The sequence below is a fragment of the Urtica dioica genome, chromosome 9, assembly GCF_054948205.1.
Source record: "Urtica dioica subsp. dioica isolate 48M chromosome 9, U.dioica_male_clone48M_v1_H2, whole genome shotgun sequence".
Lineage (NCBI taxonomy): Eukaryota > Viridiplantae > Streptophyta > Magnoliopsida > Rosales > Urticaceae > Urtica > Urtica dioica.
This window is the reverse complement of record NC_142764.1, coordinates 3,664,059-3,808,237: the sequence shown is the minus strand read 5'-3', so window position 1 is coordinate 3,808,237 and position 144,179 is coordinate 3,664,059. Positions and strand designations below refer to the sequence as shown.

Genomic DNA, 144,179 nt, shown 5'->3' with positions numbered 1-144,179 from the left:
CTACTAACCATATTTGCTGCTCCTTGACTGGTTTTAGGAAAAGCAAAAGCTTAGAGGATGGCGACTTCTGCTTCAAGTGGGGTGATGAGAGCGTGGTGTCTGCAAAGGCTGTGGGATCCGTGACGCTATCTTTTGAAGATCGAACTTTAAATTTGAATAATGTTTATTATGTTCCTTCCTTTGGGAAAAACCTAGTATCTGTTGCTCAACTTTTCGAGCAAGATTATTATTTAAAGTTTATAAAGAATGGAATTCGTATTTCTTTTTCTAATTCTTTTGTCACTGATGCATGTATGAAGAATGGTCTTTTTTACATCTATCCCACTCAACCTTCTCTCTTAGACACCGAAATAGATAACGATCTAATTAGGGAGCCAAAGAGGATCAAACTTTCTGAATCCTCCGATCTAACAAAATCAACATACCTCTGGCACTTAAGACTTGGTCATATCAGTCTAGATAGGATTAAGAGACTTGTGAGGGATGGTCCACTCCAAGCCTCTGCAATAGGTTCACTACCTACTTGTGAATCCTGCATAGAAGGAAAAATGACTAAGCGACCTTTCTCCGATAAGGGTCGAAGAGCCACTGAGTTGCTGGAACTAATACATTCTGATGTATGTGGTCCGCTCAACCAACAGGCACGTGGAGGATACGAATACTTCGTTACCTTCACTGATGACTACTCAAGATATGGGTTTGTCTATTTGCTTAAACATAAATCCGAAACCTTTAACGTATTTAAGGTCTTTAGGGCTTTAGTGGAAAAGCAAACTGGCAAAGTGATCAAAACCCTTCGATCTGATCGAGGTGGTGAGTATATGTCTGGAGAGTTCGATGACTTTCTTAAAGAAGAAGGTATCGCTTCTCAGCTTACCGCGCCTGGCACACCTCAACAAAACGGAGTGTCAAAGAGAAGAAACCGAACTCTTATGGAGATGGTTAGATCAATGATGAGTTACTCATCACTCCCGCTTTCCTTTTGGGGATATGCCCTCGAAACAGCCGCCTACATTCTGAACCAAGTTCCGTCCAAGACGGTTCCTGGTACTCCTTATGAACGATGGACTGGCCGTAAAGTGAATCTTGGCCGCATCCGAATTTGGGGTTGCCCTGCACACGTGCTGAGGCAAAAGACTAGCAAGTTGGCTAGTAGGTCAGAATTGTGCCTGTTTGTAGGATATCCGAAGGAAACCAAAGGTTTTACTTTCTATAGTCCCGAGGACGATAAGACTTTCGTTAGCAAGAATGCTCGTTTCCTTGAGGAGGACTTTATGAAGGATGCAAAACCTAGAAGCAAAATTGTGCTTGAAGAAAAGTTGGGTGAGGAAGCTTCTACCTCGTCTGTAAGAACTGTTCTTACCCCAACTGAAACACAACCTAACTCATCAGAATCTCGTCAAGTAGTACTTCGACGTAGTGGGAGGGCTACTCAAAAGCCTGACAGGTACATGTCTTATGGAGACTCTCTTGTAGCCGTCTCCGACATGGATGATCCTGTTTCCTATAGCCAAGCAATGGCTTGTTCTGAATCAAACCTTTGGCTTGACGCCATGAAAGTTGAGATGCACTCGATGTATGTCAACAAAATCTGGAAACTTGTAGACCTTCCTGAAGGGATTAAACCCGTAGGGTGTAAGTGGATATACAAGAAGAAAAGGGGTCCTGATGGGAACGTTGAGACGTTCAAAGCACGACTTGTGGCGAAGGGTTATACCCAACAAGAAGGGATTGACTATGAAGAAACCTTCTCGCCAGTCGCGATGCTTAAATCCATCCGCATACTCCTATCCATAGCTGCAGCTCTCGACTATGAGATCTGGCAAATGGATGTCAAGACAGCCTTTCTGAATGGCAATCTTGACGAGCGCATTTACATGGCTCAACCAGACGGTTTCGTGGATAAAGGTCAAGAGACCAAGGTTTGTGAGTTGCTTAAATCCATTTATGGACTAAAGCAAGCATCTAGGTCATGGAATATTAGATTCGATGAAACTGTAAAGAGCTTCGGCTTTGAACAGTCAATAGATGAGCCTTGTGTTTACAAGTTAATACACGAAGGCAAAGTTGTGTTTCTGGTACTATATGTCGATGATATACTACTCATTGGTAATGACGTGGGTAAGTTATCTGAGGTTAAGGTCTGGCTAGCAAAGCAATTCGACATGAAGGATCTAGGAGAAGCCGCGTACATTCTGGGGATCCAAATCTTTCGAGATAGGAAAAACCGGACCCTGTCGCTCTATCAAGCATCTTATATTGATAGGGTGATGGATCGCTTCTCGATGCAAGACTGCAAGAGGGGTCAAACACCCTTTAGGCATGGAGTTTCACTCTCTAAGGACCAGTCTCCCAAGACTGCACAAGAGATTGAAGACATGAGGAAAATTCCTTACGCCTCTGCCGTAGGAAGCCTCATGTATGCTATGCTTTGCACCCGACCTGATATATGTTTCGCCGTTGGCGTAGTTAGTCGTTTCCAATCCAACCCTGGACCCGAGCACTGGATTGCTGTTAAGCATGTTCTTAAGTATCTTCGAAGAACTAGGAACTTGATGCTTACATACTCAGGTACTGACCTGACTATGACGGGATATACCGACTCCGATTTTCAAGCGGATAAGGATTCCAGGAAATCCACTTCGGGATCTGTGTTCATCCTTAATGGTGGAGCTGTCGTGTGGAGGAGTATTAAGCAATCTTGCATTGCTGACTCCACAATGGAGGCAGAATATGTGGCTGCTTGTGAAGCATCCAAAGAGGCTGTATGGCTTAAGAAATTCCTTAAGTATTTGGAAGTTGTTCCAAACGTCGACGAGCCCATGACCCTTTATTGTGATAATAGTGGGGCTGTCGCTAACTCAAAGGAACCTAGAAGCCATAAGCGCTCTAAGCATATTGAGAGGAAATACCATTTGATTCGAGAGATCGTGCAGCGCGGAGACGTGGAAGTGAAGAAGATCTCAACGGTGGACAACCTCGCAGATCCATTCACCAAGGCCCTAGCGAACAAGGTCTTCGACCAACATCGTGAGCGATTAGGCATGAAGGACTACACACACCTTCTTTGAGTCAAGTGGGAGTTTGTTGTCAATGGTGCCCACAAGAAGAGTTGTAGTCTTTATTTTGAACATTTGATGTAATAAAGTCTCATGAAGACTCTTGCTTGTAATTGCCTTTTCATTCATTAATAAAGTTGAAACGTTCATTCAATCTTCCTTGTCTGAAGCTTTATGATAAAACCATAGTCTTTTAGTCCATAAACAAACTTAACAACTTACGAAGAGACAAATGTAGATTTGCATGAACAAACTCTTCGTAGTTTGCTTAAAACGATATATTCGCAATCTTAGGGTCAAAGGACTATTGACCTCAGTATGATTGTTAGAAGAATCTATGATGTCTGGTTATGAGGCATTGAGAGTTAGGAACTCTATAGTTCTTCTAGGTATCTTCCGAAGGTACTGAATTGACCAGTGCACTTCTAGAGACAAGATAAGAACAAACCATTTAACCTCTTATGTCTCGAAGTCACTATGTATGAATTGCATCATGCTTACCTTAATCCTGAAATGAGACATGCCATTTCACACCTTAGTATTCTCATTTGAGAAAGTCAAAGTTCGGACTCACTATGTGATTCCGAACAAGGCCTATTGGTGAAGTACTAAGTTGTGAGTCTGCCATGAGTAACTTTGTGAAGTTCTCATAGATATGGAATTCATGTACAAGATTGCTGAAATGCAATGTATGTCACCTCATGCTTTGTTCCTTGGAGTGTGAATAAATGAACTGGCCAGTGTCCAAATTGAGTCTTGACTCTTTTGGATGAAACAATGTGACTTGTTAGCTCCTCGTCAATACATTGTTTCTAACTTATTCACAAGCGACAAAGGAGTTGAGGAAATAACAGCTAGAAGGGTAAAATGGTAATTTAGTAAATCCCGACTAGCTGATGACATTCATGAAGGGTAAACATAGATAATATTCAGTGGATCCGCTCATCATAATTAGGTCGAATTCTTGAGTAGAAAATAAATTCATTTGAACCGAGAGATTTTCAGTGTCAGCTCTTTAGTGGAGTCAGTTGGCATTAAGCTAAACTTGGAAAAGGTTTGTGAACTTTTGAGTCCAAGTGTTTAGCTAAAGCTTTGTTCATTTGGGTCCATGAGGTCACTGTCACGAATCACATCGATAGGAATAGTTAGACTGGAAGCTAAGCCAAAACAAGAACGAAAATAGTGAAAAGGGTATTTTTGTCTTTTGAGACAAAGGATGAAATGAATGTCAATAAATTTTTTGACAAGGTCATTTTGTGACATGTTTCACTCGGCCATGACTTGATCATTGGGCCTTGTGAATTAATTTCGTTTCATGAGAATTTTATTGAAAATTCTTAATGGGCCTTTCTCATGTTGTCATGAACAAATGAAGAAGCTTCTAGAAGCTCCTTCTAGAGAGACTTGGGCGCCTACCCTAATAGAGAAATAGGAGAGTTTATTTTGTGCATAAATGTATTTAGATACTTGCCAAAAGAAAAAGAGGAAACAAATTTGCATAAGGATGCACAAGGGAATCGGCCACATTGAGAGACAAGGCAAGCCTTGAACAAAATAGGAAACAAATCAAGGCTTCTAGAAGCCCTAGCTTGGCCGAGTATCTCAAAGGGAAAAAAGAGGAAATTGCTCATGAATATGTGATATTCTATAGAAGAGGAAACTACCTTATTGAAGGTGAGACCTCTCCTATAAATAGGAGCCTCATTTCCTCACATTTCATTCATCCAAGTTTAAGAGATTTGAGAGACTCTCTCTCTAGAACTTGGCCGAAGTCCTCTTCTCTCTCTCTCTAGTTTATTTTCGATTTTTTTCTTGTCTTGGCACCTAGGTCCTCACTCGACCTAGCGTTTAGCTCTGCGACTTCAAGACTTGTTCTTAAGTCGTAGTGTTTAAAAGTGCCCACTCACTGATTCCTTCTTTTCGAGTGATTTAGTGATAGAAACTATCGTGGTTGCTCGAGTTCCCGAGGAAAGAAAAGAGAGACGTGCTGCGAGGGGAGACGAACGTTGCCAACCTTCCAAAGGCTCATCAACGTTCAAGCATCAAAAAGGTTAGTAACTTTAATAGCTCATATTAGTTTTTATTTACATGCACATGCTCTTGTCTAGGTTAGTAAAAACTAGTTTTACTTAAAAAGAAAATTTTTAAAATTCCGCCGCTTAACGAAGCGTTAAACTTTTTCTCAAACCCTAGATCGATTCCAACACTCTTCACGAAACTCCTCGTGCGGGCTCTACGTGAGTCCTCGAGTCGAGTTCGAGTCCACGAGTTGACTGATACTCCTCATGCCGACTCTTCACATGTCTCCTCGAGATGAATTCATTCCTCGAGTCGAGCTCCGAGTCCGCGAGTCGACCGATACTCCTCGCGACGATTCTTCACGAAACTCCTCGTGCAGGCTCTACGTGAGTCCTCGAGTCAAGTTCGAGTCCACGAGTCGACTGATACTCCTCATGCCGACTCTTCACAGGTCTCCTCGAGATGAATTCATTCCTCGAGTTGAGCTCCGAGTCCGCGAGTCGACCGATACTCCTCGCGACGACTCTTCACGAAACTTCTCATGCAGGCTCTACGTGAGTCCTCGAGTCGAGTTCAAGTCCACGAGTCGACTAAAATTCCTCGTGCCGACTCTTCACATGTCTTCCAGAGATGAATTCATTCCTCGAGTCGAGCTCCGAGTCCGCGAGTCGACCGATACTCCTCGCGATGACTCTTCACGAAACTCCTCGTGCAGGCTCTACGCGAGTCCTCGAGTCGAGTTCGAGTCCACGAGTCGACTAAAATTCCTCGTGCCGACTCTTCACATGTCTCCTCGAGATTAATTCATTCCTCGAGTCGAGCTCCGAGTCCGCGAGTCGACCGATACTCCTCGCGATGACTCTTCACGAAACTCCTCGTGCAGGCTCTACGCGAGTCCTCGAGTCGAGTTCGAGTCTACGAGTCGACTAAAATTCTTCGTGCCGACTCTTCACATGTCTCCTCGAGATGAATTCATTCCTCGAGTCGAGCTCCGAGTCCGCGAGTCGACCGATACTCCTCGCGACGACTCTTCACGTAACTCCTCGTGCAGGCTCTACGTGAGTCCTCGAGTCGAGTTCGAGTCCACGATTCGACTAAAATTCCTCGTGCCGATTCTTCACATGTCTCCTCGAGATGAATTCATTCCTCGAGTCGAGCTCCGAGTCTGCGAGTCGACCGATACTCCTCGCGACGACTCTTCACGAAACTCCTCGTGCAGGCTCTACGCGAGTCCTCGAGTCGAGTTCGAGTCCACGAGTTGACTGATACTCCTCGTGCCGACTCTTCACATGTCTCCTCGAGATGAGTTCATTCCTCGAGTCGAGCTCCGAGTCCGCGAGTCGACCGATACTCCTCGCGACGACTCTTCACGAAACTCCTCGTGCAGGCTCTACGAGAGCCCTCGAGCTGAGTCCTGAGTCCACAAGCCAACTAACCACTCCTCGTGCAGGCTCTACGAGAGCCCTCGAGTTGAGTCCCAAGTCCACAAGTCAACTAACTACTCCTCGTGCAGGCTCTACATGAGTCCGCGCTCGCCGCCTAGCTCGTGGGCCGATAGGCAACGAGTTACAAATGGGTTCAAGGCTTGCGTCCGCTGGGCGTATCTGGTCTAGCCAGCGTCCACGGGAAACCTCGCCACCCAAATGTGGCATCGCACTCGCCGCCCAGCTCGTGAGCCGACAGGCAACGAGTTCCAAATGGGTTCAAGGTTTGCGTCCGCTGGGCGTATCTGGTCTAGCCAGCGTCCACGGGAAACCTCGCCACACAAATGTGGCATCGCGATCGCCGCCCAGCTCGTGAGCCGACAGGCAACGAGTTAAAAATGGGTTCAAGGCTTGCGTCCGCTGGGCGTATCTGGTCTAGCCAGCGTCCACGGGAAACCTCGCCACACAAATGTGGCATCGCGCTCGCCGTTCAGCTCGTGAGCCGACAGGCAACGAGTTACAAATGGGTTCAAGGCTTGCGTCCGCTGGGCGTATCTGGTCTAGCCAGCGTCCACGGGAAACCTCGCCACCCAAATGTGGCATCGCACTCGCCGCCCAGCTCGTGAGCCGACAGGCAACGAGTTCCAAATGGGTTCAAGGTTTGCGTCCGCTGGGCGTATCTGGTCTAGCCAGCGTCCACGGGAAACCTCGCCACACAAATGTGGCATCGCGATCGCCGCCCAGCTCGTGAGCCGACAGGCAACGAGTTAAAAATGGGTTCAAGGCTTGCGTCCGCTGGGCGTATCTGGTCTAGCCAGCGTCCACGGGAAACCTCGCCACACAAATGTGGCATCGCGCTCGCCGTTCAGCTCGTGAGCCGACAGGCAACGAGTTACAAATGGGTTCAAGGCTTGCGTCCGCTGGGCGTATCTGGTCTAGCCAGCGTCCACGGGAAACCTCGCCACACAAATGTGGCATCGCGCTCGCCGCCCAGCTCGTGAGCCGACAGGCAACGAGTTACAAATGGGTTCAAGGTTTGCATCCGGTGGGCGTATCTGGTCTAGCCAGCGTCCACGGGAAACCTCGCCACACAAATGTGGCATCGTGCTCGCCGCCCAGCTCGTGAGCCGACAGGCAACGAGTTACAAATGGGTTCAAGGCTTGCGTCCGCTGGGCGTATCTGGTCTAGCCAGTGTCCACGGGAAACCTCGCCACACAAATGTGGCATCGCGCTCGCCGCCCAGCTCGTGAGCCGACAGGCAACGAGTTACAGATGGGTTCAAGGTTTGCGTCCGCTGGGCGTATCTGGTCTAGCCAGCGTCCACGGGAAACCTCGCCACACAAATGTGGCATCGTGCTCGCTGCCCAGCTCATGAGCCGACAGGCAACGAGTTACAAATGGGTTCAAGGTTTGCGTCCGCTGGGCGTATCTGGTCTAGCCAGCGTCCACGGGAAACCTCGCCACACAAATGTGGCATCGCGCTCGCCGCCCAGCTCGTGAACCGATAGGCAACGAGTTACAAATGGGTTCAAGGCTTGCGTCCGCAAGGGCGTATCTGGTCTAGCCAGCGTCCGCGGGAAACCCGGTCACACAAACGTGGCACCAAGGCCCCCCGAGGCCCAGGCCGTGCGGACCGATCACGCCTTCACTGGTAGGTCGAGAAGATAAGTCACGCACGATCAACTCGGAACATACCTCTTGGCGGCGGGCTTCTCCGACGGGCCGACGTTGGACTTTGAGTTTACCACGCGATTTACAATCGATGATAAACTCGGGGGGCTAATGTTACCGGCCCATCTCGGCCCGGTAGATCGACGACGGCCACGCTGGCAGCCGTCCTGAGACTCGCTTTCCAAGACCGGCGCTCGTCCAAGGCCGGTTCTCCAAGGCCGGCGCTCGCCAAGGCCGGCTCTCCAAGGCCGGCGCTCGCCAAGGCCGGCTCTCCAAGGCCGGCGCTCGACAAGGCCGGCTCTCCAAGGCCGGCGCTCGTCCAAGAAAGGCACTCCAAGGCCGGCGCTCGTCCAAGGCCGGCTCTCCAAGGCCGGCGCTCGGCCAAGGGGTTCCCCAAACACCCCTTGGCCGCCTATAAATATAAGGGTCTCTCCCTTGACCCAGGTAATCCATTCTTGAGTACTGAAATGCTGTCGAACTCGTACCTCGCTTGTTTCTCTCAAGTCTCGGCCTCTAAACACCCCTAAAACCTCTATACTCCACCTCAATCCCACTAATGTTGAGCGTCGGAGAGGTAAACAAGGGCACCCCCCCTGTTTCCCCTTTGTAGTTCACAATCTCTTGCTTGCTTTTCAGGTATCGAGACGAGGTGAGCTTCACCCACAGCTAAGGGACGACTTGGGATACCAGGTCCGACACGCTCGAGCCGGAGTGAGACCACTTGGTCCGGCCTTGGGTCTAACCACTCTGGGCTCCTAAATAGTTGTCCAAAAATCAGCGACAACACTGTCTTTTGAAGACCGCACTTTAAATTTGAATAATGTTTATTTTGTTCCTACCTTTGGGAAGAACTTAATATATGTTGCTCGTCTTCTTGAGCAAGATTATTGTTTAACGATCATTAAGAATGGAATTCATATTTTGTTTCCTGATAATTCTTTTGTCACTGATGCATGTATGAAGAATGCTCTTTTTTACATTTATCCCACTCAACCTTCTCTTTTAGATACCGAAATAGATAATGATCTAGTTAGGGAGCCAAAGAGAATCAAACTTTTTGAATCCTCCGATCTAATAAAATCAACATATCTCTGGCACTTAAAACTTGGTCATATCAGTCTAGACAGGATTAAGAGACTTGTGGGGGACGGTCCACTCCAAGCCTATGCAATAGGTTCACTACCTACTTGTGAATCCAACATAGAAGGAAAAATGACTAAGCGACCTTTCTCCGATAAGGGTCGAAGAGCAACTGAGTTGCTGGACTAGTACATTCTGATGTATGTGGTCCGCTCAGTCAACAGGCACGTGGTGGATACGAATACTTCGTTACCTTGATGAATGATTACTCAAGATACGGTTTTGTCTATTTGCTCAAACACAAATCCGAGACCTTTAACGTATTTAAGGTCTTTAGGGCTTTAGTGGAAAAGCAAACTGGCAAAGTGATTAAAACCCTTCGATCCGATCGAGGTGGTGAGTATATGTCTGGAGAGTTTGATGACTTTCTTAAAGAAGAAGGTATCGCTTCTCAGTTTACCGCACCTGGCACACCTACACAAAACAGAATATCAGAGAGAAGAAACCAAACTCTTATGGAGATGGTTAGATCAATGATGAGTTATTCATCACTCCCTCTTTCCTTTTGGGGATATGCCCTCGAAACAGCTGCTTACATTCTGAACCATGTTCCGTCAAAAATGGTAGCTGGTACTCCTTATGAAAGATGGACTTGCCGTAAAGTAAATCTTGGCCGCATCAAAATTTGGGTTTGCTCCGCACACGTGCTGAGGCAAGAGACTAGCGAGTTGGCTAGTCGGTCAGAATTGTGTCTGTTCGTTGGATATCCAAAGGAAACCAAAGGTTTTACTTTCTATAGTCCCGAGGATGATAAGACTTTCGTTAGCACTTCGACGTAGTGGGATGGCTACTCAAAAGCTTGACAGGTACATGTCCTATGGAGACAGTCTCGTAGCCGTCTCCGACATGGATGACCCTGTTTCCTATAGCCAAGCGATGGCTTGTTCTGAATCAAACCTTTGGCTTGACGCCATGAAATTTGAAATGCACTCGATGTATGTCAACAAAGTCTGGAAACTTGTAGACCTTCCTGAAGGGATTAAACCGTAGGGTGTTAGTGGATATACAAGAAGAAAAGGGGTCCGGATGGGAACGTCGAGACGTTCAAAGCACGACTTGTGGCTAAGGGTTATACCCAACAAGAAGGAATTGACTATGAAGAAACCTTCTCGCCAGTCGTGATGCTTAAATCCATCTGCATACTTCTATCCATAGCTGCAGCTCTCGACTATGAGATCTGGCAAATGGATGTCAAGACTACCTTCCTATATGGCAATCTTGACGAGCGCATTTATATGGTTCAACCAGACAGTTTCGTGGATAGAGCAAGAGACCAAGGTTTGTGAGTTACTTAAGTCCATTTATGGACTAAAGCAAGCATCTAGGTCATGGAATATTAGATTCTATGAAACTGTTAAAAGCTTCGGCTTCGAACAGTCAATAGATGAGCCTTGTGTTTACAAGTTAATACACGAAGGCAAAGCTGTGTTTCTGGTACTATATGTCGATGATATATTACTCATAGGTAATGATGTGGGTAAATTATCTGAAGTTAAGGTCTGGCTAGCAAAGCAATTCGATATGAAGGATCTAGGAAAAGAACCGGACCCTGTCGCTCTCTCAAGCATCTTATATTGATAAGGTGATAGATCGCTTCTCGATGCAAGACTCCAAGAAGGGCCAAACACCCTTTAGGCATGGAGTCTCACTCTCTAAGGACCAGTCTCCCAAGACTGCACAAGAGATTGAGTCCATGAGAAAAATTCCTTACACCATTGCCATAGGAAGTCTCATGTATGCTATGCTTTGCACTACACCTGATATCTGCTTCGCAGTTGGCGTAGTGAGCCGTTTTCAATCCAACCCTGGACCCGAGCACTGGATTGCTGTTACGCATGTTCTCAAGTATCTTCGAAAAACTAGGAACTTGATGCTTACATATCCAGGTACTGGCCTGACTATGACGAGATATACAGACTCTGATTTTCAAGAGGATAAGGATTCTAGGAAATCCACTTCGAGAACTGTGTTCATCCTTAATGGTGGAGCTGTTGTGTGGAGAAATATTAAGCAATCTTGCATTGCTGACTCCACAATGGAAGCAGAATATGTGGCTACTTATGAAGCATCCAAAGAGGCTGTATGGCTTAGAAAATTCCTTAAGTATTTGGAAGTTATTCCAAACGTCGACGAGCCCATGACCTTTTATTCTGATAATAGTGGGGTTGTCGCTAACTCAAAGGAACCTCGAAGCCATAAGCGCTCTAAACATATTGAGAGGAAATACTATTTTATTCGAGAGATCATGCAGCCCGAAACGTGGAAGTGAAGAAGATCTCAACGGTGGACAATCAGGCAGATCAATTCACCAAGGCCCTAGCGAACAAGGTCTTCGACCAACATCGAGAGGGATTGCTTATTTATTAATAGAAGTTGAAACGTTCATTCATTCTTACTTGTCTGTTTGAAGCTTTATGATTAAACCTTAGTCTTTAGTCCATAAACAAACTTAATAACTTACGAAGAGACAAATGTAGATTTGCACGAACAAACTATTCGTAGATTGCTTAAAACAATATATTCGCAATCTAAGGGTCAAAGGACTATTGACCTCAGTACGATTGTTAGGTGAATCTATGATGTCTGGTTATGGGGCATTGAGAGTTGGAGACTCTATAGTTCTTCTAGGTATCTTTTGAAGGTACTGAATTGACCACTGCACTTCTAGAGACAAAATAAGAACAAACGAGTTAACCTCTTATGTCTCGAAGTCACTACGTATGAATTGCATCATGCCTACCTTAATCCTAAAATGAGACATGCCATTTCACAGCTTACGTATTCCCATTTGAGAAAGTCAGAGTTAGGACTCACTATGTGATTCTGAACAGGATTTATTGGTGAAGTACTAAGTTGTGAAGATGTCATGAGTAACTTTGTGAAGTTCTCATAGATATGGAATTCATGTACAAGATTGCTTAAATGCAATGTATATCACCTCATGTTTTGTTCCTTCGAATGTGAATAAATGAACTGGCCAGTGTCCAAATTGAGTCTTGACTCTTTTGGATGAAATTATGTGACTTGTTAGCTCCTCGTCAATACATTGTTTCTAACTTATTCACAAGCGACAAAGGAGTTGAGGAAATAACAGCTAGATGGGTAAAATGGTAATTTTGTAAATCCCGACTAGCTGATAATATTCATGAAGGGTAAAAATAGATAATATTCAGTGGATCCACTCATTACAATTAGGTTGAGTTCTTGAGTAGAAAATAAATTCATTTGAACCGAGAGATTTTCAGTGTCAACTCTTCAGTCAGTTGACATTGAGCTAAAACTGGAAAAGGTTTGTGAACTTTTGAGTCCATGTTTTTAGCTCAAGCTTTGTTCATTTGGATCCATGAGGTCACTGTCAGAAATCATATCGAGAAGGAATAGTTAAACTAGAAGCTAAGTCAAAACAAGAACGAGACAAGTTTTACGAAAATTGTCTAAAGGGTATTTTTGTCCTTTTGGACATAGGACGAAATGAATGTCAATAAATTTTTTTTTGAAATTTTCATATGATGACAAATGAAATAAATTTCACTCAGCCATATTAGTATAATTGGGCCTTCAGAATTGAATTTCATTTCATGGAATTTTACTTGAAAATTCTTAATGGGCTTTGATTCAAAACAAGCCATCGCTTGGCTATAGGAAACAGGACCATCCATGTCAGAGATGGCTACGAGAGTGTCTCCATAAGACATGTACCTCTCAGGCTTTTGAGAAGCCCTCACACCACGTCGACGTACTACTTGACGAGTTCTGATGAGTTTGGTTGTGTTTCAATTGGGGTAAGAACAGTTCTTACAGATGAGGTAGAAGCTTCCTCACCAAACTTTTCTTCAAGCACAATTTTGCTTCTAGGTTTTATATCTTTTATAAAGTCCTCCTCAAGGAAACGAGCATTCGTGCTAATGAAAGTCTTGTCGTCCTCGGGACTATAGAATGTGAAACCTTTGGTTTCCTTTAGATATCCAACCAACAGACACAATTCTGACCTACTAGCCAACTTGATAGTCTTTTGCCTCAGCACGTGTGCAGGGCAACCCCAAATTTTTACGCGGCCTAGGTTTACTTTATGGCCAATCCATCGTTCATAAGGGGTACCAGGAACAATTTTAGACGGAACTTGGTTCAGAAATTATGCGGCTGTTTCGAGGGCATATCCCCTAAAGGAAAAAGGGAGTGATGAGTATCTCATCATTAATCTAACCATCTCTATTAGAGTTAGGTTTCTTCTCTCTGACACTCCATTTTGTTGAGATGTGCCATGTGCGGTAAGCTGAGAAGTGATACCTTCTTCTTTAAGAAAGTCATCGAACTCTCCAAACATATACTCACCTCCTTGATCAGATTGAAGGGTTTTGATCTGTTTGCCAGTTTGCTTTTCCACTAAAGCCCGAAAGACCTTAAATACATTAAAGGTCTCGGATTTGTGTTTGAGCAAATAGACAAAACCGTATCTTGAGTAATCATTAGTGAATGTAACGAAGTATTCGTATCCTCCACGCACCTGTTGACTGAGTGGACCACATACATCAGAATGTACTAGTTCCAGCAACTCAGTGGCTCTTCGACCCTTATCGGAGAAAGTTCGCTTAGTCATTTTTCCTTCTATGCAAGATTCACAAGTAGGTAGTGAACCTATTGCAGAGGCTTGGAGAGAACCGTCCCTCAAAAATCTCTTAATCTTGTCTAGACTAATATGACTAAGACTTAAGTGCCAGAGATATGTTGAGTTTGTTAGATCAGAGGAATCAGAAAGTTTGATCCTCTTTGGCTCCCTAACTAGATCTACATCTATTTCAGTGTCTAAAAGAGAAGGTTGAGTGGGATAAATGTAAAAAAGAGCATTCTTCATACATGCATCAGTGACAAAAGAATTTTAAAAAGAAATATGAATTCCATTCTTTATAAACTTTAAACAATAATCTTGCTCGAAAAGTTGAGCAACAGATATTAAGTTTTTTCCCAAAGGAAGGAACATGATAAACATTATTCAAATTTAAAGTGCGGTCTTCAAAAGACAGCGTCACGGATCCCACAACCTTCACAGACACCAATCTCCCATCACCCCACTTGAAGCAAAAGTCGCCTTCCTTTAAGCTTTTGCTTTTCCTAAAACCAGTCAAGGAGAAGCAAATATGGTTAGTAGCAGCGGAGTCAAGAATCCACGATGATACATTATCAGCTATTAAACAAGCTTCGGTAATAAGAACAATACCTTTTTCCTCAGTCTTGAGATAGGCATGACAGTTCATACACCAGTGACCAGGTTCATTACAGTGGTAGCATTTGTCGTTAGACTTGTCCACCTTAGGAACCTTTGGCATCTTCTTCTTCTTTTGAACCTTAGGTTGGTTCTTCTTCTCGGCCTAGCGAGGTCTCTTCTTAGATCTAGAGGTGGAGGCAGTAGCATGTACCTGTCCTTGAATCCTCTTTTTCTTAGTGAGTCCCTCAGCGGTGTGAAGCTCCTTCATAAGCTCGGTAACAGTGTACTCTAGCTTGTTCATGGAGTAGTTCAGCTTGAAGGTATCAAAAGACTCGGGGAGAGTTTCCAAGATCATATCTATTTTGGTCTCCCCATCAATCTCAAATCCAAGGATCTCCATTTCGTTTAGATAACTAATGATCAGCATCATATGATCTCTAACGGGAGTTCCAGCCTTCATACGAAAGTTCGTAAACTATCGGACCGCTTGTTGCCTTGCTTGACATCCTTGCCTTCCAAACATCTCATGGAGATTGTAGAGCATGTCGGCGGCAGTCTTGATGTCACAATGTTGTTGTTGCAACACATTGTTCATTGATGCTAAGATATAGCACCTCGCAATCTCATCGGATTGGAGCCAGGCCGCCAGGACGTCTTTTTCCTCTTGTGTCAAATCATCATTCGTTTGAGGACAGGGGGTTGTAAGTCCCCATTTGTGCTTGTCGACAGTAAGGACTATGTCGAGGTTACGTTTCCAGTCGACGTAATTTTCGCCTTCGAGTTTGTTTGAGGAAAGGATGGTTGAGAGACATTTTTCCTATAAGAGTTGAAACAAGTTTATGATTAGTCTTTGGTTTGGAATTTAAGTTTTTCAGATTTGATAAAATCCAAAGGTGTTATAAACGAAATGACAATCTACTCCCTCGAGAGAAGGCCGCAAAAAATCTCCTTTTATAAGTAAATGACACATCATTAGTGCTTTGCCAAGATGTCAATACACCAATTTTGACTAGCCACCTTTTAAATTGGTTTGATCACTCACATCCTTTCGCAGAGCCTCAAGAGAGGATTACTAGGGATTGAGTCTAAGTGTGCAACCAATCACTTAGTCCAAAAGGTCAACTTTTAAAAAAAAAATCCTCTAATAGGAGGCCTTGTCTTCATCGTCTCATTCTCAGACGTAGCTCATTGAGCAATGATCGAAGCAAAAACGCCATAGAGTACTCTCATTGAAGAGAGGGCCACAAGAGTGACTCTTAGTCTAATGTTTAATTGCTTCTTTCATTAGAGTTGGGGATCGTGGGTTACAAACAACAAGTATAACCCTCCCACTTAGTTTATAGAGTTGGCACATCGTCTCTTATAAGTTCGGAAACAAATTTCCTAGTTATAGATCGATAGAGTGGACTTCTAGAAAGGAATCCTAGATCTTCATGTTCAAGGAAGAGCATTGTTAGTGCATAAAGGCACAAGGTACATACTCGGACATTTTCCTATTTTCTATTTGGGAAAGTGCATGAGGGAAATGTGAACTTCAACTCACTCGAACACTTGAAAGTTTGAGATTACACATCTTTTATTTTTCGGCTCCTTCGAGGAGACTTCCCACTAAAATTTTCAAGAGCATATATATTTTGAACATATGTGACATAGTATAGTTTTTAAAACATTTTGAAAACTTATTTGATTTGGATGACAAAATATTTTCAAGTTTGAAAGTGAAAACGGTTTTTCAAAATTCAAACTAGTTTTGTAAAAATTCAATTCAAGTAAATTTTTCAAAAATCAAAACATTTTTATCTTTCACATTATATTTATTATCTTATGAAAAATAATTTTGCTCAAGGAAATGTTCCCATTAGAGTTCTATAACTCATGGAGTGGGGTCAAAAATCCGGAATTCAAATATTCTAAAAAACTGGACTTTCGGAACAGCCACACACCTCGAGTCCTTTTGACCTAAAACCAATTGCATGGAAAGAGGACACACAGACCTTTAATTTTATTCAAGAATCATTAAATTTCGAATTCTGAGCAGAGAGTTATGCCACTTTTACTGCGGGTTTTTCCCGAGCTCGAAGAAAACCGAAAATAGTTAAAGTTCGGACTTGAGTGGAAAAGAATAGAATGTAACAGAACATTTTAGAGAATTGTTAAAACTTTTATATGTTTTTTTATTAATATGGTAATAACATGGTATAAAAGTAAATAACAACAAACGTAAAACAAAACGAGTAAATAAACGAAACTAGCAAGACAATATAACTAGTCACAAAATTACCCGAAATTTTCTCAAACTTTAAAAACACGTTTTTCATTATAAAGAATTAAAAAATTTTAGAACTGATTCTCAAACATGATTTTCAATTTAAAGACAAGAGTAATAAATTAAAAAATATATATAAGATAACAATCCTAACTTATCAAAAAATGAGTAATATTTCGAAAACGATTTTCAAGTTCATAGTTTTAATCACATGTACATGTTTAACTTTGACCATAGCTCTGATACCATTTGTTGGAATTGATCTAGGGTTAAGAAAAGATTTAACGCTTCGAGCAAGCGGCGGAAATTAAAAATTTTCTTTTAAACAAGTAAAACTATTTTACTAACCTAGACAAAGAGCAAACACATGATATTATTAAATTAAAACTATTAAAGAGCATTACTCATTTACTAACCTTTATCGAAGCTTGATGGTTGAGAAGCCTTTGAAAAGGTTGAATCGCTCGTCTCCCCACTAAGCTCGTCTTTCTTCGTTCTTCAAGAACTCGAGTAACCACGAAAGTTTCTATCACATAAATCACTCAAGGTAAGAAGGAATAAGTGTGTGGGCACTTTTAAACACGATGACTTAAGAACAAGTCTTAGAGTCGAAGAACTAAAACAAACGCTAGGTCAAATGTGGACCTAGGTGCCAAAACAAAAACAAAAAGAGAGTTCTAGAGAGAGAGAGAGATGGGGCGGCCATAATGTCTAGAGAGAGAGGCTCTCAATCTCTAACTTATGTGGAATGAGAAAACAATGAGAATGAGAGCCCTATTTATAGGAGAAGGATTACCTTCAACAAGGTAGTTTCCTCTACTATAGAATATCACATATTCATGAGCAATCACTTACGTCACACGGCCAATGGCTTGCTATGCAAGTCCTTGGATTTGTTTCTTCTTTTGTTTTGCTTCTCTCTTGCCTTGTGTTTGCCGCCCCCTTCCTTTCCATGTAGAGGAAATTTGTTTCCTCTTTTTTCTGGCAAGTATCTTCATAGATTAATGCACAAAATAGTCTCTCTTTTTCTCCTTATGTTGGACAGCCAAGGGCTTCTAGAAGGAGCTTCTAGATGTTTCTTTATTTGATCAAGACAGCATAAGAAAAGCTCATTAAGAATTTTCATGTAAAATTTCATGAAATGAAATTAATCCTCAAGGCCAAAAATGTTATCATGGCCGACAGTTTATTTGTCATCATATGACAATGTCAAAAAATTTATTGACATTCATTTCGTCCTATGCCCGAAAAGATAAAAATACCCTTTAGACAATTTTCATAAAACTTGTCTCGTTCTTGTTTTGACTTAGCTTCTAGTTTAACTAATCCTACTCGATATCACTTGTGACAGTGACCTCATGGATCCAAATGAACAAAGCTTGAGCTAACATACTTGGACTCAAAAGTTCACAAACATTTTTTAAAGTTTAGCTTAATGTCAACTGACTCCACTAAAGAGTTGACACTGAGAATCTCTCGATTCAAATGAATTTATTTTCTACTCAAGAATTCAACTAAATTGTGAGGAGTTGATCCATTGAATATTATCTATGTTTACCCTTCATGAATATCATCAGCTAGTCGGGATTTACAAAATTACCATTTTACCCTTCTAGCTATTATTTCCTCAACTCCTTTGTCGCTTGTGAATAAGTTAGAAACAATGTATTGACGAGGAGCTAACAAGTCACATTCATTCATCCAAAAGAGTCATGACTCAATTTGGACACTGGCCAGTTCATTTATTCACATTCCAAGGAACAAAGCATGAGGTGATATACATTGCATTTCAGCAATCGTGTACATGAATTCCATATCTATGAGATCTTCACAAAGTGACTCATGACATCTTCATAACTTAGTACTTCACCAATAGGTCCTGTTCACAATCACATAGTGAATCCGAACTTTGAATTTCTCAAATGAGAATACGTAAGCTATGAAATGACATGTCTCATTTCAGGATTGACGTAAGCATGATGCAATTCATACGTAGTGACTTCGAGACATAAGACGTTAAATGGTTTGTTCTTATCTTGTCTCTAGAAGTGCACTGGTCAATTCAGTACCTTCGGAAGATACCTAGAAGAATAATAGAGTCTCCAACTCTCAATGTCTCATAACCAGACATCATAGATTCTCCTAGCAATCGTGCTGAGATCAATAGTCCTTTGATCCTTAGATTGTGAATATATTGTTTTAAGCAAACCATGAAGAGTTTGTTCATGCAAATCTACATTTCTCTCTTCATATGTTGTTAGGTTTGTTTAAGGACTAAAGACTATAGATTATCATAAAGCTTCAAACAGACAAGGAAGAATGAATGAATGTTTCAACTTTTATTAATGATTCAGCAATTACAAGCAAGAGTCTTCGTGAGACTATATTACATCAAATGTACATAAATAGAACTACTACTTCTTGTGGACACCATTGACAACAATTTTCACCATCAAAACTGCAGAATTTCTTGTGCATTACACGCCATTGACTTTGTTGAAACAAGATGACATGGGAAAGTATAGGCAGAAGCTGTGTATCGAACTCTACAAGCACGGGCCCCTTAAAAATGCATGTCCAAATGTTCATTCTGACTCAAAAAATTATATTTAGTATTATTATTGTTTTTATTTTGGGACAAGTATTTGTAAGTACGTAACTATTTCGGGACAAGTATGTGTTACTATGGTTTTTGTGTTGGGAGAAGTATATGTTACCAAATATATGTTACTACGGTTTTTATTTTGGGACAAATATATGTTACTATGTAACTATTTTAATACAATTATTTTCGGAGCATTATTTTCAGAAAATTAGTTACGTACACGTAACTAAGTCACTTGAATTAGTTACGTACGTGTAACTAAATCACTAGAATTAGTTACGTATGTGTAACTAATTCAAAAAATTAGTTATGTACACGTAACTAAGTCACGAAAATTAGTTACATACGTGTAACTAATTGTAGTAATTTAGTTTCGTGTGTGTAAATAATTCACTAACTCTGTGTAAATCATTCGAGTAAACTAGTTACTAGTTAGTAACTGATTCTGTGGAATTATAACATGTGACTACTGAAATAACAGGGCTTAATAGATTTCACATGCCCAAGAAGCAAAAAAAAAAAAAAAAACCCCCAAACCCGAAAAACATTCTTTAAATATAGATTTATGAGGATACACAACACAAAAACATAGTTTTCATTACTTGATTAGGAAATACATGTAGCCCATATTCATTCTTTGTTATTGATTTTTTTTAAAAAAATTCAGTCATTATGGTACATTCCTCCAATGTCGTGCTTCCGACGAATGTTTAATAGTGTCAAACACAGGAAGAACTTGGTTTGGCACTCTGAAAAGCATATCGATGATGGTATGTGGAGACATCCTGGTGATGCTTCACAGTGGAAATCCTTCAATTTAGAGTATAAGGATTCAGTGTTGATCATCGAAATGTGCGTCTTGGTTTAGCGTTTGATGGTTTGAACCCATTCAACATGATGAGTAGTAAATATAGTGTTTGGCCAGTTATACTTGTGAGCTACAATCTCCCTCCAAAGCTGTGTATGAAGAGAAAGTTATTGATGTTAACGCTTCTGATTTCAGGACAGAGTCAACCAGAAAGTGATATCGATGTCTATTTGGCACCGTTGGTTGATGATTTGAAGATGTTATAGGAGAAAAGGATCGAAGTCAAAGACGCTTACCGTGGAGATTCGCTCAACTTAAGAGCAATGTTAATGTGGACTATTGACAACTTTCCAGCCTATGGAAACTTCTCAGGATACTCTGTGAAATGCTCGATTGGATGTCCGATTTGCATGAAAGACACATCTTCCATCTGGTTGAAGCATGGTACAAAGATTTTTTTTCTTGGTCATAGAATATTTTTACGGAGAGATCACTCGTATAGAAAGTTAAAATAGGCATTTGATGGAAATACAGAAGAACGACCCCCTCCTATAATTTTGTCTCGTGAAGATGTATATGAGATGGTTAAAAACGTTAATGAAGTGCTTGGGAAAAGAAAGCGGAGTGCTAATACTAAAGAGTCGTTCAAAGAGAATCCTTGGAAGAAGAATTTGGTTTTGCTACGACCTTCCTTATTCGAAGACGCACTATGTTCGGCATTGTTTGGATGTTATGCATATCGAGAAAAAATTTTGAGAATCGCTTATCGGTACACTACTTGATGATCTAATTATATCGAAAGACGGAATAAAATCTCGAATGGATCTCAAGGATATGAATATAAGAAGCATTTTGCATTCCGATGAGGAAGGTGAAAATAAAACAAAATTACTACCGGCGAAGTACACTCTAGATCGGAAAGAGAAGAAGAAGTTGTGTAACTGGTTTGCATCTATTAAAGTCCTCGATGGTCATTCTTTAAATTATACGAGGTTCCTATCTTTAAAAGATCTGAAACTTATTGGAATGAAGACTCACGACTGTCATGTGCTGCTACAGCAAATGTTACCTCTTACTTTGCGTGGAATTTTGTCAAAAGATGTGAGATTCGCAATATCCAAGATATGTGTATTCTTCAACTCGATTCGCTCAAAGACCAACGATCCCACTCATTTGGATTTAATGCAGTCAGAATTTGTTAAAACTCTGGCCTTGCTAGAAAAGTTCGTCTCACCTTCGTTTTTCAATATCATGGTTCACTTAACCGTCCACTTGGTATGTGAAGTGAAATTACGTGGACCCGTGTTTTTACGGTGGATGCATCCAATCGAAATTTCATGAAAGTCTTGAAAAGCTACGTGAAGAACTACAATAGACCGGAAGGAAGTATAGTAGAAAATTACATAGCAGAAGAGTCTCTTGAGTTATGCTCTGAGTATTTAGCTAAAGCAGACGAAATTGGGTTACCTAAAAACACCAATTTTGATTCAAAATATCTATCTACATATATGTTTTTGTGACACTTTCGTTTGTTTATTTAAATTTTGAGCGTTCTTGTTTATGTATGTGAGTATTTATCTATAGGTACTTATTCTAGCACCAACCTAACAGAATGGGAGCAAGCCACTCTCCATGTGCTACACAACGTTTCCGAGGTCACGCCATTTGTGGATATTCATTTGAATGAGTTGATAGTGAATAATCCAAAGAAAGCTAGAAATGAAAAATGGGTGCAAGAAGAGCATAACCTTTTGTTTCATAAATGGCTTGGAAAATAATTATTTAAAGAGTCAGGACATTCATCTACGTTGAGTAAACTATCTAGTGGGGCTTCCTCAATGGTTACAAGTTACACTGATTGGTCTGTTAATGGTTTTACATTTTATACAAGAGAGAGAGACAACAAACATCCCGTTCAAAATAGTGGTGTTACATTATTTTCCGAAGCATTACGTGTTTCGTCAGTCAAGGATAAAACATCAAAACATGCTTTTATGAACTATTATGGCTACATTGAAGACATCTGGAAATTTGATTAATGCAGGTTGCATTGTTCTAGTGCAATTGGGCAGACAATAATCATGTTAAAGTTAATAATGAAGGAGTTACAATTGTCGACTTTAGACGGATCGGTTACGAGAATGATTAATTTATTTTGGCTTTGCAAGCAAGTCAAGTATGTTATGTTTCGGATCAAGCCAATCCAAAGTTATCGTTAGTGGTTCATACGAAAGCGAGAAATAGTAATGAAGAAGAAGACGAAAACGTATCTAGCATTCCGCCGTTCACATCCGGATTACCGCCTATTGATCAAGAGATGGATGATTTCGATAATGACGATGTTTCTCATTTACTTCGTAAGTATATAGATCTTATTTTTGTTTGATTTTGAACATTTCGACAATGTATTTTTATTTTTGTTTTTTTGTTATTCTCATTTGGACAATGTTATTTTCATTTAAAATGTCTTTATACAATGTATTTTCATTTAAAATGTCTTTCCAAGAGAGTCTCCGCGGCGAGTATCTTTCCACAACGGTTAAATAAGCATGGTAGAAACTCACTAAACGAGTCTTAAACTGAAACTTAAACTCAAACACAACAAACCAGTCTTAAAATAAAATTTAGAAAATATAATATTGAGGAGTTGGTGGTGGTGGTGGTGGTTCCAAAAATTCACTCATCATTTGGTAGTGATGGTGGTGGGACCGGATATTGAGGAGATGGCATGTGCGGTCACTGTGTGATTGGTACAGATAATCGGAGTATTGAGGACATGGAGCAAATAGCACCTGATTCTCCTAGTTGATGTCCCACCGAGAGTAGAGATCGTTCAATTGGTTGACGTGAGAGGCGCCACATTCTGCTTGTTGGTGCATGTATTGTTGCGTGTGTTGAAATCCCCGATGAGATAGTATGAGCAATGAGCACAATAGTCGACGGCGGTGGGATCGACTATCGGATGTGCTTATAAGCGTAATACGGGCTTGTTGAGTGGCGGTTCATCTTCCCCATTTTCCTCATCTTCCTCCTCTTGTGATTCAACCCTAATCTTGCACCGATCGATAATAAGAAATCGTAATAGGCCCATAGGAGTCTTGGTCATGTCCTTTTTTGAGCGTCCTACTCCCGCATTTGTACAAAGACTGGTAATGATTGACAGATATGGCAAACCGTGTCGTTCATTAGTATAGTCGAGACATTTCATCCAATTATAGATTAATCGACCGATGTTGATAGAATAACCTTGAACGATGCAATACAAGACATGGATACGACCCTCATCAAGAGTGGTGAAGTGCTTGATCAGAAAGAAACGAGCGCAAAAAAAGTAAATCCAAGATTTAGCAATGCCAGTGAGTTGCTCACGCTCGAGTACCCTTTTTCTTTTTTCAAGGACACAATCCTCTTCCGGAATGCACAACGCCCTCGCCATCTCCTCGTGGATGCAAGTTTTTAACCATTCCCGATAGCCTTCATTGTCGAAAGGCATGTATGAGGTCCCAAGCAAAGCATTGATGGCTCCGACACTCACATAAACTTTTCTACCCCGGACCATCACAACATCTCGATCGTTATATGGTAAGTTTGCGTAGAATTCATACACGAAGTTTAAGTTCGCATCGAACTCGGGTACGGCACAAAACATCACCCAATCATTGCCTTGAATACTGTTATGGATTTGCGCTCCTATGTCGGTGTTAATGCTCACATTGAATCCCTGCCCAGGGATCACATTACGCAACGAGATAATGTCATAGCATTCCTCAGCGGCCTTGCTAGTAAGGATATTGTTATTATAATCCATTTCGGGAGACAGTTCAGGAGCTCGCTTTGATTGAATTTTTCTTTTCCTAGGAACTTTGGAAGAGCTCGGAGCCATGGCGCCCACATGAATTCTAGTTCGAACCATTTTTCACCTATACAAAACAAAATCATAAACAACCAATCTCAACATCTACTTCAAAATAAAAACAAACCAATAATTTTAGAACCGAAAATAATCTCAATTCAACCTACAAAAGTTATAATTCAAAATTCAACATAGCCATTCCAAACAATAACTACGTTTTTTAACAAAAAAAATTCAACACAATTTTATTTCTTTTTTTTTCACAACAATCACAAATTCTATATCGATTTCAACTCAATTTAAAGATAACAATCTCAAATTATAACTTAATTTCAAAATCGAATTAAAAACAATGTCAAATCATACCTCAATTCATTCATAATTTCAAACAAAAAATTAATCTTCAACCACACAAAATACATGTAAAATCATTCATCCTAATTTCAACACAATCACAAATTCTATATCAATTTCAAATCAATTCAAACATCACAATCTCAAATTCCAACTCAACTTCAACCTCAAATTAAAAGCAATGACAAATTCTAACTCAATTCATTCACAAATGCAAACAAAATCCTAATTTCGTGTTCTAACCAAACATTACAAACAAAACCCAAAATTTGTGAATTATGAATCAAACAAATTCGAGCAAACACCATGAAATTCGAGAAAACAACATGAAATTCAAGATAACAACCACAGAAAACATAGATAACCATACTTTGACAAGTTGTGGAAGAGAGAGGACGGCGGCAAGACTTAGAGGGAGAGGCAGCGAGAGAAGACGGCCGCGAGGACGTGGTGAGAAAGGATGGTGGCGAGATTTAGTGGCGGCGAGGAAGTGGCCACGAGTTTTGGGCGGCGAGATCTTCGTAGACTTAGTTGAAATAGGACTCTCTCGGATTTGGGTCGAAGAAAAAATGAAAAAAAAAAAAAAAAAAAACTGAATTGGGTCTTTTGTAGTGGAACCCTAAAAATTCACGTAACCTCGCCGCGGCGAAAATCCTTTGACACCGTGGTGAGGATGTTTGCCGCTGCGAGAACATCTTTTCCAAAAATAATTACTCTTGGTATTTTTCTCGCGGCGGCGGAGGCTGCGTGTTGAACATGTTGCGACGAGAACACAACATCGTCGCGGCGAGAGTATCCTACAATGGATATGCTATCCTTTGTAAGAGGTGTCTCCACGGCGAAGAACGATGTTCACTGGTTCATTAAATTCCACTAATACCACAACGGTTAGACTATCCGCTGTATAAGGATTTTACCGAGGCGGAAAACACACTTCGTTGCGGCGATGATTCTACAACGGATGTCTAAGCATTGTGGGAGATTTTGAAATATGGTGAAATTTTAAAACACTTATAGTAAGTGTTGTAGAAACACCGATCTTTTACAACACTTAGTCATAAGAGTTGTATTAACAACAAGCTTCTACAACGCTTAGCCATAAACGTTGTAGGAGTACCCAGTTTCTACAACACTTATTTTAAGTGTTGTAAAATCTCCAGTTTCTACAATACTTAGCCACAAGCGTTGTAGAATATGGGTTGTAGAATCCAACATTTGTACTAGGGAAATGAGTATGACTATCACTTGGAAAGGTGATTGTCATTTGTACTAGGGACTACTTTCGTGCATGTGCTCATTACATGAGTTGGTATGATTGTTGTATGACCGTTGCCCATGGGCGCTTTCTAGAGTAGTCTTTCTATTTCGCTTCTGTTAAAGTTGAACTATGGTATTTGGTGGATTATGTTGAAATTTTACATTTTATTTTGTACTTTATATTGAACTTAGTTTGTGTTGTGTTTGTACTTTGGTAATGTATTGAAAACATTGTAGATTATATTCAATTTTATGATATCCTATGTATATTTCTATATTTTTTCACTGGATTCCTCTCGGTAAATATGGTATTTGACGGTATTCTTCAACAGTAACAGTATCTTCAACAACACAGTTTACCATTTCCCTTTCTTCTTTCCACGGTATTCCTCTGGCGTACCAGTTTTTAGCAGTAAATTATGAACTCCGAAACGATAATGGTATTTCGATCATTTTAACTGGATTTAAGAATGACATGGATTTGTTGACGTATGTGATTTGATGACATGCATTTCATTAAACCAATGATTTCACATTGTCCTCAACAAATTCAGGATTTGTTGACATACAAGTAGTACAAATCCTAAGTTACCTTGAAATGACTTCTACTGTTCATGGGTCGTTCATTCTCGAAAAACCTGAAACATTAAGTTCCACGCGACTTGCGTGAAATTCCGAATTCTAAGGCCCAACGGGCTGGGTCACTAAAAAATCCATCAAGGCCCGCAAAGACTAAGACCTATACGAAACAACCAGAAAGTCTGAGCCCAAGCTCACACACGAAGCAGAGCTCACCATCGCGTATTCCTCAAAAGAAGAGCGCTCAGAATCACCACGCGCGCCAAAAATCTGTTGCGCGCTCCCCAATGTGCGCCCAGAGACCCTCCTAGGCATCCACATCTACTATAAATACCCTCTCTCAGTGAGGGTGAGACATATATTCATTCCTCCTCAAGATTAATTGTCTCGAACTTCTGAAATGCTGCCGAAGACATTCTGCGCACGATTTCCTCTTATTGAGCGCTTAATCTCCCGCGCACGACTGTGTTCGGAATTCTCCACTGAGATTCTCCCCCATCTCCAAAGAGAAAACACACATTCTTTCTCGGGTCACTCAATTCTAGAGTCTTGAGACGTCGCCGAGGACTCCTCCGCGCTCCGTCTCCTCTATCGAGCACAATTTTCAGGGTCCGTGCCTCAAATAGCGTACACACGCGTTGAAATACGTTATGACTTGATCTTGCTGTGCTCAAGTATGTAGGCAGCTCATACAAAGCAGAGTCACACCTCTCATTCACCTCCCTTCTCTCCTCGGAGAACGCCTCGACTGGAGGAACCACAACTCGAGATTTTCGAGTTCCCACACTTGGCTCGGGTGTGATCACTTGGTCTGACTTTGGGTCGAAGCACCCGAATCTTTAAATCGTTGTTCATTTTGGTGCAACAACAGATGGTAAGAATGGGTAAGAGCGATTGTCGAAGATGCAATATCTGAACAAATTTTTTTTGGAGATCTAGACAAGTTTGGAAGAGTATTCGAGCATGTCCGATTAGGGGAAGCGACTGCTAGCTTCTTGTTTTGAGCACTTTATGGGCCAGCCAAAAATAATCAAATCTTAAGAGATAATAAAAAGGATCGGTCACTTTGAGGGGCGAAGTTCGAGGCCCTTTTGATAGAGATTGACGAGTGCCAATGGCCTTCACTAAGCAACACATTGTGGAAATCACAAAGGCTATGCTGCGTTGAGAACTATGAAGAGTTAAAATATGATGAAGATGTGGACGATGGGAGTTTGTGCAACACCCTCCTCTACAATGACACCCTAAGAACCACGAGGTCCTAATCTCTATGCTTGGAAGCAAGAAATTGGGGTAATGCACCTATTTAGACACAATTGGAATAGATGGAAGAAGGAATGTCTATTTTTAGAGTTTAAGACGCAACAATGATGGCTTAGACGCGAGTAGTCGTTTCTAAACCTAAATTTTGTTAAAATTTTAAGCGGTAGAAATTACCTCCAATTTTGTTTAGACTTCGGCAACAGCATATCAATACATAATTCTCTTAACAAAAAATTAATCTATTCAATAATAATAGTAGAAAGCCACACAGTTCTTCTGTTATATAGCAATAATAGCTCCATATTTTAACATGGTCAGATAACCACGGCAGGTGGATGATGGAGGAGAGGTGGGTGAGCGAAAGAGGCATTGAGGAGAGTTTCTGCGATGATACGATAAGCAGTATCGGTCAAATGAAGGCCGTCCCAATTTGCGTACAAAGACGGATCTTCACAAGTCGTGGATCCGTTGGTGCCGCACCACGCTGCAGGATTGAAGTTGTTTGGGCCTCCCCCTCCACAACAGGTTATCAATATTGTCTCTTTATTTAACCCTGCTTCCCACAAAAAAAAAAAAAAAAAAAACAAAACAAAACAAAATAAAAAACAAAAACAGAAAAACTTTACACTTTTAGACTCTTTTTGGAACCCAAAAAATAAGAAGGAAAATGAAAATGTGTTGGGAAACAAAAATTGAATGTAAAATAAGAGAGGAATCAAAATTTTATGTTGTATTTGAAAGTCATGGTGCAAGAGAAAAGCTATTAAATTAGACATAAACATGGCCCCTAAGTGTATAAACTTGGATGGATTCTATTTTTTGTTAAATATGAAATCCACACATTAATTATACATTTTTCCTAATAGTTTCATTTTTCTTCTATTTTTTCTCTACTCAAGCATCTTTAGAAAAATAGGAGGGACTACATTTTCCTTTCCCTCTTATTTTTTGGGTTCTAAATAGAGCCTTGTAATAAGTTGTTTCTTTATTAGTGACACTCGGGTCGAATTTGAATAGTGTGTGAAGATCACTCACCGTATCGTTGTGGGTCTCCAATGAAACGCATGGTGGCGCCGAAATAGTCCATGTAAACGATCTTGCTGTGCGGGTATTCCTTTCGGGGAATATCTAATGAAGCCTTAAGCCGCGAGTTGTGGAGCTCGGAGAAGGCATTAAAAGCCGTCAAACAACCCAACGAGTCGTAATCCAATTCCTTCGAACTTCGAAACAGAGTGAGGAACACGGTGGAGCACCCTAAGGGGAATAAACCCCCCACCCCCACCTCCGCTGCCCCTTGTTCTATCAATGCCTCTCAAAACACAAAACGGCAAAAACAAATCAAGGTAAATAAGGAAGAAATAAAGAGTGCTTAATTATACAATTTCAATGGACGTACTGTTGTTGCTTTAATAATTGCCTCAACAACCGGTGGGACCAGAGCTTGGACTTCTTGGATGGTTTCGCCGGAAAAGAATCCCAAGTTATAGTCATTCCAACCGATCTCTCCCATCAGAAATAACGATTTCTTCATAAACGAATCGCAATCTGATAAATACAAATGGATGATCGTAAGAGAACCTTATAGTCATCGATTCACTTGAGACACTAAAACTAACCTTGTTCAGTGAGGCAGAGAGACCTTTTGACCTCCTTGAACCACCCCAGCTGGACTGTCAATGAATTGTTTGTCCACACTCTCCGGCGGCGGAGAAAGAAATCGGAGTCAAGCGCGGTGGCTCCAGCGACGGCGAAGTTAACTCCGGTGCCGGGGTGAGTGTGCGCTAAATAAGGCGGGAGGTAAGGCAGTCCAAACGCCTCCGCTACAAAACAAATAGAATTACATTCGCTCTCTCTCAATATACAAACCTCACAAATAGTGGAGAGATTAAGTACTTAAGAAGTCAACGATGAGGCGACCATCGGAGCACCGTCCGGTGGGGTGTCCGAAGAAAGTCTGGCCGTAGGGAAGCTTCCTCAAATAGTTGAGATCGGGAGAGTCGCCGGCGATGAGCGAATTTCCGGTGTCGCTAATTGAGTCGCCAAAGTTGAATATGGCATTGTATTTGTTACTGAACGGAGTGGCTTCTGATGAAATGGAGATGCAGAGAGTGATGGCGATGAAGAAGAAGAGCGATTCCATGCCCTGAGTAGGTTCTGCACTTTCGCTATGAAAGCGGAGGGGGTAATATTGTCATTTACGTGAAGTGATGGAAAAGAAACAAAGGCATTATTGTCGATCCCATTTTCTTAAGCTCTCTTCCTTCCATTTTGTTACAGGCTTACAGCAGTAAATTCCCGTGCCTTTCAAATTATTTATTATTTACACTAATTTTTCTGCAATTTAATTAAAAAGTCATTATTCTTAACCAGAAAAGGGAAGGAAAAAAAAATAACGTGTCATAATTATTTTATAAGTTGAGACGCATATGGCATGATACAAGAAAAAGGGGGATTTTTTAACTTTTTAGTCATTTGACTTATAGCGTTTTGTATAATAGTCACTTCATCTTATTTACGGAAAAAAGACAAAAAAAAAAAACCAAAATAAGCATGAATGTTTTTTGGTATTTTTATTTTTTTAGTGCCGTAAATAAGTTGAGGTGGTTATTTACAAAAAAAATTACAAAAGATTGACTATCTACCAATTCTTAGACTTTCTAATTTTTTTTTTTTAAAAAGGGCAAATAGTTGGTATTTGGGAGTGTCAAACCAGAAAAAGTCATTGGTTTACTTTTTATTACGTTGAAATGGGATGGTTTGATTTGGGTTAGCATCTCGCAAAATTTTGATTCAAATCATTGCATTTGCATCACTAGAGTCTTACACCTCTAAGAAATCTTTATTTTACATGTTCTTGAATAATATTTTCAGTAAATTCTTATTCTTTCTCGTTATATTTTTAGATTTGTTACGAATCAAATCGCTTGAAACATTGAAATTTCATTTTTTTTCTATGTTTTAATTTTTATGAAAAAATAGTTTGTGACAAATAAAATCAACTATTTTGTATATAATTTACTCCTATGAATTAAAATTAATTAATTATATTTATTTTTTAAAAATCAATTTACATCAGTAGGCTATTATTAATTTAAATCATTTGAATTTATTTACTCTCTTTGTCTCTCTCCGATCCAGGCATCTGAAGCCAAAACAAGTTTCTTGTTTAAAAAAACTTACCAACCATTGAGGACAATCAAACCATTTGCTTGAATCTGAACACTGTAGAAACCACAAATTTCGAGAGCAATAACAAAATCGAAACTTTTCTATTTGAAAGTTCAATATGAAAAATCAAGAGAGAGAGAGAGAGAAGCCTTGGACATCCTTAGTCTGAGCTGTGAAATTTATCGTCGAGTCTTCTACCTAAAAGGTTAGGGCTTCGTTCAAGGGAGAGAGAGAGAGAGAGAGAGAGAGAGAGAGAGAGAGAGAGAGAGGAGAATGGAGAGAGAGAGATGAGAGTGGAGAGAGTGAAGAGATAGAAGTCAAATATGAAAAGTCACTACTACAAAAATGACTTTTACGAGCGACGCATAGAATTAGAAGCGACATTTGACATTTAGAAGCGACAAGTCGCTTCTAACCTATTCCTTGTCGCTTCTAATCTATTCCACAGATATACAGACATTTTGCATTGAAAAAGTCATACTGTTTGAGGTTAGAAATTAAAATAAAATAAATTAAATAAAATAAAATAAGAAAATAAAAAAGCATTATTAGAAGCGACAATACGCTTCTAAAGTCGCTTCTAAATATTACTTGCGAAATGGTAGGAAAGATTTAAAAGCGACAATCTGCTTCAAATGTTGCTTCTAAACTCTTCCCGCTATTTCACAGGAGTCATTTCCGGCGCCAAATTTTTGTTATAGAAGCGGCTTTAGAGGCGTCATGTCGCTTCTAAAAGTTTCGCTTCTAATTTTTAGAGGTGACTTTAGAAGCGACTTTTGTTACTTCTAAAAGCTGTTTTTGTAGTAGTGAGTGTTGGAAACGAAATTTAGGTTTTTGAAAAATGTTTACCTTATCAACTAAGGCAGAACATAAAAATATTTACAAAACTATTTTATGAAACCGAAATATGGTGCATGTAACATCAAATCCGAGACTAGCCTTTTTGGACCAACAACAAGTGATCTTCAATTCTTGATGTTCTTCTCCACACGTCCTTCCTTGGTCAAGTTGAAGAGAACCCACAAAAAGAGTCTTCAACAATACTAAAGAAAATCATGTATAAATGTGTGTGGTCGCAAGTGAATCAATGCGACATGCAATCAATTTTCAAGCCAAAAATCTACCTTGGAAAGTCTCGGTATCAAATCACAAGGATCAAGACCGAGTCCCGAAAGAGAAGAGAAAATTTTTCTAAGAAAAAAATGAGAGAGAAATAATGAGTCAAGCTCATGTGTCAAGTGTGTCATTTGGCCGAGCCACGTGGTGGCTATTTATAGCCAAGATGGCCGAGTAACCAATTCACAATGCTAGCTTGATTCAATAAGTAATCTCAATTATATTAGGGATGGTAATTTGGTCCTAATACGAAACACGAAACGGTTACGACATGATTTAGAGTGGATTTAGACCTCAATAAAGAGATCGGTTCTTAATTGGGTTGAACACATCAACACGATTAAATAGTATGTCGAAATGACCCGCTTATGTAACACGATTAAAATTCAATTACCACGATTATTAAATAGTCGACACTAAACACGATTACGACCCGCACGAATATGAGCCAATTAATAAAATTACGAGCAATAGCCTGATTACGACTCAATTAAACACGATTAATATTATATATGTAAAATTATTATCATATAAAAGTGATGTAAAATTACAAGTATAAAAGGAAAAGATAACATAAAATTATAACTATAAATAAAACATAAAATTGATATTAGAAAATATGATGGAATAAAAAGAGTTGTTATGTCATATATTAACATTTATATTCACGTAGAAAACTTATTCGTATGATTGAGGTTCACTACTACAAATTCACATTTCAGGTGTGGAAGGGTATTAGGTGCGACATGTCGCACCTAAATCATCGCACCGGATGCCTCTATTTGTTCTAGTGGTTGAAAATAAGATGTATTCGTATCAATATCAATTCACATAAAATAACATATAATATATATATATATATATGTATATATATATATAGTCAATACCAAATCACATCACGAGCAATAACATTTGAATTATATAACTGCTTGTCATCGATAAAACAGAAAATATAGACCAATCTAGTCTATAGCAATTGACTTCACGATAAATAACATTTTAATCATATAGTTATATTGTCGTAAAAACACAACAACTATAGACCATTCTAGTCAATTAGTTTTTCTATTAATATATTCTTATTTATTATGACTATTAGATTGCTATATCGTATACAAATGTTATATAATTTTAATGAAGTACTATTTATCGGTTCCTTATATGAACCCTTGAGACTAATTATAATACAATTCTTAAGGATTGAAATTACGGGGACTCCGATCGGAAACCAATCCGGATTCCATTTTTTTCAAAATATCGGCACCGAAATGAACAAAATCGGAGTTTTCCTTATATTTCGAGGAAATCCGGGCAGGAACCAAACCGGATTCCGGTTCACAAATTCTGGTCCGGTTTAGTTCAAATTTTCAAAAAAAAAAAACAGGGGTATTTAAACCGGATTCATCGCCCAAAACTTCAAAACAGGCGGTAAATAACCCTAAAAATTTTCGTAATGGCAACGACCATTCTTCACGCGATTCTGCTACTTCCAAGGGACGTTATCCCTTTTCCAGTGTTGGCCAAGATAAAATCACTTCACACCGAAATAAACTTCGCATGGGTTAAGGTATTTGAACAAATCTCGCCTTTTTTTTCATAAATTTGATGACTTAAAGCGGTTTTGATCAATTTTATTGATTTTTCATGGATTTTGTTGATGGTTATTTATGATTAACTTCAAAATTTTAGTTTATAACTTTATTATTGTGTGTAATCAGAATTTTTATCCAATTTTTTTCAATATTTTCCTTTGATCCGAAAATTTGAGTATTTTTTTTAGTTTTTTTTTTTATTGTTAAATTAGTTTTGGAATATGAAAGTTATATATGATTAGTTGATTTTGTATCCGAAAATTGATATAAATTTGGTTGGATCTGAATTCTCGAATGTATTTTTTATTTTTATTTTTTTTGTTAAATTAGTATTAGAATGTGAATGTTATGTATAATTAGTTGATTTTGTATCCGGATATTTGTGCAATTTTGGTTGGATTCAAAGACATGAATGAGTTATTGAGTTTTTATTTTTATTAAATAGATGTTGTGATTTGTGAGTAACATTATAGTGTTGGTAATGTATTTGGTTTAGGTGTTGATTTTGTGACTTTAAATTGATAGATTGTTATAATATGTAATTATGTTATGTAATAAAACATAATATTATGTAATGTAATGAAGATATTGTAAATTTTTTCTTTTTTTTTTATCTTATATTATATATGTGTGACTTTTTTTAAATATTTGTTCACTGAATTACTCTCGGTAAATACGGTATTTGATGGTATTTCTCGACGGTAACGATATTCTCAATTGTACATTTTACCCATTCATTTTCTCAATTCCACGGTATTTCTCTGGCTTACTTTCGGATACCAATAAAATCTGAGTCCCAAAATGATAACGGTATTTCGATCATTGGTTTTAACCAAATCCATAATATTGATATACTATCTTTCAGCAGAATAATATAAATTTGTTGCACTAAGCTTCACTCATTTCTAATATGTAAATCCATATTCGTGTTTTATAACATTATCTATAGTTTGTATGTTTTTATAATATCTTTAGTTTGTATGAAACCAGTGAAGTAAATTCCTTACTCTGCTCTTTGTCTAGGCCACGGTTATTTTATAATATCTCTAAATCGTTGTCCGAAAAATGAGCGACAACATTTTAGCGCTAGAAGAAAGGAACTTCCAGACTTGACAGCTCGTCTCCTCTACCACACTTTCTACCACTTCTCTCCTTCACATTCGCTCTCGAGAGATGACCCGAATTCCTGCCACCTTCTTGGCCGACCGAGCAACTAGCTTGAGACACGACTAAGGCCCCCGAGCGACTAGCTCGAGGTATGACTTGAGACGCTTGGCGCATAGGACGGGCGATCAATACCCTTGCGATAGCGAAGGGTAGCCCAGAGACCAAACCACCGCCGGAAACTGCACTGCCTTTAGGGAGGAGACGGCCCAAGGGCTCCCCAAACTCCTTGATTGGTCGGGCGTGGATGGGACTCGTATCGCAAATCTCCATGGTTACGACATCGAGGAAGACGACACACTCGACCCTGACTATGTCGAGAGGGGTGAGGTCGAGGAGACCGAATTTGGTCAATCATACATGCGATCTGAACATCCTATGGCCGGGGCATAATCACAAACCGCTGCCTCGTGATAACGAGGACTAACTTGGTGAGCAGGGCTAACCCGACCTCTCAGGAACCCGGCCTCCCAGCCACAAGCTTCTCAACCTCTCGGCCATAGGCATTTTGGCCTCTCACACAAGGTTCTCGGCTTCTCGGCCTCCTGATCACCTAGCCTCTCGGCCACAAAGCTTACCGGGTCTCTCAAGCTTCACGGCCACGGCCACCAGGCATCTCGGCCATCTGGCCACCCTGCCTCCCAGCCTCACGGTGACTCGGCTCTTGGCCACGGTCTCCCAACCTCCCAGCGACTCAACTCTCAGCCACTCGGCCTCCGAGCCTCTCGGCCACTAGGCTCTCGGCCTCCTGGCCACCCGACCTCAAGTTTTCCTATAGGAGTAGACTCCTCAAGTTGAGTCTCAAGTCCTCGAGTCGATTTTGATATCCTCGAGAAGACTCTACGGAAGACTCCTCGATTCGAGTCTCAAGTCCACGAGTTGACTGAAAAGTCCTTGTGTCGACTCACATTCAACACCACGAGTTGAATCTCATGTCATCGTGTCGACCCCAAGAATTATTCCTCTAGTTGATTCTCAACTCCTCGAGTCGACTATCAAGTCTATGAGTTGACTCTCGAGTCCTCGTGTTGACTCTACACAAGTCCTCGAGTCGATTTTGACATTCTCGAGTGGACTCTCAATTCCTGGACTCGAGTCTCTAGTCCACGAGTTGACTCTAAGAAAGACTCATTGAGTGGACCGTCAATTCCTCGAGTCGACTTTCCACTCCTCCAGTCGAGACTTGAGTCCACAAGTTGACTCTCGAGTCCTCGTGTTGACTCTATTGAAGTCTTCTAGTCGATGTTAACATCCTCGAGTAGACCCCAAGGAAGACTCCTCAAGTCGACTCTCCACTCCTAGAGTCGAGTCTTAACTCCAATAGTAGACTCTCAAGTCCTCGTGTCGACTCTACGCGTGTCCTTGAGTCGATTTTGACATCCTCAGTAGACTCCAAGAAAGACTCCCCAAGTCGACTTTCAACTCCTTGAGTCGAGTCTCAAATCCACGGGTTGATTCTCGATTCCTCATGCTAACTCTATTGAAGTCATCCAGTCGATTTCAACATCCTCGGGTAGACTCCAAGAAAGACTCCTCGAGTCGAGTCTCAAGTTCATGGATTGACTCTCGAGTCCTCGCATTGCCTCTATTGAAGTCCTACCATCGATTTCAACAACCTCTAGTAGACTCTAAGGAAGACTTCTCGAGTTGACTCTCAAGTCAATGAGTTGACTCTCAAGTGCTCATGTTGATTCTATGCAAGTCCTCGAGTCAATATTGACATCTTCAAGTAGACTCGAAGGAAGACTCCTCGAGTCGACTCTCAACTCCTTGAGTCTACTCTCAAGTACTCGTGTTGATTCTACGCAAGTCCCGGAGTTGATATTGGAATCCTCGAGTTGACTCTCAACTCCTCAAGTCGAGTCACAAGTCTACGAGGTTACACTTGAACCTTCGTGTCGACTCTAAAACAAGTCCGCATGTCGACTCTGATGTCCTTGAGTAGACTCCATTAAAGACTCATTGAGTCGAATCTCAACTCCTTGGGTGGAATCTTAGGCCCACGAGTTGAGCCTCTAGACCTCATGTCGACGCTGAGTAAGATTCCTCGATTAGACTCTCATTTCCTTGAGCCGAATCTCTAGTCCACGAGTTCACTTTCAAACCCTCGTGTTAACTCTGAGCAAGATTTCTCTAATTGACTAGCAAGTTCTAGAGTCAAATTTCAAGTCCATAAGTCGACTCTCGAATCCTCGTATTGACGTCAAGCAAGTTCCATGAGTTGACTCTCAAGTCCTCATGACAACTCCATGCAAGTCCACGAGTTAACTCTCCAATTCTCGTGTCGACACAAACCTTTCCCATGCAACGTAACAAGCCGTTCATGACGCACTAAAGCTATCCACGCATTGCATAAATCCTCCCACGTAATGCATTAAAGCTGTCCATGCAGCACACTCAAGCTGCCCACGTGACACCTTAGGTCATCCATGAGACGGATCAAAGCTTTCTATGCGGCACACTCGCAGAGAACAAGATGTTTTGCCCCGTAACCCAAAATGTGGCACACGCGTCGACAGACGCCATGCCCACTGGAAACAAAGCCCCCACTATCTAGTCTAACCCAAAATGCGGCACATGCATTGACAGACACCACACCCGTTGGGAACAAGGTCCTCACAACCCAGGCTATCCCAAAGCGCGGCAGACACATCAAAAGATGCCACACCCGCTAAAAATAAGGCTCTAACCACCAGATTTGATCCGAGGCACATCAAGCCTACCTGTAGGTACCGCATTCATGAGATTACAGGTCTCACTTGTGCGGGTCACCCAAAAGGCAACTCCCACGCCGACTGGCAGCGGGATAGCTAGGAGACAGTGACCGGCGTCCGCATGGCGACCAACTAGTTTGGCCAGCACCCACGGGAACTCAAGCCACTAACTGTGGCGTCTCTCGCTCGACTAGGGTGATATTGTGCAAATTGATGAGACACAATGCAATCAATCAAGAAAATAAGACATAATAAAAAGATGCCCATAACGGCGCACCTAAGTCGCAAAACACGCCGCACCTTGAGATGCCCCTAACGGTGCACCAAAGTCGTCTCTCACAATGCATCTAAGATGCCCCTAACGGCGGACATAAACCGTCTCTCACGACGCATTAAAGCCATCCCTTGCGACGCACAAAAGCCATCCACGCAATATACTTAAGCTGCCTACGATGCGCATGCGAGACATTTCACACGAGTGCACTTAAGATGCTCTGGCTGAAACGAGATGACAATCCTAGCAGATCTCCTTGGGAAAGAAGGATTGGCTTGGATATTTTGAGTTTACTGCTCTTATTATATCCAAGGATAAACTCAGAGGGCTAATGTTTTTTGCTCGTTCTGAACCACCAAGAACGGAATGATCACGAAATTTCTCAGACGTCCATGCCTGGTCAGCCAGCCCCAAGCGGCCATCTTTAGTCTACCAAGCCCGGTCGGCCATTCCCGGGCGGCTAAACTCGGGCGGCCAGTCCCGGGCGGCCATCCCCGACCTACCAAGCTCGGTCGCCCTCCCTATTTGTCCATCCCCAGTCTACCAATGACCGTTTGGATGACTCGCATGGCTAAGGCCACCCTTGAGGCAAGAGAGATGCGCATCAAGGTCTGTAAATATAGACCTTGACTCCAAACCAAAGGTAATCCATGGTTGAGCTTCGAAACGCTGTCGAACCTCTGAATTATTCATTTCATTCATCTTTGGCCTCTAAACAGCTATTCCACCTCAATCCTCCTAATGTTGAACTCTCGAGAGGTAAACAAAGGCAACCCCTATGTTTCTCCTTTGTAGTTCACATTTCCTTCTCTTTTCAGGATACCTTAGAGGACGTGGAAGACTATTCATAACCAGGGATGAACTCAGGATACCGAGTTTAGGACGCTTAGGCTCGAGTGCGATCACTTGGTCCGGCCTTAGGTTGAACCATTCGAGTATCTAAATCATTATTTGAAAATGAGTGACAAATTGTGTGGATGCAACACGCGCGTAGCTTCTTGGATGGTGAAACATATGGATTTGAATGACGACGAGGTTGATCCCACGTATGTGAGCTTGATGTGTTGGGCTATCTTCTCCTGAAAGACCGCTCGGAGGTATTTCTTTCGTTGGGTACGAGAGTCTCAAAATTCGGGGCCTCTTAAGATTGTGTCCGTGATGTACATATGTGAGCCCTCGGATTCATTGTTCGCTGCACGATCGTGACAATGATCGTGACTGCCCCTTTCTTGGATTGGCATGAACGTTTTCCTGTCGGAGCGGCCGTCCTGGCCATTTGGATGTTGAATTCTTTGAGTTTTCCATCTTGGATGAGGGTCTCAATCTGTCTTTTCAATTGATAACATTTGGACATCAAGGGTCCATGGTCTTTGTGATACTCGCAAAACTTGTTTCGATCTCGAGTTGCAGGATCGTTTTTCAGGGGGTACCCAAATTGTCTCGGTGCAAGGTCAAAATCCGCTCTGGCGTAGTACTCAACGGGGTTAATGTCGAATATTTTTGAAAACTGTCAACCAACGGTGGTTTTGGCCCAGGGAAAGAGCGACTGTTAGGGGTCTGGCCTCCTTTGTTTCTACGGTTTCGGGAATCATGGCAGTCTTCGTCTTGTTCACCTCGACGATGACCATTTTGGTTGTGCCCTTTGCGTCCATTGAGATAGTCCTCATTCTGCATGTAGATTTTGGATCTCACCATGAGTTCGCCATGTCCCTTAGGAGTCTTTCTACTTTGAATTTGAGGAAATCGCTAGTTTGAACGCCTTCGGTGATGGCAGTGATGGCATCTTTTTTGTCGAACTCCTCGACTTTGTGAGACTCTTCCATGAAGCGAGTATTGCCTCAAGGTCTCGCCACTCTCTTGCTGATATGACAAGATGTACATCTTGGATTTCTTCACCAATGTGGCGAATTTGGCAATGAAGGCTTCACACAAAGTCTTGAATGAGTGTATGCTTCCAGGTCTCAGGCTTCTAAATCACTCGAAACCAGTTTCAGTGAGGGTTAGGCTGAAAGCCTAGCAGAGGGAGGCGTCAGACTGTCCCTGCATCGTCATCCACGTCTCGTAGTGTTGGATGTGGATGTTTGGATCGGACCTCCGCCCCGTCTTAAGGAGGGACCATGGGCAGCTTAAAATTTTTGACGCATGGTTGTGCTAGAATTTTCATGGCAAAAGGCAAGTCTGACTCCTCAACGCCGCCATACGGTCTCTGATCTCCAGCCTTTGATTCCATCATTTCGATTATCTGATTCTGGAGACTTTGAATCTTGGTCCATGATATTTACATGGCATTACCTAAGGTTGTTGCCTCTAGCGCCCCACTCTAAGAGTTTAGCCTTTGCCTGAGGTCATCCCCCGAGAGTTCCTCTAAGCAGTTAGGTGCTCCCTCAGATCTCCACTAGTGGTCTGACGATATGGAACATCTCTCTACGCAGCCGAGCCTAGCCTGAGGGACGGTGTTGTCAGTGGTGCGCACAAGAAGAGTTGTAGTCTTTATTTTGTACATTTGATGTAATAAAGTCTCACAAAGACTCTTGCTTGTAATTGGTTATTCATTAATAAAAAGTCGAAACGTTCATTCATTCTTCCTTGTCTGTTTGAAGCTTTATGATAAAACATTAGTCTTTACTCCATAAACAAACTTAACAACTTACGAAGAGACAAATGTAGATTTGCATGAACAAACTTTTCGTAGTTTGCTTAAAACGATATATTCACAATCTAAGGTCAAAGGACTATTGACCTCAGTACGATTGTTAGGAGAATCTATGATGTCTGGTTATTGAGAGTTGGAGACTCTATAGTTCTTCTAGGTATATTCCGAAGGTACTGAATTAATCAGTGCACTTCTAGAGACAAAATAAGAATAAACCATTTAACCTCTTATATCTCGAAGTCACTACGTATGAATTGCATCGTGCTTACCTCAATCCTGAAATGAGACATGCCATTTCACAACTTACGTATTCTCATTTGAGAAAGTCAGAGTTCGGACTCACTATGTGATTCTTAACAGGACCTATTGGTGAAGTACTAAGTTGTGAAGATGTCATGAGTAACTTTGTGAAGTTCTCATAGATATGGAATTCATGTACAAGATTGCTGAAATGCAATGTATATCACCTCATGCTTTGTTCCTTGGAATGTGAATAAATGAACTGGCAAGTGTCCAAATTGAGTCTTGACTCTTTTGGATGAAACAATGTGATTTGTTAGCTCCTCGTCAATACATTGTTTCTAACTTATTCACAAGCGACAAAGGAGTTGAGGAAACAGTTAGAAGGGTAAAATGGTAATTTTGTAAATCCCGACTAGATGATGATATTCATGAAGGGTAAATACTGATAATATTCTGTGGATCCACTCATTACAATTAGGTTGAATTCTTGAGTAGGAAATAAATTCATTTGAACCGAGAGATTTTCAGTGTCAACTCTTTAGTGGAGTCAGTTGACATTAAGCTAAACTTGGAAAAGCTTTGTGAACTTTTGAATCCAAGTATTTAGCTCAAGCTTTGTTCATTTGGATCCATGAGGTCACTGTAACAAATCACATCGAGTAGGAATAGTTAAACTAGAAGCTAAGTCAAAACAAGAACGAGACAAATTTTACGAAAATTGTCAAAAAGCTAATTTTGTCTTTTTGGACATAGGATGAAATGAATGTCAATAAATTTTTTTGACAAGGTCATTTGATGACTTAAACCCACTCGGCCAAGTTTGTTTAATTGGGCCTAGTGGATTAATTTCATTTCATAAGAATTTTATTGAAAATTCTTAATGGGCTTTTCTTATGTTGTCATGAACAAATGAAGAGGCTTCTAGAAGCTCCTTCTAGTCTTCTTGGCCGCCCATCACCCAAAGAGAGAGAGAATATTTTGTGCATAAATGTATGAAGATACTTGCCAAAAGAAAAAGAGGAAACAAATTTCCTCTAAGAGGAATAAGGGAAATCGGCCAAGACTAAGGGGAACTAAAAGAGGAAACAAATCCAGCCTTCTAGAAAGTATATTGGCCGTGTGACTCTAAGGGAGAAGGAGGGAATATTTGCTCATGAATATGTGATATTCTATAGAAGAGGAAACTGTTGTCGGTCATTTTCGGAAAACCCGAGACGCCAAGAAGACACGCCGTTCAAAGGGCCGATGGTCAGGCCGGAGGTCCTGAAGAGCGGCAAGCCTTCTGTCACGAGTCGACTGACAAGTCCTCGTGCCAAATCCTCACGTTCCTCGAGTCGAGCCTCGGGTCGCCCCTCGAGTCAAGCCTTGAGTTGTTCCTCGAGTCAAGCCTTGAGTTGTTCCTCGAGTCGAGCCTCGAGGCGTTCTCCTCGAGTCGAGCCTCGAGTCGTTCCTCGAGTCGAGCCACTCTCGTCGAGTAGAAACCTTCATATTTCGCATGGCAAGAATGGTATTCGAAGACCCCTAAAGGCCCGCAAGAGTCCGGCAAGACGAGCCATTCGCCGCACGCACAACAAGCTGCGCCGGCCAGCCGCGCAACAAGCAGCGCGCCGCGCCATCAAGACAGCGCGCCGCGCCAGGCAGGCGCGCGCCGCGCACCCGCGCGCCGCGCCCCCTGCGCCGCGCGCCGCGCGCCGCGCGTTGTGCGCCGCTCTTTGTGCGCCGCGCGCGCCGTGCGCCTCCGCTTGATGCCACATGCGTTCCTAGTCCCACATGGACGAAAAAGAAGCCTTCTAAGGCCCCCAAACACCTATAAATACCCCCTCTCATTGAGGGGAAATCCATCCCATTCTTTCTCAAGGAACTTGAGACTTCTCTCCGCTTCTCTAGATGCCATCCTTGGCCTGAAGCGGATTCTCCACGATTTCTCGCTCTCGGAGATTCTGAAGCACTTTCCGGGGACTCCCGAGTGCCGCCTCTCTTGATCGAGCGATTAATCTTGATCCCACGAGAGCTCTAACGGTTTTCTACTGAAAATCGCCTATGCGTCTAGCACCCTAGACGCGTCCGCCATTTCTGACAAGAAATCGCCTACGCGTCCGGCATTTCCGACTAGGAATCGCCTACGCGTCCGGAATCTCCGCCACAACAAGGAACTCCTGACTTAGAGTCTTCCACGTCTCCAAAAGAGAGAAAACACACATTCTCTCTCGCATACGCGATCTCCGAAGTTCTGAGACGTCGCCGAGGACTCCTCCGCGCCTCGTCTCCTTCGTTGAGCACGCCTATCCACCAAGGCTCCGCGCCTCATACTGCGTCCTACACGCTTGAACTACGTTCTGACCTGATCCCACGCACGGGTACGTAGGCAGCCGACAACCAAGGCACGGTCACTCCTCCTCCTCACCCCCTACCTCTCCCGAGAGGCGGGTTGATCGGAGAAAACCCTAGCTCGAGACTATCGAGTTCACACTCTTGGCCCGGGTGCGATCACTTGGTCCGGCCTTGGATCGAACCGCCCGAGGTTTTTAATAGTTGTTCATTTTCGTGCGACAACAGAAACTACCTTATTGAAGGTAGAACCTCTCCTATAAATAGAGCCCTCATTCTTCATATTTCATTCATCCCAAGTTTTAGAGATTTGAGAGCTTCTCTCTCTAGCTTGGCCGCCCACTCCTCTCTCTCTCTCTCTCTCTCTAAGTTCTTTTCGTTTTTGTTTTGGCACCTAGGTCCTCATTTGACCTAGTTGTTTTACCTCTTCGACTTTGAGACTTGTTCTTGATTCGTAGTGTTTAAAAGTGTCCACTCACTAATTCATTTTCTCTCGAGTGATTCTTGTGATAGAAACTGTCATGGTTGCTCGTGTTGCCGAGGAAAGAAGAGAGACGTGCTTCGAGGGGAGACGAACGTTGCAACTTTCCAAAAGCTTCTCAGTGTTCAAGCTTCTAAAAAGGTTAGTAAATTTATTATGCTCATAATAGTTTTATTTACGTGTACTTGCTCTTTGTCTAGGTTAGTAAAATTGTTTTACTTGTCAAAAGAAAATTTTTAAAATTCCGCCGCTTACCCGAAGCGTTAAACTTTTTCTTAAACCCTAGAACAATTCCAACAAATGGTATTAGAGCTATGGTCAAAGATATGCATGTACATGTAATTAAAATTATGAGCTTGAAGATCGTTTTCGAAAGTTTACTAATTTTGTGACAAGTTAGAATTGTTTTCTTAGATTTTTTTTTTAAATTTATTGCTCTTGCCTTTAAATTAAAAATCATGTTGATTTTCTATGAGTTTGGGATGTTATTAAAACACATTAGAATCAGTTCTAAAAGTTTTTAATTTTTTATATTAAAAAACGTGTTTTTAAGTTTGAGAAAATTTCAAGTAAATTTTGTGACTAGTTTTCTTGTCTTACTAGTTTCTTTTATTTACTTGAATCGTTTTATGCTTGTTGTTATTTCTTTTATACCATGTTATTACCATGTTAATAAAACGCAAATGAAAGCCTTAACAACTTCCTAAAACGTTCTGTCACACTCGATTCTTTTTACGCACTAAAAGACCGAACTTTAATTATTTATGTTTTCATCGAGCTAGAGTAAAACCCGCAGTAAAAGTGGCATAACTCTCTGCTAAGAATTCAAAATTTAATGATTCTTGAATCAAATTAAAGGTCTGTCTGTAACCGTTTTCATTTTCAAACTTGAAAATATTTTGTCATCCAAATCAAATAAGTTTTCAAAATGTTTTCAAAACTATATCTATATCACATATGTTCAAAATATCTATGCTCTTGAAAATTTGAGTGGGAGGTCTCTTCGTATACAAGCCGAAAAATAAAAGATGTGTAATCTCAAACTTTCAAGTGTTCGAGAAAGTTGAAGTTCACACTTCCCTCATGCACTTTTCCCGAATAGAAAATAGGAAAAGATCCGAGGATGTACCTTGTGCCTTTATGCAGTAACACTGCTCTGAACATGAACCTCTAGGATTCTTTTCTAGTTGTCCGCTCTATCGCTCTATAACTAAGAAATCCGTTTCCGAACTTATAAGATTCGATGTACCGACTCCAAAAACTAAGTGGGAGGGTTATACTCGTTGTTTGTAACCCACGATCCCCAACACTAATGAAAGAAGTAATTAACGTGAGACTAAGAGTCACTCTTATGGCCCTCTCTTAAATGAGAGTACTCTATGGCGTTTTTGCTTCGATCATTGCTCAATGAGCTACGTCCGAGAGTGAGACGATGAAGACAAGGCCTCCTCTTGGGGGATTGTTTTTTCAAAGTTGATCTTTTGGACTAAGTGGTTGGTTGCACACTTAGACTCAATCCCTAGTAATCCTCCCTTGAGGCTCTACGAAAGGATGTGAGTGATCAAACCAATTTAAAAGGTGGCTAGTCAAAATTGGTGTATTGACATCTTGGCTAAGCATTAATGATGTGTCATTTACCTATAAATGGAGATTTTTTGCGGCCTTCTCTTGAGGGAGTAAATTATCGTTTGGTTTATAACACCTTTGGATTTTATCAAGTCTTAAACAAACTTAATCCCTAAACGAAAGACTAAATCATAAACTTGTTTCAACTTAATCAAGCAACATGTCTCTCATCTCTCGATCATCCTTTCCTCAAACAAACTCGAAACCAAAAACTACGTTAATTGGATACGTAACCTCGACATCGTCCTTACCATTAACAAGCACAAATGGGTATCACCACCCCGTGTCCTCCTCAAACGAATAATAATTCGACTCAAGAGGAAAAAGACGCCTTGGCGACCTGGCTCCGCTCCGATGAGATTGTGAGGTGCTATATCTTAGCATCTATGAACAATGTGTTGAAAGAGCAAGATCGTGACATTGAGACAGCCGCTGACATGCTCTACAATCTCAATGACATGTTTGGAGGGCAAAGGCATCAGGCCAGACAACAAGCAGTCAGACAATTTATGAACTGTCGCATGAAGGCTGGAACTCCTGTCAGGGACCATATGATGCTGATCATTAGTTACCTGAATGAGATGGAAATCCTACGATCTGAGATTGACGAGGAGACCAAAATAGATATAATCTTGAAAACTCTCCCTGAATTTCTTGATACCTTCAAGTTGAACTACTCCATGAATAAGCTAGAGTACACTGTGACTGAGCTAATAAAGGAGCTTCACACTACTAAGGGTCTTACTAAGAAAAAGAGGAATCACGGAGAGGCACATGCTACTGAGCACAAAGCCTCCGCCTCTGGATCTAAGAAGAGACCTCAAAAGGCCGAGAAGAAGAACTGTCCTGCCTATCTCAAAGCAAATGAACATAGTATTGTACTAATTACCGAAGCATGCTTAGTAGCTGATAATGTATCAACGTGGATTTTAGACTCCGTTGCTACTAACCATATTTCTTGTTCCTTGACTAGTTTCAAGAAAACCAAAAGCTTAGATGAATGCGACTTCTGTTTCAAATCGGGTGATGGGAGCCTGGTGTCTGTAAAGGCTGTGGGATCCGTGACGCTGTCTTTTGAAGACTGCACTTTAAACTTGAATAATGTTTATTTTGTTCCTACCTTTGGGAAGAACTTAATATTCGTTTCTCGTCTTCTTGAGCAAGATTATTGTTTAAAGTTCATTAAGAATGGAATTCGTATTTCTTTTCCTGATAATTCTTTTTTCACTGACGCAAGTATGAAGAATGCTCTTTTCTACATCTATCCCACTCAACCTTCTCTATTAGACACCGAAATAGATAATGATCTAGTTAGGGAGCAAAAGAGGATCAAACTTTCTGAATCCTCCGATCTAACAAAATCAACATACCTTTGGCACTTAAGACTTGGTCATATCAGTCTAGATAGGATTAAGAGACTTGTGAGGGATGGTCCACTCCAAGCCTCTGCAATAGGTTCACTACCTACTTGTGAATCCTGCATAAAAGGAAAAATGACTAAGCGACCTTTCTCCGATAAGGGTCGAAGAGCCACTGAGTTGTTGGAACTAGTACATTCTGATGTATGTGGTCCGCTCAACCAACAGGCACGTGGAGGATACGAATACTTCGTTACCTTCACCGATGATTACTCGCGATATGGTTTTGTCTATTTGCTAAAACACAAATCCGAGACCTTTAACGTATTTAAGGTCTTTAGGGCTTTAGTGGAAAAGCAAACTGGCAAAGTGATCATAACCATTCGATCTGATTGAGGTGGTGAGTATATGTCTGGAGAGTTCGATGACTTTCTTAAAGAAGAAGGTATCGCCTCTCAGCTTACCGCACCTGGCACACCTCAACAAAACGGAGTGTCAGAGAGAAGAAACCGAACTCTTATCACTACTACATATTGTAGATTTAAAGACATGAAATTTAAGACGTTTTTCAAATTGCACGACTTAAAAAGTCCAAATTATCAAATCGCATTGCAAGTCGTTTCTAAAACGGTTCTAATAAACTTTTTAAGTCACTAGAATAACAACTTAAAAAATGTCAACATTAATATTTTTGAGACAATAAAAAAAAGACTTCAAATAGTTATATATTTTAAAGACGTTTAATGATCGACTCTAAAGGATATATTGAGTATTTTTTGTAAACGACTTTATAACATCTACATAGATTTAATTTATTTACTTTTAAGTCATGTTATAAACGTCTCAAATATGTCTATATTGAGATAAGTATTTTTATAAAATATTTTGACACGTGTTCTTTGATTTAATTTTTTATTATAAAAAGCCCACTTTAATATTAGTGTAACAGAAAATCCACATCTAAAAAGTTTTAAAAAGGCTTTCAAATCGTTTTATATAAAAAAAAAATTTTAAAAATCAAAAAACAATGTTGTTAGGGTTATGTTAATATTTAATAACCGCCCCAAAGTTCTATCACACATCTCCACTCCTGGAAAATTCTTTTCCTTCTCTATCTATTCTTTCATTCTACACAGTAACAAATTTCATTTCTTCTCTACCTCGTCCTTGCGATTTCACAAAGGAAAAACACTTCGCTGCCAAAAAAATTTGAAGACCCCAACCATTTCCCACACAACCCCACCACCGGGTTGCTCCTCGCCGCCGCCTCTCAGGGTTGTCTCTATCACTTTCTCTTTCTTTCCCTCTCAGACTCGCACTATTTTTTTTTTCATTCCACTCTAGCCAAGCCCAACTCCATCCTTGCTTTACCCCGTCGTCGCCGATTCAAACCGTCGATTTTTTGTGTAGAAGGTTTATGGTTCCAGGGATGCTTTCTTGAAAATAAATGGTGAGAACAACATGAATACTTTTTTTTTTTAAGTTTTGATACTTCTCTTGTACATGAATTTTTGTGTTCATTTGATTTTGAGTATTTATTTCATAGCTCAATTTGAATTTACATCGATTTGAATCTAGAATTAAGGGCTAGACTTAGAATTTTGTTCAACTTAATTTTTCATTTAATAAATATTCGATTCGTACTTTCAAATTGACAATTCAATTTGAAATCCAAATTCACAATGGGGTCGGCAAAAGATAACGAACGGTTTAGATTGTTGTATAGATTTGGGAGTAATGGGTCCGCTGGGAGTCGGAAAGTCGACCATCATGATTCATGAACCGCCTCTACGTCTTTGACACTTTTTCACCAGGTCTGACTCTGTCGTCCCTTCTCGGCTCTAAATATAACCAACATTATGTTCTTGATTTTAAATGCTTACTAATTTTTTTTTTTTCTGATTACCAAGATTGTTATTAAAAACTTGATTTTAATTACACAAATCGACATTTTCAGGAGCGTCGCGACTCAACAAGACAACATGAGAGATATGGCCACGCATTTGAGCATTGGAATAGAACCTCGATCGAGTTTCTTCTGACTGTCTCATTCTCATGACACTCATAACTTGCTTGTTCAAATGTGAAATGGTAAATAACCTTTGATTGTTTGGAGTCGCAGCCTGTGTTGAGCCACTTAATCTTATCTGTGTCTTTTATCCTAATCCCATTGTTTCAGAGGAATTTGTTGATGATAATACCAATATAAGGGGATCAAGGGGCTGATGAGACACTGACGTAGTTCTAGAAATCTACAAGATGCAATGGTATTACATTTTTGGCGTTAGAGATTCAACCGGAGCGTGGAGGGGAATGGGGACGATGACCAAGATTAGGGTCTACATAAAATCTATGTTGTAGTTATTTGATTTCTTAATTTCGTATGTAAATTATTGTACTTTGCCTATAACATTATCGATAATTTTTTTAAATGTATTCCAAATTCTTATTTATTTGTCTTTTTTTTAAATTGAATGTTGTATAATATTTCCATATTAATTTATCTAAACTAATTAAATATAAATCAGAAAATAGAAAAGAGAAACCGTTACAAAATAAGAGTAGCCACCTATTAAACAATAAACGTCTTCATAAGTGGAGCATTTTGCTGCCCAGGTGGATCAATTTTAAGTCGTTTTTTAAGATATAAAGTCATTTTTCTTTTAGAAATGAAGATATTTTTCAAACGTCTTCGTAGACCTCTCCACGTCAACATTTTTATGCCAAAGTGGAACCTTTTCTAAGTCATTTTTTATAGATATTTGGAGAAAATTTTTTATTGTCTTAAAAAATATGGACTTTTTAAGTCACTCACTTAGAGGTCGTTTTCTGGTACGACTCGGATTGTTTTTTAAGTCATGATTTTGACGTCTTAAAACGCAATGTTTGTAGTAGTGTATGGAGATGGTTAGATCAATGATGAGTTTCTCATCACTCCCTCTTTCCTTTTGGGGATATGCCCTCGAGATAGCCGCTTACATTCTGAACCAAGTTCCGTCCAAAACGGTTCCTGGTACTCCTTATGAACGATGGACTGGCCGTAAAGTAAATCTTGGCCGCATCAAAATTTGGGGTTGCCATGCACACGTGCTGAGGCAAAAGACTAACGAGTTGGCTAGTAGGTCAGAATTGTGTCTGTTCGTTGGATATCCAAAGGAAACCAAAGGTTTCACATTCTATAGTCCCGAGGACGACAAGACTTTCGTTAGCACGAATGCTCGTTTCCTTGAGGAGGACTTTATGAAGGATGCAAAACCTAGAAGCAAAATTGTGCTTGAAGAAAAGTTGGGTGAGGAAGCTTCTACCTCATCTGTAAGAACTGTTCTTACCCCAACTGAAACACAACATAACTCATCAGAATCTCGTCAAGTAGTACTTCGACGTAGTGGGAGGGCTACTCAAAAGCCTGACAGGTACATGTCCTATGGAGACTCTTTTGTAGCCGTCTCCGACATGGATGACCATGTTTCCTATAGCCAAGGGATGGCTTGTTCTGAATCAATTGGCTTGACGCCATGAAAGTTGAAATGAACTCGATGTATGTCAACAAAGTCTGGAAACTTGTAGACCTTCCTGAAGGGATTAAATCTGTAGGGTGTAAGTGGATATACAAGAAGAAAAGGGGTCCGGATGGGAACGTCGAGACGTTCAAAGCACGACATGTGGCTAAGGGTTATACCCAACAAGAAGGGATTGACTATGAAGAAACCTTCTTGCCAGTCGCAATGCTTAAATCCATCCGCATACTTCTATCCATAGTTGCAGCTCTCGACTATGAGATATGGCAAATGGATGTCAAGACGGCCTTCCTGAATGGCAATCTTGACGAGTGCATTTACATGGCTCAACCAGAAGGTTTCGTTGAAGAAAGTCAAGAGACCAAGGTTTGTGAGTTGCTTGAGTCCATTTATGGATTAAAGCAAGCATCTAGGTCATGGAATATTAGATACGATGAAACTGTGAAGAGCTTTGGCTTTGAGCAGTCAATAGATGAGTCGTGCGTTTACAAGTTAATGCACGAAGGTAAAGTTGTGTTTCTGGTACTATACGTCGATGATATATTACTCATAGGTGATGATGTGGGTAAGTTATCTGAGGTTAAGGTCTGGCTGGCAAAGTAATTCGATATGAAGGATTTAGGAGAAGCCGCGTACATTCTGGGGATTCAAATCTTTCGAGATCAGAAAAACTGGACACTGTCGCTCTCTCAAGCTTCTTATATTGATAAGATAATGGATCGCTTCTCGATGCAAGACTCCAAGAAGGGCCAAACACGCTTTAGGCATGGCGTTTCACTCTCTAAGGACTAGTCTCCCAAGACTGCACAAGAGATTGAAGACATGAGAAAAATTCCTTACGCCTCAGCCGTAGAAAGTCTCATATATGCTATGCTTTGCACTAGACCTAACATCTGTTTCGCAGTTGGCGTAGTTAGCCATTTCCAATCCAACCCTGGACCCGAGCACTTGATTACTGTTAAGCATGTTCTCAAGTATCTTCGAAGAACTAGGAACTTGATGCTTACATACTCAAGGACTAACCTGACTATGACGGGATATACCGACTCCGATTTTGAAGCGGATAAGGATTCCAGGAAATTCACTTCGGGATCTGTGTTCATCCTTAATGGTGGAGCTGTTGTGTGGATGAGTATTAAGCAATCTTGCATTGCTGACTCCACAATGGAAGCAGAATATGTGGCTGCTTGTGAAGCATCCAAAGAGACTATATGGCTTAGAAAATTCATTAAGTATTTGGAAGTTGTTCCAAACGTCGACGAGCCCATGACCCTTTATTGTGATAATAGTGGGACTGTCGCTAACTCAAAGGAACCTCGAAGCCATAAGCGCTCTAAACATATTGAGAGGGAATACCATTTGATTCGAGAGATCGTGCAGCGCGTAGACGTGGAAGTGAAGAAGATCTCAATGGTGGACAACCTGGCAGATCAATTCACCAAGGCCCTAGCGAACAAGGTCTTCGACCAACATCGAGAGGGATTAGGCATGAAGGATTACACACATCTTCTTTGAGTCAAGTGGGAGTTTGTTGTCAATGGTGCCCACAAGAAGAGTTGTAGTCTTTATTTTGTACATTTGATGTAATAAAGTCTCACGAAGACTCTTGCTTGTAATTGCTTATTCATTAATAAAAAGTTGAAACGTTCATTCATTCTTCCTTGTCTGTTTAAAGCTTTATGATAAAACATTAGTCTTTACTCCATAAACAAACTTAACAACTTACGAAGAGACAAATGTAGATTTGCATGAACAAACTCTTCGTAGTTTGCTTAAAACGATATATTCGCAATCTAAGGTCAAAGGACTATTGACCTCAGTACGATTGTTAGGAGAATCTATGATGTCTGGTTATTGAGAGTTGGAGACTCTATAGTTCTTCTAGGTATCTTCCGAAGGTACTGAATTGACCAGTGCACTTCTAGAGACAAAATAAGAACAAACAATTTAACCTCTTATATCTCGAAGTCACTACGTATGAATTGCATCGTGCTTACCTCAATCCTGAAATGAGACATGCCATTTCACAGCTTACGTATTCTCATTTGAGAAAGTCAGAGTTCGGACTCACTATGTGATTCTTAACAGGATCTATTGGTAAAGTACTAAGTTGTGAAGATGTCATGAGTAACTTTGTGAATTTCTCATAGATATGGAATTCATGTACAAGCCGATAAGAGAAAAATGGCTTAGACACGAAAAAGGAGGTATCAGACACGAACAATCACTCTGATCCCACTTGTTGGTGGATCGAGCGCGCATCGGACACGAACGATCGCTCCGATGCGCCTCTTCTGAGATGATTCCACCATATAACCATATTAATGCGGAAAAATAATTAATTACGCTGATCATAAGCTAATTAAATTATGGTTATAATTAACAAGATCTAGTTATGTTTAATTAATTTAATTCACGAGAGCATATCTATCAAGCAACCGATTATAAGAGTAAAACGATTATAAGAGCATATCTCACGAACTGAAAGCTTTCACAATCCGTCTTCGTCTTGAGTATTCTTGATGAAGGACTCGAGGATGACACCTTAGTCTTCCGAAACGTAATCTCCGAGGCGAATAAGAAAGATGAGTGGGCACAGTCTTTATCTCACTAGATCACGAAACTAGGTGTTTCGAGATCTCGCTCTTATTTTACTAAGAATGGAAACGAATTTTCCGAGGGGAAGAGAAGTGAAGTGCTCGGCCAAGGTAGGCTAGAGAGCACGAAATTTTCACCAAAAATTGCTTCAAATAATTGCCTATCTTTGCCTTCTCATGAACCCCTATTTATAGTAGTAAAAGGAGATATTCATGGAATCTTCCATAATATTTTATTTCCTTTTATTGTGTTCACACTAGTGGATTAAATCTAGGCCATTGGATCTCAACAAGTGAATCCTACTTTTTCTCTCATCCATCAGATCAATATCTATGGGATATTATTCTTTTATTTAAATAGAGAATAATTTATTTAGTGAGATAATAAAGGAGAATATATTATTCTCCTAAATATTCTCCTAAATACTTTCCTTTAAATAAGGAGAAAATATAGGACAATATCTTATATTTTTCTCTCTCCTTTATTTAAACAACTAAAGAGAAAATATTGGTAAATACCAATATTATAAAATTCGAATTTTAGGCACACGGCCAAGGGGAAATTTGCGCAAACCCTAGTGCCAAAAATTCCTAAATCCGATTTTCATATTTTGTGCAAGGCCCAATTGCTTAAAACCCAATTAATTATTTATTTACTTGGTCCAACAATAAACAAATAATTAATAATTGTTTATTTACTTGATCAAACAATAAATAAACAATTCTACCATAAATATTTATTTAATTCTGCGAATACCCGTTTTTCAGAATTAATGCTGTCAATCACAATTACAGCAAGTGAGATTAATAATGATAGACATCATTATACGAAAGTTCTTATCCGCCTTTATCAGAGCCGAATCGGGGACTATGGACCTAGTAATAGGAGCTTAACAAATCCGATGAAAAAGACGAAATAGTCCTTTCTCTTTTGTCCATCGATTCGTCTAATCTTGGTCAAATACTCCATCTTGTAAGCCAAGACTGAACTCTCCTTTATACTATAATTATATTTACTCATCGTGACGAGTGTCCACTGATATAGTCAGTTCGTGATCAAGATCCTCCAGGTTCAACCCGTATCGAGAGAAGTCAATTTATCCGTTATACTTCTCTTGATACATATCAGCCCTAAGCATTGTTGCTTCCCCAGCGAAAGATTCTTTCGAACGTTACTTACTTCGAAAATGCTAGCAATCTATCGGTTCTGGAATCAACCCTTAGGTGAGTGAACATTAACCTTCTTTCAGGAAGGCTGGATTCCGTATCTGTAAATCACTTCCCACTCGAATCATGCTCTGAGAAAACTCCCAAGACATAAGCTGTGATTAGCATGAATAGCCTTTTAGCGAATGAGTCAAAGAGCTCAGTAACATAACCCAGTGTCCATGATCACTTCAGGATTTAGATCAAGTCTCACTGTGACCATCATAGTGGCCTCGGTTAGTGTGTCGTAACGGTCTTTAAACGACACATCTACAACCAAGACCTGTCCAAGTCGTACACTTACCACAAGTGTAGAATGCTCCCACATAGTGATCAGCCTTCACCTATGTGTTCCACATATATGACTTTAGATATAGCTTTCCAGGCGTATATCAGTCATCGACCTCGTTTTAGCTCACCGCCCGAACTCAGGTGCCCAGCACGTGACTCAGTTTAATACGGAGGCTATGGAAGATAGTTTTTATTGATTCTAATTGTTTAGAACTCAACCCACTAATCATATAATGCTAATAAAGTAATCTTATTATCGAATTTAGTAATCATTTATTCATTATCTTCAAGTGGGCAATATTCCTAACAATCTCCCACTTTGACCAGAGAAGATAAGTTTCCTTCAGCCAATTTAATTCTTTGCCATCATTATAGATGGTTTAGACCTTGACCCAGGATTGAGATTCCCATCATATGGATTCCCACTTTTATCTATACTCTATCATTTATGTCGATCTGACATATGTCCCATTTTCATATCATTCTAGTTCATGCATTTTTGCAAGTGATCTTTGACTTACCATTTAAGGTCAAGTCAATTTGTTCACAGTAAATAAATTTACTTTAGAACAAATTAACACTTCGCATACCTTTAGATTATACACCAGACTTTATATCTAAAGATAACAAGTCTCCCTATCAAGGTGTACATCCCTTTGGTGCCAAAACAGGTTGCACCATTGCATGGTTTGATCTCATCACCACTTACTATAGTGTGATTTATTGAACGTGTTTAAATAAGAACTTTATTGACCTATTTCCATTACTTGGTTATTTTATAGTTCATCCTTGTTTGTCGTGTATGTTGTCGCACGAAAATGAACAACTATTTAAAACCTCGGGCGGTTCGATCCAAGGCCGGACCAAGTGATCGCACCCGGGCCAAGAGTGTGAACTCGATAGTCTCGAGCTAGGGTTCTCTCCGATCAACCCGCCTCTCGGGAGAGGTAGGGGGTGAGGAGGAGGAGTGACCGTGCCTTGGTTGTCGGCTGCCTACGTACCCGTGTGTGGGATCAGGTCAGAACGTAGTTCAAGCGTGAAAGACGCAGTATGAGGCGCGGAGCCTTGGTGGAGAGGCGTGCTCGACGAAGGAAACGGGGCGCGAGGAGTCCTCGGCAGCGTCTCAGAACTTCGGAGATCGCGCACGCATCTAGCGTGATAGACGCGCGAGGGTAGCTCTAGTTGAGAACCCTAGGGGCGTGCTTGAGCACCGGAGAACGTTCGGCCAAAGGGAGCGACGTCCGGGAAGTCCTCGTGAGTGCTTCGGAGCCTTTGAGAACGAGGGAGGGAGAAGAGAGTCTGCTTCAGGCCAAATATGGCATCCAGAGAAGCAGAGAAATCGAGCGTGTCGATAGGAGATGAAGAGAATTATTGGATATTTTTGGGATGGCTTTTCCCCTCAATGAGAGAGGGTATTTATAGGTGTTTGGGAGCCTTAGAAGGTCCCTTTTTCGTCCATGTGGGACTAGGATCGCGCATGCCATCAAGTGGAGGCGCACGGCGCGCGCGGCGCACAAAGAGCGGCGCACAACGCGCGGCGCGCGGCGCGCGGCGCAAGGGGCGCGGCGCGCGTGTCACCGGGCACGGCGCGAGGGTCACCAGGCGTGGCGCAGGTCGCGCGGCGCATGGAGCGCGCGGCGCGCGCCTGTATGGCGCGGCGCGCCGTCTACTGCACGGCCGGCCGGCGTAGCGCGCTGCGTGCGTGATGGACGGCTCGTCTTGGTCGGGTTCTTGCGGGCCTTCGAATGTCATTCTTCTCACGTGAAATATGAAGCTTTCCACTTGACGAGAGCGACTCGATTCGAGGAGCAAGGCTCGGCTCGACGAGAGCGACTAGCGACTTGACTCGAGGAGTGACTCGAGAATGACTTGAGGCTCGACTCGAGGAACAATTAAGGACTCGACTCGAGGGCCGAAGTTCGACTCGAGGAGATTGACTCAAGGCTCGACTCGAGGAGCGAAGCTCGACTCGAGGAGTCAGGAGTTTGGGCGAGGGTTTGAAGATTTGCCGCTCTTAAGGACCTCCGGCCTGACCATCGGCCCTTTGAGCGACGTGCCTTCTTGGCGTCTCGGGTTTTCCGAAAATGACCGACAACATTAGCCCCCCAAGTTCGTCGTTCGGGAGGCGTCCCAGCGATGAACTTTTTGTTCTTCTAGTTGGGTGTTTGAGGAGAATGTTTCCCGTGCCTTGTGGCCCCGAGGAAAATTTTTTCCTCTTCTTTTTTCTTTTTCTTCTTCTTTTTTTTTTTTCAGGGGGCCGCGCGGCGCGCCCCGTGCGCGGGGCTGGTTCGCTTCGCGCGGGAGAACTCCGACTTTTTGGAGTTTCTACTCCGAATTTGACCCTTGTGGGAGTAGGATTTCGACTCCTACCCCCCTAGAAGTCTATAAATAGACCCCCCCTTCCCTTTATTCCTCACTTTATTTCTTCTCTTTTCTCTACGCTTGTTTTCTTTTTTACGCTTGCATTATGAGTGTCCCTCCCCTTTTCTCAGTTGAGAGTCCCGAGATTGATTTCTCTCTCTTGTTTCAGGGTTTTGAACACGCAGAGGATGATCTCTTCGCGGGTTTAAGGGAAGTTCCTCTGCACGTGGAAGAAAATCCAAGCGGAGTAGAGTAGTGGTTGGAGGAAGGCGAGCTGGGTGCGACTGTGCCCGCTGCTCAGCCTCTCGAAGAGTGCGCGCCAACTGGGCGCGGTACAGGTGGGGAGTTTGATCATCCCGCGTCCGGGGAGCCTGCCCCTCGCCTCGTGATCAACTTAGTTGGCGGGGGGGTCCGCGGCAAAGTCCGCCTCGACGTGCCGCAGCCTGACTTGGGCTTTCAAGGCGTGCCGGGAGATGTTACGGATGCGGATGCGGTGACTCTGCTAGAGTCGGTTCTCGACGGGATAGACTGCGTGGACGACTTTGGTCCCGAGTCTGAAGATCCCGGAGGTGAGTCAGAGACATGTCCGGGGGCCGAAGGCCTCGCATCGGAGTGTCCCGAGGTGCCGCCGGCGGCTGCCGCGGCTGTGTCGGAGGGCAGGAGCCCTTCCGTGGAGTCAGGGGGTCCTCAGCCCGGGACCCCTGACGCAGAGGCGTTGGTATCGGCGACGTCGCTCGCTAGGACGGAGTGGTATCCCGAGGAGGGCCTTGCTGCTCCCGAGGACTTCGATTGTTCGGGGGTCGATGCTTCGAGCACGCTCACCTACCGGACATTCGTCGGTCTCCGGGAGGCTTTTGCCATCCCGTCATCCGTGGCGCTTCTCCGTCCCTTAAAAGACGACCGTCCTTTCCGGCCTCGTCGTGGTTTTGCCGCAGTTTCAGTTGCGAGTCTTAACTGCGGGCTGCGGCTGCCGTTTCAACCCATCGTTCAGCAGCTTCTCGCCCGTCTGGGGGTGCACGCATGTCAGATGAGCCCGGCATTCTACCGCATAGTGGCGATGTGCCATATGGAGTGGCATTGCCAGACCGAGCGGGTGATGACCGTGAGTGATTTTGGCAATCTCATCGCGGTCTTCCCTGCGCCCGGGCAACCCAGTTTCTTTGTGGCCCGCGATCGACGGAATACTAAGCTAATCATCGATTCAGAGAAGTACAATCGACGACCGTGGGTGTGGGTTTCGGCGGAGGCTTTTGGTGACGCGCCGCTCCGGTTCGGCCCCTTGTCCGAGTTTCCCACTAACGAGGGGGCCGACGATCTCGACTTTGTGAAGGAGATCCGGGGAATGTCGGAGGCTCGGAAAGCCGTTGAACGATTTCGTTCTCCTGAGCTGATGGCTTCCACTGGGTGGTTCCCGCCGTTTCCTCAGCGGACCGAGGGTGCCCCGAGTGCCGCATCATCTCTCTCGAGCGGCGATCCTCAAGGTATGTTGACGTTTCGTACTTCTTGCTTTTGTTTTTAGCTCAGGGTTTTGACTTTGTCGATTTTGCAGTCTCCTTGGCTAGGGCGAGGGCTCGGGCTCGTCTAGCGAAGGCTTCCCGAGACCCGAAGTCGTTGGCGGTGGTTCGTCGTCGGATTGCTGCGCGGGATGGACGGGAGAAAATCGATACCGGTCATCGGGCGGAGAACGGTCCTCGTGCTTCTTTGAAGCGACCTTCCTCCTCGGCTTTGCCAGACACGTCTTCGGACTCTAAGCGCGTGAACTCGATGGTCGATGTGGAGGCCGCGGAGGTTAGGGGGGAATGTTCCCTGGGCCTTGCTCAATCTTCGATGAAGATGTGGAAGAGCGTTGTGGCCAGCAGTGACGTAGAGTTCTTTCGTCACGGCGTTTCCGATGCACAGAGAGTGAGTTTCCCTTGCCTCGTTTGCGATGAATCTGTCTTTTGCTAAACTGTCTTTTTGCCTTCTCAGGTGCTTGCTCGAGCGACCCGGGGCGAGAAGATCCTTCACGACCTCATTAGGCGGATGAGTCGCGCCCAGGAGGAGCTTGCTCAAGCGAAGTCTCAGCTGGCCCACGCCGAGCGAGGTTCTCACTCGAAGGCGGAGTTTGCGAGTCTCCGCGAGCAGCTTCAGGAGGCTCGCGTGGAATTGGGAGTTACCCGCGGCAAGTGCGACCGTGCTTAGGCGGCGGTGGCGAAGATGGCTGAGGAGCTAACGACGGAACGTCAAGCCCTTGAAGTGGCGACTCGGTCGACGGAGGTCTTCCGGAGCGAAGCGCGGGACCTTCGGCGTCAGTTGGAATCGCGCACAGAAGAAGTTGGCATTCTTCAGGGCCAGCTTACATCGAGTGAGGCTGCCCGTGTTCGTGCGGAGAGTAAGCGCGACTCCTTGGCGGAGGAGGTGGTTCGGGTCACCGAGGAGAAAGTCGCGGCGGAGCAGCTTGCGTCCGACCTTCAGGACGACTTTGATGTCGGAGTCGAGGAGGCAAGGCACGTAGCGGCGGTGGAGTGTCGGGACGCCACAGCTGCCGAGAATGTTTCTCGGGGGGTCACCTTCGACTTCTTCGACTCGCTTTTCCCACCACTCGACGGGGCCGACCCTGTGGGCGACGATCCCGCCGAGTGACCGTTTTCTTTCTTTATTTTTCCTGCGCAAATGTTTTAGCGCGTGCTTTTTTAGGTTTTTCCGTTCAACGCACTTGTCTTAGCGCTTGCTTACTAGGATATTTCCCTTTAGCGCACTTGTCTTAGCGCATGTTTTCTCGGCTTTGAGGCAATTGCCCCTTTCTTTTATGAGGAGTTATTCATTTATTTTTATGAATGTTTTCGCACATTTATCTTCTATGGCATGTATGGATGGTCACTTGTTTGTGTCAATGATTTTGTCCATCCTTTTACCTCGGCATGCTACTTTTTCAAACACGCCAGTCACTTGGATGGTTTGCGTTCTTAAGTATTTTCAACTGCGAGTCAGCCATGCTACGTAGGTGTCTTACGTGTGCTGGATTGTGCCACGTGGATGTCTCAAATCGCGCCACGTAGGCATCTTGGGTTGCGCCTTGTAGGCGTCTTACGTGCGCCATGTAGGCGTCTTGGGTGCGCCATGTAGGCGTCTTACGGGCTGCGCCATGTAGGCGTCTTACGGGCTGCGCCTTTACGCGACTTACGTGCGCCATGTAGGCGTCTTAGGTTGCGCCATGTAGGCGTCTTACGGGCTGCGCCATGTAGGCGTCTTACGGGCTGCGCCTTTACGCGACTTACGTGCGCCATGTAGGCGTCTTAGGTTGCGCCATGTAGGCGTCTTACGGGCTGCGCCTTTACGCGACTTACGTGCGCCATGTAGGCGTCTTAGGTTGCGCCATGTAGGCATCTTACGGGTTGCGCCTTTACGCGACTTACGTGCGCCATGTAGGCGTCTTAAGTGCGCCATGTATGGATGGTCACTTGCAGGCTACTTTTTCAAACACGCCAGTCACTTGGATGGTTTGCGTTCTTAAGTATTTTCAACTGCGAGTCAGCCATGCTACGTAGGTGTCTTACGTGTGCCGGATTGTGCCACGTGGATGTCTCAAATCGCGCCACGTAGGCATCTTGGGTTGCGCCTTGTAGGCGTCTTACGTGCGCCATGTAGGCGTCTTGGGTGCGCCATGTAGGTGTCTTACGGGCTGCGCCATGTAGGCGTCTTACGGGCTGCGCCTTTACGCGACTTACGTGCGCCATGTAGGCGTCTTAGGTTGCGCCATGTAGGCGTCTTACGGGTTGCGCCATGTAGGCGTATTACGGGCTGCGCCTTTACGCGACTTACGTGCGCCATGTAGGCGTCTTAGGTTGCGCCATGTAGGCGTCTTACGGGCTGCGCCTTTACGCGACTTACGTGCGCCATGTAGGCGTCTTAGGTTGCACCATGTAGGCGTCTTACGGGCTGCGCCTTTACGCGACTTACGTGCGCCATGTAGGCGTCTTAAGTGCGCCATGTAGGCGTCTTATGGGTTGCGCCTTTACGCGACCTACGTGCGCCATGTAGGCGTCTTAGGTTGCGCCATGTAGGCGTCTTACGGGCTGCGCCTTTACGCGACTTACGTGCGCCATGTAGGCGTCTTAGGTTGCGCCATGTAGGCGTCTTACGGGTTGCGCCTTTACGCGACTTACGTGCGCCATGTAGGCGTCTTAAGTGCGCCATGTAGGCGTCTTATGGGTTGCGCCTTTACGCGACTTACGTGCGCCATGTAGGCGTCTTAGGTTGCGCCATGTAGGCGTCTTACGGGCTGCGCCTTTACGCGACTTACGTGCGCCATGTAGGCGTCTTAGGTTGCGCCATGTAGGCGTCTTACGGGCTGCGCCTTTACGCGACTTACGTGCGCCATGTAGGCGTCTTAGGTTGCGCCATGTAGGCGTCTTACGGGCTGCGCCTTTACGCGACTTACGTGCGCCATGTAGGCGTCTTAGGTTGCACCATGTAGGCGTCTTACGGGCTGCGCCTTTACGCGACTTACATGCGCCATGTAGGCGTCTTAGGTTGCGCCATGTAGGCGTCTTACGGGCTGCACCTTTACGCGACTTACGTGCGCCATGTAGGCGTCTTATGGGTTGCGCCTTTACGCGACTTACGTGCGCCATGTAGGCGTCTTAGGTTGCGCCATGTAGGCGTCTTACGGGCTGCGCCTTTACGCGACTTACGTGCGCCATGTAGGCGTCTTAGGTTGCGCCATGTAGGCGTCTTATGGGTTGCGCCTTTACGCGACTTACGTGCGCCATGTAGGCGTCTTATGGGTTGCGCCTTTACGTGACTTACGTGCGCCATGTAGGCGTCTTAGGTTGCGCCATGTAGGCGTCTTACGGGCTGCGCCTTTACGCGACTTACGTGCGCCATGTAGGCGTCTTAGGTTGTGCCATGTAGGCGTCTTACGGGCTGCGCCTTTACGCGACTTACGTGCGCCATGTAGGCGTCTTAGGTTGCGCCATGTAGGCGTCTTACGGGCTGCACCTTTACGCGACTTACGTGCGCCATGTAGGCGTCTTACGTTGCGCCATGTAGGCGTCTTACGGGCTGCGCCTTTACGCGACTTACGTGCGCCATGTAGGCGTCTTAGGTTGCGCCATGTAGGCGTCTTACGGGTTGCGCCTTTACGCGACTTACGTGCGCCATGTAGGCGTCTTATGGGTTGCGCCTTTACGCGACTTACGTGCGCCATGTAGGCGTCTTAGGTTGCGCCATGTAGGCGTCTTACGGGCTGCGCCTTTACGCGACTTACGTGCGCCATGTAGGCGTCTTAGGTTGCGCCATGTAGGCGTCTTACGGGCTACGCCTTTCTTGTGTTCGAGCTTCTTTTTCAGGTTGCTCTGGATAGTCTTGTTGACTGCCTCGACTTGGCCGTTGGCCTGAGGATGACGCGGCGAGGAGAAGGTCTTGCTGATCTTCAGTTGATCGCAGATATCTCTTACTCGCGCGTTGTCAAATTGTGCCCCGTTGTCGGTCACAATCGAGGCGAGGATACCGTGCCTGCATATGATGTTCTTCCAGATGAAGTTTGTCGTGTTTGCTTCAGTTATTCTGGCAAGCGGCTCGGCCTCTACCCACTTAGTGAAGTAGTCGATGGCGATAATGGCGTACTCGTATTGCCTCGGCGCTCTAGGGAGCTTGCCAATGATGTCCACGCCCCACTTAGCAAAGGGACGTGGGACAACGATGCTGCTTAACGGGGTCGGGGGCTGTCGCGGAATTTCCGCGAAGCGCTGGCATTTATCGCAACGCCTTGCCCATTCGCAAGCATCTCGCTTCATGGAAGGCCAGAATTAGCCTTGCTTAAGCGCTTTGAGCGCAAGGGAAGTTCCAGCGGCGTGGTTTCCGCAGATGCCCTCATGGATTTCACGGAGGACCTTGGTCGACTCAACGCTATCGAGGCATCGGAGCAGCGGAGTCGAGTAACCGCGCTTATAGAGCGTGCCCTCACGGAGCGTGTATTTGGATGCTAAGGCCCTCAGTTTATCGGCTTCCTTGCGGTCTTCGGGGAGTTCCCCTCTTCGCAAAAACTTGACAATTGAGTCCATCCAAGTGGGCTGAGATGCCACTTCTATGGTCCCGACTTCGTCTCGGGAGACGGATGGTCGTGGGAGAGATTCAATGGGCACGGTCCCCAATCCGTCTTCGTCGATGCCAGATCCGAGGCGAGCAAGCGCGTCAGCCTCCGAATTTTGTTCTCTCGGGATTTGGTGAATCTCGAACCAAGAGAAGGCATCAAGTTTTTAATTCGTCTTAGCCAGGTACGCGACCATGTTGGGCTCCTTGGCGATGTAATCTCCCTTAACCTGGTTTACGATCAACTGCGAGTCGCAGTGTATTCGCAGGTTATGGGAGCCGAGCTTCTGTGCTAGCTCTATCCCTACAATGAGCGCTTCGTATTCAGCTTCATTGTTGGAGGCTTGGAAGTCGTAGTGAAGGGCATATCGCAGCTTTTCCCCATCGAGGTTAATCAGGATTATTCCGGCGCCAGCCCCCCGAGCATTAGATGCTCTGTCTACGTATAACTCCCAGATGGGACCCGTTGGGTCTACCTTCCTTTTCCGAGTTAGCTCGTTATCGTTCAAGTCAGTTTCCGCTCTTCCCATATCGGGAGCGTAGGAGAACTCTGCCACAAAGTCGGCTAAGGCCTGCCCCTTTATAGTCGTTCTTGGGTGGAACTCAATCCCGTACTCGCTCAATTCTTGGGACCAGATCGCCATGCGAGTCGACGTTCCCTTTTGAAGAGCTTTACCGATTGGATGCTCAGTTCGCACCGCAATTGGGTGAGCTTGGAAGTACGGTCGTAGCTTCTTTGCTACCGTTACGAGAGCCAGAGAAAGCTTCTCAATCTCGGTGTAGCGCGTTTCCGCGTCGAGTAAGGCTTTGCTTACGTAGTAGATTGGCCATTGGACCTTGTTTTCTTCGCGTACAAGGACGGCACTTACAGCTCTTTCTGAGACGGCGAGATACACGTACAGCGTCTCGCCCTCTTTCGGTTTAGAGAGGAATGGTGGGGACCCAAAGTAAGCCTTCATTTCTTGGAAGGCACTTTCGCATTCGTCCGTCCACTCAAAGCCGTCCGTCTTCTTCAGAGCTTTGAAGAACGGTTGACACTTGTCGGTGGCTTTAGACACGAAGCGTGTCAGAGCGGCAATCCGACCGGTTAGGCTTTGCACTTCTTTGACTCGTCTTGGCGACTTCATTTCAAGGAGTGCCTTGATTTTTTTCGGGTTCGCTTCTATGCCTCGTCGGCTGACGATATAACCGAGGAACTTTCCGGATTCAACCCCGAATACGCATTTGTTGGGGTTGAGCTTCATTTTATATCGGCGGAGGATTGTGAACATCTCCCTAAGGTCGCGTACGTGATTAGTTGCCAGCAGGCTTTTAACGAGCATGTCGTCCACGTACACTTCCATCGTCTTGCCGATTTGATCGGCGAAGATCCGATTTACCAAGCGTTGGTATGTTGCTCCCGCGTTCTTAAGGCCGAAAGGCATGACCTTGTAACAGTAGAGACCTCGATCAGTGACAAAGGTCGTCTTAATTTGATCGGGCTCGTGCATTCGAATTTGGTTGTAGCCTGAATAGGCGTCCATGAAGCTTAGGAGTTCATGGCCGGCCGTGGCGTCCACCAGTTGTTCGATGCGCGGGAGTGGAAAGAAATCCTTAGGGCAGGCTTTGTTAAGATCTTTATAGTCTATACAAATTCGCCACTTCCCGTTGGGCTTTTTTACCATTACCACGTTGGCGACCCACTTGGGGTACTTAGCCTCTCGAATGAAGTTTGCGGTGAGGAGTTTCTCGACCTCTTCATTTATGGCCAGGTATCGTTCTGGGTTGAACGTTCGTCTAGCCTGCACTTTTTCGGCGACCTTTGGGTCGTCGTTCAGTCGGTGCACTATTACCTCGGGATCGATTCCGGGCATGTCCGCATGAGTCCATGCAAAAACATCCTTGAACTCCCTAAGGAAGGCGGCAAGCTGAATTTTGATGGCGAGTGGAAGTCGTGTGCCGATTTTTACAACTTCATCAGGCTTCGACTCGTCCAGGACGATTGGCACAAGATCATCGGAGGTTTCCACTTTAAGTCTTTCGATTTCATCACGGGGGTCAAGTTCTCCGAACTTCCTTGCATCCCTTAGGTTGCATGGGTAATCGTCTTCCAGTTGGAAGATTGTGTTGACCGCTTTTCCCGCGGACTTGCCATCAACTCCTTGCACGTAGCATATTCTGGCTTGGGATTGGTCTCCAGCCATGATGCCAATTCCCCCTTCGGTGGGGAACTTCACCAGTAGGTGATACGTGGAAGTGATTGCCCTTAGCCGGTTCAACGTGGGTCGCCCGATGATTAAGTTGTAGGGCGACTCTTGATCGACCACTAGGAATGGGACCATGTGAACGGCTTCGATTCCTCCAGGGGTCCCAAAGGTGACCGGCAGGTCGATGATGCCCTCGGTCATAACCTTTTCCCCAGTGAACCCAAACAATGGCGTTTGGGTCGGAGTCGGGCGCAGCCCCCCGAGCTTCATGCGCTCTAGGGTGGACTTGAAAATTATGTCGGCAGCGCTGCCGTTATCGATGAGAACCCTTTTTACCAAGTTATTGGCCACTTGGGCTTTGAGCACGATCGCGTCATTGTGCGGATGCACAACTCGCTTGGCCTCTTCATTGGTGAAATACATCGTCTCGTGAGGCACGGACGGAGGTTCTTCATATGTGAAGTTGACGTGCATAGCAGCGTCTTCCTGAGACACGGCCCTAAGGAATTTCTTCCGTTGTCCGGCCGAATCCCCATCTTGTGGACCTCCCAGTATGGTGGTTACCACGTGCAGTTGTGGGTTGGTTGGCAGAGGCGGCTGCTCCTCCTCCTTGACCAGACTGCTGTCTGTTCGCGGTGGGGCCCACAGCGCCAATCATGCGCAACACGAACTCCTTCAGCTCGCCCCGTTGGATCAGAGCCTCGATTTGCCTTTTGAGGTTGTAGCATTCCGAGGTCAAATGACCATATTCCCGATGGAACTCACAATACCTGGACCGATCGCGAGTCGCGGGATCCTTCTTCATTGGAGCCGGGGGCGTGAACTTGTCACGTGCCAGAGCCAAGATCCTTTCCGGCGCCGTGTTCAGCGGCGTGAACGACGAGTACCCTTTGAAGTTTTCCGCAAGTCGCGGTTTCTGAGGTACAGGGGGTTGGTTGCTAGAAACCTGGTTCCCCTTGTTTCGCCTCTTACGAGGTTCGTTCTGCTCGCGGATAGGTTCTTCTCGACGGCGAGAGCTTTGATTAGTGCTCTTGCGGCCGTCGAGGTAATCTTCGACTCCCATGAAGGTCTTAGCTCGAGTCATTAACTCGGCCATGGTGGAAGCACGGCCGACGACAGACTTGAGGAAGTCACTCGTGCGCAAGCCTTCTATGATAGTGGCAATTGCGTCACTGTCGTCAAAGCGGTCGACCTTGTTTGACTCTTCTGTGAATCGGGCGAGGTATCGTCTAAGAGACTCGCCACTCTCTTGCCTGATTGACCACAGGTACATCTTGGTCTTCTTTTGGACCATAGACGTAGCGAACCGTGCCAGGAACATGTCCTTCAGGTCTTTGAACGAGTGGATGCTTCCTGGTCTTAAGTTTTTGAACCACTCAAAGCCGGGTCCGGCGAGGGTCAAACTAAAGGCTTGGGACATGGCACCAGGAGAAACACCCTGCATCGTCATCCAGGTTTCATAGTGGTGGATGTGGTAAGCAGGATCTGCTTTCCCATCATAGGGAGCGAGGTTCGGGAGCTTGAAATTCCCCGTACAAACCTCAGCCAGTATCTGAGTAGTGAAAGGTGATGAATTCTCCTCAACGACCCCATAGGCGCTTCCACCTATTCCGTATTCTCGGAGATCTCGTACCTCATTTCGAAGGTTGTGGATCATAGTGACCACATCGAGACCAGTCGTTGGAGTAACCCCTTGATCGGGAGGAGTCACCTGCAGCCTCTCATTAGACCCCTGTCCTGCGCGGCGGTTCCCGTTAGTTGGGGCTGCCAGCGGGATATTGGGTCTAGAGCTTAGTCGCTCTCTCAGATCATTGCCACGCCCAATGCGTTAAGCAGTGAGGTGGTCCCTAAGATCAGGGCTGGCCGTACGGAGGCGCCGGCTCTGCTTGCGACGGTGCGCTCTCCGCGCGCCCTGACTTTCCGCAACATTCTCCCTCGGACCTAGTCGGTCGAGGGCCGAACGTCGGGAATTCCCCTCTTGAGAAGTTACCGGCGCATCGCCTGTTCGGGGTAAGGGATTCGACGGACCGGCTTCAAACACGGCGGGGAGTCCCCCGTCCTTTATGAGAGAAGTCTCGACATCCTCCGAGTCACCAGTATCCTCATAATCAGGGTCGCGGCTTTCCTCGTTGAGGTTCTCAGGATCCCCGTTGGGGATCGTCGTGTCACGCATAGGTTGCTTCGCAGCCAGTCGGCTGTGGTACCTTGCGTTCTTCGCCTTCAGTCGGCGGATACTCTCCTCTAACTCCACGATGCGGTTGTCCCTGCTATCAGGAAATGGAGATGGTGAGCGGGTCGAGCTCTCTTCGTGGAGCGACTCTTCGTCACCATGCGCTCGGGAGCGCAAGAAGTATTTCTTGGTCTTAGCGACGTTTTCGGGGTTGTTTGCGCCCTCAGAACGTACGGGTGGTTGGCTACTCATCGTTTCTCAAGTTCAAGAAGGTTGAGTTCGCAGAAGAAAAGAAGAAGATGAATAGAAGGGATTTCGGGCTGAATAGGTCGGGAAGTCCCCTCCTTCTAGCGCCAAAATGTTGTCGCACGAAAATGAACAACTATTTAAAACCTCAGGCGGTTCGATCCAAGGCCGGACCAAGTGATCGCACCCGGGCCAAGAGTGTGAACTCGATAGTCTCGAGCTAGGGTTCTCTCCGATCAACCCGCCTCTCGGGAGAGGTAGGGGGTGAGGAGGAGGAGTGACCGTGCCTTGGTTGTCGGCTGCCTACGTACCCGTGTGTGGGATCAGGTCAGAATGTAGTTCAAGCGTGTGTGACGCAGTATGAGGCGCGGAGCCTTGGTGGAGAGGCGTGCTCGACGAAGGAAACGGGGCGCGAGGAGTCCTCGGCAGCGTCTCAGAACTTCGGAGATCGCGCACGCGTCTAGCGTGATAGACGCGCGAGGGTAGTTCTAGTTGAGAACCCTAGGGGCGTGCTTGAGCACCGGAGAACGTTCGGCCAAAGGGAGCGACGTCCGGGAAGTCCCCGTGAGTGCTTCGGAGCCTTTGAGAACGAGGGAGGGAGAAGAGAGTCTGCTTCAGGCCAAATATGGCATCCAGAGAAGCAGAGAAATCGAGTGTGTCGATAGGAGATGAATAGAATTATTGGATATTTTTGGGATGGCTTTTCCCCTCAATGAGAGAGGGTATTTATAGGTGTTTGGGAGCCTTAGAAGGTCCCTTTTTCGTCCATGTGGGACTAGGATCGCGCATGCCATCAAGTGGAGGCGCACGGCGCGCGCGGCGCACAAAGAGCGGCGCACAACGCGCGGCGCAAGGGGCGCGGCGCGCGTGTCACCGGGCGCGGCGCGAGGGTCACCAGGCGCGGTGCATGGAGCGCGCGGCGCGCGCCTGTATGGCGCGGCGCGCCGTCTACTGCACGGCCGGCCGGCGTAGCGCGCTGCGTGCGTGATGGACGGCTCGTCTTGGTCGGGTTCTTGCGGGCCTTCGAATGTCATTCTTCTCACGTGAAATATGAAGCTTTCCACTTGACGAGAGCGACTCGATTCGAGGAGCAAGGCTCGGCTCGACGAGAGCGACTAGCGACTTGACTCGAGGAGTGACTCGAGAATGACTTGAGGCTCGACTCGAGGAACAATTAAGGACTCGACTCGAGGGGCGAAGCTCGACTCGAGGAGATTGACTCAAGGCTCGACTCGAGGAGTCAGGAGTTTGGGCGAGGGTTTGAAGATTTGCCGCTCTTCAGGACCTCCGGCCTGACCATCGGCCCTTTGAGCGACGTGCCTTCTTGGCGTCTCGGGTTTTCCGAAAATGACCGACAACAGTGTTCATATTCAATATATACACAGGACTTTAAGGATCTACTATATTTAAATAACTAAGTATCTCACTATTTCCATAAATTACAGTGTTTACAACACATGTAGTTATTCTCGGAAATACGACATTGTCTAAGGTCTAATTATTAGTCCTTTTAAAGACAATGTCAATAGCCTCAACATTGAGCTCATACCTTATATCAATAAGTATGTTTGAGACATAATGGAACGAGCATGTCGTTTCTAAATTTAATTTTAGAAACAGTTAGTGTTGTCGGTCGTTTTCGGAAAATCCGAGACGCCAAGGAGGCACGTCGTTCAAAGGGCCGATGGTCAGGCCGGAGGTCCTCAAAAGCGGCAAGCCTTCAAATCCTCGCCCCAAACTCTTGAGTCCTTGAGTCGAGCGGAGTCGCTTGAGTCGAGACTTGAGTCGGTTCCTCGAGTCGAGCCTCGCTCCTCGAGTTGAGCCTTGAATCAGTCTCCTCGAGTCGAGCCTCGCTCCTTGAGTTGAGCCTCGAGTCGGTCTCCTCGAGTCGAGCTTCGCTCCTCGAGTCAAGCCTCGAATCGGTCTCCTCGAGTCGAGCATCGATTCGAGTCTTATCCGTCGAACGAACATTTGTCATAGACCCAAAATACCAAGCCCACAATAGCTCAACGGGCCCGGAAGCGAGACGATCGCGAAGAGCCCGTGAAGAAGAAGTGCAGCGCGCGCCGCGCATTGGGCAGCGCTGCCCGCGCGCCGCGGGTCGCGCGCCGCCCCGGCCAAGGCCGCGCCGCGCATCGAACAGCGCAGACCGTGCGCCGCTCGCCGTGCCATGTGCGCCGCCACAACTTGTGCGCCCCCTCTTGAAAAGGGGCGCGTTCCTAGTCCCACATGGACGCCAAAGGACCCCCTTAGGGTCCTCAAACACCTATATAAACCCCCTCTCATTGAGGGGAAGATCATCCCTTCATCTCCTATCGACACGCTCGATTTCTTACTCTTCTCTGCTTCTCTTGATGCCATTTTTGGCCTGAAGCAGTCTCTCTACTCTCCCTCTCGTTCTCAGAGGTTCCGAAGCACTCACGGGAAATTCCCGGACGTCGCTCCCTCTGACCGAACGTTCTCCGGTGCTCAAGCACGCCCCTAGGGTTCTCGACTAGAGTTCCCATCACGCGTCTAACACGCTAGACGCGTGCGCGATCTCCGAGGTCCTGAGACGCTGCCGAGGACTCCTCGCGCCCCGTCTCCTTCGTCGAGCACGCCTCTCCACCAAGGTTCTACGCCTCATACTACGTCTTTCACGCCTGAACTACGTTCTGACCTGATCCCACGCACGGGTACGTAGGCAGCCGACAACCAAGGCACGGTCACTCCTCCTCCTCACCCCCTACCTCTCCTGGGAGGCGGGTTGGTCGGAGATAACCCTAGCTCGAGACTATCGAGTTCATACTCTTGGCCCGGGTGCGATCACTTGGTGCGGCCTTGGATCGAACCGCCCGAAGTTTTCAATAGTTGTTCATTTTCGTGCGACAACATTTTGGCGCTAGAAGGAGGGGAACTCTCGACCTATTCAGCCCGAAATCCCTTCTGTTCATCTTCTTCTTCTCTTCTGTGAACTCAGCTTTCTCGAACTTGAGAAACGATGAGTAGCCAACCACCCGTACGTTCTGAGGGCGTGAACAACCCCGAAAACGTCACTGGGACCAAGAAATACTTCTTGCGCTCCCGAGCGCATGGTGACGAAGAGTCGCTCCACGAAGAGAGCTCGACCCGCTCACCATCTCCATCTCCTGATAGTAGGGACAACTGCATCATGGAGTTAGAGGAGAGTATCCGCCGACTGAAGGCGAGGAACGCAAGGTACCACAGCCGATCGGCTGCGAAGCAACCTATGCGTGACACGGTAATCCCCAACGGGGATCCTGAGAACCTCAACGAGGAAAGCCGCGACCACGACCCTGATTACGAGGGTACTGGTGAGTCGGAGGATATCGAGACTTCTCTCACGAAGGATGGGGGACTCCCCGCCGTGTTTGAAGCCGGTCCGTCGAATCCCTTACCCTGAACAGGCGATGCGCAGACAGCTTCTCAAGAGGGGAATTCCCGACGTTCAGCTCTCGACCGACTAGGTCCAAGGGAGAATTTTGCGGAAAGTCAGGGCACGCGGAGAGCGCACCGTCGCAGACAAAGCCTACGCCTCCGTACATCCAGCCCTGACCTTAGGGACCGCCTCACTGCTCAACGCATTGGGCGTGGCAATGATCTGAGAGAGCGACTAAGCTCTATACCCAATATCCCGCTGGCAGCCCCAACTAACGGGAACCGCCGCGCAGGTCAAGGGTCTAACGAGAGGCTGCAGGTGACTCCTCCCGAACAAGGGGTTACTCCAACGACCGGTCTCGATGTGGTCACTATGATCCACAACCTTCGAAATGAGGTACGAGATCTCCGAGAATACGGAATAGGTGGAAGCGCCTATGGGGTCGTTGAGGAGACTTCATCGCCTTTCACGGCTCAGATACCGGCTGAGGTTTGTACGGGGAATTTCAAGCTCTCGAACCTCACTCCCTATGATGGGAAGGAAGATCCTGCTTACCACATCCAGCACTATGAAACCTGGATGACGATGCAGGGTGTTTCTCCTGGCGCCATGTGCCAAGCTTTTAGTTTGACTCTCGCCGGACCCGGTTTTGAGCGGTTCAAGAACTTAAGGCCAGGAAGCATCCACTCGTTCAAAGACCTGAAGGACATGTTCCTAGCACGGTTCGCTACATCCATGGTCCAAAAGAAGACCAAGATGTACATGTGGTCAATCAGGCAAGAGAGTGGCGAGTCTCTTAGACGATACCTCGCCCGATTCACTGAAGAGTCAAACAAGGTCGACCGCTTTGACGACGGTGACGCAATTGCCGCTATCATAGAAGGCTTGCGCACAAGTGACTTCCTCAAGTCTGTCGTCGGCCGTGTCCCTTCTACCATGGCCGAGTTAATGACTCGAGCTAAGACCTTCATGGGAGTCGAAGATTACCTCGACGGCCGCAAGAGCACTAATCAAAGCTCTCGTCGTCGAGAAGAACCTAGCCACGAGCAGAACGAACCTCGTAAAAGGCGAAACAAGGGGAACCAGGTTTCTAGTAACCAACCCCCTCTACCCCAGAGGCCGCGACTTGCGGAAAACTTCAAAGGGTACTCGTCGTTCACGCCGCTGAACACGGCGCCGGAACGGATTCTGGCTCTGGCACGTGACAAGTTCACGCCCCCGGCTCCAATGAAAAAGGATCCTGCAACTCGCGATCGATCCAGATATTGTGAGTTCCATCGGGAATACGGTCATTTGACCTCGGAATGCTACAACCTCAAAAGGCAAATCGAGGCTTTGATCCAACGGGGTGAGCTGAAAGAGTTTGTGTTACGCATGATTAGCGCTGCGGACCCTACCACGAACAGACAACAGTCTGGTCAGGGAGGAGGAATAGCCGCTTCTGCCGACCGAATCGCGGCTACTGCCAACGCCAACCCAACTCCACGTGGTAACCACCATATTGGGAGGTCCACAAGATGGAGATTCAGCCCGACAACGGAAGAAATTCCTTAGGGCCGTGACTCAGGAAGGCGCTGCTATTCACGTCAACTTCACATATGAAGAACCTCCGTCCGTGCCTCACGAGACGATGTATTTCACCAATGAAGAGGCCAAGCGAGTTGTGCATCCGCACAATGACGCGATCGTGCTCAAAGCCCAAGTGGCCAATAACTTGGTGAAAAGAGTTCTCATCGATAACGGCAGTGCTGCCAACATAATTTTCAAGTCCACCCTAGAGCGCATGAAGCTCTGGGGGCTGCGCCCGACTCCGACCCAAACGCCATTGTTTGGGTTCACTGGGGAAAAGGTTATGACCGAGGGCATTATCGACCTGCCGGTCACCTTTGGGACCCCTGGAGGAATTGAGGCCGTTCACATGGTCCCATTCCTAGTGGTCGATCAGGAGTCGCCATATAACTTAATCATCGGGCGACCTATTGTCGCACGAAAATGAACAACTATTTAAAACCTCGGGCGGTTCGATCCAAGGCCGGACCAAGTGATCGCACCCATGCCAAGAGTGTGAACTCGATAGTCTCGAGCTAGGGTTCTCTCCGATCAACCCGCCTCTCGGGAGAGGTAGGGGGTGAGGAGGATGAGTGACCGTGCCTTGGTTGTCGGCTGCCTACGTACCCGTGCGTGGGATCAGGTCAGAACGTAGTTCAAGCGTGTGTGACGCAGTATGAGGCGTGGAGCCTTGGCGGAGAGGCGTGCTCGACGAAGGAAACGGGGCGCGAGGAGTCCTCGGCAGCGTCTCAGAACTTCGGAGATCGCGTACGCGTCTAGCGTGTTAGATGCGTAAGGGTAGCTCTAGTTGAGAACGCTAGGGGCGTGCTTGAGCACCGGAGAACGTTCGGTCAAAGGGAGCGACGTCCGGGAAGTTCCCGTGAGTGCTTCGGGACCTTTGAGAACGAGGGAGAGAGAAAAGAACCTGCTTCAGGCCAAATATGGCATCCAGAGAAGCAGAGAAATCGAGCGTGTCGATAAGAGATGAAGAGAATTATTGGATATTCTTGGATATCTTGGGATGGCTTTCCCCTCAATGAGAGAGGGTATTTATAGGTGTTTTGGAGCCTTAGAAGGTCCCTTTTTCGTCCATGTGGGACTAGGAATGCGTGTGGCATCAAGTGGAAGCGCACGGCGCGCGCGGCGCACAAAGGGCGGCGCAGGGGGCGCGGCGCGCGGGTCACCGGGCGCGGCGCGGGACGCGCGGCGCAGGACGCGCGGCGCAGGGTTCCTTGACTGGCGCGGCGCGCTGCCTGGCCGGCGCGGCGCGCTGCTTGCTGCCCGGCTGGCCGGCGCAGCGCGTTGCGTGCGCAGTGAGCGGCTCGTCTTGCCGGGCTCTTGCGGGCCTTCGAATGCCATTCTTCTCACGTGAAATATGAAGCTTTCTACTCGATGAGAGTGACTCGATTCGAGGAGCAAGGCTCGGCCCGGCGAGAGCGACTAGCGACTTGATTCGAGGAGTGACTCGAGGATGACTCGAAGCTCGACTCGAAAATGATTCGAGGCTCGACTCGAGGAACGATTAAAGGCTCGACTCGAGGAACCATTCGAGGCTCGACTCGAGGAGCGAAGCTCGACTCGAGGAGATTGACTCAAGGCTCGACTCGAGGAGCGAAGCTCGACTCGAGGAGTCAGGAGTTTGGGCGAGGGCTTGAAGATTTGCCGCTCTTCAGGACCTCCGGCCTGACCATCGGCCCTTTGAGCGACGTGCCTTCTTGGCGTCTCGGGTTTTCCGAAAACGACCGACAACACGACCCACGTTGAACCGGCTCAGGGCAATCACCTCCACGTACCACCTGCTGGTAAAATTTCCCACCGAAGAAGGAATTGGCATTATGGCTGGAGACCAATCCCAAGCCAGAATATGCTACGTGCAAGGAGTTGATGGCAAATCCGCGGGAAGAGCGGTCAACACGATCTTCCAACTGGAAGACGATTACCCATTCAACCCAAGGGATGCAAGGAAGTTCGGAGAACTTGACCCCCGGGATGAAATTGAAAGACTCAAGGTGGAAACCTCCGATGATCTTGTGCCAATCGTCCTGGACGAATCTAAGCCTGATCAGGTTGTAAAGGTCGGCACTCGACTTCCACTCGCCATCAAAACCCAGCTTACTGCCTTCCTTAGGGAGTTCAAGGATGTTTTCGCATGGACTCATGCAGACATGCCCGGAATAGATCCCGAGGTAATAGTGCACCGACTGAACGACGACCCAAAGGTCGCCGAAAAAGTGCAGGCTAGACGAACGTTCAACCCAGAACGATACCTGGCCATAAATGAAGAGGTCGAGAAACTCCTCACCGCAAACTTCATTCGAGAGGCTAAATACCCCAAGTGGGTCGCCAACGTGGTGATGGTAAAAAAGCCCAATGGGAAATGGCAAATTTGTATAGACTACAAAGATTTTAACAAAGCCAGCCCTAAGGACTACTTTCCACTCCCGCGCATCGAACAACTGGTGGACGCCACGGCCGGCCATGAACTTCTAAGCTTCATGGACGCCTATTCGGGCTACAACCAAATTCGAATGCACGAGCCCGATCAAATTAAGACGACCTTTGTCACCGATCGAGGTCTCTACTGTTACAAGGTCATGCCTTTCGGCCTTAAGAACGCGGGAGCAACGTACCAACGCTTGGTAAATCGGATCTTCGCCGATCAAATCGGCAAGACGATGGAAGTATACGTGGACGACATGCTCGTTAAAAGCCTATTGGCAACCAATCACGTATGCGACCTAAGGGAGATGTTCACAATCCTCCGTCGATATAAAATGAAGCTCAACCCCAACAAATGCGTATTCGGGGTTGAATCCGGGAAGTTCCTCGGTTACATCGTCAGCCGACGAGGCATAGAGGCGAACCCGGAAAAAATCAAGGCACTCCTTGAAATGAAGTCGCCAAGACGAGTCAAAGAGGTACAAAGCCTGACCGGTCGGATCGCCGCTCTGACACGCTTCGTGTCTAAAGCCACCGACAAGTGTCAACCGTTCTTCAAAGCTCTAAAGAAGACGGACGGCTTTGAGTGGACGGACGAATTCGAAAGTGCCTTCCAAGAAATGAAGGCTTACTTTGGGTCCCCACCATTCCTCTCTAAACCAAGAGAGGGCGAGACGCTATACGTATATCTCGCCGTCTCTGAAAGAGCTGTAAGTGCTGTCCTTGTCCGCGAAGGAGACAAGGTCCAATGGCCGATCTACTACGTGAGCAAAGCCTTACTCGACGCGGAAACACGCTACACCGAGATAGAGAAACTTTCTCTGGCTCTCGTAACGGCAGCTAAGAAGTTGCGGCCATACTTCCAAGCTCACCCAGTCGCGGTGCGAACTGAGCATCCGATCGGTAAAGCTCTTCAAAAGGGAACATCGACTCGCATGGCAATCTGGTCCCAAGAATTGAGCGAGTACGGGATTGAGTTCCACCCAAGAACGGCTATAAAGGGGCAGGCCTTAGCCGACTTTGTGGCAGAATTCTCATATACTCCCGATATGGGAAGAGCGGAAGCTGACCTAAACGGTGATGCGCTAACTCGGAAAAGGAAGGTAGACCCAACGGGTCCCATCTGGGAGTTATACGTAGACGGAGCATCTAATGCTCGGGGGGCTGGCGCTGGAATAGTCTTGATTAACCCCGACGGGGAAAGGCTGCGATACGCCCTCCACTACGGCTTCCAGGCCTCCAACAATGAAGCCGAATACGAGGCCCTCATTGTAGGTATAAAGCTGGCACAGAAGCTTGGCTCTCATAACCTGCGAATACACTACGACTCGCAGTTGATCGTGAACCAGGTTAAAGGAGATTACACCGCCAAGGAACCTAATATGGTTGCATACCTGGCTAAGACAAACTCCAAGCTCGATGCCTTCTCTTGGTTCGAGATTCACCAAATCCCAAGAGAGCAAAATTCTGAGGCTGACGCACTTGCTCGCCTTGGATCAGGCATCGACGAAGACGGGTTGGGGACCGTACCCATTGAATTTCTCCCACGGCCATCCGTCTCCCGAGATGAAGTCGGGACCATAGAGGCGGCACCTCAGCACACTTGGATGGACTCGATTGTCGAGTTTCTGCGAAAAAGGGAACTCCCCGAAGACCGCAAGGAAGCCGATAAGCTAAGGGACTTAGCCTCCAAATACACGCTCCATGAGGGCATACTTTATAAGCGCGGTTACTCAACACCGCTGCTCCGGTGCCTCGATAGCGTTGAGTCGACCAAGGTCCTCCGCGAAATTCATGAGGGCATCTGTGGGAACCACGCCGCTGGAACTTCCCTCGCGCTCAAAGCGCTTAAGCAAGGCTATTTCTGGCCTACCATGAAGCGAGATGCTTGCGAATGGGCAAGGCGTTGCGATAAATGCCAGCGCTTCGCGGAAATTCCGCGACAGCCTCCGACCCCGTTAAGCAGCATCGTTGTCCCACGTCCCTTTGCTAAGTGGGGCGTTGACATCATTGGTAAGCTCCCTAGAGCGCCAAGGCAATACGAGTATGCCATTATCGCCATTGACTACTTCACCAAGTGGGTAGAGGCTGAGCCGCTTGCCAGAATAACTGAAGCCAACACGACAAACTTCATATGGAAAAGCATCATATGCAGGCACGGTATCCCCGCCTCAATTGTGACCGACAACGGAGCACAATTCGACAACGCGCGAGTAAGAGATATCTGCGATCAACTGAAGATCAGCAAGACCTTCTCCTCGCCGCGTCACCCGCAGGCCAATGGCCAAGTCGAAGTAGTCAACAAGACTATCAAGAGCAACCTAAAAAAGAAGCTCGAAGACAGGAAAGGCGCCTGGGCCGAGGAATTGCCATTCGTCCTATGGGCGTACCGGACAACCGCGCGAAACGCCACCGGCGAAACGCCATTCTCCCTCGCGTACGGGATTGAATTTGTGGTTCTAATCGAAACAGAGATACCCACATTTCGAGTTGATACGTTCGACGAAGCGGACAACGACGAGGCCATGCGCCTTGAGTTGGATCTAATCGATGAAAAGAGAGCGGAAGCATTCAGACGCCTCGCCGCACAGAAGCGCAAGGTCGAAAGATACTACAACTCCAAGATCAAAAGGCGTACCTTTGCCGTCGTAAGCCTCGTCCTCAGACGAGTGTTCCAGAACACGCAAGTCCAAGGCGCCGGCGTCCTAGGCCCAAACTGGGAAGGTCCTTATAGAGTCCGCAAAGTCATTCACGACGGAACGTACTACATCGAGCACACGGACGGAACTTCGATTCGCCACCCGTGGAACGCGGAGCATTTGAGGCAGTACTACCAATAGCTAGCGTTCCCCGCATTTTTATCGCTTTTATTTCCCATTTACAATAAGGCCTACGAGCCAATGTTTTAGAATTTTGAATTTCTCGCAAGTTTTTCCCAAAAGTAATCAAACTCGAGTTTTCCGTTTCGAATTTTGAATTGTGCAAGTTTTCTGGTCATCAAAAATCAAACTTATAACCCGAAAACTTGGGGGGGCTAGCTATGGTAAGGAAACTCTCAAAAGAACACGCTCCATCAAAACAAAACAAAAAAACTAAGACGCCCACATGGCGCACCTAAGACGCCTACATGGCGCACCTAAGACGCCTACATGGCGCAACTAAGACGCCTACATGGCGCACCTAAGACGCCTACATGGCGCACGTAAGACGCCTACATGGCGCAACCAAGACGTCTCTCGAAACGCACTTAAAACGCCTACATGGCGCAACCTAAGACGCCTACATGGCGCACTTAAGACGCCTACATGGCGCAACTAAGACGCCTACATGGCGCACCTAAGATGCCTACATGGCGCACGTAAGACGCCTACATGGCGCAACCAAGTCGTCTCTCGAGACGCACCTAAGACGCCTACATGGCGCACCTAAGACGCCTACATGGCGCAACCAAGTCGGCTCTCAAGACGCACCTAAGACGGCCAACATGGCGCACCTAAGACGCTTACATGGCGCACGTAAGACGCCTACATGGCGCAACCTAAGACGCCTACATGGCGCACTTAAGACGCCTACATGGCGCAACCAAGTCGTCTCTCGAGACGCACCTAAGACGCCTACATGGCGCACCTAAGACGCCTACATGGCGCACGGAAGACGCCTATATGGCACAACCGGGATGCCTACCTGACGCAACCTGAGACTTCTGCGTGGCGCAATCCGGCAAACGTTAGGCACCTACGTAGCATGGCTAACTCGCAGTTGAAAAAACCTTACAGAGCCCGAACCGTCCAAGTGGCCAGCGCGCCTGAAAAGGTATCCTGCTGAGGTGAAAGAATTGGCAAGACCATTGACACAAACGCTTGCCTATCTAAACATGCCATAAGAAGTGAATGTGCAAAAAACGTTCATAAAAACAAATAGATAATATCTCACAAAGAAAAGGGCAACTGCCCCAAAACCCTAGAAAGCATGCGCTAAGACAAGTGCGCTAAAGGGAAAGGTCCTAGTAAGCAAGCGCTAAGGCAAGTGCGCTGAATGGAAAAAACCTAAAAAGCATGCGCTAAACACTTGCGCGGGAAAAAGAAAGGTGTCACTCGGCGGTATCGCCACCTACTAGGTCGGCTCCGTCGAGTGGTGGGAACAATGAGTCGAAAAAGTGGAAGGTGACCCCCCGAGAGACATTATCGGTAGCTGTGGCGTCCCGACACTTCACCGCCGCTGCATGTCGTGCCTCCTCGACTCCGACATCAAAGTCGTCTTGAAGGTCGGATGCAAGCTTTTCTGCCGCGGCTTTCTCCGCGGTAACTCGAGCCACCTCCTCCGCCAAGGAGTCGCGCTCACGCTCCGCACGAACACGGGCGGCCTCGCTCGATGTAAGCTGGCCCTGGAGAATGCCAACCTCTTCTGTGCGCGATTCCAGCTGGCGTCGAAGGTCCCGCGCTTCGCTCCGGAAGACCTCCGTCGATCGAGTCGCCTGTTGTCGCACGAAAATGAACAACTATTTAAAACCTCGGGCGGTTCGATCCAAGGCCGGACCAAGTGATCGCACCAGGGCCAAGAGTGTGAACTCGATAGTCTCGAGCTAGGGTTTTCTCCGATCAACCCGCCTCTCGGGAGAGGTAGGGGGTGAGGAGGAGGAGTGACCGTGCCTTGGTTGTCGGCTGCCTACGTACCCGTGCGTGGGATCAGGTCAGAACGTAGTTCAAGCGTGAAAGACGCAGTATGAGGCGCGGAGCCTTGGTGGAGAGGCGTGCTCAACGAAGGAGACGGGGCGCGACGAGTCCTCGGCAGCGTCTCAGAACCTCGGAGATCGCGTACGCGTCTAGCATGCTAAACGCGTGAGGGGAACTCTAGTCGAGAACCCTAGGGGCGTGTTTGAGCACCGGAGAACGTTCGGTCAGAGGGAGCGACGTCCGGGAAGTCCCCGTGAGCGCTTCAGAACCTCTGAGAACGGGGGAGAGAGAAGAGAGACTGCTTCAGGCCAAATATGGCATCCAGAGAAGCAGAGAAGAGTAAGAAATCGAGCGTGTCGATAGGAGATGAAGAGAATTTATTGGATTGAATAGGATTGCTTTCCCCTCAATGGGAGGGGGTTTATATAGGTGTTTGGGGGCCTTAGAAGGTCCCTTTTTCGTCCATGTAGGACTAGGAACGCGCGTGCCATCAAGTGGAGGCGCAAGGCGCACGCGGCGCACAAAGCGGGGCGCACAACGCGCGGCGCACAAAGCGCGGCCCACAACGCGCGGCGCGCGACGCAGGGGGTGCGGCGCGCAGGTCACCGAGCGCGGCGCGGGATGCGTGGCGTAGGTAGCGCGCGGAGCGGGCGCGTCTTGGCACGGCGCGCGCCTGCCTGGCGCAGCGCGCTGCTTACTGCACGGCTGGCCGGCACAGCTTGCTGTGCGCACGGTGAATGGCTCGTCTTGCCGGGCTCTTGCGAGCCTTTAGGGGTTTTCGAATACCATTCTTCCCATGTGAAATATGAAGGTTTCCACTTGACGAGAGTGACTCGACTCGAGGAGCAAGGCTCAACTCGACGAGAGTGACTAGTGGCTTGACTCGAGGAGCGACTTGAGAACGACTCGAGGCTTGACTCGAGGAACGACTCGGGGCTCGACTCGAGGGGCATGAGGATTTGGCACGAGCACTTGTCAGTCGACTCGTGAGAGAAGGCTTACCGCTCTTCAGGACCTCCGACCTGACCATCGGCCCTTTGAACGGCGTGTCTTCTCGGCGTCTCGGGTTTTCAGAAAACGACCGACAACATTAGCCCCCCAAGTTCATTGCTCGGGAGGCCCCAGGCGGTGAACTTTTAGTTGTTTCCGCCAAGTGTTTGAGGAAAACGTCCGGGGAACCTGCCCCTCGCCTCGTGATCAACTTAGTCGGCGAGGGGGTTTGTGACAAAGCCCGCCTCGACGTGCCGCAGTCCGACTTGGACTCTCAAGGCGTGCCGGGAGATGTTACAGACGCAGATGCGGTGACTCTGCTAGAGTCGGTTCTCGACGAGATTGACTGCGTGGACGACTTTGGTCCCGAGTCTGAAGATCCCGGAGGTGAGTCAAAGACATGTCCGGGGGCCGAAGGCCTCGCATCGGAGCGTCCCGATGTACCGTCGGCGGCTGCCGCGGTTGTGTCGGAGGGCAGGGGCCCTTCCGTGGAGCCAGGGGGTTCTCAGCCCGAGACCCCTGACGCGGAGGCGTTAGTATCGGCGAGGTCGCTTGCTAGGATGGAGTGGTATCCCGAGGAGGGCTTTGCTGCTCCCGAGGACTTTGACTGTTCGGGGGTCGACGCTTCGAGCTCGCTCACCTACCGGACATTCGTCGGTCTCCGGGAGGCATTCGCCATTCTGTTGTCCGTGGCGCTTCTCCGTCCCTTACAGGGCGACCGTCCTTTCCGGCCTCGTCGTGGATTTGCCGCAGTTTCAGTTGCAAGTCTCAACTGCGGGTTGCGGCTGTCGTTTCAACCCATCATTCAGCAGCTTCTCGCCCGTCTGGGGGTGCACGCGTGTCAGATGAGTCCGGAGTTCTACCGCATCGTGGCGATGTGCCACATGGAGTGGCATTGCCAGACTGATCGGGTAATGACCGTGAGTGATTTTCGTAATCTCATCGCGGTCTTCCCTGCGCCCGGGCAACCCAGTTTCTTCGTGGCCCGCGATCGTCGGAATACTAAGCTGATCATCGATTCAGAGAAGTATAATCGACGTCCATGGGTGTGGGTCTCGGCGGAGGCTTTTGGCGATGCGCCGCTCCGGTTCGGCCCCTTGGCCGAGTTTTCTGCTAACGCGGGGGCCGATGACCTCGACTTTGTGAAGGAGATCCGGGGAATGTCGGAGGCTCGGAAAGCCGTCGAACGATTTCGTTCCCCTGAGCTGATGGCTTCCACCGGGTAGTTCCCGCCATTTCCACCTAGCCAGCGGACTAAGAGTGCCCCCAGTGCCGCATCATCTCTCTCGAGTGGCGATCTTCAAGGTATGTCGATGTTTCACACTTCTTGCTCTTGTTTTTAGCTTAGGTTTTTGACTTTTGTTGCTTTTGTAGTCTCTTCGGCTAGGGCGAGGGCTCGAGCGCGCCTAGCGAAGGCTTCTCGGGACCCGAAGTCGTTGGCGGCGGTCCGTTGTCGGATTGCTGCTCGGAACGGTCGGGAGAAACCCGATACCGATCATCGGACGGGGAGCGGTCCTCGCGCTTCTTTGAAGCGACCCTCCTCCTCGGCTTTACCAGACACGTCTTCGGACTCCAAGCGCGTAAACTCGATGGTCGACGTGGAGGCTGCGGAGGTTAGGGGGGAATGATCCCTGGGCCTTGCTCAATCTTCGATGAAGATGTGGAAGAGCGTCGTGGCCAGCAGCGACGTGGAGTTCTTTCGTCACGGCGTTTCCGATGCACAGAGAGTAAGTTTCCCTTGCCTCGTTTGTGATGAACCTATCTTTCGCTAAACTATCTTTTTGCCTTCTCAGGTGCTTGCTCGAGCGACCCGGGGCGAGAAGATCCTTCACAACCTCATCAGGCGGATGAGCCGTACCCAGGAGGAGCTTGCTCAAGCGAAGTCTCAGCTGGCCCACGCCGAGCGAGGTTCTCACTCAAAGGCGGAGTTTGCGAGTCTGTTTGCGAGTCTCCGCGAGCAGCTTCAGGAGGCTCGCGTGGAATTGGGAGTTACCCGCGGCAAGTGCGACCGTGCTCAGGCGGCGGTGGCGAAGATGGCTGAGGAGCTAACGACGGAACGTCAAGCCCTCGAAGTGGCGACTCGATCGACGGAGGTCTTCCGGAGCGAAGCGCGGGACCTTCGACGTCAGTTGGAATCGTGCACAGAAGAAGTTGGCATTCTCCAGGGCCAGCTTACATCGAGCAAGGCTGCCCGTGTTCGTGCGGAGCGTGAGCGCGACTCCTTGGCGGATGAGGTGGCTCGGGTCACCGAGGAGAAAGCCGTGGCGGAACAGCTTGCGTCCGACCTTCAAGACGACTTTGATGTCGGAGTCGAGGAGGCAAGACATGCGGCGGTAGTGGAGTGTCGGGACGCCACAGCTACCGAGAATGTTTCTCGGGGGGTCACCTTCCACTTCTTCGACTCGTTGTTCCCATCACTCGACGGGGCCGATCATGTAGGCGACGATCCCGCCAAGTGATCTTTTCCTTTCTTTATTTTTCTCGCGCAAGTGTTTAGCGCATGCTTTTTAGGTTTTTCCATTCAGCGCACCTGTTTTAGCGCTTGCTTACTAGGATTTGAGGCAGTTGCCCCTTTCTTTTATGAGAAGTTATTTATTTATTCTCATGAATGTTTTCGCACATTCATCTTTTATGGCATGCTTAGATGGTCAATTGTTCGTGTCAATGGTTTTGCCCATCCTTTTACCTCAGCAGGATACCTTTTCAAACACGCCAGTCACTTGGATAGTTTGCGTTCTTAAGTATTTTCAACTTCGAGTCAGCCATGCTACGTAGGCGCCTTACGTGTGCCGGATTGTGCCAATTGGACGTCTCAGGCTGCGCCAGGTAGGCGTTTTAAGCGCGCCATGTAGGCGTCTTGGGTTGCACCATGTAGGCGTCTTAGGTTGCGCCATGTAGGCGTCTTAAGTGCGCCATGTAGGCGTCTTAGGTTGCGCCATGTAGGCGTCTTACGGGTTGCGCCTTTACGCGTCTTACGTGCGCCATGTAGGCGTCTTAGGTTGCGCCATGTAGGCGTCTTACGGGTTGCGCCTTTACGCGTCTTACGTGCGCCATGTCGGCGTCTTAAGTGCGCCATGTAGGCGTCTTAGGTTGCGCCATGTAGGCGTCTTACGGGTTGCGCATTTACGCGTCTTACGTGCGCTATGTAGGCGTCTTAAGTGCGCCATGTAGGCGTCTTAGGTTACGCATCTTAAGTGCGCCATGTAGGCGTCTTAGGCGTCTTGGGTTGCGCCATGTAGGCGTCTTAGGTTGCGCCATGTAGGCGTCTTAAGTGCGCCATGTAGGCGTCTTAGGTTGCGCCATGTAGGCGTCTTACGGGTTGCGCCTTTACGCGTCTTACGTGCGCCATGTAGGCGTCTTAAGTGCGCCATGTGGGCGTCTTAGGTTGCGCCATGTAGGCGTCTTACGGGTTGCGCCTTTACGCGTCTTACGTGCGCCATGTAGGCGTCTTAAGTGCGCCATGTAGGCATCTTAGGTTGCGCCTTTACGCGTCTTACGTGCGCCATGTAGGCGTCTTAGGTTGCGCCATGTAGGCGTCTTACGGGTTGCGCCTTTACACGTCTTACGTGCACCATGTAGGCGTCTTAAGTGCGCCATGTAGGCGTCTTAGGTTGCGCCATGTAGGCGTCTTACGGGTTGCGCCTTTACGCGTCTTACGTGCGCCATGTAGGCGTCTTAAGTGCGCCATGTAGGCGTCTTAGGTTGCGCCATGTAGGCGTCTTACGGGTTGCGCCTTTACGCGTCTTACGTGCGCCATGTAGGCGTCTTAGGTTGCGCCATGTAGGCGTCTTACGGGTTGCGCCTTTACGCGTCTTACGTGCGCCATGTAGGCGTCTTAGGTTGCGCCATGTAGGCGTCTTACGGGTTGCGCCTTTACGCGTCTTACGTGCGCCATGTAGGCGTCTTAAGTGCACCATGTAGGAGTCTTAGGTTGCGCCATGTAGGCGTCTTACGGGTTGCGCCTTTACGCGTCTTACGTGCGCCATGTAGGCGTCTTAAGTGCGCCATGTACGCGTCTTAGGTTGCGCCATGTACGCGTCTTACGTGCGCCATGTAGGCGTCTTAAGATTTTTTGGTGGAGCGTGTTCTTTTGAGAGTTTCCTTACCATAGCTAGCCCCCCCAAGATTTTGGGTTATAAGTTAATTGTTGATAACCAGAAAACTTGCATAAAACGGAATTTGAAACGGAAAACTCGAGTTTTATTACTTTTGCGAAAAACTTGCGAGAAAATTAAAATCCTAAAACATTGGCTCGTAGGCCTTATTGAAAATGGGAAATAAAAGCGATAAAAAAGCGGGGGACGCTAGCTACTGGTAGTACTGCCTCAAGTGCTCCGCGTTCCACGGGTGGCGAATCGGAGTTCTGTCCGTGTGCTCGATGTAGTATGTCCCGTCTTGAATGACTTTGCGGACTCTGTAAGGGCCTTCCCAGTTCGGGCCTAGGACGCTGGCGCCTTGGACTTATGTGTTATGGAACACTCGTCTGAGGACGAGGCTTCCGACGACAAAGGTTCGCCTTTTGATCTTGGAGTTGTAGTATCTTTCGACCTTGCGCTTCTGCGCGGCGAGGAGTCTGAATGCTTCCGCTCTCTTTTCATCGATCAGGTCCAACTCAAGGCGCATGGCCTCGTCGTTGTCCGCTTCGTCGAATGTCTCGGTTTCAATTGGAACCACAGCCTCGACCCCATACGCAAGGGAGAATGGCGTCTCGCCGGTGGCGTTTCGTGCGGTTGTCCTATATGCCCATAGGACGAATGGCAATTCCTCGGCCCAGGCGCCTTTCTTGTCTTCGAGCTTCTTTTTTAGGTTGCTTTTGATAGTCTTGTTGACTGCCTCGACTTGGCCGTTGGCCTGAGGATGACGCGGCGAGGAGAAGGTCTTGCTGATCTTCAATTGATCGCAGATATCTCTTACTCGCGCGTTGTCAAATTGTGCTCCGTTGTCGGTCACAATCGAGGCGGGGATACCGTGCCTGCATATGATGCTTTTCCAGATGAAGTTTGTCGTGTTTGCTTCAGTTATTCTGGCAAGCGGCTCGGCCTCTACCCACTCAGTGAAGTAGTCGATGGCGATAATGGCGTACTCGTATTGTCTTGGCGCTCTAGGGAGCTTACCAATGATGTCTCCGCCCCACTTAGCAAAGGGACGTGGGACAACGATGCTGCTTAATGGGGTCGGGGGCTGTCGCGGAATTTCCGCGAAGCGCTGGCATTTATCGCAACGCCCTGCCCATTCGCAAGCATCTCGCTTCATGGTAGGCCAGAAATAGCGCGTGGTTCCCGCAGATGCCCTCATGGTTTTCGCGGAGGACCTTGGTCGACTCAATGCTATCGAGGCACCGGAGCAGCGGTGTTGAGTAACCGCGCTTATAGAGTATGCCCTCACGGAGCGTGTATTTGGATGCTAAGGCCCTCAGTTTATCGTCTTCCTTGCGGTCTTCGGGGAGTTCCCCTCTTCGCAAAAACTCGACAATTGAGTTCATCCAAGTGGGCTGAGATGCCACCTCTATGGTCCCGACTTCGTCTCGGGAGACGGATGGCCGTGGGAGAGATTCAATGGGTACGGTCCCCAATCCGTCTTCGTCGATGCCAGATCCGAGGCGAGCAAGCGCGTCAGCCTCCGAATTTCGTTCTCTTGGGATTTGGTGAATCTTGAACCAAGAGAAGGCATCGAGTTTGGAGTTTGTCTTAGCCAGGTACGCGACCATGTTAGGTTCCTTGGCGGTGTAATCTCCTTTGACCTGGTTTACGATCAACTGCGAGTCGCAGTGTATTCATAGGTTATGGGAGCCGAGTTTCTGTGCCAGATCTATCCCTACAATGAGCGCTTCGTATTCAGCTTCATTGTTGGAGGCTTGGAAGCCGTAGTGAAGGGCGTATCGCAGCTTTTCCCCGTCGGGGTTAATCAGGATTATTCCGGCGCCAGCCCCCCGAGCATTAGATGCTCTGTCTACGTATAACTCCCAGATGGGACCCGTTGGGTCTACCTTCCTTTTCCGAGTTAGCGCATCGCCGTTTAGGTCGTCTTCCGCTCTTCCCATATCGGGAGCATAGGAGAATTCTGCCACGAAGTCGGCTAAGGCCTGCCCCTTTATAGCCGTTCTTGGGTGGAACTCAATCCCGTACTCGCTCAATTCTTTGGACCAGATCGCCATGCGAGTCGATGTTCCCTTTTGAAGAGCTTTACCGATCGGATGCTCAGTTCGCACCACGACTGGGTGAGCTTGGAAGTACGGCCGCAGCTTCTTTGCTGCCGTTACGAGAGCCAGAGAAAGTTTCTCAATCTCGGTGTAGCGCGTTTCCGCGTTGAGTAAGGTTTTGCTCACGTAGTAGATCGGCCATTGGAACTTGTTTTCTTCGCGGACAAGGACAGCACTTACAGCTCTTTCAGAGACGGCGAGATACACGTATAGCGTCTCGCTCTCTCTCGGTTTAGAGAGGAATGGTGGGGACCCAAAGTAAGCCTTCATTTCTTGGAAGGCACTTTCGCATTCGTCCGTCCACTCAAAGCCGTCCGTCTTCTTCAGAGCTTTGAAGAACGGTTGACACTTGTCGGTGGCTTTAAACACGAAGCGTGTCAGAGCAGCAATCCGACCGGTCAGGCTTTGTACCTCTTTGACTCGTCTTGGCGACTTCATTTCAAGGAGTGCCTTGATTTTTTCCGGGTTCGCCTCTATGCCTCGTCGGCTGATGATGTAACCGAGGAACTTCCCGGATTCAACCCCGAATACGCATTTGTTGGGGTTGAGCTTCATTTTATATCGGCGGAGGATTGCGAACATCTCCCTTAGGTCGCGTACGTGATTGGTTGTCAGTAGGCTTTTAACGAGCATGTCGTCCACGTACACTTCCATCGTCTTGCCGATTTGATCGGCGAAGATCCGATTTACCAAGCGTTGGTACGTTGCTCCCGCGTTCTTAAGGCCGAAAGGCATGACCTTGTAACAGTAGAGACCTCGATCGGTGACAAAGGTCGTCTTGATTTGATCGGGCTCGTGCATTCGAATTTGGTTGTAGCCTGAATAGGCGTCCATGAAGCTTAGAAGTTCATGGCCGGCCGTGGCGTCCACCAGTTGTTCGATGCGCGGGAGTGGAAAGCAGTCCTTAGGGCAGGCTTTGTTAAGATCTTTGTAGTCTATACAAATTCGCCACTTCCCGTTGGGCTTTTTTACCATTACCACGTTGGCGACCCACTTGGGGTACTTAGCCTCTCGAATGAAGTTTGCGGTGAGGAGTTTCTCGACCTCTTCATTTATGGCCAGGTATCGTTCTGGGTTGAACGTCCGTCTAGCCTGCACTTTTTCGGCGACCTTTGGGTCGTCGTTCAGTCGGTGCACTATTACCTCGGGATCGATTACGGGCATGTCCGCATGAGTCCATGCAAAAACATCATTGAACTCCCTTAGGAAAGCAGTAAGCTGAGTTTTGATGGCGAGTGGAAGTCGGGTGCCGACCTTTACAACCTGATCAGGCTTAGACTCGTCCAGCCATAATGCCAATTCCCCCTTCGGTGGGGAACTTCACCAGTAGGTGATACGTGGAAGTGATTGCCCTTAGCCGGTTCAACGTGGGTCGCCCGATGATTAAGTTATAAGGCGACTTCTGATCGACCACTAGGAATGGGACCATGTGAACGGCCTCGATTCCTCCAGGGGTCCCAAAGGTGACCGGCAGGTCGATAATGCCCTCGGTCATAACCTTTTCCCCAGTGAACCCAAACAATGGCGTTTGGGTCGGAGTCGGGCGCAGCCCCCCGAGCTTCATGCGCTCTAGGGTGGACTTGAAAATTATGTCGGCAGCGCTGCCGTTATCGATGAGAACCCTTTTCACCAAGTTATTGGCCACTTGGGCCTTGAGCACGATCGCGTCATTGTGCGGATGCACAACTCGCTTGGCTTCTTCATTGGTGAAGTACATCGTCTCGTGGGGCACGGACGGAGGTTCTTCATATGTGAAGTTGACGTGCATAGCAGCGTCTTCCTGAGACATGGCTCTAAGGAATTTCTTCCGTTGTCGGGCTGAATCTCCATCTTGTGGACCTCCCAATATGGTGGTTACCACGTGGAGTTGCGGGTTGGCGTTGGCAGCAGCCGTGGTTCGGTCGGCAGAAGCGGCTGTTCCTCCTCCCTGACCAGACTGTTGTCTGTTCGTGGTGGGGCCCGCAGCGCTGATCATGCGTAACACAAACTCTTTCAGCTCACCCCGTTGGATCAAAGCCTCGATTTGCCTTTTGAGGTTGTAGCATTCCGAGGTCAAATGACCGTATTCCCGATGGAACTCACAATACCTGGATCGATCGCGAGTTGCGGGATCCTTCTTCATTGGAGCCGGGGGCGTGAACTTGTCACGTGCCAGAGCCAAGATCCTTTCCGGCGTTGTGTTAAGCGGTGTGAACGACGAGTATCCTTTGAAGTTTTCCGCAAGTCGCGGTTTCTGAGGTACAGGGGGTTGGTTGCTAGAAACCTGGTTCCTCTTGTTTCGCCTTTTACGAGGTTCGTTCTGCTCGCGGCTAGGTTCTTCTCGACGGCGAGAGCTTTGATTAGTGCTCTTGCGGCCGTCGAGGTAATCTTCGACTCCCATGAAGGTCTTAGCTCGAGTCATTAACTCGGCCATGGTAGAAGGGACACGGCCGACGACAGACTTGAGGAAGTCACTTGTGCGCAAGCCTTCTATGATAGCGGCAATTGCATCACCGTCGTCAAAGCGGTCGACCTTGTTTGACTCTTCAGTGAATCGGGCGAGGTATCGTCTAAGAGACTCGCCACTCTCTTGCCTGATTGACCACAGGTACATCTTGGTCTTCTTTTGGACCATAGATGTAGCGAACCGTGCTAGGAACATGTCCTTCAGGTCTTTGAACGAGTGGATGCTTCCTGGCTTTAAGTTCTTGAACCACTCAAAGCCGGGTCCGGCGAGGGTCAAACTAAAAGCTTGGCACATGGCGCCAGGAGAAACACCCTGCATCGTCATCCAGGTTTCATAGTGCTGGATGTGGTAAGCAGGATCTGCTTTCCCATCATAGGGAGCGAGGTTCGGGAGCTTGAAATTCCCCGTACAAACCTCAGCCAGTATCTGAGTAGTGAAAGGCGATGAATTCTCCTCAACGACCCCATAGGCACTTCCACCTATTCTGTATTCTCTGAGATCTCGTACCTCATTTCAAAGGTTGTGGATCATAGTGACCACATCGAGACCGGTCGTTGGAGTAACCCCTTGATCGGGAGGAGTCACCTGCAGCCTTTCGTTAGACCCCTGTCCTGCGCGGCGGATCCCGTTAGTTGGGGCCGCCAGCGGGATATTGGGTCTAGAGCTTAGTCGCTCTCTCAGATCATTGCCACGCCCAATGCGTTGAGCAGTGATGCAGTCCCTAAGGTCAGGGCTGGTCGTACGGAGGCGCAGGCTTTGTTTGCGACGGTGCGCTCTCCGCGCGCCCTGACTTTCCGCAACATTCTCCCTCGGACCTAGTCGGTCGAGAGCTGAACGTCGGGAATTCCCCTCTTGAGAAGCTGCCGGCGCATCGCCTGTTCGGGGTAAGGGATTCGACGGACCGACTTCAAACACGGTGGGGAGTTCCCCGTCCTTCGTGAGAGAAGTCTCGATATCCTCCGACTCACCAGTACCCTCGTAATCAGGGTCGCGGTCGCGGCTTTCCTCGTTGAGGTTCTCAGGATCCCCATTGGGGATTATCGTGTCACGCATAGGTTGCTTTGCAGCCAGTCGGCAGTGGTACCTTGCGTTCCTCGCCTTCGGTCGGCGGATACTCTCCTCTAACTCCATGATGCGGTCGTCCCTGCTATCAGGAGATGGAGATGGTGAGCGGGTCGAGCTCTCTTCGTGGAGGGACTCTTCGTCACCATATATGCGCTCGGGAGCGCAAGAAGTATTTCTTGGTCCCAGTGACGTTTTCGGGGTTGTTCACGCCCTCAGAACGTACGGGTGGTTGGCTACTCATCGTTTCTCAAGTTCGAGAAGGTTGAGTTCGCAGAAGAAAAGAAGAAGATGAACATAAGGGATTTCGGGCTGAATAGGTCGGGAAGTCCCCTCCTTCTAGCGCCAAAATGTTTTCGCACGAAAATGAACAACTATTTAAAACCTCGGGCGGTTCGATCCAAGGCCGGACTAAGTGATCGCACCCGGGCCAAGAGTGTGAACTCGATAGTCTCAAGCTAGGGTTTTCTCCGATCAACCCGCCTCTCGGGAGAGGTAGGGGGTGAGGAGGAGGAGTGACCGTGCCTTGGTTGTCGGCTGTCTACGTACCCGTGCGTGGGATCAGGTCAGAACGTAGTTCAAGCGTGAAAGACGCAGTATGAGGCGCGGAGCCTTGGTGGAGAGGCGTGCTCAACGAAGGAGACGGGGCGCGAGGAGTCCTCGGTAGCGTCTCAGAACCTCGGAGATCGCGTACGCGTCTAGCGTGCTAGACGCGTGAGGGGAACTCTAGTCGAGAACCCTAGGGGCGTGTTTGAGCACCGGAGAACGTTCGGTCAGAGGGAGCTACGTCCGGGAAGTCCCCGTGAGCGCTTCGGAACCTCTGAGAACGGGGGAGAGAGAAGAGAGACTGCTTCAGGCCAAATATGGCATCCAGAGAAGCAAAGAAGAGTAAGAAATCGAGCGTGTCGATAGGAGATGAAGAGAATTTATTGGATTGAATAGGATTGCTTTCCCCTCAATGGGAGGGGGTTTATATAGGTGTTTGGGGGCCTTAGAAGGTCCCTTTTTCGTCCATGTGGGACTAGGAACGCGCGTGCCATCAAGTGGAGGCGCAAGGCGCGGCGCACAACGCGCGGCGCGCAGGTCACCGGGCGCGGCGCGGGATGCGCGGCGCAGGTAGCGCACGGTGCGGGCGCGTCTTGGCACGGCGCGCGCCTGCCTGGCGCGGCGCGCTGCTTGCTGTACGGCTGGCCGGCGCAGCTTGCTGTGCGCGCGGTGAATGGCTCGTCTTGCCGGACTCTTGCGAGCCTTTAGGGGTCTTCGAATACCATTCTTCCCATGTGAAATATGAAGGTTTCCACTTGACGAGAGTGACTCGACTCGAGGAGCAAGGCTCAACTCGACGAGAGTGACTAGTGGCTTGACTCGTGGAGCGACTTGAGAACGACTCGAGGCTTGACTCGAGGAACGACTCGGGGCTCGACTCGAGGGGCATGAGGATTTGGCACGAGCACTTGTCAGTCGACTCGTGAGAGAAGGCTTGCCGCTCTTCAGGACCTCCGGCCTGACCATCGGCCCTTTGAATGGCGTGTCTTCTCGGCGTCTCGGGTTTTCCGAAAACGACCGACAACATCGCCACTTCAAGAGCTTGACGTTCCGTTGTTAGCTCCTCAGCCATCTTCGCCACCGCCGCCTGAGCACGGTCGCACTTGCCGCGGGTGACTCCCAGTTCCACGCGAGCTTCTTGAAGCTGCTCGCAGAGACTCGCGAACTCTGCCCTGGAGTGAGAACTTCGCTTGGCACGAGCTAGCTGAGACTTCGCTTGAGCAAGCTCCTCTTGGGCAAGGCTCATCCGCCTGATGAGGTCGTGAAGGATCTTTTCGCCCCGGGTCGCTCGAGCAAGCACCTGAGAAGGCAAGGAGACGATTCAGTAAGAGACAAAGCCCTAAAACAGGCAAAATGAGAGAAACTTACTCTCTGCGCGTCAGAAACGCCGTGACGAAAGAACTCCACGTCGCTGCTGGCCACGATGCTCTTCCACATCTTCATCGAAGATTGAGCGAGGCCCTGGGAACATTCCCCCCTAACCTCCACGACCTCCACGTCGACCATCGAGTTCACACGCTTAGAGTCCGAAGACGTGTCTGGTAGAGCCGAGGAGGAGGGTGTTGTCAATGGTGCCCACAAGAAGAGTTGTAGTCTTTATTTTGTACATTTGATGTAATAAAGTCTCATGAAGACTCTTGCTTGTAATTGCCTATCTATTAATAAAGTTGAAACGTTCATTCATTCTTTCTTTGTTTGAAGCTTTATGATAAAACCTTAGTCTTTTAGTCCATAAACAAACTTAACAACTTACGAAGAGACAAATGTAGATTTGCATGAACAAACTCTACGTAGTTTGCTTAAAACGATATATTCGCAATCTTAGGGTCAAAGGACTATTGACCTCAGTATGATTGTTAGAAGAATCTATGATGTCTGGTTATGAGGCATTGAGAGTTGGGGACTCTATAGTTCTTCTAGGTATCTTCCGAAGGTACTGAATTGACCAGTGCACTTCTAGAGACAATATAAGAACAAACCATTTAACATCTTATGTCTCGAAGTCACTATGTATGAATTGCATCATGCTTACCTTAATCCTGAAATGAGACATGCCATTTCACACCTTAGTATTCTCATTTGAGAAAGTCAAAGTTCGGACTCACTATGTGATTCCGAACAAGGCCTATTGGTGAAGTACTAAGTTGTGAGTCTGTCATGAGTAACTTTGTGAAGTTCTCATAGATATGGAATTCATGTACAAGATTGCTGAAATGCAATGTATGTCACCTCATGCTTTGTTCCTTGGAGTGTGAATAAATGAACTGGCCAGTGTCCAAATTGAGTCCTGACTCTTTTGGATGAAACAATGTGACTTGTTAGCTCCTCGTCAATACATTGTTTCTAACTTATTCACAAGCGACAAAGGAGTTGAGGAAATAACAGCTAGAAGGGTAAAATGATAATTTAGTAAATCCCGACTAGCTGATGACATTCATGAAGGGTAAACATAGATAATATTCAGTGGATCCGCTCATTATAATTAGGTCGAATTCTTGAGTAGAAAACAAATTCATTTGAACCGAGAGATTTTCAGTGTCAGCTCTTTAGTGGAGTCAGTTGGCATTAAGCTAAACTTGGAAAAGGTTTGTGAACTTTTGAGTCCAAGTGTTTAGCTCAAGCTTTGTTCATTTGGGTCCATGAGGTCACTGTCACGAATCACATCGATGGGAATAGTTAAACTGGAAGATAAGTCAAAACAAGAACGAAAATAGTCAAAAGGGTATTTTTGTCTTTTGAGACATATGATGAAATGAATGTCAATAAATTTTTTGACAAGTTCATTTGATGACTTAATGTCACTCGGCCATAACTTGATTATTGGGCCTTGTGAATTAATTTCATTTCATAAGAATTTTATTGAAAATTCTTAATGGGCTTTTCTCATGTTGTCATGAACAAATGAAGAAGCTTCTAGAAGCTCCTTCTAGATGAGAATAGGCGCCCATAATACCCAAGGAAAGAGAGTTTATTTTGTGCATAAATGTATCAAGATACTTGCCAAAAGAAAAAGAGGAAACAAATTTCCTCCAAGAGGAAAGTGGGAATCGGCCAAGTGAGAGACAAGGCAAGACCTTGAACAAAATAGGAAACAAATCAAGGCTTCTAGAAGCCTTGTGTTGGCCGAGTGTCTCAAAGGGAAAAAAGAGGAAATTGCTCATGAATATGTGATATTCTATAGAAGAGGAAACTACCTTATTGAAGCTGAGACCTCTCCTATAAATAGGAGCCTCATTTCCTCACTTTTCATTCATCCAAGTTTAAGAGATTTGAGAGACTCTCTCTCTAGAACTTTGGCCGAAAATCCTCTCTCTCTCTCTCTAGTTTATTTTTGATTTTTTCTTGTCTTGGCACCTAGGTCCTCACTCGACCTAGTGTTTAGCTCTGCGACTTCGAGACTCGTTCTTAAGTCGTAGTGTTTAAAAGTGCCCACTCACTGATTCCTTCTTTTCGAGTGATTTAGTGATAGAAACTTTCGTGGTTGCTCGAGGTGCCGAGGAAAGAAAGAGAGACGTGCTGCGAGGGGAGACGAGCGTTGCAAACTTTCCAAAAGCTTCTTCAAAGTTCAAGCTTCAAGAAAGGTTAGTAAACTTCTATGCTCATATTGGTTTTTATTTACATGTACTTGCGTCTTTGTCTAGGTTAGTAAAAACTGTTTTTACTTGAAAAGAAATTTTTTAAAATTCCGCCGCTTCCCGAAGCGTTTAATCTTTTTCTTAAACCCTAGATCAATTCCAACAGAGGGCCGCTTCAGAGAAGCGCGAGGGACGTTCTCCGGTGTATGACCAATGTCGGGTTTCTCCCGACCGTTTCGCGCAGCAATCCGACAACGGACCGCCGCTAACGACTTCGGATCCCGAGAAGCCTTCGCTAAAAGCGCTCGAGCCCTCGCCCTAGCCGAAGAGACTGCAAAAGCGACAAAGTCAAAACCCTAAGCTAAAAGCAAAAGCAAGAAGTGCGAAACGTCGACATACCTTGAAGATCGCTGCTCGAGAGAGATGATGCGGCACTGGGGGCACTCTCGGTCCGCTGACTAGGTGGAAATGGCGGGAACCACCCGGTGGAAGCCATCAGCTCAGGGGAACGAAACCGTTCGACGGCTTTCCGAGCCTCCGACATTCCCCGGATCTCCTTCACAAAGTCGAGGTCATCGGCCCCCGCGTCAGCAGGAAACTCGGTCAAGGGGCCGAACCGGAGCGGCGCATCGCCAAAAGGCTCCGCCGAGACCCACACCCATGGTCGTCGATTATACTTCTCTGAATCGATGATCAGCTTAGTATTCCGACGATCGCGGGCCACGAAGAAACAAGGTTGCCCGGGCGCAGGGAAGACCGCGATGAGATTACGAAAATCACTCACGGTCATTACCCGCTCAGTTTGGCAATACCACTCCATGTGGCACATCGCCACGATGCGGTAGAACGCCGGACTCATCTGACACGCGTACACCCCCAGACGGGCGAGAAGCTGCTGAACGATGGGTTGAAACGGCAGCCGCAACCCGCAGTTGAGACTTGCAACTGAAACTGTGGCAAATCCACGACGAGGCCGGAAAGGATGGTCGCCCTGTAAGGGACGGAGAAGCGCCACGGACGACGGAATGGCGAATGCCTCCCGGAGGCCGACGAATGTCCGGTAGGTGAGCGAGCTCGAAGCGTCGACCCCGGAACAGTCAAAGTCCTCGGGAGCAGCAAAGCCCTCCTCGGGATACCACTCCGTCCTAGCAAGCGACCTCGCCGATACTAACGCCTCTGCGTCAGGGGTCTCGGGCTGAGAACCCCCTGGCTCCACGGAAGGGCTCCTGCCCTCCGACACAACCGCGGCAGCCGCCGACGGTATCTTGGGACGCTCCGATGAGAGGCCTTCGCCCCCGGACATGTCTCCGACTCACCTCCGAGATCTTCAGACTCGAGACCAAAGTCGTCCACGCAGTCTATCTCGTCGAGGACCGACTCTAGCGGAGTCACCGCATCCGCGTCCGTAACGTCCCCCGGCACGCCTTGAGGGTCCAAGGCCGGACTAAGTGATCGCACCCGGGCCAAGAGTGTGAACTCGATAGTCTCGAGCTAGGGTTTTCTCCGATCAACCCGCCTCTCGGGAGAGGTAGGGGGTGAGGAGGAGGAGTGACCGTGCCTTGGTTGTCGGCTGCCTACGTACCCGTGCGTGGGATCAGGTCAGAACGTAGTTCAAGCGTGAAAGACGCAGTATGAGGCGCGGAGCCTTGGTGGAGAGGCGTGCTCAACGAAGGAGACGGGGTGCGAGGAGTCCTCGGTAGCGTCTCAGAACCTCGGAGATCGCGTACGCGTCTAGCGTGCTAGACGCGCGAGGGGAACTCTAGTCGAGAACCCTAGGGGCGTGTTTGAGCACCGGAGAATGTTCGGTCAGAGGGAGCTACGTCCGGGAAGTCCCCGTGAGCGCTTCGGAACCTCTGAGAACGGGGGAGAGAGAAGAGAGACTGCTTCAGGCCAAATATGGCATCCAGAGAAGCAAAGAAGAGTAAGAAATCGAGCGTGTCGATAGGAGATGAAGAGAATTTATTGGATTGAATAGGATTGCTTTCCCCTCAATGGGAGGGGGTTTATATAGGTGTTTGGGGGCCTTAGAAGGTCCCTTTTTCGTCCATGTGGGACTAGGAACGCGCGTGCCATCAAGTGGAGGCGCAAGGCGCGGCGCACAACGCGCGGCGCGCAGGTCACCGGGCGCGGCGCGGGATGCGCGGCGCAGGTAGCGCACGGTGCGGGCGCGTCTTGGCACGACGCGCGCCTGCCTGGCGCGGCGCGCTGCTTGCTGCACGGCTGGCCGGCGCAGCTTGCTGTGCGCGCGGTGAATGGCTCGTCTTGCCGGGCTCTTGCGAGCCTTTAGGGGTCTTCGAATACCATTCTTCCCATGTGAAATATGAAGGTTTCCACTTGACGAGAGTGACTCGACTCGAGGAGCAAGGCTCAACTCGACGAGAGTGACTAGTGGCTTGACTCGTGGAGCGACTTGAGAACGACTCGAGGCTTGACTCGAGGAACGACTCGGGGCTCGACTCGAGGGGCATGAGGATTTGGCACGAGCACTTGTCAGTCGACTCGTGAGAGAAGGCTTGCCGCTCTTCAGGACCTCCGGCCTGACCATCGGCCCTTTGAACGGCGTGTCTTCTCGGCGTCTCGGGTTTTCCGAAAACGACCGACAACATCGCCACTTCAAGAGCTTGACGTTCCGTTGTTAGCTCCTCAGCCATCTTCGCCACCGCCGCCTGAGCACGGTCGCACTTGCCGCGGGTGACTCCCAGTTCCACGCGAGCTTCTTGAAGCTGCTCGCAGAGACTCGCGAACTCTGCCCTGGAGTGAGAACTTCGCTCGGCACGAGCTAGCTGAGACTTCGCTTGAGCAAGCTCCTCTTGGGCAAGGCTCATCCGCCTGATGAGGTCGTGAAGGATCTTTTCGCCCCGGGTCGCTCGAGCAAGCACCTGAGAAGGCAAGGAGACGATTCAGTAAGAGACAAAGCCCTAAAACAGGCAAAATGAGAGAAACTTACTCTCTGCGCGTCAGAAACGCCGTGACGAAAGAACTCCACGTCGCTGCTGGCCACGATGCTCTTCCACATCTTCATCGAAGATTGAGCGAGGCCCTGGGAGCATTCCCCCCTAACCTCCACGGCCTCCACGTCGACCATCGAGTTCACACGCTTAGAGTCCAAAGACGTGTCTGGTAGAGCCGAGGAGGAGGGTGTTGTCAATGGTGCCCACAAGAAGAGTTGTAGTCTTTATTTTGTACATTTGATGTAATAAAGTCTCATGAAGACTCTTGCTTGTAATTGCCTATCTATTAATAAAGTTGAAACGTTCATTCATTCTTTCTTTGTTTGAAGCTTTATGATAAAACCTTAGTCTTTTAGTCCATAAACAAACTTAACAACTTACGAAGAGACAAATGTAGATTTGCATGAACAAACTCTTCGTAGTTTGCTTAAAACGATATATTCGCAATCTTAGGGTCAAAGGACTATTGACCTCAGCATGATTGTTAGAAGAATCTATGATGTCTGGTTATGAGGCATTGAGAGTTGGGGACTCTATAGTTCTTCTAGGTATCTTCCGAAGGTACTGAATTGACCAGTGCACTTCTAGAGACAATATAAGAACAAACCATTTAACATCTTATGTCTCGAAGTCACTATGTATGAATTGCATCATGCTTACCTTAATCCTGAAATGAGACATGCCATTTCACACCTTAGTATTCTCATTTGAGAAAGTCAAAGTTCGGACTCACTATGTGATTCCGAACAAGGCCTATTGGTGAAGTACTAAGTTGTGAGTCTGTCATGAGTAACTTTGTGAAGTTCTCATAGATATGGAATTCATGTACAAGATTGCTGAAATGCAATGTATGTCACCTCATGCTTTGTTCCTTGGAGTGTGAATAAATGAACTGGCCAGTGTCCAAATTGAGTCCTGACTCTTTTGGATGAAACAATGTGACTTGTTAGCTCCTCGTCAATACATTGTTTCTAACTTATTCACAAGCGACAAAGGAGTTGAGGAAATAACAGCTAGAAGGGTAAAATGATAATTTAGTAAATCCCGACTAGCTGATGACATTCATGAAGGGTAAACATAGATAATATTCAGTGGATCCGCTCATTATAATTAGGTCGAATTCTTGAGTAGAAAACAAATTCATTTGAACCGAGAGATTTTCAGTGTCAGCTCTTTAGTGGAGTCAGTTGGCATTAAGCTAAACTTGGAAAAGGTTTGTGAACTTTTGAGTCCAAGTGTTTAGCTCAAGCTTTGTTCATTTGGGTCCATGAGGTCACTGTCACGAATCACATCGATGGGAATAGTTAAACTGGAAGATAAGTCAAAACAAGAACGAAAATAGTCAAAAGGGTATTTTTGTCTTTTGAGACATATGATGAAATGAATGTCAATAAATTTTTTGACAAGTTCATTTGATGACTTAATGTCACTCGGCCATAACTTGATTATTGGGCCTTGTGAATTAATTTCATTTCATAAGAATTTTATTGAAAATTCTTAATGGGCTTTTCTCATGTTGTCATGAACAAATGAAGAAGCTTCTAGAAGCTCCTTCTAGATGAGAATAGGCGCCCATAATACCCAAGGAAAGAGAGTTTATTTTGTGCATAAATGTATCAAGATACTTGCCAAAAGAAAAAGAGGAAACAAATTTCCTCCAAGAGGAAAGTGGGAATCGGCCAAGTGAGAGACAAGGCAAGACCTTGAACAAAATAGGAAACAAATCAAGGCTTCTAGAAGCCTTGTGTTGGCCGAGTGTCTCAAAGGGAAAAAAGAGGAAATTGCTCATGAATATGTGATATTCTATAGAAGAGGAAACTACCTTATTGAAGCTGAGACCTCTCCTATAAATAGGAGCCTCATTTCCTCACTTTTCATTCATCCAAGTTTAAGAGATTTGAGAGACTCTCTCTCTAGAACTTTGGCCGAAAATCCTCTCTCTCTCTCTCTAGTTTATTTTTGATTTTTTCTTGTCTTGGCACCTAGGTCCTCACTCGACCTAGTGTTTAGCTCTGCGACTTCGAGACTCGTTCTTAAGTCGTAGTGTTTAAAAGTGCCCACTCACTGATTCCTTCTTTTCGAGTGATTTAGTGATAGAAACTTTCGTGGTTGCTCGAGGTGCCGAGGAAAGAAAGAGAGACGTGCTGCGAGGGGAGACGAGCGTTGCAAACTTTCCAAAAGCTTCTTCAAAGTTCAAGCTTCAAGAAAGGTTAGTAAACTTCTATGCTCATATTGGTTTTTATTTACATGTACTTGCGTCTTTGTCTAGGTTAGTAAAAACTGTTTTTACTTGAAAAGAAATTTTTTAAAATTCCGCCGCTTCCCGAAGCGTTTAATCTTTTTCTTAAACCCTAGATCAATTCCAACAGAGGGCCGCTTCAGAGAAGCGCGAGGGACGTTCTCCGGCGTATGACCAATGTCGGGTTTCTCCCGACCGTTTCGCGCAGCAATCCGACAACGGACCGCCGCTAACGACTTCGGATCCCGAGAAGCCTTCGCTAAAAGCGCTCGAGCCCTCGCCCTAGCCGAAGAGACTGCAAAAGCGACAAAGTCAAAACCCTAAGCTAAAAGCAAAAGCAAGAAGTGCGAAACGTCGACATACCTTGAAGATCGCTGCTCGAGAGAGATGATGCGGCACTGGGGGCACTCTCGGTCCGCTGACTAGGTGGAAATGGCGGGAACAACCCGGTGGAAGCCATCAGCTCAGGGGAACGAAACCGTTCGACGGCTTTCCGAGCCTCCGACATTCCCCGGATCTCCTTCACAAAGTCGAGGTCATCGGCCCCCGCGTCAGCAGGAAACTCGGTCAAGGGGCCGAACCGGAGCGGCGCATCGCCAAAAGGCTCCGCCGAGACCCACACCCATGGTCGTCGATTATACTTCTCTGAATCGATGATCAGCTTAGTATTCCGACGATCGCGGGCCACGAAGAAACTGGGTTTCCCGGGCGCAGGGAAGACCGCGATGAGATTACGAAAATCACTCACGGTCATTACCCGCTCAGTTTGGCAATACCACTCCATGTGGCACATCGCCACGATGCGGTACAACGCCGGACTCATCTGACACGCGTACACCCCCAGACGGGCGAGAAGCTGCTGAACGATGGGTTGAAACGGCAGCCGCAACCCGCAGTTGAGACATGCAACTGAAACTGTGGCAAATCCACGACGAGGCCGGAAAGGATGGTCGCCCTGTAAGGGACGGAGAAGCGCCACGGACGACGGAATGGCGAATGCCTCCCGGAGGCCGACGAATGTCCGGTAGGTGAGCGAGCTCGAAGCGTCGACCCCGGAACAGTCAAAGTCCTCGAGAGCAGCAAAGCCCTCCTCGGGATACCACTCCGTCCTAGCAAGCGACCTCGCCGATACTAACGCCTCTGCGTCAGGGGTCTCGGGCTGAGAACCCCCTGGCTCCACGGAAGGGCTCCTGCCCTCCGACACAACCGCGGCAGCCGCCGACGGTATCTTGGGACGCTCCGATGAGAGGCCTTCGGCCCCCGGACATGTCTCCGACTCACCTCCGAGATCTTCAGACTCGAGACCAAAGTCGTCCACGCAGTCTATCTCGTCGAGGACCTACTCTAGCGGAGTCACCGCATCCGCGTCCGTAACGTCCCCCGGCACGCCTTGAGGGTCCAAGTCGGACTGCGGCACGTCGAGGCGGGTTTTGTCACGAACCCCCCCGCCAACTAAGTTGATCACGAGGCGAGGGGCAGGTTCCTCGGACGTGGGATGATCAAACTCCCCACCTGTATCGCGCCCAGTTGGCGCGCACTCTTCGTGACGCTGAGCAGCGGGCACGGTCGCGCCCAGCTCGCCTTCCTCCAGCCACTGCTCTACTCCGCTCGGATTCTCTTCCACATGCAGAGGAACTTCCCCTAATCCCGCGGAGAGATCATCCTCTGCATGTTCAGAGCCCTGAAACAAGAGAGAGAAATCAATCTCGGGACTCTCAGTTGAGAAAAGGGGAGGGACACCCATAATGCAAGCTTAAAAAAAAAAGAGAAAACAAGCGTAGAGAAGAGAGAAAAAATAAAGTGAGGAATAAAGAGAAGGGGAGGGGTCTATTTATAGACTTCTAGGGGGGTAGGAGTCGAAATCCTACACCCACAAGGAGCAAAATCGGAGGAAAAACTCCGAAAAGTCGGAGTTCCCCCGCGCAAGGCGAACCAGCCCCGCGCACGGGGCGCGCCGCGCGCCAAGCCCGCGTGCCGCACGGGTCGCGCTGCATAGACCGCGCGCCGCGCCGTCCCGGGCGCGCGCCGCGCGGCCCCCTGAAAAAAAAAAAAGGAGAGAGAGGAAAAGAAGATTTTTTCCTCGGGTAACGGGACATGAGAAATATTTTCCTCAAACACCCAACTAGAAGAACAAAAAGTTCATCGCTAGGACACCTCCCGAGCGACGAACTTGGGGGGCTAATGTTGTCGGTCGTTTTCGGAAAATCCGAGACGCCAAGGAGGCACGTCGTTCAAAGGGCCGATGGTCAGGCCGGAGGTCCTCAAAAGCGGCAAGCCTTCAAATCCTCGCCCCAAACTCTTGACTCCTTGAGTCGAGCGGAGTCCCTTGAGTCGAGACTTGAGTCGGTTCCTCGAGTCGAGCCTCGCTCCTCGAGTTGAGCCTTGAATCAGTCTCCTCGAGTCGAGCCTCGCTCCTTGAGTTGAGCCTCGAGTCGGTCTCCTCGAGTCGAGCTTCGCTCCTCGAGTCGAGCCTCGAATCGGTCTCCTCGAGTCGAGCATCGATTCGAATCTTATCCGTCGAACGAACATTTGTCATAGACCCAAAATACCAAGCCCACAATAGCTCAACGGGCCCGGAAGCGAGACGATCGCGAAGAGCCCGTGAAGAAGAAGTCCAGCGCGCGCCGCGCCGGCAGGGTCGCGCGCCGCGCATTGGGCAGCGCTGCCCGCACGCCGCGGGTCGCGCGCCGCGCATCGAGCAGCGCAGACCGTGCGCCGCGGGTTGAGCGCCGCGCGCCGCGGGTCGCGCGCCGCGCCCTGTGCGCCGCCACTACTTGTGCGCCCCCTCTTGAAAAGGGGCGCGTTCCTAGTCCCACATGGATGCCAAAGGACCCCCTTAGGGTCCTCAAACACCTCTATAAACCCCCTCTCATTGAGGGGAAGATCATCCCTTCATCTCATATCGACACGCTCGATTTCTTACTCTTCTCTGCTTCTCTTGATGCCATTTTTGGCCTGAAGCAGTCTCTCTACTCTCCCTCTCGTTCTCAGAGGTTCCGAAGCACTCACGGGAAATTCCCGGACGTCGCTCCCTCTGACCGAACGTTCTCCGGTGCTCAAGTACGCCCCTAGGGTTCTCGACTAGAGTTCCCCTCACGCGTCTAACACGCTATACGCGTGCGCGATCTCCGAGGTCCTGAGACGCTGCCGAGGACTCCTCGCGCCCCGTCTCCTTCTTCGAGCACGCCTCTCCACCAAGGTTCTACGCCTCATACTGCGTCTTTCACGCCTGAACTACGTTCTAACCTGATCCCACGCACGGGTACGTAGGCAGCCGACAACCAAGGCACGGTCACTCCTCCTCCTCACCCCCTACCTCTCCCGGGAAGCGGGTTGGTCGGAGAAAACCCTAGCTCGAGACTATCGAGTTCACACTCTTGGCCCGGGTGCGATCACTTGGTCCGGCCTTGGATCGAACCGCCCGAAGTTTTCAATAGTTGTTCATTTTCGTGCGACAACAGTTAGCTCAGTCAATTTACTTGTGTCATAATGAGGTCTAGAACTAAAATAGTAATGACTTTATTCATGACACTTGTTTAGGAGCTATACTTATCGATCATTCTCAAAATATCGATTATAACAAACATCCATGTACAATCATGACTAGTTTGTTAAGTACTTAGGATCTACCTTTCATATTTCAAAAAGTTTAGTAGTATAACTACTTCGATCCATGTCTTTATGTTATTGGAACTTCATCCTCAAAGGATAGTTCATCTTCAATTTTGAAGATCCCAAATGAAGTGGTTCGTGGTATCAGAAAGAAGAGTATCATTGATGATAATGTCTCTCCTTAAGGGCTCAATCCCTTACCTTATAGCTTATAAAGCTTAAACCATTTCATTAATCCTTTTATAGATCTCTCTATTCCTTTAAGCTAATAGCTTAATAGGTAGATCTATTAAATATGGGCTAATAACTTTCAGACAAGTTAGTATGATCGAGAGTGATATCTCAAGATCATGTCTTTCCAATAAGGAAAGTTTATTGTTGATGAGAGTGACAAGGATCCATTCTAGGATGCTCCCACTAGGTTATTGATTTTAACGACAAGATAATTTAAAATTATCCTTCCTTTCAATTCATTGATTTATGTGGCAAGGTAATCATTGATTACTCTTTCACTTTAATTATTGAATAATAGCATATACATTCCGGTTAAGGATGCCATCTTCAATGATGGGTTTAATCCTGTGAAGGATGTTGCTATTTATTGAACAACAAGTGGCTAGATTTCATTAAAGAAATCTCTCACTCTTTTATTGAACAATAGTGACTAGAATCCAATTAAGGATGCTCTCACTCAATAATATTGGTTATTTAGTGGCTAGGTTCCATTTGTGGATGCTCCCACTATGTCAATGAATAAGAGTAGCTAGGTTCCAGCTAAGGATGCTCCTACTCGATTATTGAATTTTAGACTGGCTAGGTTCCAATTAAGGATGCTCCCACTCAATCAATAAATCTAGAGTGACTAGGTTCCATTCAAGGATGCTCCCACTCAATCAATACGAATATTAGTGACTAGGTTCCAATTAAGGAAGCTCCCACTAATTTAATTCATCATCAACACTAACTTTTAGTTGTGTCTCCTTTATTACTTATTATTCGCACAAGTCAATGTCGAATAATGATAATATTTATTTAGACGCTTTCAAAGCTCTAAATAGTTCTTAAACAATAAAACATATTCAACATAAGAATTTAATGAAGCAATAAAAGCTAATTAAATTCTAACAGAGATTATAACTTAGAAAATATTTATATTTATTTATTGTGCTTCTATTAGCATATGAACGGAAAAACGTGACCTTCATATTCTATATCTTTTTCATAAGGACATAAGCATTCATGCATATTCAAATATCATAAAAGCAATCAAGGCATTCAATAGAAGGAAATATTTAAAGACACAATCATGTGTTCATAAATAATGTAATAAAACATAAAGAAAGAAAGATTCATCCTTTCTGGAATAGCCATAAAGGCTACAGTCCAGAAAACCTCGGATTATTAAATGACACATCCCATGTTCAAAAATAAATCCAAAAATGAAAGTAATAAAACTAGCGGGAAATTAGATCTTCAAACGGAGCATCAGCTTCTTTACAATTCGGGCTTGAATCCGACATTGTTCAGCAAGCTCGTCTACACATGTGTGCTCCATCAGATCTGCTCTGCAACAAGAAAAGAAGTATGCTCATGAATAATTATCCTCAAAACATTTTTAGGATATCTTTAATCATGAATTTTAAGGTACAATACCAGCATTCTTCTTATTTTTCTCAAGCTCAGCCAAGTACAAAGGACAATGCCTCTTCCAATGGCCTTCAGTGTTGCAGTGGTAACATTTACCAATGCTTTCTCGCTTCTTTTCTTTTCCTTTTCCACTTCTCTTGAAGTTTTTCCTTTCCTTCTTAGCGGGACCTTTCCCCTTTGAAGTATTCGGACGTGCCTTAGATGACTCAGCACCAGAAGTCAACTTCTTCTTGGTTTTAGGCGAAGAACTCTTGTCAGCATAGAGAGCTGACCCTTTATTCTTCCCATGTCGAGTGATAGACTCGAAAGTCTGTAGTTCATTCAACAGCTGAGACAGTCCATACGTCAACTTGTTCATGATGTAGTTGGACGTAAACTGTATGAAGTCACTCGAAAGGGAATTCAGGATAATTCCCACCTGAGTAACCTCATCCATCTGTGCCCCATGGAGTTCAGCTTTGGTGAAGTAGTTAGTCATCTTCATGACATGATCCCTCACCGGAGTTCCCGCAGTCATCCTTGTGCCAGTGCACTTACGGATGAGCTCAATGCGGGCTTGCTCGCTTTGCATCCTAAACATTTGTTGCAATGAGTCAAGGATCTCCACAGCGGTCTCCTTCCCTTCCATCTTAGTTCGCAACGCATCAGATATGCTTGCGAGCATGTAGGCCACCGCCTTGTTATTGGCAGTAGTCCACTTGTCATAGTCCTCCCTCAAGTTCTTGGAGGCACCATGAGCAGGAAGAGGAGGTCTGCCTTCAGTGAGGATAAAGCGAATGCTTTCACTCACAAGCACAATGTTGAGATTTGACTTCCACTTAGGGAAGTTATCTTCAGTCAGGACGTCTTTCGACAACAGGGCCATAATAGGGTTCGACATGATTACTGAAAACATAAAAAGCACATTTATCGGCAATATGAAAAGAAACAACCATCAATATAATTTAGGAAATAAAAACTATAATGCAAACATGCACGGGATAAAATACTAAACAAAAGAACCCAGTTTTTATCTTCAGTCAGGACGTCTTTCGACAACAGGGCCATAATAGGGTTCGACATGATTACTGAAAACATAAAAAGCACATTTATCGGCAATATGAAAAGAAACAACCATCAATATAATTTAGGAAATAAAAACTATAATGCAAACATGCACGGGATAAAATACTAAACAAAAGAACCCAGTTTTTATATTCCAAGGTAATTCGACTAATAGCCACAGTCCGTTTCACTCTGGTGACGTAACGGAGTGCACCTAGTGAAAATGAGAACCATCTCAGATTAGTGAGCAACCATAGTACATGCACCTTCATAACTATGCTCAATAACTACCAATTTATAGGAATCTTTGGCCACATGAGCAACCACCGGTTGGTTCATGCATGAGTCAACCCAACATTTCAGTGAAAGAAATCTAGCTCATACGCACTAGCGTAACTAGTACACGCAGAGATCAACCCTCCCACCTATCGTCAGAGACACAACCTTGGTATTGGAATCAGAAAAGCCCTTCCGAATGGAACTGACCACCATGTTTAGAAAACCGTCGGTCACGAGGGGATCTTTCATCCTCACGGTGTTGTGTCAATGTTGGAGACCTACGACTCAATATACTTGTTGTCGGTCCGTCTCGGACCGACGGGGACTAAGGCGTCACTTCGACCCACGCGACCGGTGCAAGGCCTCGAGGGGCGAACCCTTGCCTCGGCCTTTGGCCGGCCCAAACCAATGGCCGGGCCAAGGGACGGCCGGCCGGTGGCCGGCCATATGCTCAGCCGGCCAATGGCCGGCCTTATGCTTGACCGGCCTGTCGCCGGCCCAAAGAGCCTCGGCCATTGGCCGGCCCAAGGGCCAGTCTCGGCCAATGGCCGACTCAAGCTACTACCGGCCATTGGCCGGCCCTAGGGCCAGCCTCGGCCAATGGCCGGCCCAAAGAGCCTCGGCCATTGGCCGGCCCAAGGGCCAGTCTCGGCCAATGGCCGACTCAAGCTACTCCCGGCCATTGGCCGGCCCTAGGGCCAGCCTCGGCCAATGGCCGGCCCAAAGAGCCTCGGCCATTGGCCGGCCCAAGGGCCAGTCTCGGCCAATGGCCGACTCAAGCTACTCCCGGCCATTGGCCGGCCCTAGGGCCAGCCTCGGCCAATGGCCGGCCCAAATAGCCTCGGCCATTGGCCGGCCCAAGGGCCAGTCTCGGCCAATGGCCGACTCAATCTACTCCCGGCCATTGGCCGGCCCTAGGGCTAGCCTCGGCCAATGGCCGGCCCAAATAGCCTCGGCCATTGGCCGGCCCAAGGGCCAGTCTCGGCCAATGGCCGACTCAAGCTACTCCCGGCCATTGGCCAGCCCTAGGGCCAGCCTCGGCCAATGGCCGGCCCAAATAGCCTCGGCCATTGGCCGGCCCAAGGGCCAGTCTCGGCCAATGGCCGACTCAAGCTACTCCCGGCCATTGGCCGGCCCTAGGGCCAGCCTCGGCCAATGGCCGGCCCAAATAGCCTCGGCCATTGGCCGGCCCAAGGGCCAGTCTCGGCCAATGGCCGAGCCAAGACATTCTCGGCCAAGGGGTTGCCCATAACACCCCTTGGTCGCCTATAAATACCAAGGCACCCCCTTTGGTCCAGGTAATCCGAATTTGAGTACTGAAACGCTGTCAAACTCGTACCTCGCTCGTTTCTCTCAAGTCTCGACCTCTAAACACTAAACCCTCTACAAACCACCTCAATCCTACTAATGTTGAGCGTCGGAGAGGTAAACAGAGGCAACCCCTCTGTTTCCCCTTTGTAGTTCACACCTTTCTATTCACGTTTCAGGTGCTTGGACGAGATAGAGATCATCTACAACTAAGGGACGGCTTGGGATACCAAGCCCGACACGCTCGAGTCGAGACGAGACCACTTGGTCCGGCCTTGGGTCTAACCGTCTGCGACTCCTAAATCGTTGTCCGAAAAATTGCGACAACATTTTGGCGCTAGAAGGAGGGGATCTCTCGACCTTGACGACGCATTCCCTCTACCAGTTTTCTCCCTTTGTTCTCACGACTCTCGAGAGATGAGTCACATTCCCACTACCTCCGCGGGTACCCGAGCGACGAGCTCGAGGTACGGTCTCCGACTCCTCGCACACCGTCTTGAAGGGCAACCTCGCGATAGCGAGAGCCAGCCCCAAGACCCGGTGAACGACCCCGAGGCTGAGCTCCGAGAGGACACGGCCCGGCGGCTCGCGGAGCTCCTTGACCGTCCCGGCGTTGACGGCTCCCTCATCGCCGGTCTCCTCGGCTACGACGTCGAGGATCGATCTGCTCAGGATTACTCCGACCCCGAATACATGGAGGAGTCGAGGACCGACGAGGCCACCCCTAGCCTCGCTCAAGCGCGACCCGAGAGGGCCAACGGTGCGTTGGCCGATCCTTTGTACCCGGCGCGACAACAGGCACGGTCACAGTCTCGGGGACTCGCCCCCTCGGTTTCAAGAGGTGGCCGGACACGGCCCCTCGCCGAGGAGAGAGCGACTCTGGTCGACGATGGAGCCGATAGCCGAAGCGCTCGCCGGACGACCCGACCAAGGGCGACCTCGCCTCGTCACGCACCAAGCGTGGACCTTAGAGAACGCTTGACGGCGCAGAGAAACTCCCGAGGGGAGGATCTCCGCCAAAGGCTAAATTCTCGAAGGGACGCGCTCCCCGCCGCAACTCTTGGCCGACCTCAGGCCAATGTCATGGACCAAGCATCCAACGAACGCCAACCGGTGACTCCCGTGGCCCCGACGGTCGGCCCTGCTAACGGGCTTGACGTGGTCACGATGATTCAGAGCCTCCAGAATCAAATCATCGAGATGAGGGAGTCAGGGAGGCAAAGGCCGTACGGAGGGATCGAGGAATCATACTCTCCCTTCGCCGCACAAGTCCTCACGCAGCCATGCGTGGGAAACTTTAAGTTACCGTCCATTCCTCCCTATGATGGACGTACGGACCCCCACTTCCACGTCCAACACTATGAGACGTGGATGACGATGCAAGGGAAGACGGACGCCACCCTCTGCCAAGCCTTCAGCCTGACCCTCACAGGGTCGGGCTTTGAGTGGTTCCAAAGTTTGAGGCCTGGAAGCATCCCGTCCTTCCGGGCCTTGCGAGAGGCTTTCCTCGCTCGCTTTGCCACGCTTGTGGCACAAAAGAAATCAAAGACCCACCTCCTCTCCATTCGACAGGGGAGAGATGAGACATTGAGACAATACCTCGCTCGCTTCACCGAGGAGTCTCACAAAGTCGAGGGCTTCGACGACAAGGACGCCATCACGGCGATCACCGAGGGAGTTCGCACGAGCAACTTCCTCAAGTCCATTGTCGAGCAAGTCCCGCGAGACATGGCGGAGCTGATGACGAGAGCCCGCACACATATGGGAATCGAGGACTATCTCGATGGCCGCGATGGCCGAAAGTCAGGAGAACAAGGTAGTCGCCACCGCGAAGAACAGGACGAAGATCGTCCCGACCCTCGGAGGAAGAGGAGCAGGGGAGGCCGGGCCCCTAACGGTCGCCCCCTCTCCGATCCAAGATCGTCGCACGTTGATAGCTTCCGAGCGTTATCAACGTACACCCCACTGAACACTCCGCAAGAGCGGATCCTAGCTCTACACCGCGACAAGCTAGGAAGTCCGGCTCCCCTTGCGAAGGACCCCGCGAAGAGGGATCGAAATAAGTTCTGTGAGTACCACCAGGATCACGGGCATCTGACGTCCGAGTGCTACCATCTTAGGCGTCAGATCGAGGCCCTGATTCAAGACGGGAAATTAAAAGAGTATGTCCTGAGAACGGTCGGGGCGGCCACGGTGCACGAAGGCCATCCATGGCAGGGAAGGAAGGGTCCGGCGACGGTGACTGTCATGGACCAGGCAGCGATTGAAGAACCGGAGAGCTCACAGCTGCATGTCGTGGGCTAAGCCCGTCCCCTTTTCTCATTATGTCATTTTATTTCCGGTTTTAAGACAATCTCGAATTTCAATAAGGCCAATGGCCCAGGGATGTAATTTTTGACTATTTCTACATGGTAATCAGATTACATTTCACCTTGTTGCATTATAATTTCTAGTCTCCTCTACGAGTACACACGAAACTCGGGGGGCTAATGGGAAACAATGCTCAACGAAACTAGAGCTCACTCGCTCACCAAAAAAAAAAACAAAAAAGACGCGCAAATCGATTATGCCTTCGTTGGCAAATCGAGAAAACAAGACGCGCACAATACAAAAAAGACGTGCAAATCGATTATGCCTTCGTTGGCAAATCGAGAAAACAAGACGCGCACAAAACAAAAAAGACGCGCAAATCGATTATGCCTTCGTTGGCAAATCGAGAAAACAAGACGCGCACAATACAAAAAAGACGTGCAAATCGATTATGCCTTCGTTGGCAAATCGAGAAAACAAGACGCGCACAAAACAAAAAAGACGTGCAAATCGATTATGCCTTCGTTGGCAAATCGAGAAAACAAGACGCGCACAATACAAAAAAGACGCGCAAATCGATTATGCCTTCGTTGGCAAATCGAGAAAACAAGACGCGCACAATACAAAACATACGTGCAAATCGATTATGCCTTCGGTGGCAAATCGAGAAAACAAGACGCGCACAATACAAAAAAGACGTGCAAATCGATTATGCCTTCGTTGGCAAATCGAGAAAACAAGACGCGCACAAAACAAAAAAGACGCGCAAATCGATTATGCCTTCGTTGGCAAATCGAGAAAACAAGACGCGCACAATACAAAAAAGACGTGCAAATCGATTATGCCTTCGTTGGCAAATCGAGAAAACAAGATGCGCACAAAACAAAAAAGACGTGCAAATCGATTATGCCTTCGTTGGCAAATCGAGAAAACAAGACGCGCACAATACAAAAAAGACGCGCAAATCGATTATGCCTTCGTTGGCAAATCGAGAAAACAAGACGCGCACAATACAAAACAGACGTGCAAATCGATTATGCCTTCGGTGGCAAATCGAGAAAACAAGACGCGCACAAAACAACGAAGACGCGCAAATCGATTATGCCTTCGTGGGCAAATCGAGAAAACAAGACGCGCACAAACCAACAAAGACGCGCAAATCGATTATGCCTTCGTTGGCAGGTCGAGAAAACAAGACGCGCACAATACGAAAAAGACGTGCAAATCGATTATGCCTTCGGTGGCAAATCGAGAACATAAGACGCGCACAACACGACAAAGACGTGCAAATCGATTATGCCTTCGGTGGCAAATCGAGAACATAAGACGCGCACAATACGACAAAGACGTGCAAATCGATTATGCCTTCGGTGGCAAATCGAGAAATTAAGACACGCACAATAAAGTCGTGCCAATCGATCACGCCTTCGTTGGCAAGTCGAGAAAATAAGACACGAACAATAAAGTCGTCCCAATCGATCACGCCTTCATTGGCAAGTCGAGAAAATAGGACACGCACGAGCAACCCGAAACAATAAGTCGTCCCTCGCAACGCCCAAAGGCCGTTCCTCATGACGCAAACCCAATCCGTATGAAAGCGTGGATTTTGAGTTTCCACTCGATCTACGCTCGACCAGAAACTCGGGGGGCTAATGTTGTCGGTCCGTCTCGGACCGACGGGGACTAAGGCGTCACTTCGACCCACGCGACCGGTGCAAGGCCTCGAGGGGCGAACCCTTGCCTCGGCCTTTGGCCGGCCCAAACCAATGGCCGGGCCAAGGGACGGCCGGCCGGTGGCCGGCCATATGCTCAGCCGGCCAATGGCCGGCCTTATGCTTGACCGGCCTGTCGCCGGCCCAAAGAGCCTCGGCCATTGGCCGGCCCAAGGGCCAGTCTCGGCCAATGGCCGACTCAAGCTACTCCCGGCCATTGGCCGGCCCTAGGGCCAGCCTCGGCCAATGGCCGGCCCAAAGAGCCTCGGCCATTGGCCGGCCCAAGGGCCAGTCTCGGCCAATGGCCGACTCAAGCTACTCCCGGCCATTGGCCGGCCCTAGGGCCAGCCTCGGCCAATGGCCGGCCCAAAGAGCCTCGGCCATTGGCCGGCCCAAGGGCCAGTCTCGGCCAATGGCCGACTCAAGCTACTCCCGGCCATTGGCCGGCCCTAGGGCCAGCCTCGGCCAATGGCCGGCCCAAATAGCCTCGGCCATTGGCCGGCCCAAGGGCCAGTCTCGGCCAATGGCCGACTCAATCTACTCCCGGCCATTGGCCGGCCCTAGGGCTAGCCTCGGCCAATGGCCGGCCCAAATAGCCTCGGCCATTGGCCGGCCCAAGGGCCAGTCTCGGCCAATGGCCGACTCAAGCTACTCCCGGCCATTGGCCAGCCCTAGGGCCAGCCTCGGCCAATGGCCGGCCCAAATAGCCTCGGCCATTGGCCGGCCCAAGGGCCAGTCTCAGCCAATGGCCGACTCAAGCTACTCCCGGCCATTGGCCGGCCCTAGGGCCAGCCTCGGCCAATGGCCGGCCCAAATAGCCTCGGCCATTGGCCGGCCCAAGGGCCAGTCTCGGCCAATGGCCGAGCCAAGACATTCTCGGCCAAGGGGTTGCCCATAACACCCCTTGGTCGCCTATAAATACCAAGGCACCCCCTTTGGTCCAGGTAATCCGAATTTGAGTACTGAAACGCTGTCGAACTCGTACCTCGCTCGTTTCTCTCAAGTCTCGACCTCTAAACACTAAACCCTCTACAAACCACCTCAATCCTACTAATGTTGAGCGTCGGAGAGGTAAACAGAGGCAACCCCTCTGTTTCCCCTTTGTAGTTCACACCTTTCTATTCACGTTTCAGGTGCTTGGACGAGATAGAGATCATCTACAGCTAAGGGACGGCTTGGGATACCAAGCCCGACACGCTCGAGTCGAGACGAGACCACTTGGTCCGGCCTTGGGTCTAACCGTCTGCGACTCCTAAATCGTTGTCCGAAAAACTGCGACAACAATACTTTCAGTATTTTAATTTTCCTAGCATTAACTTTAATCTAGGCGATCCACTCGTGTTAACTAAGTCATATTAAAAACTCGAGTGTTTCTAAGCTACCCTTAAAAACAGATGTTTCGATATAGCTTAGTGATTAGGAATTCGTGACATCTAGTCTTGATTATCCTAAAAGTATTCCATCACGGAAAAGCTCCCAGTAGAGAAGGTGAGACACTAGGTCTTCTTAAGTACCTCTTAGCTTAGCCTCTTATCGGCTTGGTGACAAAGCTCTCCGATCCGTTCAACTCATTCATTAATTAACTATCCTAATCCAATTAGACAATTTTAATGAATGAAAGCCCATGACAACCATTAACATACGATACATGATCTAAGTTATAGCATACAAGCATGGCATAGTAATTAAATAAACAAGCAAGAGCATGCAAGAATGGTTTGATTCGGATTGATCGTTTTCTATTTGATTCTATAAAGTAAATCAAGATGAGCCCAATCATATTGGCCCATGGATTCAATTGGGCCCATTCTTATGTCCCTTAGAAAAATAAATCAATATCAAATTATTTAATTTTTCTAATTTTTATCGAAAAAATTAATTAAGTAAGGGCACATTCCAATGTCCCAGTTTAAATAAATCGATATCATAATCATTTACTTTGTAATGTTTTAAATAAAAATCATTAGGGCTCAGCCCATATAATTAATTAAATAAAACATTTAAAAACTTAATTTTTTTTTTTTTCGGAAATTTTTTTTTTTTATGAGTGGGCCCGTGGGCCCACTAGGGTTTCCGGGCTGAGGCCCGGACGAATCCTCTAATCTTGACCTAGGTCAAGATTAGACTTGAGGCTGCACCGGACCGCCGCCGCCACGAGGGCGCAGCCCGGCACAAAAAGGACGGCCGAAACTTGTCACAAAATTTTGTGACAAGTTTTCTTGTGGCATAGTCGTGGAGGCTTTCTTCGTCCGTCATGCTTCTTCGTTGTGTGTCCGTCTCTCGCCGATCGTCGTGATCAAGAACGTCGCACCATCGGATTACAACAATAATAATAATAATAATTACATAAAACCTATACCCTTTGAATTTCGGGTTTACAAAAAATCTAGAAAAGCGATAATCAAATATTCTACGATCAAACCACGAATCACAATCCACATATCATATATTGTATTGCATGAAATTCACATCCATATGTAATTTCATTCAAACCATATTTAAATTAATTACAAGAACGAATCGATTAATTAATCATAACATCTAGCTCTGATACCACTTGTTGGGGAATCAAGTGGGTATCAGACACGAACAATCGCTCTGATACCACTTGTTGGTGGATCGAGCGCGCATCGGACACGAACGATCGCTCCGATGCGCCTCTTCTGAGATGATTCCACCATATAACCATATTAATGCGGAAAAATAATAAATTACGCTGATCATAAGCTAATTAAATTATGGTTATAATTAACAAGATCTAGTTATGTTTAATTAATTTAATTCATGAGAGCATATCTATCAAGCAACCGATTATAAGAGTAAAACGAATACTTACAGTTGTTGGCTCACGAACTGAAAGCTTTCACAATCCGTCTTCGTCTTGAGTCGACTTGATGAAGGACTCGAGGATGACACCTTAGTCTTCCGAAACGTAATCTCCGAGGCGAATAAGAAAGATGAGTGGGCACAGTCTTTATCTCACTAGATCACGAAACTAGGTGTTTCGAGATCTCGCTCTTATTTTACTAAGAATGGAAACGAATTTTCCGAGGGGAAGAGAAGTGAAGTGCTCGGCCAAGGTAGGCTAGAGAGCACGAAATTTTCACCAAAAATTGCTTCAAATAATTGCCTATTTTTGTCTTCTCATGAACCCCTATTTATAGTAGTAAAATGAGATATTCATGGAATCTTCCATAATATTTTATTTCCTTTTATTGTGTTCACACTAGTGGATTAAATCTAGGCCATTGGATCTCAACAAGTGAATCCTACTTTTTCTCTCATCCATCAGATCAATATCTATGGGATATTATTCTTTTATTTAAATAGAGAATAATTTATTTAGTGAGATAATAAAGGAGAATATATTATTCTCCTAAATATTCTCCTAAATACTTTCCTTTAAATAAGGAGAAAATATAGGACAATATCTTATATTTTTCTCTCTCATTTATTTAAACAACTAAAGAGAAAATATTGGTAAATACCAATATTATAAAATTCGAATTTTAGGCACACGGCCAAGGGGAAATTTGCGCAAACCCTAGTGCCAAAAATTCCCAAATCCGATTTTCATATTTTGTGCAAGGCCCAATTGCTTAAAACCCAATTAATTATTTATTTACTTGGTCCAACAATAAACAAATAATTAATAATTGTTTATTTACTTGATCAAACAATAAATAAACAATTCTACCATAAATATTTATTTAATTCTGCGAATACCCGTTTTCCAGAATTAATGCTGTCAATCACAATTACAGCAAGTGAGATTAATAATGATAGACATCATTATACGAAAGTTCTTATCCGCCTTTATCAGAGCCGAATCGGGGACTATGGACCTAGTAATAGGAGCTTAACAAATCCGATGAAAAAGACGAAATAGTCCTTTCTCTTTTGTCCATCGATTCGTCTAATCTTGGTCAAATACTCCACCTTGTAAGCCAAGACTGAACTCTCCTTTATACTAGAATTATATTTACTCATCGTGACGAGTGTCCACTGATATAGTCAGTTCGTGATCAAGATCCTCCAGGTTCAACCCGTATCGAGAGAAGTCCATTTATCCGTTATACTTCTCTTGATACATATCAGCCCTAAGCATTGTTGCTTCCCCAGCGAAAGATTCTTTCGAACGTTACTTACTTCGAAAGTGCTAGCAATCTATCGGTTCTGGAATCAAGCCTTAGGTGAGTGAACATTAACCTTCTTTCAGGAAGGCTGGATTCCGTATCTGTAAATCACTTCCCACTCGAATCATGCTCTGAGAAAACTCCCAAGACATAAGTTGTGATTAGCATGAATAGCCTTTTAGCGAATGAGTCAAAGAGCTCAGTAACATAACCCAGTGTCCATGATCACTTCAGGATTTAGATCAAGTCTCACTGTGACCATCATAGTGGCCTCGGTTAGTGTGTCTCACTGTGACCATCTACAACCAAGACCTGTCCAAGTCGTACACTTACCACAAGTGTAGAATGCTCTCACATAGTGATCAGCCTTCACCTATGTGTTCCACATATATGACTTTAGATATAGCTTTTAAGGCGTATATCAGTCATCGACCTCGTTTTAGCTCACCGCCCGAACTCAGGTGCCCAGCACGTGACTCAGTTTAATACGGAAGCTATGGAAGATAGTTGTTATTGATTCTAATTGTTTAGAACTCAACCCACTAATCATATAATGCTAATAAAGTAATCTTATTATCGAATTTAGTAATCATTTATTCATTATCTTCAAGTGGGAAATATTCCTAACAGATGTCATGAGTAACTTTTTGAATTTCTCATAGATATGGAATTCATGTACAAGATTGCTGAAATGCAATGTATATCACCTCATGCTTTGTTCCTTGGAATGTGAATAAATGAACTGGCCAGTGTCCAAATTGAGTCTTGACTCTTTTGGATGAAACAATGTGATTTGTTAGCTCCTCGTCAATACATTGTTTCTAACTTATTCACAAGCGACAAAGGAGTTGAGGAAACAGTTAGAAGGGTAAAATGGTAATTTTGTAAATCCCGACTAGCTGATGATATTCATGAAGGGTAAATACTGATAATATTTTGTGGATCCACTCATTACAATTAGGTTGAATTCTTGAGTAGAAAATAAATTCATTTGAACCGAGAGATTTTCAGTGTCAACTCTTTAGTGGAGTTAGTTGACATTAAGCTAAACTTGGAAAAGCTTTGTGAACTTTTGAATCCAAGTATTTAGCTCAAGCTTTGTTCATTTGGATCCATGAGGTCACTGTCACAAATCACATCGAGTAGGAATAGTTAAACTAGAAGCTAAGTCAAAACAAGAACGAGACAAATTTTACGAAAATTGTCAAAAGGGTAATTTTGTCTTTTTGGACATAGGATGAAATGAATGTCAATAAATTTTTTTGACAAGGTCATTTGATGACTTAAACCCACTCGGCCAAGTTTGTTTAATTGGGCCTAGTGGATTAATTTCATTTCATAAGAATTTTATTGAAAATTCTTAATGGGTTTTTCTTATGTTGTCATGAACAAATGAAGATGCTTCTAGAAGCTCCTTCTAGTCTTCTTGGCCGCCCATCACCCAAAGAGAGAGAGAATATTTTGTGCATAAATGTATGAAGATACTTGCCAATAGAAATAGAGGAAACAAATTTCCTCTAAGAGGAATAAGGGAAATCAGCCAAAGACTAAGGGGAAGCAAAAGAGGAAACAAATCCAAGCCTTCTAGAAAGTATATTGGCCGTGTGACTCTAAGGGAGAAGGAGGGAATATTTGCTCATGAATATGTGATATTCTATAGAAGAGGAAACTACCTTATTGAAGGTAGAACCTCTCCTATAAATAGAGCCCTCATTCTTCACATTTCATTCATCCCAAGTTTTAGAGATTTGAGAGCTTCTCTCTCTAGCTTGGCCGCCCACTCCTCTCTCTCTCTCTCTAAGTTCTTTTCGTTTTTGTTTTGGCACCTAGGTCCTCATTTGACCTAGTGGTTTTAGCTCTTCGACTTTGAGACTTGTTCTTGAGTCGTAGTGTTTAAAAGTGCCCACTCACTAATTCTGTATCTCTCGAGTGATTCTTGTGATAGAAACTGTCGTGGTTTCTCGTGTTGCTGAGGAAAGAAGAGAGACATGCTGCGAGGGGAGACGAACGTTGCAACTTTCCAAAAGCTTCTTAACGTTCAAGCTTCTAAAAAGGTTAGTAAATTTATTATGCTCATAATAGTTTTATTTACATGTACTTGCTCTTTGTCTAGGTTAGTAAAATTGTTTTACTTGTCAAAAGAAAATTTTTAAAATTCCGCCGTTTACCCGAAGCGTTAAACTTTTTCTTAAACCCTAGATCAATTCCAACAGACGGGTCGTGTTCCACCCTCTCTCGATCTCGAGGCCACGCGTCCCTTAGAGTTGCCCGAGTTATGACGCTCCAACAGGGCTACCTGTGGTTGATCCCTGACGGGAGTCGGTGTTGATCCTTGGACGTTAGGACTGAGTAGGGGAGTGACTGAATTCGGTCCTTCCAGTCCTCACGAGGGTGTTGGTCACCCGTTCGGTGCGCCAAGCATCTCAAATCGTACCTCGAGCTAGTCATTCGGTCAGTCACGGAGGCTGGGGGCACTTCACTCATCTCTCGAGAGTGAGTGCCAATGAAAGAAGCATTGAAAGGTGTGTGGAGGAAACGAGTTTCCAAGTCAGGAAGTCCCCTCCTTCTAGTCTCAAAATGTTATCGCTCGTTTTTGGATAACGATTTAGAGACTCGCGCGGTTCGACCCAAGACCGGACCAAGTGATCGCGTTAAATCCTAAAAGTCTTGAACTCGGTATCCCGAGTTCTTCCCTAGTCGTGATGGTCTCCCAAGTGCTCTAGAGATCCAGAGAAAGAAAAGGAAAGATGAACTACAAAGGGAAAACAGATGGGTTGCCTCTGTTTACCTCTCTGACGGCCACCATTAGGAGGATTGAAGTGGAAGCAAGCTGTTGGTGTGTTTAGATGCAAAAGATGAGTGAAACGAGCGTCTCAGAGGTACAGCAACGTTTCAAGGCTCAAAGAGGGATTACCTTTCTTCTTGGGTCGAGTATCCTATTTATATAGTTGAGAGAAATCCCATTTGGGCGAAGAGGCTGTTTAGCGCGTCCGACGACAGAGTGGCATGCCGGTCGGGAGCCCATCGGCCGAGTGGACGACTAGTCGCACGCCTTCTGGCCGTCTAGAAGCCTGTACGGGCGCATGACGACCGATTGTCCGATTAGCGAGCACTCGGCGACCGTCCGGTCCTTCTTCCGAGCGGTTAGTCATCGAAGAGCCGATTGGTCGTGCGTCTGGTAGCCGATTGGGCACCCGGATTGGCCTAATCAGCCGTCTGGCTGGCCGAGTGTGTCTGGGCGGTGGGCCTTGAGCCGGTCCGTGTTTGGTCGGTCCGTCGAGCCATTCTGGAGGCTCGAAATGGACAGATGACAACACCATCATCACATTTATTATTTATTTTTAAACCATTAAATTTCTATCTATCCCTTTATTTATTATCTCTTCTTTAAATACATTTTTGTCTAATATATAATATCTCATCTTCGTTTTTCAAGGGAGATGACATATCGTCGGGATTGTGGTGATGGCGGGATTACGGCGGCGACTGGAGGATGATGACAGGATTGCGGCTGCAACCGTAGGATGATGGCATACGACGGGCGTGTAAAATTAATATGACTGCGATACAGCGAATATACGACAGAAATATAATATTTGTCTTCTCCAGCAAGGTCTTCATCTGCTTCGGCGTTGTTTTCATCTTCTCCGGCCATTTATGATACTTTTTATATATTGGCATTTATATAACACAAACTGCGATACAACAGAACTACGAAGGAAATACCATCTTCGTCTTCTCCGGTGATTTACCTTATATTTTTTATATATTGCATTTATACAACACATAGTTCGATACAACGAAAATATTGTATTCGTCTTCTTCGGCGAGGTCTTCATTTTCTCCGGCCATGTCTTCATCTTCTTCGGCCATTTATGTTATTTTTTTTAATATATATAGTCATTTATATACATAGTAGTCTTGTATTGAAACCCCGTTTTTAATATTCTTCATGTATATTGATAAATATATATATATATATATATATATATATATATATATATATCTTCCATTATCAAACAAAAAAAATTAAATATAAATTAGTGTCCATGTCGTAGACACGTCAGCTCGTGAGAATAACCCGAATAAAAAATTCGGGATAGTTAGTAGTTAGCTTCATCACTCTGAATGAATCCATACGTTCGATTTCTAAGCTCAGAACTACTTGTAGGCACAGAGCTCAGAACTACTTGTAGGCACAGATACCAATAAAAATATCGCAATGTGAGATATAATGAATAAAAATACCCACATGTGTGAGATACACTGTTTAAAACGGATTTGGATGTCAATAAATGGATTGGTTCTTAATTGGGTTGAACACGCTAACACGATTAAATAATGGGTCAAAACGATATGATTATGGTAACACGATAAAAATTCAATTAGCACGATTATTAAATGATCGACACGAAATATGATTACGACCCGTACGAATATGACCCAAATGGAACGATTACGAGTAATATCATGATTACAATCCAATTAAACGTAATTAGTATATATGTGTGTATATATATATATATATATATATATATATATATATATATATATATATATATATATTATCACCATTTAAAAAAGTGATCAATTTGAAATATAAAAGAAAATATATAAAATTACGATAAAATAGTTAAATTAAAGATAAGAGATGTCATAATAATAGTATCATACCAATTTCTAATATTTTGATAATAATAGTATCATCATATTATATAAAACAATCACAATTCAAAATAAGTAACGTTTGTAAAATTAGTTTTAATTTATATTCAAGTAAAACAAAAAATTGTTTTTCAATTAATAAGATTTTATAGAACAATTAAGAACAATTATAATTCATGAGGAATAACATTTGTATCATTTGTTTTGTTAATCATCAATCAGTTTTGAAATCCAAAATATCGGAGATACATACTTGTCAATTAGTTTTAATTTTTATTCATGTAGAGCAAAACATAATTTTTTAATCAATATGATTATATAGTATAATCAAATTACATATCTATGTCTACTATTTGCATAACAATTAGTTTTGACATATTCAAAATATTGGTCATATTCAATTTAATTTCTTTAAAGCCATAATGAATTTTACTCTCTCTTTATTTTGTTTTGTCGTCTCCCCTTAAATCAATTCTTCTTTTCAAATCAAATAAAATAATGGATTAATAAAATAAAAAATAACTCTGATAAAAAAAAAAAAACACAAACAAGAACCCTTCAAATATTTTCCTTAAAAATTAAATAAAAAAAAAAAAAAAACCCTTCGAACCTTCCTAACTTCTATATAGGATTATGTTGTATCATGTATGAAAGTTTGATTTTGGTTTACCTTGTTTCTTTCCCTTTTCCTAGTGATGGCGGCGAAGAAGCTTAGAGAATTGAACCAGCCAATGGACGTTGGAACTCCTCGACGCCATTGTTGATGTGTTATGTGTCATTGGATCCAAGGATAAGGTGTACCTTTTTATATCTCTAGAAATTTACGTTTATAATTCAGATTTCAATTTTTTTTTTACCATGCCTCCTTCATCTCCGGTACTGTGGGCCATGTCTATTGAAGCTTGTAAAAATTTGGATGTGTTGCTTGAACGAGTAGTTGCGGTGTTTTTGCATACCATATGTTCGACAAAAGTCCGAACTGAAAAAATGCCTAAAGCAGTAATATATTTTGTCCCTGATTGAGGATATTAATTCGATTCTTTATGATTTTGGTGTTTTCAGAAATTGAGTTTTTTTTAATATTATTCTACATTCATTTTCAATTGAATTCAAAATATGTATCAGTTGCGAAAGGTAAATCTGGTGTAAGGCCAACAATCAAATCTAGTACCAAGTCTTCTAATGAAAATAACAAGAAAAATAATGACGCTAATGGCATAAGAAGATATGGGAGCTACAATATACCAAGTATTTGGAGTAATGACTCAATCCAATCTCAGCAGCAAATACAAGGTAAAACTATATTTTTTTAATGTATGTTTTTTTATAGTGACTGAGAGAAACGCTGTAAGTAAGCAAATATATAAATCTTTGTCAATCCTATTTCACATTTCCACACTCTCGCTCATAGTACATAATTTTTTATATCGAGTCGTTTTGATTGGTTTTAGCAATTTGTTGTGGTAGAATCGGGTTGCACTTAGTTACTGTTAGTGTAGTGTGTTGATGTAATTCATGTGGAATCGGGAGTTGGTAAGGAGATTAATTAACTTACTTGAATTTGTTTCTTAATTTTGGAGTAAGAGTACATACAACGAAAACACCCGACAAAGTAGTTTCTTAATTAACTTATGTTGTTACAATAAATTCTCTAATATAAATTCTCTTATATATCTGATGACGTTTTAAAAGTGAAGTTAAATGGCGAGGACGTTCAATCCGAATTTTTAAAGTTCTCATGTGGGTTAAACTAGTTACATGTTTTTTATTATTATTTGTATTTGTGATGAATAATTGCATTTTAGATTTGTATTTTCCTTTATAAATATGTTTGTGATATATTTATATTTTTTCCTATGCTTATAATCACAATTAATTCAGGCCGAATGTCTAAAAACGATTAATACACGATTATATTAACTATTTTACACGATTATTAAATGGTTTAATTTAAAAGGATATGGATCTATAAAAAAAAATGAATGGTCGGATTTGGATCTAGTTTTTAAGCACGATTAATAAACGGTCGGATTTTGTTCTAACGATTATTTTGGAAAACATGATTAACACGACACGAACATTAAATTGCCATCCCTAATTTTCATTTTCCACACCATTTTTTATGGAAATTAAAATTTGAGATTTAATTATACAATTTATCTCATATTTTCCATTATAAAAAAAATAAAAAATAAAAATAAAAACTCCCTTTATTTTCTTCAATCCAAAAGACATTGTAAAAATACAATAGATTCTCATTTTATATTTTCTTTTCCGGGTTCCAAACAAACAGACCCTAAATTCAATAAATCTCAAATATAATTAAATAAATTAAGTGAAATTTATGGGGAAAAAAATATGAAAATCATCAAAAGAAAAAGTTAAAATCATCGGATTTTTTTTTACCAAAATTGTTACCTCAACAGATATGGCTATCTTCTAAAAAATTGAAAATGCTAAATATTTTGTAAACAACTAGGGTTATGCACAGTCCGGTCCAAAATCGGTCAGACAATTCATCGGACCGGACCAAAAACTTGTGAAAACCGGACAGGACCGTTTTGAATGGTCCGGTCCGATTTAAACCGTTGTGAACCGTTTAGACTGGATTGTGCTAGACCGTTTGGACCGTTGGAACCGTTTAAATAATAAAAAATTTAAAAAAAATAAAAAAAACCATTAATTTTCCACACAAAAAAAAAAAAAAAACATATTATCATATACGGGAGGGAAACACATGCACGAATACCTAATTTGGCTAGTTGGATATTATTTTTTTTTTAAAATAAGTCCGGTCCGGTTTAACCGTATTTGAAAAAAACCAGACCGGACCGTTTGTAATGAGTAGACTGGACCGGATCAAATGAAAAAAAAAACCATTTTAAACCAGACCGACGGTCTAAAAACCACTTGTCCGGTCCGTTTTACGGTTATTTTATGTGCCGGTTTCGTCCTCGACACTTGGCGTTTTTACTCTAATGCCACATGATGTCAATACAATTGACACGTCAAGGAGTACATGTATGACATATCCTCGATATTTCTCATTTATAAATATTCTTACTTGCAATCTATACCTAGTTCAGTGAGGTAATTTATACATTTGCCATCTTATTGATTGGACTTTTTTCCAGCAGAGTCTAAGCATGTTTTCCATGCATAAATCTCTTTTTCAACGTACTAATTAAGGTTCTGAAAATTTTCATTCAGTTTCAAGTCCATTCACCATTTTTTTAGAGTTTACAGAAGCAGTTCTCGATGAAATTCTCTAACAAAAATCAAATCGATTTCGTATTCGATTAAACTCAAAACCTTATAATTTGTTACACCTCACTTGTAAACAGATTATAAGACATTCCTTAATGTCAAGAACCCCATCTTCTAGAGTTGTCAAAAATCATCCAATTACCAATGTTTTGGGATATCCAAACGGAGGCTATTTTTTTTTCCTGCTTGAAATATCCGTATGGAGGTTTGACAACACCAGGAAGCAGTATCAATCTATTGCTTATTCTTGTTAAAACTTCAGAAGATACCAAAGCAAATAAGTAATTTGAAAGAAGGCACGTGGATTGAAGCAATGCAAGAAGAGCTTGATTAGCTGAATGAAAAAACAGATATGGAATTAACATCGATATCAATGGCACAAGTGCGTGTTCGCAACAAATCAGATAAGAATGGAAACATCACCAAGAAGGTTAATGGACGTCAAAATGCTTTCCTAGATAGTCTAACTAGGAAATGTTTAACGAAATCTCAAAGAACTCACATATCCTCTTCAAAAAAATAAATAAAAATTATTAATTAATAAATAAAAATAAAATAAAATAAATCTGTCGGTCTGAAGAGGTCCGACTCTCAGTAATTTAGTATAATAAGATTAAAAGAAAACAGAAGTACAGAAAACAGACCCTAAAATCAAACCTGATATGCAAAAAGTATTTTTCGCCAAAGACCCACTACACTGGATTGAATATTTGTACAAAAGCAAAGCAAAGTAAAGTATATAAAGCATATATATTATTCAATCTGGTCACCGTCTCAACTCAACAAACCAAATCCTACATGGAAAATCAACCAAGCTCAATATTTTCTCACATTTGAGTTCTTGTATTACAATAATTCTTTTCATTCTCATTGTCATGGTAGTATTTTATTCATTTATTGCAGTTAATATCTCTTTTTCTCGACTACACTTGGAGGGAGGCTTGTCAATTTGTTGGTCTGACAGGTTACCGAGTCATTTTAAAAGATCTATCAACAAACAGTGATTTCATGATTGAATGGAATATTCAAATTAAGCGCCATATTGAACTTTTGAGTATAAAACGTCCACAATACCTTTTTAAAAATTTCAAAATCACTATAATATTTTGGACGTTTTATCTACCCAAAAACTTGGTTTTATTTAAGTGCTCGGAATTTGATTTTCAAATGCAAGGTAACATTAAGCTTAACTTCTCATGTTTTCTTTCACATCCCTATCACATTGTGTAAGATCTAGAGTTGACTAATAACAAAAAAATTGGCGAAGGAAATATTGTTAAAACGGGTACAAGAGAACGATGCAAAATTAAGGACTATATAATTATTTAGAGCTAGTTAAGTATGGATATCAAATCTTGAGCAGCGAGCCCAATCTAATACAATCCAATCCAATCCAGCAATATATGGCTTTGGCTTTCCATTACTTCAATTGGATTTAACACCTAAATATTCGTGCTGTGAAAACTAGGTCTAAGCATATATATGTTGCAACCAAAAATAAATAGTACAAGATAATGTAAGGTGAAAGAAAAATGGGATTACACGGGGATAGGCTCGGGAGAGGAGCCAGTGGTGCCGTTGAGGACGGTGACATTGCCATCGGAGTCAACATCAACAATGACAGAATCGCCCTCCTTGATCTCTCTGGCGAGCATCTTCTCGGCCATGCTGTCCTCCAAGAGCCTCATGATGGCTCGTCTGAGAGGCCTGGCTCCGTAGCTGGGGTTGTAGCCTTCGTCGACGACCCTGTCCCTGAACCTCTCGGTGACTTGGAGCTCGATCTCCTTCTTCTTGAGCCTCTCAAAGACCTCCTTCAACATGATGTCAGCGATGTCCTTGACCTCAAGCTTGGTGAGTTGGCGGAAGACGATCATCTCGTCGAGCCTGTTGAGGAACTCGGGCCTGAAGTACTGTTTGAGCTCCTCGGTGACAAGGCTCTTGATTCTGTTGTAGCTGCTGTCCTTCTCGTCGTAGTCGAGGTCGAACCCAATCCTGCGACCTCCCTTCTCGATGACGCTGCTTCCGACGTTGGAGGTCATGATGAGAAGCGTGTTCTTGAAGTCAACGGTCCTTCCCTTGCTGTCGGTGAGCCTTCCGTCCTCGAGGATCTGGAGCATCATGTTGAAGACGTCGGGGTGGGCCTTCTCGATCTCGTCAAAGAGCACCACCGTGTAAGGGCGGCGCCGCACAGCCTCAGTCAGCTGACCGCCCTCCGTGTAGCCCACGTAGCCGGGGGGAGACCCGATCAGCTTCGACACCGTGTGCCTCTCCATGAACTCGCTCATGTCCAGCCGGATCATCGCCTCCTCCGACCCAAAGTAGTACGCCGCCAGGGCTTTTGCCAGCTCCGACTTCCCTACACCCGTCGGCCCCGAGAATATGAAGCTCGCGATGGGCCGGTTTGGGTTCTTCAGCCCCACGCGCGCCCGCCGGATCGCTCGGCTGATCGCCTTCACGGCCTCGTCCTGACCGATGACCCGCGTGTGAAGGGTCTCTTCCATCTTCAGAAGCCGGTCCGACTCGTCTGCCGAGACCTTGTCCACAGGGATGCCCGTCCAAGCCGACACGATGTGTTGGATGTCCACTTCCGTCACCGTGGGGCCCACATCTCCTGCCTCGCTCTCCGCCTTGCTCATCTCCTTCCCCTTGTCCACCACCGCCGAGATCTGTGCCTTTAGGTCCATCTCTCTGTCGCGTAACTCGCCAGCCTGTTCATTTTCATACGCATCATTTGCGATTGCTCTATAAAACCATAAATAGCCAACTAATATGACAAACACACACATATCAGATATTCATCTCTTACCTTTTCAAAGTCTTGGCTTCGCACAGCTTCATTCTTGTCCTTGGTAATCTGCCGCAGTTCTTTCTCAAGTTCTCTTGCTTCTTCGGGCAGCTGTGCATAAATGACGATTATGAGACTATTACACTTATCACTGAAACAAAACAGAAAAAAGCTCACTAGTTTATCACCTGAGCATGGCGAAGGCGGACTCGAGAACCAGCTTCGTCAACCAAGTCAATAGCTTTGTCGGGCAGAAAACGGTCGCTGATGTACTGGTACGACAGTTGCGCTGCAGCTACAAGTGCTTCATCCGTGTATCGGAGCTTGTGATGAATCTCATAACGTTCGCGCAGACCCTTCAGAATCTGAATGGTTTCTTCAACAGTTGGTTCCGGCACTTTCACTGGTTGAAAACGTCTCTCCAAGGCCGGGTCCTTCTCGATATGCTTCCTGTACTCGTCCAGCGTTGTGGCTCCAATGCACTGCAATCAATTGACAATGGCAATGATGTTATAGTAATCGATAGAGATCATATTCTCGTGAGTCATTCGGTCGTTACCTGAAGTTCACCTCTTGCTAGAGCAGGCTTCAATATGTTTGCAGCATCGATGGCCCCTTCTGCTGCCCCGGCTCCAATCAACGTGTGGACCTCGTCAATGAAAAGGATAATCTCGTCACTTTGTTTGATTTCCTCCATCAGCTTCTTCAGTCTTTCCTCAAACTCTCCACGGTACTTTGTACCCGCAACTAGAAGACCCATGTCCAAAGTTATGACCTGATATTTATGTTACACACAACAAAAAGTCATTTATATATCTGCTGAGTCAAAGCATTATAATTATATGCAATCATTTATCTTTAAAGCTGAGTGGGTCATCTGAGAAACCAACCTTCTTCCCCTCTATTGTTTCAGGAACATCCCCCGTGGCAATGCGTTGGGCAAGTCCCTCGGCTATGGCCGTCTTTCCAACTCCAGGTTCTCCAATAAGGCATGGGTTGTTTTTGGTCCTCCTTCCTAAGATCTGAACAACTCTCTCTATTTGCGGCTGTCTCCCAACAACAGGGTCCAGCTTTCCCTGAAAAAGAGAGCAACACACTTCAGAACCCCTCCGAGAAGCTATACCTCGAAATAATCAACAACACAGAATAATATATATTTACAAAAAAGTAGCTACCTCTTCGGCGAGTTTAGTCAAATTGGTGCCGTATTCTTCGAGAGTAGGCATCTTGGTATTGCTGGTGCCTCCTCCAACTCCGGCACCCACAGCCTCAGTGCTCTCTCCCACCATCCGAATCACCTGCAACATCCCAACACATGCTTTTATTTTATTTTATTGTTTTACTAATATTAATATGATACACTTTGATGGTATGGTATGTAAAGCTTGCCTGGGTCCGGATATTGCTTGGGTCTGCACCCAAATTCTCAAGAACACGAGCGGCTACGCCCTCGCCCTCTCGAAGCATGCCCAAAAGCAAGTGCTCTGACCCGATGTAGTTATGCCCTGAATGAATCAAACAGCAATCAAGCAAACAGTCAATGAATCAACACAGTTATGCCCTGAATGAATCAAACAGCAATCAAGCAAACTCAATTCAATTCTATTAAGAGGGGACCGTCCTTACCGAGTTGCCTGGCTTCTTCGAGTGAGAGCTCGAGAACACGCTTGGCACGGGGTGTGAACGGAATCTCAACGGCAACAAAGCCGCTGCCTCTTCCGATGATCTTCTCGACCTCAACACGAGCGTCTTTGAGGTTGATTCCCATGGACTTGAGAACCTTGGCAGCGATTCCGGTTCCTTCCCCGATGAGCCCCAACAGGATCTGCTCCGTGCCAACGAAGTTGTGACCCAAACGCCGAGCCTCCTCCTGAGCCAGCATGATCACTTTAATGGCTTTCTCAGTGAAGCGCTCGAACATCGCTCTCGCACCTAACCTCCTCAGCTTCTGCCGCCTCCGCCCGGAAGACACCGTCAGAGACACTCTAGAACGCCCTGACATCGCCATTGAATCCACGGCGTTGAAGCTTCTCAGGCCCGAGAAGGCATTCAATCTCACTCCAGGGCTCCGAACGCAGAAAGTCATCTTCGCCGACCTCGAACCGCCGCTCCTGATCCCGGCAAACATGCCGGGGATGTTCGTGGACTGCACCAGAACCCTAGCCATGATCTGTTCGACAAATAGAAAGTTAAAATTGCAATCAAAACCCATAAAATTAAAAAGCCCTAATTACAAAACTCATAACTTACAAGGCGGAACAAGAACAAGAAGAGGATGTTAAGAAGGAGTTAGGGCGGACTCGCCGGTGAGAGACAAGTCGACGCCGGAGAGAGTCGAACTCGCGAAGAGGGGGCAGAGCCGAAGATGGATAACGAAGAGAGAATAATACGTGGGTTGTTGCTAAGTCCACGAGAGTGTTTGGGGCTTATGAAGAAGAATAGAGAATAATAAATATCACTTAAAAAAAAAAAAAAAAAAAAAAAAAAGTTCTTTCTTTTTAATTGTCTTTATTATTCCCATAAAAAAAAAAAAAAAAGATTGTCTTTATTATAAAAAAAGATTTTAATAAAATATCACGCCCGTCAAATTACTGATATAGTAATTAGTTACTTAAAATATATAGATTTTGATTTTTTTAGTCTGAAAAATTATATTTTAGAATTTTCAAATATACGCTTTAAATTATTTTATCGTTTACAAATTTAGCAATTAATTTGGCCATGTTCCGCACAGCCAATGTTTTTTTTGCATAAAAATAAATAAATGTTTATAACCTTAATTTATATGAATTTTGTGAAATATCCTAGATTAAAATTCTAAACTCAATATCCTATTTTATAATCACTATATAAAAATAAGATTTTTTTTGTACTAAGTAGTCCATTCAAACTAGGACAGTGTAGCAAAATAACCAAAATGAAACTATGAAATTTGTTTATAGCCTATTTTTCATAATTTTTAGGTAAATAGCCAACAGGTTTATGTGTCAATAATTAAGGTCTGATTTGCCCTTATTTATTAACAAATTCGTCATTTTCTCTCTCCTACTTTTTTCCTACATTTTTTTTACATAAAAACTTCAAAAAACCATATCTATCTCATATGAACTCGAAATTGAGTGATTCCAAATCTTACGGATTCGTGACGCCGAGATCTTCAAAAATAGATCCATTGTGTTTGATGAAAAATCATGTTTAATACCATAGATGTAGAAAAATCACGTTGCTACCTTAAATATGGAAATAACTGAAATTTTTTGAAATTATCGACATAAATATAATTATTCATCAAACACAATGGGTCTATTTTTGAAGATCTCGACGTCACGAATTTGTAGGATCTAAAATCACTCAATTTTGAGTTCGTATGAGAAATATACGAATTTTTGAAGTTTTGATGGAAGAAAAATTATTTGAAAAAAAAATAGGAGAGAGAAAGTGACGAATTTGTTAATAAATAAGGGTAAATCAGACTTTAATTATTACCACATAAGTCATTTGGCTATATCACTAAAAATTGTCAAACATAGGCTAGATCCAAAATCACATGTTTAAAGTGGCCAAATTAGTTACAAATCTCTTCAAACTAAGTCTTTAACAAAATAGTCAATATTTCATAAATTAGTGCATTTTAACCTCTTATAATGTAAAAATACTAATATATCTTTAATTAATTTCAAAATAAATAATCTTTGTGTCCAAAATTTCAATCCACTACACTTTCTATATATACTAAAAATTTCAAAAAATTTAATCATGCATTTGTTGTCAATGGTGCCCACAAGAAGAGTTGTAGTCTTTATTTTATACATTTGATGTAATAAAGTCTCACGAACACTCTTGCTTGTAATTGCTTATTCATTAATAAAAAGTTGAAACGTTCATTCATTCTTCTTTGTCTATTTGAAGCTTTATGATAAAACCTTAGTCTTTAGTCCATAAACAAACTAAACAACTTACGAAGAGACAAATGTAGATTTGCATGAACAAACTCTTCGTAGTTTTCTTAAAACGATATATTCGCAATCTAAGGGTCAAAGGACTATTGACCTCAGTATGATTGTTAGGATAATCTATGATGTCTGGTTATGGGGCATTGAGAGTTGGAGACTCTAGTTCTTCTAGGTATCTTCCGAAGGTACTGAATTGACCAGTGTACTTCTAGAGACAAAATAAGAACAAACCATTTAACCTCTTATGTCTCGAAGTCACTATGTATGAATTGCATCGTGCTTACCTTAATCCTGAAATAAGACATGACATTTCACAGCTTACGTATTCTCATTTGAGAAAGTCAGAGTTCGGACTCTCTATGTGATTCTGAACAGGGCCTATTGGTGAAGTACTAAGTTGTGAGAATGTCATGAGTAACTTTATGAAGTTCTCATAGATATGGAATTCATGCACAAGATTGCTGAAATGCAATGTAAATCACCTCATGCTTTGTTCCTTGGAATGTGAATAAATGAACTGGCCAGTGTCCAAATTGAGTCTTGACTCTTTTGGATGAAACAATGTGACTTGTTAGCTCCTCGTCAATACATTGTTTCTAACTTATTCACAAGCGACAAAGGAGTTGAAGAAATAACAGCTAGAATGGTAAAATGGTAATTTTGTAAATCCCGACTAGCTGATGATATTCATGAAGGGTAAACACTGATAATATTCTGTGGATCCACTCATTACAATTAGGTTTTATTCTTGAGTAGAAAATAAATTCATTTGAACCGAGAGATTTTCAGTGTCAACTCTTTAGTGGAGTCAGTTGACATTAAGCTAAACTTGGAAAAGGTTTGTGAACTTTTGAGTCCAAGTATTTAGCTCAAGCTTTGTTCATTTGGATCCATGAGGTCACTGTCACGAATCACATCGAGTAGGAATAGTTAAACTAGAAGCTAAGTCAAAACAAGAACGAGACAAGTTTTACGAAAATTGTCAAAAGGGTATTTTTGTCTTTTGAGACATAGGATGAAATGAATGTCAATAAATTTTGACATGGTCATTTGATGACATGCATCACTCGGCCAATATTAGTTTTATTGGGCCTTGTGGATTAATTTCATTTCATAAGAATTTTATTGAAAATTCTTAATAGGCCTTTTTCATGTTGTCATGAACAAATGGAAAAGCTTCTAGAAGCCTTTCTAGAGCATGTTGGGCCCCCCCAAACCCAAAGGAAAAGAGAGAATATTTTGTGCATGAATGTATCAAGATACTTGCCAAAAGAAAAAGAGGAAACAAATTTCCTCTAAGAGGCATAAGGGGATTTCGGCCATATGGGTAAAGGGAGAAGCAAATAAAAGAGGAAACAAATCCAAGGACTTGCTTGGCAAGTCTTGGCCGTGTGGAATAAGAGGGTAATGAGCAATATTTGCTCATGAATATGTGATATTCTATAGAAGAGGAAACTACCTTATTGAAGGTGAGACCTCTCCTATAAATAGGAACCTTATTCTTCACATTTTCTTCATTCCAAGTTTTAGAGATTGAGAGCTTCTCTCTCTAGCTTGGTCGCCCCTCTCCTCTTCTCTCTCTATTCAACATACATATGGCACTTAAGACTTGGTCATATCAGTCTAGATAGGATTAAGAGACTTGTGAGGGATGGTCCACTCCAAGCCTCTGCAATAGGTTCACTACCTACTTGTGAATCCTGCATAGAAGGAAAAATGACTAAGCGACCTTTCTCCGATAAGGGTAGAGAGCCACTGAGTTGTTGGAACTAGTACATTATGATGTATGTGGTCCGCTCAGCCAACATGCACGTGGAGGATACGAATACTTCGTTACCTTCACCGATGATTACTCGCGATATGGTTTTGTCTATTTGCTCAAACACAAATCCGAGACCTTTAACGTATTTAAAGTCTTTAGGGCTTTAGTGGAAAAGCAAACTGGCAAAGTGATCATAACCCTTCGATCTGATCGAGGTGGTGAATATATGTCTGGAGAGTTCGATGACTTTCTTAAAGAAGAAGGTATCGCTTCTCAGCTTACCGCACCTGGCACACCTCAACAAAACGGAGTGTCAGAGAGAAGAAACCGAACTCTTATGGATATGGTTAGATCAATGATGAGTTACTCATCACTCCCTTTTTCCTTTTGGGGATATGCCCTCGAAACAGCCACTTATATTCTTAACCAAGTTCCGTCCAAAACGGTTCCTGGTACTCCTTATGAACGATGGACTGGATGTAAAGTGAATCTTGGCCGCATCAAAATTTGGGGTTGCCCCACACACGTGCTAAGGCAAAAGACTATCAAGTTGGCTAGTAGGTCAGAATTGTGTATGTTCGTTGGATATCCAAAGGAAACCAAAGGTTTCACATTCTATAGTCCCGAGGACGACAAGACTTTCGTTAGCACGAATGCTCGTTTCCTTGAGGAGGACTTTATGAAGGATGCAAAACCTAGAAGCAAAATTGTGCTTGAAGAAAAGTTGGGTGAGGAAGCTTCTACCTCATCTGTAAGAACTGTTCTTACCCCAACTGAAACACAACCTAACTCATCAGAATCTCGTGAAGTAGTACTTCGATGTAGTGGGAGGGCTACTCAAAAGCCTGACAGGTACATGTCCTATGGAGACTCTCTTGTAGCCGTCTCTGACATGGATGATCCTGTTTCCTATAGCCAAGCGATGGCTTGTTCTGAATCAAACCTTTGGCTTGACGACATGAAAGTTGAGATGCACTCGATGTATGTCAACAAAGTCTGGAAACTTGTAGACCTTCCTGAAGGGATTAAACCCGTAGGGTGTAAGTGGATATACAAGAAGAAAATGGGTCCGGATGGGAACGTCGAGACGTTCAAAGCACGACTTGTGGCGAAGGGTTATACCCAACAAGAAGGGATTGACTATGAAGAAACCTTCTCGCCAGTCGCGATGCTTAAATCCATCCGCATACTCCTATCCATAGCTGCAGCTCTCGACTATGAGATCTGGCAAATGGATGTCAAGACAGCCTTCCTGAATGGCAATCTTGACGAGCGCATTTACATGGTTCAACCAGACGGTTTCGTGGAAAAAGGTCAAGAGACCAAGGTTTGCGAGTTGCTTAAATCCATTTATGGACTAAAGCAAGCATCTAGGTCATGGAATATTAGATTCGATGAAACTGTGAAAAGCTTCGGCTTTGAACAGTCAATAGATGAGCCTTGTGTTTACAAGTTAATACACGAAGGTAAAGTTGTGTTTCTGGTACTATATGTCGATGATATATTACTCATAGGTATTGACGTGGGTAAGTTATCTGAGGTTAAGGTCTGGCTAGCAAAGCAATTCGATATGAAGGATCTAGGAGAAGCCGCGTACATTCTGGGGATCCAAATCTTTCGAGATAGGAAAAACCGGATACTGTCGCTCTCTCAAGCATCTTATATTGATAAGGTGATGGATCGATTCTCGATGCAAGACTCCAAGAAGGGCCAAACACCCATTAGGCATGGAGTTTCACTCTCTAAGGACCAGTCTCCCAAGACTGCACAAGAGATTGAAGATATGAGGAAAATTCCTTACGCCTATGCCGTAGGAAGCCTCATGTATGATATGCTTTGCACTAGACCGGACATCTATTTCGCCGTTGGCGTAGTTAGCCGTTTCCAATCCAACCCTGGACCCGAGCACTGGATTGCTGTTAAGCATGTTCTTAAGTATCTTCGAAGAACTAGGGACTTGATGCTTACATATCGTGTGGACTGTTCCACGAAACCACCTCGATCAGATCGAAGTGTTTTGATCACTTTGCCAGTTTGCTTTTCCACTAAAGCCCTAAAGACCTTAAATACGTTAAAGGTCTCGGATTTGTGTTTGAGCAAATAGACAAAACCATATCGTGAGTAATCATCAGTGAAGGTAACGAAGTATTCATATCCTCCACGTGCCTGTTGGCTGAGCGGACCACATACATCAGAATGTACTAGTTCCAGCAACTCAGTGGCTCTTCAACCCTTATCGGAGAAAGGTCGCTTAGTCATTTTTCCTTCTATGCAGGATTCACAAGTAGGTAGTGAACCTATTGCAGAGGCTTGGAGTGGACCGTCCCTCACAAGTCTCTTAATCCTATCTAGACTGATATGACCAAGTCTTAAGTGCCAAAGGTATGTTGATTTTGTTAGATCGGAGGATTCAGAAAGTTTGATCCTCTTTGGCTCCCTAATTAGATCATTGTCTATATCGGTGTCTAAAAGAGAAGGTTGAGTGGGATAGATGTAGAAAAGAGCATTCTTCATACATGCATCAGTGACAAAAGAATTATCAGGAAACGAAATACGAATTCCATTCTTAATGAACTTTAAATAATAATCTTGCTCAAGAAGACGAGCAAAAGATATTAAGTTCTTCCCAAAGGTAGGAACAAAATAAACATTATTCAAGTTTAAAGTGCAGTCTTCAAAAGACAGCGTCACGGATCCCACAGCCCTCGCAGACACCAGGCTCCCATCATCCTATTTGAAACAGAAGTCGCCTTCCTCTAAGCTTTTGGTTTTCTTGAAACCAGTCAAAGAACAACAAATATGGTTAGTAGCAGCGGAGTCAATAATCCACGATGATACATTATCAGCTACTAAACATGCTTCGGTAATTAGTACAATACTATGTTCCTTTGCTTTGAGATAGGCATGAAAATTCTTTTTTCTCGTCCTTTTGAGGTCTCTTCTTAGATCCAGAGTCGGAGGCTTTGTGCTCAGTAGCATGTGCCTCTCCTTGATTTCTCTTTCTCTTAGTGAGACCTTCAGCAGTGTGAGGCTCCTTCACAAGCTCGGTAACAATGTACTCTAGCTTATTCATGGAGTAGTTCCCCTTGAAGGTATCAAAAGATTCGGGGAGATTTTCCAAGATCATATCTATTTTGATCTCCTCGTTAATCTTAGATCCTAGGATTTCCATCTCATTCAGGTAACTAACGATCAGCATCGTATGGTCCCTGACAGGAGTCCTAGCCTTCATGCGATAGTTCATAAACTCTCGGACTGCTTGTTGCCTTGTTTGACGCCTTTGCCCTCCAAACATCTCATGGGGATTGTTGAGCATGTCGGCGGCAGTCTCGATGTCACGATGTTGCTCTTTCAGCATATTGTTCATAGATGCTAAGATATAGCACCTCACAATCTCATCGGATCGAAGCCAGGCCGCTAAGGCATCATTGTCCTCTTGAGTCGAATTATTATTCGTCAGAGGAGAACAAGGGGTGGTGAGTACCCTTTTGTGCTTGTTAATGGTAAGGATGATATCGAGGTTATGTTTCGAATCTACGTAGTTTTCGTTTTCGAGTTTGTTCGAGGAAAGGATGAACGAGAGAAGGTTGAGAGACATATTGCCTATATAAGTTGAAACAAGTTTATGATTAGTCTTTGGTTTAGGAATAAGTTAGAAACAATGTATTGACGAGGAGCTAACAAGTCACATTGTTTCATCCAAAAGAGTCAGGACTCAATTTGGACACTGGCCAGTTCATTTATTCACACTCCAAGGAACAAAGCATGAGGTGATATACATTGCATTTCAGCAATCTTGTGCATGAATTCCATATCTATGAGAACTTCACAAAGTTACTCATGACATTCTCACAACTTAGTACTTCACCAATAGGCCTTGTTCGGAATCACATAGTGAGTCCGAACTCTGACTTTCTCAAATGAGAATACTAAGGTGTGAAATGACATGTCTCATTTCAGGATTAAGGTAAGCACGATGCAATTCATACGTAGTGACTTCGAGACATAAGAGGTTAACTGGTTTGTTCTTATCTTGTCTCTAGAAGTGCACTGGTCAATTCAGTACCTTCGGAAGATACCTAGAAGAACTATAGAGTCTCCAACTCTCAATGCCTCATAACCAGACATCATAGATTCTTCTAACAATCATACTGAGGTCAATAGTCCTTTGACCCTTAGATTGCGAATATATCGTTTTAAGCAAACTACGAAGAGTTTGTTCATGCAAATCTACATTTGTCTCTTCGTAAGTTATTTAGTTTGTTTATGGACTAAAGACTAATGTTTTATCATAAAGCTTCAAACAGACACGGAAGAATGAATGAACGTTTCAACTTTTTATTAATGAATAAGCAATTACAAGCAAGAGTCTTCATGAGACTTTATTACATCAAATGTACAATATAAAGATTACAACTCTTCTTGTGGGCACCATTGACAACAAGTCTTGCCACAGGTGCAAAGGTTTCATCAAAGTCTATGGCCTCTACCTGTGTATCACCCTGCGCCACAAGTCTAGCTTTGTTTCGAGTTATATTACCATGTTCATCAGATTTATTCTTAAAAATCCACTTAGTTCCAATGACATTCACATTGTCAGGTTTAGGAACTAACTCCCAGACTTCATTTCTTTCAAACTGAACAAGTTCCTCTTGCATAGCATTAACCCAATATTCATCATCAATAGCTTCATTTACGTTCTTAGGTTCAATCTTAGAAACAAAGCAGAGATTACCAATCATCTCCCGATAGTTTACAGGAGGTTTTGGACGAGTCTTTATTCCTTCACTGATTTCCCCAATCACCTCATGAGCAGGATGATTTTCTGGATTCTTCTGGAAGGAATTCGTTGTTCAGTCTCAGGATGAGATCCTTCATCTGGAACAATGTCGCTCACTTTGTCATCAGCATCAGTCCTGACATTCGGGTTACCAGAAGAGATGTCGTCTAAAGAGTTTTCAGCATCTGTCCTGACATCTGTGTTACTAGGAAAAACTTCATCCTCATCATTAGTACTTCTAGTAACATCATGATCATCGTTTACCACCACATTTATGGATTCCATCATAGTCTTAGTTCGTTTGTTAAAAACACGATAGGCCCGACTATTTCTAGAATATCCAAGAAATATACCTTCATCACTTTTAGGGTCAAATTTACGTCGAGGATCTCTGTCAGCAAGTATATAACAAACAGAATCAAAGACATGAAAGTATTTCACATTGGGCTTTCTCCCCCTCCATATTTCATAATGAGTGATGGAAGTACCTGGACGAATAGTAACTCTATTGTGAATATGGCAGGCAGTATTAAGAGCTTCAGCCCAGAAATGTGGTGGAATGTCTTTAGCCAACATCATTACTCTAGCCATTTCTTGAAGAGTTCGATTTTTTCTTTCAACAATTCCATTTTGTTGTGGTGTGATAGGAGCAGAGAATTCATGGGCTATCCCTTCTTCAGTACAAAACTTAGGAAAGCTCATGTTCTCAAATTCCCTCCCATGATCACTCCGAATCCTGATCACTTTGCCGATGCTCTCTCCTTTTTCTCTCTGAACCTTCTTACAAAGAGCTTCAAAAACAGCAAAAGTGTCAGATTTCTCACGAATAAATTCAACCCAAGTATACCTGGAGTAGTCATCCACACACACAAACACGTATCTCTTCCCTCCGAGACTTTCGACCTGCATCGGTCCCATCAGATCCATGTGAAGAAGTTCCAGAACACGAGATGTGGTAAGATGTTGCACCATCTTGTGTGACTTCTTGACCTATTTCCCAATCTGACATTCACCACAGATTCTTCCTTCAACAATCTTCAGATTTGGGACACCGATGATGGCTTTCTCAGAAACAATTTTCTGCATGCTTTTGAGATTAAGGTGACCAAGCTTTTGGTGCCACAGCTTGGTTTCGTCAACCTTGGTCAAGAGGCAATTGTTGTTTGGTACGGGTGACCACATGTAGCAGTTGTCACGTGATCTGGTTCCTCGCATAAGTTCATCCTGTTCCTCATTAACCACCACACACTTATCACGAGTAAAATTGACACGTAAGTTCAGATCACAAAGCTGACTAATACTAATAAGATTAGCAGTAAGTCCTTCTACCAACAACGCCTCAGTTAAGCAAGACATACCAGGATAGTTTAACTGACCTTTACCCACAATTTTGGCTTTTACTCCATCTCCAAAGGTAACATGACAGTTAGAATAAGGTTTCACGTTGGTCAGGAAGGTGTGATCACCTGTCATGTGGTGAGAGCAACCACTGTCGAAATACCAGTCACTCCCGGTGGATGCACTCAGAGATGTGTAGGCAATTGTTGAAGTTTAGAGAGAGAGAGTCGAATCTAGAGATAAGATAAAGAAAGAGAGAATCGGAGAAGAGAGAGAGTGTTCCGAGACTTTGAATATTTCTTATATTTGATATTAATTTGTATCACCTATTTATACATATGGTGGATACAAGAGAGAGTGTAATAAATACATGTGTAATAACTACTTCTAGGAAAAAAGAGAATAGTAAATATACACAGAGAGCAAGACATAGGAAATAACATGAGAAATAAATGCGACAATTTCCCATGTGGAATGAGTTCCAAGGAGAGGACATCCGAGGCAAGCTCGACGCGGAAGGGCGAGCTGACGAGCTCGACGCGGAAGGGCGAGCTGACGAGCTCGACGCGGAAGGGCGAGCTGACGAGCTCGATTTCAACACTCCCCCTCAAGCTTGACTGTATATGTTGAGGAGGTCAAGCTTGCTACATAGCTCGGAAAAGGTTGCTCGCGGAAGGGCTTTGGTGAGAATGTCGGCGAGCTGATGACCTGACGGAATGTATTCCATATCGATTATTTTTTCTTCAATCTTTTCACTGATGAAGTATCGGTCGATCTCGATATGTTTTGTTCTGTCATGATGGACTGGATTTTTGGCTATGCTGAGAGCAGCTTGATTATCGCAAAAGAGCTTGATTGGACCTTCGATGATGATCTTGAGGTCGTCGAGAACTCTCTTCAGCGAGATGCCTTCACATACTCCACTTGCTAAGGACCTGAGCTCGGCTTCAGCACTACTTCTTGAGACAACGGACTGCTTCTTGCTTCTCCAGGTAACAAGATTTCCCCAGACGTATGTGCACATGCCTGATGTTGATCGTCTGTCTGGAACATATCCAGCCCAGTCTGCATCTGTGAATACTTCGACACCTCGACTTCGTCTTTTCTTGAAGGAGAGACCAGTCCCTGGGGCAGATTTGAGGTATTGGAGAATCCTCATGACTGCGTCCATGTGAGTTTCTGAGGGATTACTCATGAATCGACTTACCATACTCACTGCGAATCCAATATCTGGTCTCGTGTGAGTTAGGTAGATGAGTTTTCCTACGAGCTGCTGAAATCTTTCTTTGTCGGTGGCGGCCTCGTTGGTGCGAGCTAGAAGTTTCACATTGGCATCCATCGGAGTGTCAACTGGTTTGCAGCCAAGCATGCCAGTTTCTTTGAGGAGATCCAACGTGTACTTGCGCTGGGAAACAGAGATGCCCTTTTCTGATCGAGCTACCTCCATGCCGAGGAAGTATCGTAGGCTGCCGAGGTCCTTGACTTCGAACTCAGATGGCAAAGTTTGCTTCAGCCTCCTGATCTCTTCCAGGTCGTCTCCGGTGATGACTATATCGTCCACATACACACTAAGAATGGTGTGCTTGCCTTGTGTGGAGATTTTTGAGAAGAGTGTTGGATCTGCTTGACTCTGCTCGTAGTCACAACGTTTGAGCACGTTGGTGAATTTTCCGAACCATGCTCGAGGGGACTGTTTTAGTCCATATAGTGACTTCTTGAGTTTGCAAACTTTATTGGCTCCTTGATCTTTGTCAAATCCTGGTGGGAGTTGCATGTAGACTTCCTCTTCCAGTTCGCCGTTTAGAAAAGCATTCTTTACATCGAGCTGGATGAGAGGCCAATCTAAGTTGGCTGCTAGTGAAAGGAGGATTCTGATGGTATTGAACTTTGCAACTGGAGCGAATGTTTCTTGATAGTCAATGCCATACGCCTGCGTGTACCCTTTTGCGACAAGTCGGGCTTTGTATCTCTCCACTGTCCCATCTGGATTGTGTTTGATGGTGAAGAGCCATCTACATCCAACAGTTCGCTTGCCTGATGGTAGCTCGACGATATCCCACGTATCATTCTTTTCGAGGGCTTGGATCTCAGCATGACTTGCGTCTCGCCACTCGGAACTTTGAAGGGCTTCCTTGATGGAGTTCGGCACTTTTCCTTCATCTAACTTCGCCACATAGGCTTGGTAGCTCGTAGATAAATTCCCATAGTACACGTAATCTGCCATCCTGTATTGAGCACACGACCGAGGAGGTTTTCTCAATGCAATGGGTAAGTCTGGAGATTCGATGTTACCTTGTTCAATAGTGTCGTGGTTCAAGTTCGGAGAGACATCTTGGTCGCGAGCTTGTACCGGACTCTGGATGATATTCAGTTTGCATGGAGAGGGTTCAGAGGCTTGCGAGCTAGGAATTTCTTGACCAGGTGAGGTTGGCGAGCTGGGAATTTCTGGAACAGGTGAGGTCGGATTTTGAGGCGAGCTGAGCGAGCTGGGAATTTCTGGAACAAGTGAGGTCAGATTTTGAGGCGAGCTGAATTCTGGGTTTATGATGAGCCAATTTGGGAAGTCATTTTCTGTTGTCAATGGTGCCCACAAGAAGAGTAGTAGTGTCTATTGATATACATTTGATGTCATATAGTCTTACGAAGACTCTTGCTTGTAATTGCTAATTCATTAATAATAAAGTTGAAACGTTCATTCATTCTTTCTTTGTTTGAAGCTTTATGATAAAACATTAGTCTTTTAGTCCATAAACAAACTTAACAACTTACGAAGAGACAAATGTAGATTTGCATGAACAAACTCTTCGTAGTTTGCTTAAAACGATATATTCGCAATCTAAGGGTCAAAGGACTATTGACCTCAGTATGATTGTTAGAAGAATCTATGATGTCTGGTTATGAGGCATTGAGAGTTGGAGACTCTATAGTTCTTCTAGGTATCTTCCGAAGGTACTGAATTGACCAGTGCACTTCTAGAGACAATATAAGAACAAACCATTTAACCTCTTATGTCTCGAAGTCACTATGTATGAATTGCATCATGCTTACCTTAATCCTGAAATGAGACATGCCATTTCACACCTTAGTATTCTCATTTGAGAAAGTCAAAGTTCGGACTCACTATGTGATTCCGAACAAGGCCTATTGGTGAAGTACTAAGTTGTGAGTCTGTCATGAGTAACTTTGTGAAGTTCTCATAGATATGGAATTCATGTACAAGATTGCTGAAATGCAATGTATGTCACCTCATGTTTTGTTCCTTGGAGTGTGAATAAATGAACTGGCCAGTGTCCAAATTGAGTCCTGACTCTTTTGGATGAAACAATGTGACTTGTTAGCTCCTCGTCAATACATTGTTTCTAACTTATTCACAAGCGACAGAGGAGTTGAGGAAATAACAGCTAGAAGGGTAAAATGGTAATTTAGTAAATCCCGACTAGCTGATGACATTCATGAAGGTTAAACATAGATAATATTCAGTGGATCCGCTCATCATAATTAGGTCGAATTCTTGAGTAGAAAATAAATTCATTTGAACCGAGAGATTTTCAGTGTCAGCTCTTTAGTGGAGTCAGTTGGCATTAAGCTAAACTTGGAAAAGGTTTGTGAACTTTTGAGTCCAAGTGTTTAGCTCAAGCTTTGTTCATTTGGGTCCATGAGGTCACTGTCACGAATCACATCGATAGGAATTGTTAAACTGGAAGCTAAGTCAAAACAAGAACGAAAATTGTCGAAAGGGTATTTTTGTCTTTTGAGACATAAGGATGAAATGGATGTCGATAAATTTTTGACAAGTTCATTTGATGACTTAATGTCACTCGGCCATAATATGATTAACTGGGCCTTGTGAATTAATTTCATTTCGTGAGAATTTTATTGAAAATTCTTAATGGGCCTTTCTCATGTTGTCATGAACAAATGAAGAAGTTTCTAGAAGCTCCTTCTAGAGAGACTCGGGCGCCTACCCTAATAGAGAAATATGAGAGTTTATTTTGTGCATAAATGTATTTAGATACTTGCCAAAAGAAAAAGAGGAAACAAATTTCCTCCAAGAGGAAAGTGGGAATCGGCCAAGTGAGAGACAAGGCAAGGCCTTGAACAAAATAGGAAACAAATCAAGGCTTCTAGAAGCCTTGAGTTGGCCGAGTGTCTCAAAGGGAAAAAAGAGGAAATTGCTCATGAATATGTGATATTCTATAGAAGATGAAACTACCTTATTGAAGGTGAGACCTCTCCTATAAATAGGAGCCTCATTTCCTCACATTTGAATCATCCAAGTTTAAGAGATTTGAGAGACTCTCTCTCTAGAACTTTGGCCGAAAACCCTCTCTCTCTCTCTAGTTTATTTTCGATTTTTTCTTGTCTTGGCACCTAGGTCCTCACTCGACCTAGTGTTTAGCTCTGCGACTTCGAGACTCGTTCTTAAGTCGTAGCGTTTAAAAGTGCCCACTCACGGATTCCTTCTTTTCGAGTGATTTAGTGATAGAAACTTTCGTGGTTGCTCGAGGTGCCAAGGAAAGAAAGAGAGACGTGCTGCGAGGGGAGACGAGCGTTGCAAAATTTCCACAAGCTTCTTCAAAGTTCAAGCTTCAAGAAAGGTTAGTAAACTTCTAGCTCATATTGGTTTTTAATTACATGTACTTGCACTTGTCTAGGTTAGTAAAAACCGTTTTTACTTGTAAAAGAAAATTTTTAAAATTCCGCCGCTTACCGAAGCGTTAATTATTTTCTTAAACCCTAGATCGATTCCAACAAATGGTATCAGAGCTATGGTCAAAGGAATGCATGTGCATGTTTTTAAATTATGAGCTTGAAAATCGTTTTCGAAAGTTTACTAATTTTGTGACAAGTTAGAATTGTAATCTTAGTTTTTTTTTAATTTATTGCTCTTGCCTTTAAATTAAAAACCATGTTGTTTTTCTATGATTTTGGGATGTTTTTAAAACACATTAGAATCAGTTCTAAAAGTTTTTAATTTTTTATATTGAAAAACGTGTTTTAAAGGTTTGAGAAATTTCGGTAAATTTTGTGACTAGTTACTTTGTCTTTCTAGTTTCTTTTATTTACCGTATTCGTTTTATGGTTGTTGTTATTTCTTTTATTCTATGTTATTACCCTGCTAATAAAACACAAATAAAAGCTTTAAACAACATCTTAAAACGTTCCGTTACACTTGATTCTTTTTCGCACCTAAGTAGGACCAAGCTTTAATTTATTTCTTTTTCTTCGAGCTGGAGTAAACCCGCATTAAAAGTGGCATAAATCTCTGCTCAGAAATCGAAATTTAATGATTCTTGAATCAAATTAAAGCTCTGTCTGTTCTCTGTCCAATGCCACCGGTTTCGGCTAAAAAGAACATCGGAGCCGCCAGATATGGCGATTTTACTCCGAGGTGCGCGGCTGTCTGAAACTCCAGTTTTTTTAGAAATCCGGATTTTCAAACCCCACTACCATGAGTTATAGAACTCTAATGAGAAAATTTTCTTGAGCAAAAATGTTTTTCATATGATTATAAACATGATGTGTAAGATTAAAATGTTTTGATTTTTGAAAGTTTAATTGAAATTGAATTTTTACAAAACTAGTTTGAATTTTGAAAAACCGTTTTCACTTTCAAACTTGAAAATATTTTGTCATCCAAATCAAATAAATTTTCAAAATGTTTTCAAAACTATATCTATATCACATATGTTCAAAATCTATATGCTCTTGAAAATTTGAGTGGGAGGTCTCCTTTTAGACAAGCCAAAAAATAAAAAGATGTGTAATCTCAAACTTTCAAGTGTTCGAGTGAGTTGAAGTTCACACTTCCCTCACGCACTTTCCCGAAATAGAAAATAGGAAAAGATCGAGTATGTACCTTGTGCCTTTATGCACTAATACTGCTCTGAACATATCGATCTAGGATTCTCTTCTAGTTGTCCGCTCTGTCGTTCTCTAACTAGGAAATTTGTTTCCGAACTTATAAGAGTCGATGAACCAACTCCAAAAACTAAGTGGGAGGGTTATATTCGTTGTTTGTAACCCGCGATCCCCAACACTAGTGAAAGATGCAATAACGTGGGACTAAGAGCCGCTCTTGCGACCCTCACTTAAATGTGAGTACTCCAAGGCGTTATTGCTTCGATCATTGCTCAATGAGCTACGTCCGAGAGTGATGCAATGATGGCAAGGCCTCCCCTTGGGGGATTGTTTTTCAAAGCTGATCTTTTGGACTAAGTGGTTGGTTGCACGCTTAGGCTCAATCCCTAGTATCCTCCCTTGAGGCTCTGCGAAAGGATGTGAGTGATCAAACCAATTTACAAGGTGGCTAGTCAAAGTAGATGTGTTGACATCTTGGCTTAGCATTAATAATGTGTCATTTACTTATAAAAGGAGATTTTTTGCGGCCTTCTCTTGAGGGAGTAAATTATCGTTTGGTTTATAACACCTTTGGATTTTATAAAAGTCTTAATAAAACTCAAATCCTAAACCAAAGACTAATCATAAACTTGTTTCAACTTCAATAGGCTTTATGTCCCGCAAACATCTCTCAATCTTTCTTTCCTCGATCAAACTCGAAAACGAAAACTACATAGACTCGAAACGTAACCTCGACATAATACCTACCGTTAACAAGCACAAATGGGTACTCACCACCCCGTGTCCTCCTCTGACGAATGATGATT

General features: G+C 45.2%; 2 protein-coding genes and 1 long non-coding RNA gene across 4 annotated transcripts; 1 reads left to right on the top strand and 2 right to left on the bottom strand.

Moving 5' to 3' along the window:
* Positions 1–27,720: 27,720 nt before the first annotated feature.
* On the bottom strand, positions 27,721–120,403 carry LOC149384645 (GDSL esterase/lipase At5g45910-like). Of its 2 annotated transcripts, XM_089627010.1 has the most exons (6): positions 120,297–120,403; positions 29,396–29,667; positions 29,119–29,322; positions 28,899–29,047; positions 28,538–28,811; positions 27,721–28,055 (listed from the first exon to the last, which is right to left on the bottom strand). In XM_089627010.1, the coding sequence occupies exons 2-6, from the start codon at positions 29,640–29,642 to the stop codon at positions 27,817–27,819; spliced, it is 1,113 nt and encodes a 370-aa protein (XP_089483136.1). In that variant the 5' UTR covers positions 29,643–29,667; positions 120,297–120,403; the 3' UTR covers positions 27,721–27,816. The 2 variants fall into 2 exon arrangements, with proteins under 2 accessions (XP_089483136.1, XP_089483135.1); XM_089627009.1 differs by lacking the exon at positions 120,297–120,403 and having other exon boundaries at positions 29,396–29,754.
* Positions 120,304–121,024, top strand: LOC149384644 (uncharacterized). Its single transcript, XR_016301434.1, has 2 exons — positions 120,304–120,421; positions 120,752–121,024. It is a non-coding gene; the product is annotated as an uncharacterized LOC149384644 (long non-coding RNA).
* Positions 121,025–124,186: 3,162 nt separating this feature from the next.
* LOC149384643 (ATP-dependent Clp protease ATP-binding subunit ClpA homolog CD4B, chloroplastic-like) lies at positions 124,187–128,115 on the bottom strand. The gene is made up of 9 exons (XM_089627569.1): positions 127,929–128,115; positions 127,305–127,848; positions 127,068–127,183; positions 126,854–126,976; positions 126,569–126,754; positions 126,238–126,453; positions 125,867–126,160; positions 125,700–125,789; positions 124,187–125,601 (listed from the first exon to the last, which is right to left on the bottom strand). The coding sequence occupies exons 2-9, from the start codon at positions 127,843–127,845 to the stop codon at positions 124,432–124,434; spliced, it is 2,736 nt and encodes a 911-aa protein (XP_089483695.1). The 5' UTR covers positions 127,846–127,848; positions 127,929–128,115; the 3' UTR covers positions 124,187–124,431.
* Between the last annotated feature and the right edge of the window lie 16,064 nt (positions 128,116–144,179).

Bases quoted from the DNA above. Each gene is read 5' to 3' on its own strand.
- LOC149384643 (XM_089627569.1), bottom strand. From the start codon at position 127,845: ATGGCTAGGGTTCTGGTGCAGTCCACGAACATCCCCGGCATGTTTGCC. The intron at 126,755-126,853 runs GTAGCTACTTTT...TCTCTTTTTCAG, and splicing joins TGACTAAACTCGCCGAAGAG to GGAAAGCTGGACCCTGTTGT. The intron at 126,454-126,568 runs GTTGGTTTCTCA...CATAAATATCAG, and splicing joins AAACAATAGAGGGGAAGAAG to GTCATAACTTTGGACATGGG.
- LOC149384645 (XM_089627010.1), bottom strand. From the start codon at position 29,642: ATGGAATCGCTCTTCTTCTTCATCGCCATCACTCTCTGCATCTCCATT. The intron at 28,812-28,898 runs GTACGTCCATTG...GTGTTTTGAGAG, and splicing joins CAATTATTAAAGCAACAACA to GCATTGATAGAACAAGGGGC. The intron at 28,056-28,537 runs GTGAGTGATCTT...TGTGGGAAGCAG, and splicing joins TGGAGACCCACAACGATACG to GGTTAAATAAAGAGACAATA.